The sequence below is a fragment of the Heptranchias perlo genome, chromosome 2, assembly GCF_035084215.1.
Source record: "Heptranchias perlo isolate sHepPer1 chromosome 2, sHepPer1.hap1, whole genome shotgun sequence".
Classification (NCBI taxonomy): domain Eukaryota; kingdom Metazoa; phylum Chordata; class Chondrichthyes; order Hexanchiformes; family Hexanchidae; genus Heptranchias; species Heptranchias perlo.
Genome location: NC_090326.1, coordinates 171225413 through 171329880, shown reverse-complemented (window position 1 = coordinate 171329880; position 104468 = coordinate 171225413). Strand labels below are relative to the sequence as shown.

The following is a 104468-nucleotide window of genomic DNA, read 5'->3' as shown; positions in this document are numbered from 1 at the left end:
ACACACACGGAGACACATTCACACATACTGACACACACGGAGACACATTCACACACACACAGAGACACACACGGAGACACATTCACACACACGGAGACACACGGAGACACATTCACACACACAGACACACACGGAGACACATTCACACACACACAGACACACACGGAGACACAGACACACACGGAGACACATTCACACACACACACTGACACACACGGAGACACATTCACACACACAGACACACACGGAGACACATTCACACACACAGACACACACGGAGACACAGACACACACGGAGACACACACACACACGGAGACACATTCACACACACAGACACACACGGAGACACATTCACACACACAGACACACACGGAGACACATTCACACACACAGACACACACGGAGACACATTCACACACACAGACACACACGGAGACACATTCACACACACACACACACACGGAGACACATTCACACACACAGACACACACGGAGACACATTCACACACACAGACACACACGGAGACACATTCACACACATGGAGACACACACGGAGACACATTCACACACACGGAGACACACACGGAGACACAGACACACACACAGACACACACGGAGACACATTCACACACATGGAGACACACACGGAGACACATTCACACACACGGAGACACACACGGAGACACATTCACACACACACACACACACGGAGACACATTCACACACACGGAGACACACACGGAGACACATTCACACACACGGAGACACACACGGAGACACATTCACACACACACACACACACGGAGACACATTCACACACACAGACACACACGGAGACACATTCACACACACGGAGACACACACGGAGACACATTCACACACACACACACACACGGAGACACATTCACACACACACACTGACACACACGGAGACACATTCACACACACTGACACACACGGAGACACAGACACACACGGAGACACACACACACACGGAGACACATTCACACACATGGAGACACACAGAGACACATTCACACACACGGAGACACATTCACACACACAGACACACACGGAGACACAGACACACACGGAGACACACACACACACGGAGACACATTCACACACATGGAGACACACGGAGACACATTCACACACACAGACACACACGGAGACACAGACACACACGGAGACACACACGGAGACACATTCACACACACAGACACACACGGAGACACAGACACACACGGAGACACACACACACACACGGAGACACATTCACAAACATGGAGACACACAGAGACACATTCACACACACGGAGACACATTCACACACACAGACACACACGGAGACACAGACACACACGGAGACACACACAGAGACACATTCACACACACGGAGACACATTCACACACACAGACACACACGGAGACACACACACACACGGAGACACATTCACACACACACGGAGACACACACGGAGACACATTCACACACACACAGACACACACGGAGACACATTCACACACACACACACACACGGAGACACATTCACACACACGGAGACACACACGGAGACACACACGGAGACACATTCACACACACGGAGACACATTCACACACACAGACACACACGGAGACACATTCACACACACAGACACACACGGAGACACATTCACACACACACACTGACACACACGGAGACACATTCACACACACACACACACACACACGGAGACACATTCACACACACGGAGACACACAGAGACACATTCACACACACACAGACACACACGGAGACACATTCACACACACGGAGACACACACGGAGACACATTCACACACACTGACACACACGGAGACACATTCACACACACAGACACACACGGAGACACATTCACACATACGGAGACACACACGGAGACACATTCACACACACAGACACACACGGAGACACATTCACACACAGAGACACACACGGAGACACATTCACACACAGAGACACACACGGAGACACACGGAGACACATTCACACACACAGACACACACGGAGACACATTCACACACAGAGACACACACGGAGACACATTCACACACAGAGACACACACGGAGACACATTCACACACAGAGACACACACGGAGACACACGGAGACACATTCACACACACGGAGACACACACGGAGACACATTCACACACACGGAGACACACACAGACACACTGACACACACGGAGACACATTCACACACACGGAGACACACGGAGACACATTCACACACACGGAGACACACACGGAGACACACACGGAGACACACGGAGACACATTCACACACACGGAGACACACGGAGACACATTCACACACACGGAGACACACACGGAGACACATTCACACACACGGAGACACACACAGACACACTGACACACACGGAGACACATTCACACACACGGAGACACACGGAGACACATTCACACACACGGAGACACACACGGAGACACACACGGAGACACACGGAGACACATTCACACACACGGAGACACACGGAGACACATTCACACACACGGAGACACACACGGAGACACACACAGACACACACGGAGACACACGGAGACACATTCACACACACACTGACACACACGGAGACACATTCACACACACGGAGACACACACGGAGACACACACGGAGACACACACGGAGACACACACGGAGACACACGGAGACACATTCACACACACGGAGACACACACGGAGACACAGACACACACACACACTGACACACACGGAGACACAGACACACACGGAGACACATTCACACACACGGAGACACACGGAGACACATTCACACACACGGAGACACACGGAGACACATTCACACACACACACACACACACGGAGACACATTCACACACACGGAGACACACACGGAGACACAGACACACACAGACACACACGGAGACACATTCACACACACACACACGGAGACACATTCACACACACGGAGACACACACGGAGACACAGACACACACAGACACACACGGAGACACATTCACACACACACACACGGAGACCCATTCACACACACGGAGACACACACGGAGACACATTCACACACACGGAGACACACACGGAGACACATTCACACACACACACTGACACACACGGAGACACATTCACACACACACACGGAGACACACGGAGACACATTCACACACAGAGACACACACAGAGACACATTCACACACACTCAGAGATACAGTCACACAGAGACACACACGCACACAGAGACACACACAGTCACACAGAGACACACACAGTCACACAGAGACACACGCACAACAACAACAACTTGCATTTATATAGCGCCTTTAACATAGTAAAACATCCCAAGGTGCCCACGCAGACACACACATATGTACAGGTACACACACACACATATGTACAGGTACACACACACACACATATGTACAGGTACACACACACACATATGTACAGGTACACACACACACACACACATATGTACAGGTACACACACACAGACAGAAGCACACACAGTCGCACATTTTGTGCTCGGGTTGGTTTTCTCACTGTTCCCTGTCTGAGAAATAAGTGCTGTTAACTCGAACTTTAGACCAGGCCATTGTTAATGAGCTGGTCCGTTCCGGGAAGGCAGACAGGGAGTTTGAAATGAGAATACAAACTCTGCGGGTCACTGTTCTCCAATCCTTACACTCAGTGGATCCAACTTGAAAAATCACCCAGAGACAGGCAAGTGTGTAAATCTGAAGGAGGTTCATCCTAAGGAGACAAAGTGATAACACTGGAGCTTAGAAACTATTTAAGTTCTTCCAAAAACAGATTGAAGGAATAATTTCAGCAAGTAATTCCTGCTGTTGTTTGGTTTCTGACAGCAGTTACTTTGTCCTGGTCAATCACTCACCTCCCACCGGACCGGATCGAGTTCAAATAAACCCGATCACAACTCACAGCCTCGGCAAATTAGCTCTCGAGTTCTAGCGAGCTCACGGTGGCTTCACACTGTCGCACTTTAACTGATCGCCACGCTGGTAAACTGGGCAGTGCCGGTCAGCTGGGGTTCGTCAGCTCTCTCCGGGCGCAGGGACCTCACCGGGTGCAGTGCCCCTGAGTTTTATGGTGGGTCTGACGATCTGCCCTGCTCTCTGGGGCCAGTCAGTGGCGGCAGCTGCTAATGGCAGTCTTTGTGATGTCCCCTCCGCGTGCTTTGGGCAAAGGTTCATTTACTGAGGACAATGTGGACGTGAGGGTGCGCCCAGCAGGTGCAGAGTTTCGTGTCATGAGTGGGACAGAGAGTTCAGTGTCACAGTGACAATAACCTGCTCCAGATCACTGCATGTAATGAGCACCATGAGAGACGTATCAGTAAAGATACACTTCACTGTCAGGAGAACCTCCCAGTAACTCATCAGACTCAATCATCCCTTATCCAGTGGCATTTCTTTAAAGTTTAAAATAATATCGGGAACACTTCAGGATCAGGAGGAGGCCATTCAGCCCCTCGAGCCTGTTCCGCCATTTAATTAGATCACGATTTTTCTGTATCTTCACTCCATTTTCCCCCCTTTGCTCCAAATCCCTCGATACCCTTGCCCGACAAAAATCAGTTTTGAAATCTCCAATTGACCCCCGGCCTCCACAGCCTTTTTGGGGGAGAGAGTTCCAGATTCCCACTCCCCTTTGTGTGATGAAGTGTTTCCTGACATCACCCCTGAACGGCCTGGCTCTAATTTTAAGGTTCTGCCCCCTTGTTCTGGATTCTCCCCCCACCAGAGGAAATAGTTTCTCTCCATCGACCCTATCAAATCCTTTAATCATCTTAAACCCCTCGATTAGATCACCCCTTAATCTTCTACACTCGAGGGAATACAAGCCCAGTCTGTGCAACCTGTCCTCGTAATTTTTTTTTATTCGTTCGTGGGATGTGGGCGTCGCTGGCGAGGCCGGCATTTATTGTCCATCCCTAATTGCCCTTGAGAAGGTGGTGGTGAGCCGCCTTCTTGAACCGCTGCAGTCCGTGTGGTGACGGTTCTCCCACAGTGCTGTTAGGAAGGGAGTTCCAGGATTTTGACCCAGCGACGATGAAAGAACGGCGATATATTTCCAAGTCGGGATGGTGTGTGACTTGGAGGGGAACGTGCAGGTGGTGTTGTTCCCATGCGCCTGCTGCCCTTGTCCTTCTAGGTGGTAGAGGTCGCGGGTTTGGGAGGTGCTGTCGAAGAAGCCTTGGCGAGTTGCTGCAGTGCATCCTGTGGATGGTACACACTGCAGCCACAGTGCGCCGGTGGTGAAGGGAGTGAATGTTTAGGGTGGTGGATGGGGTGCCAATCAAGCGGGCTGCTTTGTCCTTTTAGCCCCGGTATCATTCTGGTGAATCTGCGCTGCACCCCCTCCGAGGCCAATCTCTCCTTCCTGAGGTGCAGGGCCCAGAACTGAACACAGTCTCCAGACGGGGTCTGAGCCGAGCTCTGTACAATTGAATCTATCCGTCTGCCTGTCTGTCCTAAGAGAGGCTCAAAACTGTGGATCGTTCTTCACAAGAAAGAGAATATTAATGGAGATCTGAGATTAAAGAGGGTTTTGAGAGTTTGAATTGTGAAAGATTATAGGAAGAGGCCGGAGACTGAGGATTACCGATGGACGAATGGAGAGGGAAGTTGGGAGAATGATTTTCACCCAGCGAGGTTTTGGAACACAGAGGGGTTGATTTTAACTTCAGGGGGGCAGTGAGTGGAGGCGGCTCAGGCCCTCCACACAAAACGGTTGCCGAGAGGGGCCGAGCTGAGCTGAGAGGGGCCTAGCCGAGTGCCGGCCTCACCTCGATACTGACCGGGGCGGGAATGGGAAGGGGGTGGGAGCGGGAACGGAACGGGGCGGGAAGTGTACCCTGGGATTTTCCGGGGGCCTTCACCGTCACCATTCCATTTCCAGCAGGGAGAGGGAGTTATAATCGACCCCAGAAAGTTTGACCACCTATTTAACCAGTCTTTTAAAATAAATCTTTTAAAAGGGAACTGGATAAAGACTTGAAAAGGGAAAATGTAAAAGGACACAGGACGAGAGGAGGGAACGGGATTGGAGCAGGGAGCTCTAGCTTGGGGTTTGCACAGGCCAAGGCCCAGTGGGCAAATCGCATCGGTCTGGGCCGTTAATTCAATGGTTCCAGGACTTCCCACAACATCAGAGTAACTCCTTCACCTGTCGTCACTCATCTTGGAGTAATGGTGACTGGACGAGTAATCCAGAGGCCTGGTACAGGAGTGTGGTGGTTATTTTACTGGACGAGTAATCCAGAGAACGTGAATTCATGTCCATCGCAGTTGGGAAGAATTTCAATCAGTTTTTTAAAATACCCGCCATCCTTACCCAGTCTGGGCCTATATGTGACTCCAGTCCCACACCAAGGAGGTTGACTCTTAACTGCCCTCTGAAGTGGCCGGGTGAGACACTGAGTTGGATCAAACCAGTGCTGGATGATAAAGGCAGGCCTTGCCAGCGAATGCAGACATCCCAGAATGAATTAAATAAAAAGTGAGACTGCCAATGTAATGCCAGTTAGAGCAGGTTATGGACTGTGCTGTATACTCAGCGTGCTGTGCTGTATACTCAGCGTGCTGTGCTGTATACTCAGCGTGCTGTGCTGTATACTCAGCGTGCTGTGCTGTATACTCAGAGTGCTGTGCTGTATACTCAGCGTGCTGTGCTGTATACTCAGCGTGCTGTGCTGTATACTCAGCGTGCTGTGCTGTGTACTCAGCGTGCTGTGCTGTGTACTCAGCGTGCTGTGCTGTATACTCAGCGTGCTGTGCTGTGTACTCAGCGTGCTGTGCTGTGTACTCAGAGTGCTGTGCTGTATACTCAGCGTGCTGTGCTGTATACTCAGCGTGCTGTGCTGTGTACTCAGAGTGCTGTGCTGTATACTCAGAGTGCTGTGCTGTATACTCAGCGTGCTGTGCTGTATACTCAGAGTGCTGTGCTGTATACTCAGCGTGCTGTGCTGTGTACTCAGAGTGCTGTGCTGTATACTCAGCGTGCTGTGCTGTATACTCAGCGTGCTGTGCTGTATACTCAGCGTGCTGTGCTGTGTACTCAGAGTGCTGTGCTGTGTACTCAGAGTGCCGTGCTGTATACTCAGCGTGCTGTGCTGTGTACTCAGCGTGCTGTGCTGTATACTCAGAGTGCTGTGCTGTATACTCAGCGTGCTGTGCTGTGTACTCAGAGTGCTGTGCTGTATACTCAGAGTGCTGTGCTGTATACTCAGCGTGCTGTGCTGTATACTCAGAGTGCTGTGCTGTATACTCAGCGTGCTGTGCTGTGTACTCAGAGTGCTGTGCTGTATACTCAGCGTGCTGTGCTGTATACTCAGCGTGCTGTGCTGTATACTCAGAGTGCTGTGCTGTGTACTCAGAGTGCTGTGCTGTATACTCAGCGTGCTGTGCTGTATACTCAGCGTGCTGTGCTGTATACTCAGAGTGCTGTGCTGTGTACTCAGCGTGCTGTGCTGTGTACTCAGAGTGCTGTGCTGTGTACTCAGAGTGCTGTACTGTGTACTCAGAGTGCTGTGCTGTGTACTCAGCGTGCTGTGCTGTATACTCAGAGTGCTGTGCTGTATACTCAGAGTGCTGTGCTGTGTACTCAGAGTGCTGTGCTGTGTACTCAGAGTGCTGTACTGTGTACTCAGCGTGCTGTGCTGTATACTCAGCGTGCTGTGCTGTGTACTCAGCGTGCTGTGCTGCGTACTCAGAGTGCTGTGCTGCGTACTCAGAGTGCTGTGCTGCGTACTCAGAGTGCTGTGCTGCGTACTCAGAGTGCTGTGCTGTGTACTCAGAGTGCTGTGCTGCGTACTGAGTGTGCTGTGCTGTGTACTCAGCGTGCTGTGCTGTGTACTCAGCGTGCTGTGCTGTATACTCAGCGTGCTGTGCTGCATACTCAGCGTGCTGTGCTGCGTACTCAGAGTGCTGTGCTGTATACTCAGAGTGCTGTGCTGTATACTCAGCGTGCTGTGCTGCGTACTCAGAGTGCTGTGCTGTATACTCAGTGTGCTGTGCTGTATACTCAGAGTGCTGTGCTGCGTACTCAGAGTGCTGTGCTGCGTACTCAGAGTGCTGTGCTGTATACTCAGCGTGCTGTGCTGCATACTCAGCGTGCTGTGCTGCGTACTCAGAGTGCTGTGCTGTATACTCAGAGTGCTGTGCTGTATACTCAGCGTGCTGTGCTGCGTACTCAGAGTGCTGTGCTGTATACTCAGTGTGCTGTGCTGTATACTCAGAGTGCTGTGCTGCGTACTCAGAGTGCTGTGCTGCGTACTCAGAGTGCTGTGCTGTATACTCAGAGTGCTGTGCTGTATACTCAGCGTGCTGTGCTGCGTACTCAGAGTGCTGTGCTGTATACTCAGAGTGCTGTGCTGTATACTCAGAGTGCTGTGCTGCGTACTCAGAGTGCTGTGCTGCGTACTCAGAGTGCTATGCTGTATACTCAGTGTGCTGTGCTGTATACTCAGAGTGCTGTGCTGTATACTCAGCGTGCTGTGCTGCGTACTCAGAGTGCTGTGCTGCGTACTCAGCGTGCTGTGCTGTATACTCAGAGTGCTGTGCTGCGTACTCAGAGTGCTGTGCTGCGTACTCAGAGTGCTGTGCTGTATACTCAGAGTGCTGTGCTGTATACTCAGAGTGCTGTGCTGTATACTCAGAGTGCTGTGCTGTATACTCAGAGTGCTGTGCTGCATACTCAGCGTGCTGTGCTGTATACTCAGCGTGCTGTGCTGTGTACTCAGAGTGCTGTGCTGTGTACTGAGTGTGCTGTGCTGTGTACTGAGTGTGCTGTGCTGTATACTCAGCGTGCTGTGCTGTGTACTCAGAGTGCTGTGCTGCGTACTCAGAGTGCTGTGCTGTGTACTCAGCGTGCTGTGCTGTATACTCAGCGTGCTGTGCTGTGTACTGAGTGTGCTGTGCTGCGTACTCAGAGTGCTGTGCTGCGTACTCAGAGTGCTGTGCTGCGTACTCAGCGTGCTGTGCTGTGTACTCAGAGTGCTGTGCTGCGTGCTCAGAGTGCTGTGCTGCGTACTGAGTGTGCTGTGCTGTGTACTCAGCGTGCTGTGCTGTGTACTCAGCGTGCTGTGCTGTATACTCAGCGTGCTGTGCTGCATACTCAGCGTGCTGTGCTGCGTACTCAGAGTGCTGTGCTGTATACTCAGAGTGCTGTGCTGTATACTCAGCGTGCTGTGCTGCGTACTCAGAGTGCTGTGCTGTATACTCAGAGTGCTGTGCTGTATACTCAGAGTGCTGTGCTGCGTACTCAGAGTGCTGTGCTGCGTACTCAGAGTGCTGTGCTGTATACTCAGAGTGCTGTGCTGTATACTCAGCGTGCTGTGCTGCGTACTCAGAGTGCTGTGCTGTATACTCAGTGTGCTGTGCTGTATACTCAGAGTGCTGTGCTGCGTACTCAGAGTGCTGTGCTGCGTACTCAGAGTGCTATGTTGTATACTCAGTGTGCTGTGCTGTATACTCAGAGTGCTGTGCTGTATACTCAGCGTGCTGTGCTGCGTACTCAGAGTGCTGTGCTGCGTACTCAGCGTGCTGTGCTGTATACTCAGAGTGCTGTGCTGCGTACTCAGAGTGCTGTGCTGCGTACTCAGAGTGCTGTGCTGTATACTCAGAGTGCTGTGCTGTATACTCAGAGTGCTGTGCTGCATACTCAGCGTGCTGTGCTGCGTACTCAGAGTGCTGTGCTGCATACTCAGCGTGCTGTGCTGCGTACTCAGAGTGCTGTGCTGTATACTCAGCGTGCTGTGCTGTGTACTCAGAGTGCTGTGCTGTGTACTGAGTGTGCTGTGCTGTGTACTGAGTGTGCTGTGCTGTATACTCAGCGTGCTGTGCTGTGTACTGAGTGTGCTGTGCTGTATACTCAGCGTACTGTGCTGTGTACTCAGAGTGCTGTGCTGTGTACTGAGTGTGCTGTGCTGTGTACTGAGTGTGCTGTGCTGTATACTCAGCGTGCTGTGCTGCGTACTCAGCGTGCTGTGCTGTGTACTGAGTGTGCTGTGCTGTATACTCAGCGTACTGTGCTGTGTACTCAGAGTGCTGTGCTGTGTACTGAGTGTGCTGTGCTGCGTACTCAGTGTGCTGTGCTGCGTACTCAGAGTGCTGTGCTGTGTACTCAGCGTGCTGTGCTGTATACTCAGCGTGCTGTGCTGTGTACTGAGTGTGCTGTGCTGCGTACTCAGAGTGCTGTGCCGCGTACTCAGAGTGCTGTGCTGCGTACTCAGCGTGCTGTGCTGTGTACTCATGACCCTAACCGTCAGCAGAGAGAGATGATCAGTGCTGGGCTGGATTTATACAGCCTGCTCCGAGGTGAAGTGATTGTTTGACAGCTCTCGGCAGTATTGTCCTCTGAATGAAAAGGCCCCTCTCTATTGAAAACAATTTTACAACACCAAGTTATAGTCCAGCAATTTTATTTTAAATTCACAAGCTTTCGGAGGCTTCCTCCTTCGTCAGGTGAACGATGTGAAAAACCTGAGGAAGGAGGAAGCCTCCGAAAGCTTGTGAATTTAAAATAAAATTGCTGGACTATAACTTGGTGTTGTAAAATTGTTTACAATTGTCAACCCCAGTCCATCACCGGCATCTCCACATCATGACTGCCTCTCTATTGAAACAGCTGCTGTTTGTGGATTGACACCTGATTCGAATTAACAGCTCGATCATGTCTGTCCATTCAGGAGCAGTGTGATGAATCCTCTCAGTCACGATCCTTATACAGCAACTGCCCACAAGAGACAGCAAACCGTGTGTATCCAGGTGTGAACTGGTTCGCAGTGCTGCTTTATTGTTGGACGAGGGTTCGGGTGAACAAACACGGCTTCACAGGTGAGAGGAGCCAATGCTTTTCAGACCAAACCCATGTTGTGTTTTGAGAAAAGGTCAAAAGCTGAACAACAATCCTTGATTCTCAATATTGGGTCTTGCAGCGGCCTCTCACCCAGGGGTGGGGTTTACTATCTTATTAGTGGGGGTGAGTGTGCCCAAACGGTGGGGGTTTGGGGTTGACGGTGTGACCGAGCAGGTGTATAAGGACAGGGATTTGCTCAGCGGTGTGCTGTGTGTTACAGGAGCAGACCCTGACTGAGAGGAGCCCATGATCAATCAGTGTCCAATCTACAATGCAGCCCCCCTCTCACCGAGGATAACGGATTCACTCCGTGGTATCTGCCAGACATCCCCAACAAATCCTGGGAGCAAAATCACCACAGACTGCAGTGGTTCAAGGGGAAAGTCCAACCCTAACCCTAACCCTAACCCTCCTTCACCAGCCAATGAGGGGCGGGCAGTAAATGTGGCCTTGTCCGTGTGAAGCTCACCCTCAGAATCGAATCGGACCGAGACCGTCTACTACTGATTGCAGGAGTTTTTCACGTTGGATATCTCACCAGTGATCCCGGTATCATTCCTGTAACTGTACTCTTTTTTTTATTCGTTCATGGGATGTGGGCGTCGCTGGCGAGGACGGCATTTATTGCCCATCCCTAATTGCCCTTGAGAAGGTGGTGGTGAGCCGCCTTCTTGAACCGCTGCAGTCCGTGTGGTGAAGGTTCTCCCACAGTGCTGTTAGGAAGGGAGTTCCAGGATTTTGACCCAGTGACGATGAAGGAACGGCGATATATTTCCAAGTTGGGATGGTGTGTGACTTGGAGGGGAACGTGCAGGTGGTGGTGTTCCCATGCGCCTGCTGCTCTTGTCCTTCTAGGTGGTAGAGGTCGTGGGTTTGGGAGGTGCTGTCGAAGAAGCCTTGGCGAGTTGCTGCAGTGCATCCTGTGGATGGTACACACTGCAGCCACAGTGCGCCGGTGGTGAAGGGAGTGAATGTTTAGGGTTGTGGATGGGGTGCCAATCAAGCGGGCTGCTTTGTCCTGGATGGTGTTGAGCTTCTTGAGTGTTGTTGGAGCTGCACTCATCCAGGCAAGTGGAGAGTATTCCATCACACTCCTGACTTGTGCCTTGTAGATGGTGGAAAAGCTTTGGGGAGTCAGGAGGTGAGTCACTCACTGCAGAAAACTCAGCATCTGACCTGCTCTTGTAGCCACAGTATTTATATGGCTGGTCCAGTTAAGTTTCTGGTCAATGGTGACCCCCAGGATGTTGATGGTGGGGGACTCGGCGATGGTAATGCCGTTGAATGTCAAGGCGAGGTGGTTAGACTCTCTCTTGTTGGAAATGGTCATTGCCTGGCACTTGTCTGGCTCGAATGTTACTTGCCACTTATGAGCCCAAGCCTGGATGTTGTCCAGGTCTTGTTGCATGCGGGCACGGACTGCTTCATTATCTGAGGGGTTGCGAATGGAACTGAACACTGTGCAATCATCAGCGAACATCCCCATTTCTGACCTTATGATGGAGGGAAGGTCATTGATGAAGCAGCTGAAGATGGTTGGGCCTCGGACACTGCCCTGAGGAACTCCTGCAGCAATGTCCTGGGACTGAGATGATTGGCCTCCAACAACCACTACCATCTTCCTTTGTGCTGGGTATGACTCCAACCACTGGAGAGTGTTCCCCCGAATTCCCATTGACTTCAATTTTACTAGGGCTCCTTGGTGCCACACTCGGTCAAATGATGCCTTGATGTCAAGGGCAGTCACTCTCACCTCACCCTGAGTGTGTGATCCCTGTAACCATCCTGTACTGAGTGTGTGATCCCTGTATCATTCCTGTACTGAGTGTGTGATCCCTGTATCATTCCTGTACTGAGTGTGTGATCCCTGTATCATTCCTGTACTGAGTGTGTGATCCCTGTATCATTCCCGTACTGAGTGTGTGATCCCTGTATCATTCCCGTACTGAGTGTGTGATCCCTGTATCATTCCTGTACTGAGTGTGTGATCCCTGTATCATTCCTGTACTGAGTGTGTGATCCCTGTATCATTCCTGTACTGAGGGTGTGATCCCTGTATCATTCCTGTACTGAGTGTGTGATCCCTGTATCATTCCCGTACTGAGTGTGTGATCCCTGTATCATTCCTGTACTGAGTGTGTGATCCCTGTATCATTCCTGTACTGAGTGTGTGATCCCTGTATCATTCCTGTACTGAGTGTGTGATCCCTGTATCATTCCTGTACTGAGTGTGTGATCCCTGTATCATTCCTGTACTGAGTGTGTGATCCCTGTATCATTCCTGTACTGAGTGTGTGATCCCTGTATCATTCCCGTACTGAGTGTGTGATCCCTGTATCATTCCTGTACTGAGTGTGTGATCACTGTATCATTCCCGTACTGAGTGTGTGATCCCTGTATCATTCCCGTACTGAGTGTGTGATCCCTGTATCATTCCTGTACTGAGTGTGTGATCCCTGTATCATTCCCGTACTGAGTGTGTGATCCCTGTATCATTCCTGTACTGAGTGTGTGATCCCTGTATCATTCCCGTACTGAGTGTGTGATCCCTGTATCATTCCTGTACTGAGTGTGTGATCCCTGTATCATTCCTGTACTGAGTGTGTGATCACTGTATCATTCCTGTACGTGTACTGTCTGTGATTCCTGTATCATTCCTGTACGTGTACTGTCTGTGATCCCTGTATCATTCCTGTACTTGTACTGTCTGTGATTCCTGTATCATTCCTGTACGTGTACTGTCTGTGATCCATGTATCATTCCTGTACGTGTACTGTCTGTGATTCCTGTATCATTCCTGTACGTGTACTGTCTGTGATTCCTGTATCATTCCTGTACGTGTACTGTCTGTGATTCCTGTACGTGTACTGAGTGTGTGATCCCTGTATCATTCCTGTACGTGTACTGTCTGTGATTCCTGTATCATTCCTGTACGTGTACTGTCTGTGATTCCTGTACGTGTACTGAGTGTGTGATCCCTGTATCATTCCTGTACTCGTACTGTCTGTGATTCCTGTATCATTCCTGTACTCGTACTGTCTGTGATTCCTGTATCATTCCTGTCCGTGTACTGTCTGTGATTCCTGTATCATTCCTGTACGTGTACTGTCTGTGATTCCTGTATCATTCCTGTACGTGTACTGTCTGTGATTCCTGTATCATTCCTGTACGTGTACTGTCTGTGATTCCTGTATCATTCCTGTACGTGTACTGTCTGTGATTCCTGTATCATTCCTGTACTTGTACTGTCTGTGATTCCTGTATCATTCCTGTACTCGTACTGTCTGTGATTACTGTATCATTCCTGTACTCGTACTGTCTGTGATTCCTGTATCATTCCTGTACGTGTACTGTCTGTGATTCCTGTTTCATTCCTGTACGTGTACTGTCTGTGATTCTTGTTTCGTTCCTGTACTGAGTGTGTGATCCCTGTATCATTCCTGTACGTGTACTGTCTGTGATCCCTGTATCATTCCTGTACGTGTACTGAGTGTGTGATCCCTGTATCATTCCTGTACGTGTACTGTCTGTGATCCCTGTATCATTCCTGCACTGAGTGTGCGATCAGTGATACTGCTTTGCAAAGTAAAGGTAAGTCCATGTGAATGGCAAAATTTGCACAATTTATTATTTTAGATGTTGAAAGGAGTGATGAAATAGACAAACCTCGCTGTGATAACAGTCTTCTGTTGAGTGACCTATGATGTAACTAGATATTGGGCGGTAATGTTACTCTCCATGTCGTACAGCACATGGGGTCCACTCCAATGGAGACCAATGACATTAAACCCAAGAGAATATCTAGTGCAGATCTGAATTCTGTAACTGTGCTCTTTAAAGTCACGTTTTTTCAGTTTTGATTTCTCCATAAATTTTTTCTCTAACCAACATCTCAATTTATTCCACGAAATTCTGAGATCCATTGCAAGAAAAGATAGAAAAATCCAACTTCTAGTGGCTTCTCCTAGTTCTGTTTCTACATATTGTCACTTTTTAAAAATCCTTCTAATCTATTCATTGGGAAACATTCTGAAGAAGAAGAATATGAGGTCAGTCCATGTGATGAGATGGTCCCTCTCCTGAGATACGAGATCTCGTTGTCTCTTCAATATGTCGGTTGTTTGATGATCACTTGAATCGGGTAGAAGGTGTTGATCAGCTCTTCTGGGAGATTCTGCAGTTTGGTTATGAACAAAAATTGGAATTTTTCTGTTCGTGCAGATGAGAATTGATTGCGGGAATATTCTGGCCCATCTCCGGGTCGAATCAACGACAGGTACCTACCAAGAGAAAGGTTACAAACAGCATTTATATTGTGCCTTTAATATGGACAAAATGTCCCAGCGCACTTCACAGAGATGTGCTGCCCCTCGGTGACATCATCTGAAAACACGTCAGGTTCCACATGTACTCTGACGGCACCAGCTCGACCTCACCACCTCCCTCGACCCCTCCACTGTCCCTCATCTCTCACACTGCTGGTCCGGCATCCAGTACTGGACGAGCAGAAATTTCGTCCAACTAAATATTGGGAAGACCAAAGCCATTGTCTTCAGTCCCCGCCACAAACTCCGTTCCCTCGTCACCGACTCCATCCCTCTCCCCGGTCACTGTCTGAGGCTGAACCAGACCGTTCGCAACATCAGCGTCCTATTTGACCCTGAGATGAGCTTCTGACCCCATATCCTCTCCATCACCGAGACCACCTACTTCCACCTCTGTAACATCGCCCGTCTCCGCCCCCGCCTCAGCTCATCTGCTGCTGAAACCCTCATCCGTGCCTTTGTTACCCCCAGACTGGACTATTCCAATGCTCTCCTGGCCGGCCTCCCATCTTCCACCCTCCATAAACTTGAGCTTATCCAAAACTCTGCTGCCCCGTATCCTAACTCACACCAAGTCCCGTTCACCCATCCCCCCCTGTGCTCACTGACCTACATTGGCTCCCGGTCCAGGAACGCCTCGATTTTAAAATTCTCATCCTTGTGTTCAAATCCCTCCATGACCCTCGCCCCTCCCTATCTCTGTAACCTCCTCCAGCCCTACAATCCTCCGAGATCTCTGCGCTCCTCCAATTCTTGCCTCTTGAGCATCCCCGATTTTAATCGCTCCACCATTGGCGGCCGTGCCTTCAGCTGCCTGGGCCCTAAGCTCTGGAATTCCCTCCCTAAACCTCTCCACCTCTCTCTCCTCCTTTAAGACGCTCCTTAAAACCTGCCTCTTTGACCAAGCTTTTGGTCACCTGTCCTAATATCTCCTTATGTGGCTCGGTGTCAAATTTTGTTTGATAATCGCTCCTGTGAAGCACCTTGGGACGTTTTACTAAGTTAAAGGCACAAAATAAATGCAAGTTGTTGTTCTAATCAAAGAAATGGACACCAAGCAAAAGAGGGTGATATTAGGAGCGGTGAAGAAAAGCTCGTTTATAGAGGGGGTTTTAAGAAGGGTCTTCAAGGGGGAGAAAGGGGTTTAGGGAGTGAATTTCAGAGCGAGGGGCCTAGGCAGCTGAATGGTGGGGAGGAGGGAGGAGGAATGAACTGGAGGCCAGAGTGAGAGGAACTGAGAATTTGGGGGAGTGGGTGGTAGAGCTGGAGGAGGTTGTGGAGATAGGAAGAGGCCATGAAAGGATTTCAACACGAGGATCAGAATTTTAAATCTGAGGCACTGGAGAACTGAGAGCCAATGTAGGGTCAGCGAGGACAGGGGAGATGGGGGAGCGGGACTTGGTGTGGGATAGGACACGGCAGCAAAGTTTTGGATGAGCTGAAGTTTATGGAGGATGGGAGGCTGGTCAGGTGAACATTGGAAAGTCAAGTCTGGAGGTGAAAAAAGCATTGGTGAGGGTTTCAGCAGCAGATGAGCTGAGGCAGGGGTGGAGACGGACGATGTTACAGAGGTGGAAGTAGGCGGCCTTGGTGCTGGAGACAATATGGGGTCAGGAGCTCATCTCAGGGTTGAACAGAGCGCCGAGATTGCAACCAGAACTGGTTCAGCCTCAGACAGTGGGTGTGGAGGGGATCGGAATCAGTGGCGAGGGATGGAATTTGTGGCAGGGGGCCAAAGACAATGGCTCTGAATTTCCCCAATATCTAACCGGAGGAAATTGCAACTCACCCAAGACTGGATGTCGGACGACCAATCAGAGGTGGCACAAAGTGCATGGATCGTGAGAGGTGGCAGAGGGATGGAGCTGGGAGTCATTAGTGTACATGTGGGAGCTGGGAGTCATTAGTGTACATGTGGGAGCTGGGAGTCATTAGTGTACATGTGGGAGCTGGGAGTCATTAGTGTACATGTGGGAGCTGGGAGTCATTAATGTACATGCGGGAGCTGGGAGTCATTAGTGTACATGCGGGAGCTGGGAGTCATTAGTGTACATGTGGGAGCTGGGAGTCATTAGTGTACATGTGGGAGCTGGGAGTCATTAATGTACATGCGGGAGCTGGGAGTCATTAGTGTACATGCGGGAGCTGGGAGTCATTAGTGTACATGTGGGAGCTGGGAGTCATTAGTGTACATGTGGGAGCTGGGAGTCATTAATGTACATGTGGGAGCTGGGAGTCATTAATGTACATGCGGGAGATGGTCCCATGTCTGCTGATGATGTCACCGAGGGGCAGCATGAAAATGAGGAAGATGAGGGGGCCAAGGATAGATCTTGGGGGACTCCAAAGGGAATGGTGGGAAGAGAAGTCATTGCAGGAGATTCTCTGACTGTGACTGGAACAGGAAGAGTGGAACCAGATGAGGGGAGTCCCACCCAGCTGGACAACGAAGGAGAGGCTTTGGAGGAGGAAGGTGTTATCCAAGGCTGCAGAGGATGATAAGGAGGGATGGAGGACCAGGGCCTTTGTGACATTGATTAGGGCCGTTTCAGTACAGCATCAGGGCTGGAAACTCGGTAGTTAAAATGGGCCCAAAAGAGCCCTGTTATCCAGCTGACAGGAGTACTGATTGGAGGATTGGAGACAGAGATCAGTTTGCCTGATTGGTGGACTCGGGTTGAGTGAAAGCTCTTCACTGTGGAGAGTCAGTCCCTACCTGTCACTCTGGAGTAATTCCTTGCTCAGCAACTTCTCCATCAGCCCCGCCTGGATCTGATCAAACACCCTTGTCACTACTTCAAACATGTTCACCTCCATCATGTCGATCACAAGCATCTTCCCGTATCTCGAGGAAACACACACCGTTAGTTGGCCCTCCCATTGCTCCATCTGAGAACAGTCGATCCTCCTAATTACAGACGGTTCTCAGTTCACTCACACGGAACCTGAGAACAGTGGTGTTCCCCAGGGGTTGGTGCTGGGACCACTGCTTTCCTTGATATATATTAATGACTTGGACTGGGGTGTACAGGGCACAATTTCAAAATTCGCAGATGACACAAAACTTGGAAGTGTAGTGAACAGTGAGGAGGATAGTGATAGACTTCAAGAGGATATAGACAATCTGGTGGAATGGGCGGACACGTGGCAGATGAAATTTAACACAGAAAAATGCGAGGTGATAGATTTCAGTAGGAAGAATGAGGAGAGGCAATATAAGGATTAATTAACAATCTTGTTGTGCGGGGTCCCTTAGGGAAGAGTGACCATAACATGATAGAATTCCTCATTAAGATGGAGAGTGAAGTAGTTGAATCCAAAACTAGAGTCCTGAATCTAAATAAAGGAAATTACGAAAGTATGAGGTGTGAGTTGGCTATGATAGATCGGGGAACTTTACTAAAAGGGATGATGGTGGATAGGCAATGGTTAATATTCAAAGAACATGTGCAGGAATTACAACAATTATTCATTCCTGTCTGGCACAAAAATAAAACAGGAAAGGTGGCTCAACCGTGGCTTACAAAAGAAATTAGGGATAGTATTGGATCTAAAGAGGAGACATATAAAATTGCCAGAAAAAGTAGCAAGCCTGAGGATTGGGAGCAGTTCAGAATTCAGCAAAGGAGGACAAAGAGATTGATTAAGAGGGGGAAAATAGAGGATGAGAGTAAACTAGCAGGGAACATAAAAACTGACTGTAAAAGCTTCTATAAATATGTCAAGAGAAAAAGATTAGTGAAGACAAATGTAGGTCCCTTACAGTCAGAAATGGGGGTAATTATAATGGGGAACAGGGAAATGGCAGAACAATTAAACACATACTTTGGTTCTGTCTCCACAAAGGAGGACATAAATAACCTGCCAGAAATGTTAGGGAACCAAGGGTCTAGTGAGAGGGAGGAACTGAAGGAAACCAGTATTAGTAAAAAAAAATAGTGCCAGGGAAATTAATGGGGCTAAAGGCTGACAAATCCCCAGGGCCTGATAATCTACATCCCAGAGTACTAAAGGAAGTGGCCCTGGAAATAGTGGATGCATTGGTGATCACTTTCCAAAATTCTATAGACTCTGGAACAGTTCCTACAGATTGGAGGGTGGCAAATGTAACCCCACTATTTAAAAAAGGAGGGAGAGAAAAAACAGGGAATTACAGACCAGTTAGCCTAACATCAGTAGTGGGGAAAATGCTAGAGTCTATTCTAAAAGATGTGATAACAGAACACTTGGAGGGCATTAATTGGACAAAGTCAGCATGGGTTTATGAAAGGGAAATCATGCTTAACAAATCTACTGGAGTTTTTTGAGGATGAGTGAACTGAATGTAACATTTCCAAGTTTGCAGACGACACAAAGCTGGGGTGGAATGTGAGCTGTGAGGAGGATGCAAAGAGGCTCCAATGTGATTTAGACAAGTTGGGTGAGTGGGCAAGAACATGGCAGATGCAGTATAATGTGGATAAATGTGAGGTTATCCACTTTGGTTGTAAAAATGGAAAGGCAGATTATTATCTGAATGGTGATAGATTGGGAAAAGGGGAGGTGCAACGAGACCTGGGTGTCCTTGTACACCAGTCGCTGAAAGCAAGCATTCAGGTGCAGCAAGCAGTTAGGAAGGCGAATGGTATGTTGGCCTTCATTCCAAGAGGATTTGAGTACAGGAGCAGGGATGTCTTACTGCAGTTGTACAGGGCCTTGGTGAGACCACATCTGGAGTATTGTGTTCAGTTTTGGTCTCCTTATCTGAGGAAGGATGTCCTTGCCATGGAGGGAGTGCAACGAAGGTTTACCAGACTGATTCCTGGGATGGCAGGACTGACGTATGAGGAGAGATTGGGTCGACTAGGCCTATATTCACTAGAGTTTAGAAGAATGAGAGGTGATCTCATCGAAACATATAAAATTCTAACAGGACAAGACAGACTAGATGCAGGGAGGATGTTCCCGATGGCTGGGGAGTCCAGAACCAGAGGTCACAGTCTCAGGATACGGGGTAAGCCATTTAGAACCGAGATGAGGAGAAATTTCTTCACTCAGAGGGTGGTGAACCTGTGGAATTCTCTACCACAGAAGGCAGTGGAGGCCAAGTCATTAGATGTATTCAAGAAGGAGATCGATATATTTCTTAATGCTAAAGGGATCAAGGGATATGGGGAAAAAGCGGGAACGGGGTACTGAGTTAGATGATCAGCCATGATCATTTTGAATGGCGGAGCTGGCCCGAAGGGCCGAATGGCCAACTCTTGCTCCTATTTTCTATGTTTCTATAAACTAGAGAGCACAATTCTAAAAGGGGTGCAGGAACAGAGGGATCTGGGGGTATATGTACACAAATCATTGAAAGTAGCAGGGCAGGTTGGGAAAGTAGTTAAAAAAGCATATGGGATCCTGGGCTTTATAAATAGAGGCATAGAGTACAAAAGCAAGGAAGTCATGATGAACCTTTATAAAACACTGGTTTGGCCACAACTGGAGTATTGTGTCCAGTTCTGGGCACCGCACTTTAGGAAGGATGTGAAGGCCTTAGAGAGGGTGCAGAAGAGATTTACTGGAATGATTCCAGGGATGAGGGACTTTAGTTACGTGGATAAACTGGAGAAGCTGGGGTTGTTCTCCTTGGAACAGAGAAAGTTGCGAGGAGATTTGATCGAGGTGTTCAAAATCATGAAGGGTCTGGACAGAGTAGATAGAGAGAAACTGTTCCCATTGGTGGAAGGTCAAGAACCAGAGGACACAGATTTAAGGCGATTGGCAAAAGAACCAAAGGTGACATGAGGAAAAACTTTTTTACACAGCGAGTGGTTAGGATCTGGAATGCACTGCCTGAGGGGGTGGTGGAGGCAGATTCAATCATGGCCTTCAAAAGGGAACTGGATAAGTACTTGAAAGGAAAAAATTTGCAGGGCTACAGGGATAGGGCGGGGGAGTGGGACTAGCTAGATTGCTCTTGCATAGAGCCGGCACGGACCCGATGGGCCGAATGGCCTCATTCTGTGCTGTAACCTTTCTATGATTTCTATGTACATTCGACCCTCCTAATTACAGGCGATTCTCAGTTAATGCCACACGGACCCTGAAATTGGAGCCAATCATCGCACCAAGCTCACTGAACATTACCACCTAAACTGACCCATCGAAGGGCACTCAGTTCTTGGTGCCCAATGGGGCTGTTCCAAGGGGGTAAATGTCTGTCAGTTTCTCAACAACTGGCACGTGAAACTGCTCTGGTGAATAATTGACGGGAGAAGACCTGCAGCACTGCACACGCAGATCACCCAGGGTCATTAGGCAGTGTGAATATTTACTGGTGGCCCTTTACCTGAACAAGCAGCCAGGAGATAAATTCCACGATCCTGTCCTCCCAGTCGGAATTCACAGGTAGTGCAGCACAGGAACAGGTCAAATCCGACAGGTCACAGTCAGTCAGTGTCTGACAGTGTAACAGACAGTCAGTCAGTCAGTGTCTGACAGTGTAACAGACAGTCAGTCAGTCAGTGTCTGACAATGTAACAGACAGCAGTCAGTCAGTGTCTGACAGTGTAACAGACAGTCAGTCAGTCAGTGTCTGACAATGTAACAGACAGCAGTCAGTCAGTGTCTGACAGTGTAACAGACAGTCAGTCAGTCAGTGTCTGACAGTGTAACAGACAGCAGTCAGTCAATGTCTGACAGTGTAACAGACAGTCAGTCAGTCAGTGTCTGACAGCGTGTAACAGACAGCAGTCAGTCAATGTCTGACAGTGTAACAGACAGTCAGTCAGTCAGTGTCTGACAGCGTGTAACAGACAGCAGTCAGTCAATGTCTGACAGTGTAACAGACAGCAGTCAGTCAGTGTCTGACAGTGTAACAGACAGCAGTCAGTCAGTGTCTGACAGTGTAACAGACAGCAGTCAGTCAATGTCTGACAGTGTAACAGACAGTCAGTCAGTCAGTGTCTGACAGTGTAACAGACAGTCAGTCAGTGTCTGACAGTGTAACAGACAGTCAGTCAGTGTCTGACAGTGTAACAGACAGTCAGTCAGTGTCTGACAGTGTAACAGACAGTCAGTCAGTGTCTGACAGTGTAACAGACAGTCAGTCAGTCAGTGTCTGACAGTGTAACAGACAGTCAGTCAGTGTCTGACAGTGTATTAGATTAAAAGAAGAGACCTATAATGTTGCCAAGAAGAGTAGTAAGCCTGAGGATTGGGAGAGATTTAGAAACCAGCAAAGGACGACCAAAAAATTGATAAAGAGGAAGAAAATAGAATGAGAGTAAACTATCAAGAAATATAAAAACAGATTGTAAGAGCTTCTACAAGTCCGTAAAAAGGAAGAGAGCAGCAAAAGTAAACGTTGGTCCCTTAGAGGCTGAGACAGGAGAAATTATAATGGGGAATCAGGAAATGGCAGAGACGTTAAATAAATATTTTGTATCTGTCTTCACAGTAGAAGACACAAAAAACATACCAGAAATAGTGGGGAACCCAGGGTCTAATGAGAGTGAGGAACTTAAAACAATTAATATCACTAGAGAAAAAGTACTGGAGAAATTAATGGGACTAAAAGCCAATAAATCCCCTGGACCTGATGGCCGACATCCGAGGGTTCTAAAAGAGGGGGCTGCAGAGATAGTGGATGCATTGGTTATAATCTTCCAAAATTCCCTAGATTCTAGAACGGTCCCAGTGGATTGGGAGGTGGCAAATGTGACCCCGCTATTCAAGAGAGGGAGAGAAAACAGGGAACTACAGGCCAGTTAGCCTGACATCAGTCATCGGGAAAATGCTGGAATCCATTATTAAGGAAGTGGTAACAGGGCACTTAGAAAATCATAATATGATTAGGCAGAGTCAACATGGTTTTATGAAAGGGAAATCGTGTTTGACAAATTTATTAGAGTTTTTTGAGGATGTAACTAGCAGCGTAGATAAAGGGGAATCAGTGGATGTCGTATATCTGGATTTTCAAAAGACATTCGATAAGGTGCCACATAAAAGGTTGTTACACAAGATAAGGGCTCATGGGATTGGGGGTAATATATTAGCATGGATAGAGGATTGGTTAACGGTCAGAAAACAGAGAGTAGGGAGAAACGGGTCATTCTCAGGTTGTCAGGCTGTAACTAGTGGGGTGCCTCAAGGATCAGTGCTTGGGCCTCAGCTATTTACAATCTATATTAATGACTTAGATGAAGGGACCGAGTGTAATGTATCCAAGTTTGCTGACGATATAAAGCTCGGTGGGAAAGTAAGCTGTGAGGAGGACACAAAGAGTCTGCAAAGGGATATAGACAGGTTAAGTGAGTGGGCAAGAAGGTGGCAGATGGAGTATAATGTGGGGAAATGTGAGGTTATTCACTTTGGTAGGAAGAATAGAAAAACAGAATATTTTTTAAATGATAAGGAACTATTAAATGTTGGTGTTCAGAGAGACTTGGGTGTTCTTGTACACGAAACACAGAAAGTTAACATGCAGGTACAGCAAGTAATTAGGAAAGCAAATGGTATGTTGGCCTTTATTGCAAGGGGGTTGGAGTACAAGAGTAAGGAAGTCTTGCTGCAATTGTACAGGGGTTTGGTGAGACCTCACCTGGAGTACTGTGTACAGTTTTGGTCTCCTTATCTAAGGAAGGATATACTGGCCTTAGAGGCGGTGCAACGAAGGTTCACTAGATTGATTCCTGGGATGAGAGGGTTGTCCTATGAGGAGAGATTGAGTAGAATGGGCCGATACTCTCTGGAGTTTAGAAGAATGAGAGGTGATCTCATTGAAACATATAAGATTCTGAGTGGGCTTGACAGGGTAGATGCTGAGAGGCTGTTTCCCCTGGCTGGAGAGTCTAGAACTAGGGGGCATAGTCTCAGAATAAGGGGTCGGACATTTGAGACTGAGGTGAGGAGACATTTCTTCACTCAGAGGGTTGTGAATCTTTGGAATTCTCTACTCCAGAGGGCTGTGGATGCTCAGTCATTGAATATATTCAAGGCTGAGATAGATTTTTGGACTCTAAGGGATATGGGGATCGGGCAGGAAAGTGGAGTTGAAGTCGAAAATCGGCCATGATCTTACTGAATGGCTCAAGGGGCCGTATGGCCTACTCCTGCTCCCATTTTTTGTGTTCTTATGTAACAGGCAACAATCAGTCAGTGTCTGACAGAGTAACAGGCAGCAGTCAGTTGGTGTCTGACAGTGTAACAGACAGCATTCAGTTGGTGTCTGTCAGTGTAACAGGCAGCAGTCAGTCGGTGTCTGTCAGTGTAACAGACAGCATTCAGTCAGTGTGTGACAGTATAATGGACAGTCAGTCTGTTAGTGTCTGTCAGTGTAACAGGCAGCAGTCAGTCGGTGTCTGTCAGTGTAACAGGCAGCAGTCAGTCGGTGTCTGTCAGTGTAACAGACAGCAGTCGGTCAGTGTCTGTCAGCGTAACAGACAGCAGTCAGTCAGTGTGTGACAGTATAATGGACAGTCAGTCTGTTAGTGTCTGACAGTGTAACAGACAGCAGTCAGTGTCAGACAGTGTAACAGACAGCAGTCAGTATCAGACAGTGTAACAGACAGCAGTCAGTCAGTATCAGACAGTGTAACAGACAGCAGTCAGTATCAGACAGTGTAACAGACAGCAGTCAGTCAGTATCAGACAGTGTAACAGACAGCAGTCAGTGTCTGGCAGTATAACAGACAGTCAGTCAGTGTCTGACAGTGTAACAGACAGTCAGTCAGTCAGTCAGTGTCTGACAGTGTAACAGACAGTCAGTCAGTCAGTGTCTGACAGTGTGACAGTCAGTCAGTCAGTCAGTGTCTGACAGTGCGACAGTCAGTCAGGTCAGTGTCTGACAGTGTGACAGTCAGTCAGTCAGTGTCTGACAGTGTAACATACAGTCAGTCAGTGTCTGACAGTGTAACAGACAGTCAGTCAGTCAGTCAGTGTCTGACAGTGTAACAGACAGTCAGTCAGTGTCTGACAGTGTGACAGTCAGTCAGTCAGTGTCTGACAGTGTGTCAGTCAGTCAGTGTCTTACAGTGTGACAGTCAGTCAGTCAGTCAGTGTCTGACAGTGTAACAGACAGTCAGTCAGTCAGTCAGTGTCTGACAGTGTAACAGACAGTCAGTCAGTCAGTCAGTGTCTGACAGTGTAACAGACAGTCAGTCAGTGTCTGACAGTGTAACAGACAGTCAGTCAGTCAGTCAGTGTCTGACAGTGTAACAGACAGTCAGTCAGTGTCTGACAGTGTAACAGACAGTCAGTCAGTCAGTCAGTGTCTGACAGTGTGACAGTCAGTCAGTCAGTCAGTCAGTGTCTGACAGTGTGACAGTCAGTCAGTCAGTCAGGTCAGTGTCTGACAGTGTGACAGTCAGTCAGTCAGGTCAGTGTCTGACAGTGTGACAGTCAGTCAGTCAGTCAGGTCAGTGTCTGACAGTGTGACAGTCAGTCAGTCAGTGTCTGACAGTGTGACAGTCAGTCAGTTAGTCAGGTCAGTGTCTGACAGTGTGACAGTCAGTCAGGTCAGTGTCTGACAGTGTGACAGTCAGTCAGTTAGTCAGGTCAGTGTCTGACAGTGTGACAGTCAGTCAGTCAGGTCAGTGTCTGACAGTGTGACAGTCAGTCAGTCAGTGTCTGACAGTGTGACAGTCAGTCAGTTAGTCAGGTCAGTGTCTGACAGTGTGACAGTCAGTCAGGTCAGTGTCTGACAGTGTGACAGTCAGTCAGTCTGTCAGGTCAGTGTCTGACAGTGTGACAGTCAGTCAGTTAGTCAGGTCAGTGTCTGACAGTGTGACAGTCAGTCAGTCAGTGTCTGACAGTGTGACAGTCAGTCAGTCAGTCAGTGTCTGACAGTGTGACAGTCAGTCAGTTAGTCAGGTCAGTGTCTGACAGTGTGACAGTCAGTCAGTCAGTGTCTGACAGTGTGACAGTCAGTCAGTCTGTCAGGTCAGTGTCTGACAGTGTGACAGTCAGTCAGTCAGTCAGGTCAGTGTCTGACAGTGTGACAGTCAGTCAGTCAATGTCTGACAGTGTGACAGTCAGTCAGTTAGTCAGGTCAGTGTCTGACAGTGTGACAGTCAGTCAGTCAGTGTCTGACAGTGTGACAGTCAGTCAGTCAGTCAGGTCAGTGTCTGACAGTGTGACAGTCAGTCAGTCAGGTCAGTGTCTGACAGTGTGACAGTCAGTCAGTCAGTCAGGTCAGTGTCTGACAGTGTGACAGTCAGTCAGTCAGTGTCTGACAGTGTGACAGTCAGTCAGTTAGTCAGGTCAGTGTCTGACAGTGTGACAGTCAGTCAGTCAGTGTCTGACAGTGTGACAGTCAGTCAGTCTGTCAGGTCAGTGTCTGACAGTGTGACAGTCAGTCAGTCAATGTCTGACAGTGTGACAGTCAGTCAGTTAGTCAGGTCAGTGTCTGACAGTGTGACAGTCAGTCAGTCAGTGTCTGACAGTGTGACAGTCAGTCAGTCAGTGTCTGACAGTGTGACAGTCAGTCAGTCAGTCAGGTCAGTGTCTGACAGTGTGACAGTCAGTCAGTCAGGTCAGTGTCTGACAGTGTGACAGTCAGTCAGTCAGTGTCTGACAGTGTGACAGTCAGTCAGTTAGTCAGGTCAGTGTCTGACAGTGTGACAGTCAGTCAGGTCAGTGTCTGACAGTGTGACAGTCAGTCAGTCTGTCAGGTCAGTGTCTGACAGTGTGACAGTCAGTCAGTTAGTCAGGTCAGTGTCTGACAGTGTGACAGTCAGTCAGTCAGTGTCTGACAGTGTGACAGTCAGTCAGTCAGTGTCTGACAGTGTAACAGACAGTCAGTCAGTCAGTCAGTGTCTGACAGTGTGACAGTCAGTCAGTCAGTCAGTCAGTGTCTGACAGTGTGACAGTCAGTCAGTCAGTCAGGTCAGTGTCTGACAGTGTGACAGTCAGTCAGTCAGGTCAGTGTCTGACAGTGTGACAGTCAGTCAGTCAGTCAGGTCAGTGTCTGACAGTGTGACAGTCAGTCAGTCAGTGTCTGACAGTGTGACAGTCAGTCAGTTAGTCAGGTCAGTGTCTGACAGTGTGACAGTCAGTCAGGTCAGTGTCTGACAGTGTGACAGTCAGTCAGTTAGTCAGGTCAGTGTCTGACAATGTGACAGTCAGTCAGTCAGGTCAGTGTCTGACAGTGTGACAGTCAGTCAGTCAGTCAGGTCAGTGTCTGACAGTGTGACAGTCAGTCAGTCAGTCAGGTCAGTGTCTGACAGTGTGACAGTCAGTCAGTTAGTCAGGTCAGTGTCTGACAGTGTGACAGTCAGTCAGTCAGGTCAGTGTCTGACAGTGTGACAGTCAGTCAGTCAGTCAGGTCAGTGTCTGACAGTGTGACAGTCAGTCAGTCAGTCAGGTCAGTGTCTGACAGTGTGACAGTCAGTCAGTCAGGTCAGTGTCTGACAGTGTGACAGTCAGTCAGTCAGTGTCTGACAGTGTGACAGTCAGTCAGTTAGTCAGGTCAGTGTCTGACAGTGTGACAGTCAGTCAGGTCAGTGTCTGACAGTGTGACAGTCAGTCAGTTAGTCAGGTCAGTGTCTGACAGTGTGACAGTCAGTCAGTCAGGTCAGTGTCTGACAGTGTGACAGTCAGTCAGTCAGTGTCTGACAGTGTGACAGTCAGTCAGTTAGTCAGGTCAGTGTCTGACAGTGTGACAGTCAGTCAGGTCAGTGTCTGACAGTGTGACAGTCAGTCAGTCTGTCAGGTCAGTGTCTGACAGTGTGACAGTCAGTCAGTTAGTCAGGTCAGTGTCTGACAGTGTGACAGTCAGTCAGTCAGTGTCTGACAGTGTGACAGTCAGTCAGTCAGTGTCTGACAGTGTGACAGTCAGTCAGTTAGTCAGGTCAGTGTCTGACAGTGTGACAGTCAGTCAGTCAGTGTCTGACAGTGTGACAGTCAGTCAGTCTGTCAGGTCAGTGTCTGACAGTGTGACAGTCAGTCAGTCAGTCAGGTCAGTGTCTGACAGTGTGACAGTCAGTCAGTCAATGTCTGACAGTGTGACAGTCAGTCAGTTAGTCAGGTCAGTGTCTGACAGTGTGACAGTCAGTCAGTCAGTGTCTGACAGTGTGACAGTCAGTCAGTCAGTCAGGTCAGTGTCTGACAGTGTGACAGTCAGTCAGTCAGGTCAGTGTCTGACAGTGTGACAGTCAGTCAGTCAGTCAGGTCAGTGTCTGACAGTGTGACAGTCAGTCAGTCAGTGTCTGACAGTGTGACAGTCAGTCAGTTAGTCAGGTCAGTGTCTGACAGTGTGACAGTCAGTCAGTCAGTGTCTGACAGTGTGACAGTCAGTCAGTCTGTCAGGTCAGTGTCTGACAGTGTGACAGTCAGTCAGTCAATGTCTGACAGTGTGACAGTCAGTCAGTTAGTCAGGTCAGTGTCTGACAGTGTGACAGTCAGTCAGTCAGTGTCTGACAGTGTGACAGTCAGTCAGTCAGTGTCTGACAGTGTGACAGTCAGTCAGTCAGTCAGGTCAGTGTCTGACAGTGTGACAGTCAGTCAGTCAGGTCAGTGTCTGACAGTGTGACAGTCAGTCAGTCAGTGTCTGACAGTGTGACAGTCAGTCAGTTAGTCAGGTCAGTGTCTGACAGTGTGACAGTCAGTCAGGTCAGTGTCTGACAGTGTGACAGTCAGTCAGTCTGTCAGGTCAGTGTCTGACAGTGTGACAGTCAGTCAGTTAGTCAGGTCAGTGTCTGACAGTGTGACAGTCAGTCAGTCAGTGTCTGACAGTGTGACAGTCAGTCAGTCAGTCAGGTCAGTGTCTGACAGTGTGACAGTCAGTCAGTCAGGTCAGTGTCTGACAGTGTGACAGTCAGTCAGTCAGTCAGGTCAGTGTCTGACAGTGTGACAGTCAGTCAGTCAGTGTCTGACAGTGTGACAGTCAGTCAGTTAGTCAGGTCAGTGTCTGACAGTGTGACAGTCAGTCAGTCAGTGTCTGACAGTGTGACAGTCAGTCAGTCAGTGTCTGACAGTGTGACAGTCAGTCAGTCAGTCAGGTCAGTGTCTGACAGTGTGACAGTCAGTCAGTCAGGTCAGTGTCTGACAGTGTGACAGTCAGTCAGTCAGTGTCTGACAGTGTGACAGTCAGTCAGTTAGTCAGGTCAGTGTCTGACAGTGTGACAGTCAGTCAGGTCAGTGTCTGACAGTGTGACAGTCAGTCAGTCTGTCAGGTCAGTGTCTGACAGTGTGACAGTCAGTCAGTTAGTCAGGTCAGTGTCTGACAGTGTGACAGTCAGTCAGTCAGTGTCTGACAGTGTGACAGTCAGTCAGTCTGTCAGGTCAGTGTCTGACAGTGTGACAGTCAGTCAGTTAGTCAGGTCAGTGTCTGACAGTGTGACAGTCAGTCAGTCAGTGTCTGACAGTGTGACAGTCAGTCAGTTAGTCAGGTCAGTGTCTGACAGTGTGACAGTCAGTCAGTCAGTGTCTGACAGTGTGACAGTCAGTCAGTCAGTGTCTGACAGTGTGACAGTCAGTCAGTCAGTGTCTGACAGTGTGACAGTCAGTCAGTCTGTCAGGTCAGTGTCTGACAGTGTGACAGTCAGTCAGTCAGTCAGGTCAGTGTCTGACAGTGTGACAGTCAGTCAGTCAATGTCTGACAGTGTGACAGTCAGTCAGTTAGTCAGGTCAGTGTCTGACAGTGTGACAGTCAGTCAGTCAGTGTCTGACAGTGTGACAGTCAGTCAGTCAGTCAGGTCAGTGTCTGACAGTGTGACAGTCAGTCAGTCAGGTCAGTGTCTGACAGTGTGACAGTCAGTCAGTCAGTCAGGTCAGTGTCTGACAGTGTGACAGTCAGTCAGTCAGTGTCTGACAGTGTGACAGTCAGTCAGTTAGTCAGGTCAGTGTCTGACAGTGTGACAGTCAGTCAGTCAGTGTCTGACAGTGTGACAGTCAGTCAGTCTGTCAGGTCAGTGTCTGACAGTGTGACAGTCAGTCAGTCAATGTCTGACAGTGTGACAGTCAGTCAGTTAGTCAGGTCGGTGTCTGACAGTGTGACAGTCAGTCAGTCAGTGTCTGACAGTGTGACAGTCAGTCAGTTAGTCAGGTCAGTGTCTGACAGTGTGACAGTCAGTCAGTCAGTGTCTGACAGTGTGACAGTCAGTCAGTCAGTCAGGTCAGTGTCTGACAGTGTGACAGTCAGTCAGTCAGTCAGTGTCTGACAGTGTGACAGTCAGTCAGTCAGTCAGGTCAGTGTCTGACAGTGTGACAGTCAGTCAGTCAGTCAGTGTCTGACAGTGTGACAGTCAGTCAGTCAGTCAGTGTCTGACAGTGTGACAGTCAGTCAGTCAGTGTCTGACAGTGTGACAGTCAGTCAGTCAGTCAGTGTCTGACAGTGTGACAGTCAGTCAGTCAGTGTCTGACAGTCTAACAGGCAACAGTCAGTCAGTGTCTGACAGTGTGACAGTCAGTCAGTCAGTCAGTGTCTGACAGTGTGACAGTCAGTCAGTCAGTGTCTGACAGTGTGACAGTCAGTCAGTCAGTCAGTGTCTGACAGTGTGACAGTCAGTCAGTCAGTGTCTGACAGTCTAACAGGCAACAGTCAGTCAGTGTCTGACAGTGTGACAGTCAGTCAGTCAGTCAGTGTCTGACAGTGTGACAGTCAGTCAGTCAGTGTCTGACAGTGTGACAGTCAGTCAGTCAGTCAGTGTCTGACAGTGTGACAGTCAGTCAGTCAGTCAGTGTCTGACAGTCTAACAGGCAACAGTCAGTCAGTGTCTGACAGTGTAACTATAATCAGTTCATTCCCGACCACATTAACTTCACAAAACAGTAGACGAGGCCAGTATTGTTGATCTCATGGTTGACATTCTCGTCCTTCTCCTTGAACTCGATGATTACCTTATTGCTCCGAGGAGCCCGAGTCGGAGAACCTCAGGCTGCATGTGAGCGGGATTGAGAGCGTCGTAAAAATTGGTGTCACGGTATCGCAGGAATATGCTGGCTTGGCCAGAGGGGTCAATAATGAGAGGCCACCTGAAACACAGTGGAGTGGAATGACTCGGCACAGTGTAGCAAGGATACGGGGGGAGGGGAAGGTGATCGGCTGCTTTTTACCTGTGATAAAATGCACCTTGGGGTGAGGTTTACAGATTGACACTCCCCCAGAGCACGGTGTCAGGGGACGGGTCCTTATCGGGAATTCAGTCCTGCAGCAGCACCTCCCCCCTCCCCCCTCCCCCCGCCCCCCCGAACCCCGTCACCTCCTCCAGTGTAGGACAAGAGCAGCAATGTCTGGGAACAATGTCAAGTTCCCCTCCATCCTGACTTGGAAATATATCGCCGTTCCTTCATCGTCGCTGGGTCAAAATCCTGGAACTCCCTTCCGAACAGCACTGTGGGAGAACCTTCACCACACGGACTGCAGCGGTTCAAGAAGGCGGCTCACCACCACCTTCTCAAGGGCAATTAGGGATGGACAATAAATGCCGGCCTCGCCAGCGACGCCCACATCTTCAAAACGCAGCCACTCCTTCCTCTGCCATCACTGACCCGCCCACAACTCAGACTTGAGCAGCAGAAGTTGTTGCTTCCATCACCACTCCACGATCCACCTTCCAACCCTGACCCTTCACCCCGACCCACCTTCCAACCCTGACCCTTCACCCCAACCCACCTTCCAACTCCCGACCCTTCACCCCGACCCACCTTCCAACTCCCGACCCTTCACCCCGACCCACCTTCCAACTCCCGACCCTTCACCCCGACCCGCCTTCCAACTCCCGACCCTTCACCCCGACCCCCGACCCTTCACCCCGACCCACCTTCCAACTCCCGACCCTTCACCCCGATCCACCTTCCAACCCCCGACCTTTCACCCCGATTCATCTTCCAACTCCCGACCCTTCACCCCGACCCACCTTCCAAGTCCCGACCCTTCACCCCGACCCGCCTTCCAACTCCCGACCCTTCACCCCGACCCACCTTGCAACTCCCGACCCTTCACCCCGACCCACCTTCCAACTCCCGACCCTTCACCCCGACCCACCTTGCAACTCCCGACCCTTCACCCCGACCCACCTTCCAACTCCCGACCCTTCACCCCGACCCACCTTCCAACTCCCGACCCTTCACCCCGACCCGCCTTCCAACTCCCGACCCTTCACCCCGACCCACCTTCCAACTCCCGACCCTTCACCCCGACCCGCCTTCCAACTCCCGACCCTTCACCCCGACCCGCCTTCCAACTCCCGACCCTTCACCCCGACCCGCCTTCCAACTCCCGACCCTTCACCCCGACCCGCCTTCCAACTCCCGACCCTTCACCCCGACCCGCCTTCCAACTCCCGACCCTTCACCCCGACCCGCCTTCCAACTCCCGACCCTTCACCCCGACCCGCCTTGCAACTCCCGACCCTTCACCCCGACCCACCTTGCAACTCCCGACCCTTCACCCCGACCCGCCTTCCAACTCCCGACCCTTCACCCCGACCCACCTTCCAACTCCCGACCCTTCACCCGACCCGCCTTCCAACTCCCGACCCTTCACCCCGACCCACCTTCCAACTCCCGACCCTTCACCCCGACCCACCTTCCAACTCCCGACCCTTCACCCCGACCCGCCTTCCAATTCCCGACCTTCCGCCCCCTCCCGACCACCCGCACCTATCCTGTGTTCCTATGGTGTCCGCCATGGCTCAATATTCAATCTATATCCCACAGACTTGAGCCCATAATCCAGGCCGACACTCCCAGTCCAGCACTGAGGGAGCGCTGCACTGTCGGTGGGTCAGTACTGAGGGAGCGCTGCACTGTCGGAGGGTCAGCACTGAGGGAGCGCTGCACTGTCGGAGGGTCAGTACTGAGGGAGCGCCGCACTGTCGGAGGGTCAGTACTGAGGGAGCGCTGCACTGTCGGTGGGTCAGTACTGAGGGAGCGCCGCACTGTCGGAGGGTCAGTACTGAGGGAGCGCTGCTCTGTCGGAGGGTCAGTACTGAGGGAGCGCTGCTCTGTCGGAGGGTCAGTACTGAGGGAGCGCTGCACTGTCGGTGGGTCAGTACTGAGGGAGCGCTGCACTGTCGGTGGGTCAGTACTGAGGGAGCGCCGCACTGTCGGAGGGTCAGTACTGAGGGAGCGCTGCTCTGTCGGAGGGTCAGTACTGAGGGAGCGCTGCACTGTCGGTGGGTCAGTACTGAGGGAGCGCCGCACTGTCGGAGGGTCAGTACTGAGGGAGCGCTGCTCTGTCGGAGGGTCAGTACTGAGGGAGCGCTGCTCTGTCGGAGGGTCAGTACTGAGGGAGCGCTGCACTGTCAGGGATACTACTAAGGGAATGCTGCAGTGTTGGAGGTGCCGTTTTTCAGATAAGACATTAAACCAATGTCTGCCCTCTCAGGTGGGTGTAAAAGATCTCTCAGCTCTATTTCCAAGACTAGGGGAGTTCTCCCCGGTGTCCTGGCCAATATATTTATCCCTCAACCAAAATTAATAAAAACTGATTGTCTTGTCATTTGTCTCATTGCTGTTTGAGGGCTCTTGCTGGGTCTCTGTATATTCCCGACCCTGAATCCCTGTATATTCCCGACCCTGAATCCCTGTATATTCCCGACCCTGAATCCCTGTATATTCCCGACCCTGAATCCCTGTATATTCCCGACCCTGAATCCCTGTATATTCCCGACCCTGAATCCCTGTATATTCCCGACCCTGAATCCCTGTATATTCCCGACCCTGAATCCCTGTATATTCCCGACCCTGAATCCCTGTATATTCCTGACCCTGAATCCATGTATATTCCTGACCCGAATCCCTGTATATTCCTGACCCTGAATCCCTGTATATTCCATATCCTGAATCCCTGTATATTCCTGACCTTGAATCCCTGTATATTCCTGACCCTGAATCCCTGTATATTCCATATCCTGAATCCCTGTATATTCCTGACCTTGAATCCCCGTATATTCCTGACCCTGAATCCCTGTATAATCCTGACCTTGAATCCCCGTATATTCCTGACCCTGAATCCCTGTGTGCTCCTCACGTTTCCTTCTGAGGAGATGTGAAAGTGATCAAAGACTGAAATCCTGGTGCGAAGGTACGAGGGCTGGACCCAAGCAACAAGGGACGGGGATGTTCCAGAGGGGCCATTCCAACTGAAGGAGACCAGCTTTCCTCAGCTTTATACCTGTGTTTGAGATTTCCTACAGACAGCAAACGGAACAAAGCTGCTCTGTACAAGTCACTTTAAAATTCCCTGCCCCAGGGGAGCACGGCTGCAGAATCAACCTGGGTGTTCAGTACGGAGCAAAAATACCATAGTTGGGAAGTCAAGGATTTCGGGAGATGGGAATTGGAATTAATAAAAGGAACAACTTGTATTTCTACAGCACTTTTCACAACCTCAGGACGTCCCAAAGCACGTCACAGCCAATGAAGTACTTTGTAAGTGCGGTCAGTGTTGTAATGTGGGGATACAATGGAGCTGTCATGGTGGAGCAGGTTCGATGGGAACACACTGCTCATTCTTACTGTGGTGTGGGGACAGCTGGGAGTGGCTGATTGACACTTTGGGCTGGTACCTGCCATCTTGCTTGATCTTGTTGCCAACATCCTTCAGCAGCACATCGTCGAGCTCACGGATGTGACACAGGGTCCCTTTCAGATTAGTCAAGGATGCTTCTGGGGAAAGACAGTCATTTCAAGCAGCATGTCAGGGACTGTTTGCATTCCTTACTGGAGATTCCCCTTGGCAGAGTATCACTGGCCTGTGCCTCTCATGCTGGCCTGTCTTCCAATTACCTTCCCTCTCTTAATCATTGATTGTCCCTTTACCTCATTCATCGGGTTACATCAAGTCTAAAGCACAGAAACAGGCCATTCGGCCCAACTGGTCCATGTCGGCGTTTATGCTCCACACGGGCCTCCTCCCTCCACTCTTCATCTCACCCTATTGACCTATCCTTCTTTCCTGACAATTCCCTCTCCCACTCTTGATTTCTAAGGGCATGGATTCCTCGCTGGAAATTGGTTCCTGGACAGAGGAAGTCCTCCAAGCAGAAAACCTTCATTAGCGCCCACATTCTCTCCGCCCATTGGGAGTTTCCCAAACACTGTCTTTACATCACTAACACGCAGAGGTGAGAGACAATCTCCCATCAAACACTCCCAGGGCAGGTGCAGCACGGGTTAGATACAGAGTAAAGCTCCCTCTACACTGTCCCATCAAACACTCCCAGGGCAGGTGCAGCACGGGTTGGATACAGAGTAAAGCTCCCTGCAGTAACGGAGAGTGTACAGAACATGACCGGACAGATGGTCTGAGAAAGCAGGGCAAAGACCAAGGGAAGTCTAGATTAAACTGCATTTATTTCAATGCAAGAAGTCTGATGGGCAAGGCAGATGAACTCAGGGCATGGATGGGTACATGGGACTGGGATGTTATAGCTATTACTGAAACATGGCTAAGGGAGGGGCAGGACTGGCAGCTCAATGTTCCAGGGTACAGATGCTATAGGAAAGATAGAGCAGGAGGTAAGAGAGGAGGGGGAGTTGCGTTCTTGATTAGGGAGAACATCACGGCAGTAGTGAGAGGGGATATATCCGAGGGTTCGCCCACTGAGTCTATATGGGTAGAACTGAAAAATAAGAAGGGAGAGATCACTTTGATAGGATTGTACGACAGACCCCCAAATAGTCAACGGGAAATTGAGGAGCAAATATGTAAGGAGATTACAGACAGCTGCAAGAAAAATAGGGTGGTAATAGTAGGGGACTTTAACTTTCCCAACATTGACTGGGACAGCCATAGCATTAGGGGCTTGGATGGAGAGAAATTTGTTGAGTGTATTCAGGAGGAATTTCTCATTCAGTATGTGGATGGCCCGACTAGAGAGGGGGCAAAACTTGACCTCCTCTTGGGAAATAAGGAAGGGCAGGTGACAGAAGTGTTGGTGAGGGATCACTTTGGGACCAGTGATCATAATTCCATTAGTTTTAAGATAGCTATGGAGAATGATAGGTCTGGCCCAAAAGTTAAAATTCTAAATTGGGGAAAGGCCAATTTTGATGGTATTAGACAGGAACTTTCAGAAGTTGATTGGGAGAGTCTGTTGGCAGGCAAAGGGACGTCTGGTAAGTGGGAGGCTTTCAAAAGTGTGTTAACCAGGGTTCAGGGTAAGCACATTCCTGATAAAGTGAAGGGCAAGGCTGGTAGAAGTAGGGAACCTTGGATGACTCGGGAGATTGAGGCCCTAGTCAAAAATAAGAAGGAGGCATATGACATGCATAGGCAGCTGGGATCAAGTGGATCCCTTGAAGAGTATAGAGATTGCCGGAGTAGAGTTAAGAGAGAAATCAGGAGGGCAAAAAGGGGATATGAGATTGCTTTGGCGGATAAGGCAAAGGAGAATCCAAAGAGCTTCTACAAATACATAAAGGGCAAAAGAGTAACTAGGGAGAGAGTAGGGCCTCTTAAGGATCAACAAGGTCATCTATGTGCGGAACCACAAGAGATGGGTGAGATCCTGAATGAATATTTCACATCGGTATTTACGGTTGAGAAAGGCATGGATGTTAGGGAACTTGGGGAAATAAATAGTGATGTCTTGAGGAGTGTACATATTACAGAGAGGGAGGTGCTGGAAGTCTTAACGCGCATCAAGGTAGATAAATCTCCGGGACCTGATGAAATGTATCCCAGGACGTTATGGGAGGTTAGGGAGGAAATTGCGGGTCCCCTAGCAGAGATATTTGAATCATCCACCGCTACAGGTGAGGTGCCTGAAGATTGGAGGGTAGCAAATGTTGTGCCTTTGTTTAAGAAGGGCGGCAGGGAAAAGCCTGGGAACTACAGACCGGTGAGCCTGACATCTGTAGTGGGTAAGTTGTTAGAGGGTATTCTGAGGGACAGGATCTACAGGCATTTGGAGAGGCAGGGACTAATTAGGAACAGTCAGCATGGTTTTGTGAGAGGAAAATCATGTCTCACGAATTTGATTGAGTTTTTTGAAGGGGTAACCAAGAAGATAGATGAGGGCTGTGCAGTAGACGTGGTCTACATGGACTTCAGCAAAGCCTTTGACAAGGTACCGCATGGTAGGTTGTTACATGAGGTTAAATCTCACGGGATCCAAGGTGAGGTCGCCAATTGGATACAAAATTGGCTTGACGACAGAAGACAGAGGGTGGTTGTCGAGGGTTGTTTTTCAAACTGGAGGCCTGTGTCCAGCGGTGTGCCTCAGGGATCGGTGCTGGGTCCGCTGTTATTTGTTATTTATATTAATGATTTGGATGAGAATTTAGGAGGCATGGTTAGTAAGTTTGCAGATGACACCAAGATTGGTGGCATTGTGGACAGTGAAGAAGGTTATCTAGGATTGCAACGGGATCTTGATAAATTGGGCCAGTGGGCCGATGAATGGCAGATGGAGTTTAATTTAGATAAATGTGAGGTGATGCATTTTGGTAGATCGAATCGGGCCAGGACCTACTCCGTTAATGGTAGGGCGTTGGGGAGAGTTATAGAACAAAGAGATCTCGGAGTACAGATTCATAGCTCCTTGAAAGTGGAGTCACAGGTGGATAGGGTGGTGAAGAAGGCATTCAGCATGCTTGGTTTCATTGGTCAGAACATTGAATGCAGGAGTTGGGATGTCTTGTTGAAGTTGTACAGGGCATTGGTGAGGCCACACTTGGAGTACTGTGTACAGTTCTGGTCACCCTATTATAGAAAGGATATTATTAAACTAGAAAGAGTGCAGAAAAGATTTACTAGGATGCTACCGGGACTTGATGGTTTGACTTATAGGGAGAGGTTAGACAGACTGGGACTTTTTTCCCTGGAGAGTAGGAGGTTAAGGGGTGATCTTATAGAAGTCTATAAAATAATGAGGGGCATAGATAAGGTAGATAGTCAAAATCTTTTCCCAAAGGTAGGGGAGTCTATAACGAGGGGGCATAGATTTAAGGTGAGAGGGGAGAGATACAAAAGGGTCCAGAGGGGCAATTTTTTCACTCAAAGGGTGGTGAGTGTCTGGAACGAGCTGCCAGAGGCAGTAGTCAAGGCGGGTACAATTTTGTCTTTTAAAAAGCATTTGGACAGTTACATGGGTAAGATGGGTATAGAGGGATATGGGCCAAGTGCAGGCAATTGGGACTAGCTTAGTGGTATAAACTGGGCGACATGGACATGTTGGGCCAAAGGGCCTGTTTCCATGTTGTAACTTCTATGATTCTATGATTCTATGATACACTGTCCCATCAAACACTCCCAGGGCAGGTACAGCACGGGTTAGATACAGAATAAAGCTCCCTCTACACTGTCCCATCAAACACTCCCAGGGCAGGTACAGCACGGGTTAGATACAGAGTAAAGCTCCCTCTGCACTGTCCTATCAAACACTCCCAGGGCAGGTACAGCACGGGTTAGATACAGAGTAAAGCTCCCTCTGCACTGTCCCATTAAACACTCCCAGGGCAGGTACAGGGTTAGATACAGAGTAAAGCTCCCTCTACACTGTCCCATCAAACACTCCCAGGGCAGATACAGGGTTAGATACAGAGTAAAGCTCCCTCTGCACTGTCCCATCAAACACTCCCAGGGCAGATACAGCACAGGTTAGATACAGAGTAAAGCTCCCTCTACACTGTCTCATTAAACACTCCCAGGGCAGGTACAGGGTTGGATATAGAGTAAAGCTCCCTCTACACTGTCCCATCCATCACTCCCAGGGCAGGTACAGGGTTCGATACAGAGTAAAGCTCCCTCTACACTGTCCCATCAAACACTCCCAGGGCAGGTACAGGGTTAGATACAGAGTAAAGCTCCCTCTGCACTGTCCCATCAAACACTCCCAGGGCAGATACAGCACAGGTTAGATACAGAGTAAAGCTCCCTCTACACTGTCTCATTAAACACTCCCAGGGCAGGTACAGGGTTGGATATAGAGTAAAGCTCCCTCTACACTGTCCCATCCATCACTCCCAGGGCAGGTACAGGGTTAGATACAGAGTAAAGCTCCCTCTACACTGTCCCATCAAACACTCCCAGGGCAGGTACAGGGTTAGATACAGAGTAAAGCTCCCTCTACACTGTCCCATCAAACACTCCCAGGGCAGGTACAGCACGGGTTAGATACAGAGTAAAGCTCCCTCTACACTGTCCCATCAAACACTCCCAGGGCAGGTACAGGGTTAGATACAGAGTAAAGCTCCCTCTACACTGTCCCATCAAACACTCCCAGGGCAGGTACAGGGTTCGATACAGAGTAAAGCTCCCTCTACACTGTCCCATCAAACACTCCCAAGGCAGGTACAGGGTTAGATACAGAGTAAAGCTCCCTCTACACTGTCCCATCAAACACTCCCAGGGCAGGTACAGGGTAAGATACAGAGTAAAGCCCGCTCTACACTGTCCCATCAAACACTCCCAGGGCAGGTACAGGGTTAGATACAGAGTAAAGCTCCCTCTACACTGTCCCATCAAACACTCCCAGGGCAGGTACAGCACGGGTTAGATGCAGAGTAAAGCTCCCTCTACACTGTCCCATCAAACACCCCCAGGGCAGGTACAGGGTTAGATACAGAGTAAAGCTCCCTCTACACTGTCCCATCAAACACTCCCAGGGCAGGTACAGGGTTAGATACAGAGTAAAGCTCCCTCTACACTGTCCCATCAAACACTCCCAGGGCAGGTACAGGGTTAGATACAGAGTAAAGCTCCCTCTACACTGTCCCATCAAACACTCCCAGGGCAGGTACAGGGTTAGATACGGAGTAAAGCTCCCTCTACACTGTCCCATCAAACACTCCCAGGGCAGGTACAGCACGGGTTAGATACAGAGTAAAGCTCCCTCTACACTGTCCCATCAAACACCCCCAGGGCAGGTACAGGGTTAGATACAGAGTAAAGCTCCCTCTACACTGTCCCATCAAACACTCCCAGGGCAGGTATAGGGTTAGATACAGAGTAAAGCTCCCTCGACACTGTCCCATCAAACACTCCCAGGGCAGGTACAGGGTTAGATACAGAGTGAAGCTCCCTCGACACTGTTCTAACAATTTGCCTCAACACCGATCTCGGAACACAGGCCCTATTGCACAGTTTGCCATGTCCTTTCCCCACAATGTTCATCCTTCGTTCTCTCAGGGGCAGATTGACAATAGATTGTGGGCCCCAGTCCTGGGGCTGAGAGTAGATCAGGGCCCCAATCCTGGGGCTGAGAGTAGATCAGGGCCCCAGTCCTGGGGCTGGGAGTAGATCGTGGGCCCCAGTCCTGGGACTGGGAGTAGAACAGGGCCCCAATCCTGGGGCTGGGAGTCGATCATGGGCCCCAGTCCTGGGGCTGAGAGTAAATCAGGGCCCTAATTCTGGGGCTGGGAGTGGAACAGGGCCCCAATCCTAGGGCTGGGAGTAGATTGTGGGCCGCAGTCCTGGGGCTGGGAGTAGATCAGGGCCCCAATTCTGCGGCTGGGAGTAGAACAGGGCCCCAATCCTGGGGCTGGGAGTAGATTGTGGGCCCCAGTCCTGGGGCTGGGAGTAGATTGTGGGCCCCAGTCCTGGGGCTGGGAGTAGAACAGGGCCCCAATCCTGGGGCTGGGAGTAGATTGTGGGCCCCAGTCCTGGGGCTGGGAGTAGATTGGGGGCCCCAGTCGGTACTTGCCTCTCTGTAGCTTCTCTCTCAGCTGCATCTTGGCCAGAGAGAGTTTATCTTCTGCTTTTGCTGCTGCTGCTTTCGATGCTGCCAATATCTCCTCAGCATCATGAATAGCCTGAAACAGAGAGGGAGCCTCGTCAGGACACAGTACAAGACCCTGGGAAAGGAGAGGGCCAGAAGAGAGAGAAAGATGCCCAAATCGAGGGGCTCCAGCCACACTCTCTCCCCTGGTACAGTCTGGCCACGAGCTCTTTGCATCTGACAGTCTGAACATTATGGCATCAGAATTACAGGCCGAAGTTGTCCCAGTTCCCCAATTTCCCCTATTTGTTCCCTTTTCCCTCCTGCTCTCCAGAACCTGTGGACTGTTACTGGGGTGTGGGTTCCACAGGCATTAACCACCCTCCAATATCTCCCCCAATACCTCATTCTCCACCTGCGAGCCTGGACAGTGAATACAGGCAGGGGATGCAACAACAACAATTTGCATTGATATAGCACCTTTAACGTAGGAAAACCACCCAAGAGCAACTTTGACACCGAGCCACATCAAGAGATATTAAGACTGGTGAGGTAGATTTTAAGGAGCATCTTAAAGGAGGAGAGAGAGGTGGAAAGGGGGAGAGGTTTAGGGAGGGAATTCCAGAGCTTAGGGCCCAGGCAGCAGAAGGCACGGCCGCCAACGGTGGGGCGATTAAAATCGGGGATAAGCAAGAGGCAAGAATTGGAGGAGCGCAGAGATCTTAGAGGATTGTAGGGCTGGAGGAGGTTATAGAGATAGGGAGGGGACGAGGCCACAGGGGATTGGAGCACAAGGTTGAGAATTTTAAAATTGAGTTGCTGTTGGACCGGGAATCAATGGACAGGGGATGATGGGTGAACAGGACTTGGTGCGAGTTAGGATACGGGCAGCAGAGTATTCAACCATGGAGGGTCTCACCCGCCATCCACGCGGACCAGCCATATAAATACTGTGGCTACAAGAGCAGGTCAGAGGCTGGGTATTCTGTGGCGAGTGACTCACCTCCTGACTCCCCAAAGCCTTTCCACCATCTACAAGGCACAAGTCAGGAGTGTGATGGAATACTCTCCACTTGCCTGGATGAGTGCAGCTCCAACAACACTCAAGAAGCTCGACACCATCCAAGATAAAGCAGCCCGCTTGATTGGCACCCCATCCACCACCCTAAACATTCACTCCCTTCACCACCGGCGCACAGTGGCTGCAGTGTGCACCATCCACAGGATGCACTGCAGCAACTCGCCAAGGCTTCTTCGACAGCACCTCCCAAACCCTCAACCTCTACCACCTAGAAGGACAAGGGCAGCAGGCACATGGGAACAACACCACCTGCACGTTCCCCTCCAAGTCACACACCATCCCGACTTGGAAATATATCGCCGTTCCTTCATCGTCGCTGGGTCAAAATCCTGGAACTCACTTCCTAACAGCACTGTGGGAGAACCTTCACCACACGGACTGCAGCGGTTCAAGAAGGCGGCTCACCACCACCTTCTCAAGGGCAATTAGGGATGGGCAATAGATGCCGGCCTCGCCAGCGACGCCCACATCCCGTGAACGAATTTTTAAAAAATCCACGTGTAACCACTCTCCGGCAGCGGTTGTTTGGCAGCAGTCAGGAGCAGGGACCCTGGCAGGATCATTCATGTTTCCCCTCTTTAACCCTGAGACACTAGGGCCAGGTTTACTATCTCCAGCTCTCCGCCCAGCCGAGGTCAGCAGACTCAGAACAGGCCAGTGTGGAACCTTGTCTTTACCAAGGGAACCAATGGTACACCGGGAAACTGGGACATGAGATCATTCAATGGGAGGAGGGAATCCCACTCCAGGACACTGAGAGACAGGGAATCATTCAATGGGAGAGGGAATCCCACTCCAGGACACTGAGAGACAGGGAATCATTCAATGGGAGAGGGAATCCCACTCCAGGACACTGAGAGACAGGGAATCATTCAATGGGAGAGGGAAACCCACTCCAGGACACTGAGAGACACGGGATCATTCAATGGGAGAGGGAAACCCACTCCAGGACACTGAGAGACAGGGAATCATTCAATGGGAGAGGGAAACCCACTCCAGGACACTGAGAGACAGGGAATCATTCAATGGGAGGAGGGAATCCCACTCCAGGACACTGAGAGACAGGGAATCATTCAATGGGAGGAGGGAAACACACTCCAGGACACTGAGAGACACGGGATCATTCAATGGGAGAGGGAATCCAACTCCAGGACACTGAGAGACACGGAATCATTCAATGGGAGAGAGAAACCCACTCCAGGACACTGAGAGACAGGGAATCATTCAATGGGAGGAGGGAAACACACTCCAGGACACTGAGAGACACGGGATCATTCAATGGGAGGAGGGAATCCCACTCCAGGACACTGAGAGACACGGAATCATTCAATGGGGTAGGGAATCCCACTCCAGGACACTGAGAGACAGGGAATCATTCAATGGGAGGAGGGAATCCCACTCCAGGACACTGAGAGACACGGGATCATTCAATGGGAGAGGGAAACCCACTCCAGGACACTGAGAGACAGGGAATCATTCAATGGGAGAGGGAAACCCACTCCAGGACACTGAGAGACACGGAATCATTCAATGGGAGAGGGAAACCCACTCCAGGACACTGAGAGACACGGAATCATTCAATGGGAGGAGGGAATCCCACTCCAGGACACTGAGAGACACGGGATCATTCAATGGAGGAGGGAATCCCACTCCAGGACACTGAGAGACACGGGATCATTCAATGGGAGAGGGAAACCCACTCCAGGACACTGAGAGACACGGAATCATTCAATGGGAGAGGGAATCCCACTCCAGGACACTGAGAGACAGGGAATCATTCAATGGGAGAGGGAAACCCACTCCAGGACACTGAGAGACACGGGATCATTCAATGGGAGGAGGGAATCCCACTCCAGGACACTGAGAGACAGGGAATCATTCAATGGGAGAGGGAATCCCACTCCAGGACACTGAGAGACACGGGATCATTCAATGGGAGAGGGAATCCCACTCCAGGACACTGAGAGACAGGGAATCATTCAATGGGAGAGGGAAACCCACTCCAGGACACTGAGAGACACGGAATCATTCAATGGGAGAGGGAAACCCACTCCAGGACACTGAGAGACACGGGATCATTCAATGGGAGAGGGAAACCCACTCCAGGACACTGAGAGACACGGAATCATTCAATGGGAGAGGGAAACCCACTCCAGGACACTGAGAGACACGGGATCATTCAATGGGAGGAGGGAATCCCACTCCAGGACACTGAGAGACAGGGAATCATTCAATGGGAGAGGGAAACACACTCCAGGACACTGAGAGACAGGGAATCATTCAATGGGAGAGGGAATCCCACTCCAGGACACTGAGAGACAGGGAATCATTCAATGGGAGAGGGAAACCCACTCCAGGACACTGAGAGACACGGGATCATTCAATGGGAGAGGGAAACCCACTTCAGGACACTGAGAGACAGGGAATCATTCAATGGGAGGAGGGAATCCCACTCCAGGACACTGAGAGACAGGGAATCATTCAATGGGAGAGGGAAACCCACTCCAGGACACTGAGAGACACGGGATCATTCAATGGGAGAGGGAAACCCACTCCAGGACACTGAGAGACAGGGAATCATTCAATGGGAGAGGGAATTCCACTCCAGGACACTGAGAGACAGGGAATCATTCAATGGGAGAGGGAATCCCACTCCAGGACACTGAGAGACAGGGAATCATTCAATGGGAGAGGGAAACCCACTCCAGGACACTGAGAGACACGGGATCATTCAATGGGAGAGGGAAACCCACTCCAGGACACTGAGAGACAGGGAATCATTCAATGGAGGAGGGAATCCCACTCCAGGACACTGAGCGACACGGAATCATTCAATGGGAGGAGGGAATCCCACTCCAGGACACTGAGAGACAGGGAATCATTCAATGGGAGAGGGAATCCCACTCCAGGACACTGAGAGACAGGGAATCATTCAATGGAGGAGGGAATCCCACTCCAGGACACTGAGAGACAGGGAATCATTTAATGGGAGGAGGGAATCCCACTCCAGGACACTGAGAGACAGGGAATCATTCAATGGAGGAGGGAATCCCACTCCAGGACACTGAGAGACAGGGAATCATTCAATGGGAGAGGGAAACCCACTCCAGGACACTGAGAGACAGGGAATCATTCAATGGGAGAGGGAAACCCATTCCCGGACACTGAGAGACACGGGATCATTCAATGGGAGGAGGGAATCCCACTCCAGGACACTGAGAGACAGGGAATCATTCAATGGGAGAGGGAAACCCATTCCCGGACACTGAGAGACACGGGATCATTCAATGGGAGGAGGGAATCCCACTCCAGGACACTGAGAGACACGGGATCATTCAATGGGAGAGGGAAACCCACTCCAGGACACTGAGAGACACGGGATCATTCAATGGGAGAGGGAATCCCACTCCAGGACACTGAGAGACAGGGAATCATTCAATGGGAGAGGGAAACCCACTCCAGGACACTGAGAGACACGGGATCATTCAATGGGAGGAGGGAATCCCACTCCAGGACACTGAGAGACAGGGAATCATTCAATGGGAGAGGGAAACCCACTCCAGGACACTGAGAGACAGGGAATCATTCAATGGAGGAGGGAATCCCACTCCAGGACACTGAGCGACACGGGATCATTCAATGGGAGGAGGGAATCCCACTCCAGGACACTGAGAGACAGGGAATCATTCAATGGGAGAGGGAATCCCACTCCAGGACACTGAGAGACAGGGAATCATTCAATGGGAGAGGGAAACCCACTCCAGGACACTGAGAGACACCGAATCATTCAATGGGAGAGGGAAACCCACTGCAGAACACTGAGAGACACGGGATCATTCAATGGGAGAGGGAAACCCACTGCAGGACACTGAGAGACACGGGATCATTCAATGGAGGAGGGAATCCCACTCCAGGACACTGAGAGACAGGGAATCATTCAATGGGAGGAGGGAATCCCACTCCAGGACACTGAGAGACAGGGAATCATTCAATGGAGGAGGGAATCCCACTCCAGGACACTGAGAGACAGGGAATCATTCAATGGGAGAGGGAAACCCATTCCCGGACACTGAGAGACACGGGATCATTCAATGGGAGGAGGGAATCCCACTCCAGGACACTGAGAGACACGGGATCATTCAATGGGAGAGGGAAACCCATTCCCGGACACTGAGAGACAGGGAATCATTCAATGGGAGGAGGGAATCCCACTCCAGGACACTGAGAGACAGGGAATCATTCAATGGGAGAGGGAAACGCACTGCAGGACACTGAGAGACACGGGATCATTCAATGGGAGAGGGAATCCCACTCCAGGACACTGAGAGACACGGGATCATTCAGTGAGATGAGGAAACATTTTTTTACGCAGCGAGTTGTTCTGATCTGGAATTCACTGCCTGAAAGGGCGGTGGAAGCAGATTCAATAATAACTTTCAAAAGGGAATTGGAGAAATACTTGAAGGGAAAAAATTTACAAGGCTATGGGAAAAGAACGGGAAATGGGATTGATTGGATAGCTGCACAGGCAGGATGGGCTAAATGGCCTCCTTCTGTGCTGTAACATTCTATAATTCTATGAGAGAGGGGATCCCACTCCAGGACACTGAAACACGCACCCCTCCCGAAGCCATGACTCACCTGCAGCGTGATGTTGGTCTTACTCATGTTTTTACGCACACACTTGTCATGCTCCGTGATGCGTTTATTGAGCTCACAGTAGGCTTTCTGCAGCTGAGGAGAGAATGACATTGGGTCATTGTGTTTGTCGTATTCCCAGCGCTCGCCTCTGCACAGTTCTCAGGACATAAACAAACCAAGAGTTGGAGATGTAGTCAGTCCCCGATGGCAATGTTCCCTGAATGCATCGGTCACCGCTCGATACCTACAGTGAATATTAAATCAACCGACACAGCACTTTGCCCCATCCAATCCCCACTCAAATGCTCTACTTTCTCCAAGAGCAGATATCTCACGCTGAGTCACCATTCTATAGAGTGACAGGTTTCTCACGCTGAGTCACCATAGATTGACAGATACCTCATGCGGAGTCACCATTCAATAGATTGACAGATATCTCATGCTGAGACACCATTCTGTAGATCGGCAGATATCTCACGCTGAGTCAGCGTAGATTGGCAGGTATCTCACGCTGAGTCACCATTCCATAGGTCGGCAGATATCTCAAACTGAGACACCATTCAATAAATTGACAGATATCACACGCTGAGTCACCATTCTATAGAGTGACAGATATCACACGCTGAGTCACCATTCTATAGAGTGACAGATATCACACACTGAGTCACCATTCTATAGAGTGACAGATATCACACGCTGAGTCACCATTCTATAGAGTGACAGATATCACACGCTGAGTCACCATTCTATAGAGTGACAGATATCACACGCTGAGTCACCATTCTATAGAGTGACAGATATCACACGCTGAGTCACCATTCTATAAATCATCAGATATCTCACGCTGAGTCACCATTCTATAGAGTGACAGATATCTCACACTGAGTCACCATTCTATAGAGTGACAGATATCTCACGCTGAGTCACCATTCTATAGAGTGACAGATATCACACGCTGAGTCACCATTCTATAGAGTGACAGATATCTCACGCTGAGTCACCATTCTATAGAGTGACAGATATCACACGCTGAGTCACCATTCTATAGAGTGACAGATATCACACGCTGAGTCACCATTCTATAGAGTGACAGATATCTCACGCTGAGTCACCATTCTATAGAGTGACAGATATCACACGCTGAGTCACCATTCTATAGAGTGACAGATATCTCACGCTGAGTCACCATTCTATAGATTGACAGATATCTCACACTGAGTCACCAGTCTATAGAGTGACAGATATCACACGCTGAGTCACCATTCTATAGAGTGACAGATATCACACGCTGAGTCACCATTCTATAGAGTGACAGATATCACACGCTGAGTCACCATTCTATAGAGTGACAGATATCACACGCTGAGTCACCATTCTATAGAGTGACAGATATCACACGCTGAGTCACCATTCTATAGAGTGACAGATATCACATGCTGAGTCACCATTCTATAGAGTGACAGATATCACACGCTGAGTCACCATTCTATAGAGTGACAGATATCACACGCTGAGTCACCATTCTATAGAGTGACAGATATCTCACGCTGAGTCACCATTCTATAGAGTGACAGATATCACACGCTGAGTCACCATTCTATAGAGTGACAGATATCACACGCTGAGTCACCATTCTATAAATCATCAGATATCTCACGCTGAGTCACCATTCTATAGAGTGACAGATATCTCACACTGAGTCACCATTCTATAGCGTGACAGATATCTCACGCTGAGTCACCATTCTATAAATCATCAGATATCTCACGCTGAGTCACGATTCTATAGAGTGACAGATATCTCACACTGAGTCACCATTCTATAGAGTGACAGATATCTCACGCTGAGTCACCATTCTATAGAGTGACAGATATCTCACGCTGAGTCACCATTCTATAAATCATCAGATATCTCACGCTGAGTCACCATTCTATAGAGTGACAGATATCTCACACTGAGTCACCATTCTATAGAGTGACAGATATCACACATATCACACACTGAGTCACCATTCTATAGACTGACAGATATCACACGCTGAGTCACCATTCTATAGAGTGACAGATATCACACGCTGAGTCACCATTCTAAGGAGTGACAGATATCTCACACTGAGTCACCATTCTATAGAGTGACAGATATCACACACTGAGTCACCATTCTATAGAGTGACTGATATCACACGCTGAGTCACCATTCTATAGAGTGACAGATATCTCACGCTGAGTCACCATTCTATAAATCATCAGATATCTCACGCTGAGTCACCATTCTATAGAGTGACAGATATCACACGCTGAGTCACCATTCTATAAATCATCAGATATCTCACGCTGAGTCACCATTCTATAGAGTGACAGATATCACACGCTGAGTCACCATTCTATAAATCAGCAGATATCTCACGCTGAGTCACCATTCTATAGAGTGACAGATATCTCACGCTGAGTCACCATTCTATAGAGTGACAGATATCTCACACTGAGTCACCATTCTATAGAGTGACAGATATCACACGCTGAGTCACCATTCTATAGAGTGACAGATATCTCACACTGAGTCACCATTCTATAGAGTGACAGATATCACACGCTGAGTCACCATTCTATAGAGTGACAGATATCTCACGCTGAGTCACCATTCTATAGAGTGACAGATATCTCACGCTGAGTCACCATTCTATAGAGTGACAGATATCACACGCTGAGTCACCATTCTATAGAGTGACAGATATCACACACTGAGTCACCATTCTATAGAGTGACAGATATCTCACGCTGAGTCACCATTCTATAGAGTGACAGATATCTCACACTGAGTCACCATTCTATAGAGTGACAGATATCACACGCTGAGTCACCATTCTATAGAGTGACAGATATCTCACGCTGAGTCACAATTCCATAAATTGGCTGATATCTTATGCTGAACATAAAAACATGAGAAATAGGAGCAGGAGTAGGCCATTCGGCCCCTCGAGCCTGCTCCGCCATTCAATCAGATCATGGCTGACTTTCGACCTCAACTCCACTTTCTCGCCCAATCCCAATATCCCTTGATTCCACTAGAGTCCAAAAATCTACCTATCTTAGCCTGGAATATATTCAACGACTTAGCATCCACAGCCCTCTGAGGTAGAGAATTCCAAAGATTCACAACCCTTCGTGTGAAGAAATTCCTCCTCAGCTCAGTCCTAAACGGCCGACCCCGTATCCTGAGACTATGCCCCCTAGTTCTAGACTCTCCAGCCAGTGGAAACAATCTCTCAGCATCTACCCTGTCAAGCCCACTCAGAATCTTATATGTTTCAATGAGATCACCTCTCATTCTTCTAAACTCCAGAGAGTATCGGCCCATTCTACTCAATCTCTCCTCATAGGACAACCCTCTCATCCCAGGAATCAATCTGGTGAACCTTTGTTGCACCGCCTCTAAGGCAAGTATCTCCTTCCTTAGATAAGGAGACCAAAACTGTACACAGTACTCCAGGTGAGGTCTCACCAAAGCCCTGTACAATTGCAGTAAGACTTCCTTACTCTTGTACTCCAAACCCCTTGCAATAAAGGCCAACATACCATTTGCTTTCCTAATTGCTTGCTGTACCTTATATTAACTTTCTGTGTTTCTTGTACGAGGACACCCAAATCTCTCTGAACACCAACATTTAATAGTTCCTCATCATTTAAAAAATATTCTGTTTTTCTATTCTTCCTACCAAAGTGAATAACCTCACATTTCCCCACATTATACTCCATCTGCCACCTTCTTGCCCACTCACTTAACCTGTCTTTATCCCTTTGCAGACTCTTTGTGTCCTCCTCACAACTCACTTTCCCACCTGGCTTTGTATCGTCAGCAAACTTGGATACATTACACTCGGTCCCTTCATCTAAGTCATTAATATAGATTGTAAATAGCTGAGGCCCAAGCACTGATCCTTGAGGCACCCCACTAGTTACAGCCTGTCGACCTGAGATTGAACCTGAGTTCCATTGATTGGCAGATTCTGAGACCTTTCCCAATTGGCAATTTGTGATATGTCAACGTAGACAGTGAGTTGAGGCAGCTAATGGACACTTGGGGGCTTGAGAGTTGAATTGATAGAGCCTGCACCTAATGTGTTTGGGCAGCTGTGAGTGGATGGGGAGCAGGAGCAGGAAGTCTCTCTCTGAGCCAGTGGGCTCTGACACCAGTTGTCGCTAACTCAGCACAGCCAGGGTGTTGACCTTGCGATCCTCCTGGCCCGTTTGGCTCAATACAACACCAGATGGAGCATTTACCAGTGCCAGTCAGGTTCAGTACCACCGCACAGACACTTCAGCGCAGTGCTGAGGGAGTGCTGCACTGTCAGAGGTGCTGTCTTTCAGATAAGACATTAAACTGAGGTTCTGTCTCCTATCTCAAGGGGAGGTAAGTGGCACTGTTCAAGGAAGGGCAGAGGAGTTCTCCCACTATCTGCTCATCTATCTCACTGTTGTTTGTGGGTCCTTGCTGTGTGCAAATTGGCTGCCATGTTTCCCTATGTTACACCAGTGACTGCACACTTCATTGGCTGTAAAGCTCTTTGGGACGATAGTTCCTGCTTTCACTCACACCGGGTGCTGCCTTTACCGGCGTCAGTCGGGTTCAGTACCACATTTCAGCTGAGACATTAAACTGAGGCCCCCCTGCCTTTTCAGGTGGATTTAAATGAACCAAGGTACAGTTCGAGGAGAAGCTGATGGCCATCGTTCATCCCTCAACCAAGATAGATGTTCAGTCATCTCATTGCTGTTTGTCCGATCTTATTGTGTGCACAATAGTAGCTGTGTTTATGCACATAACAGCCCCTGTAATGCACTGTATGTGAAACCCAGATCAAGGATAAACAGGATAAACACACAGCTCAGGTCAGTTTATATAAATATATAAGTGATTACAGTAAAATGAATGGGGAAACACGACAGCTCACTGAGAAAAGAAACAGAACCTTGTCTTTATACACAGCCTCCACCTCCCACAGCTTTCCGCAGGTCAGAAGGTTAACAGTGCTTATTAATGAAGGAATGTCACTCACACTGTACCTGTACTGGAGAGCACACTACAGACATATTTATAGTACAATATCACTCACACTGTACCTGTACCTGTACTGGAGAGCACTCTACAGACATATTTATAGTACAATGTCACTCACACTGTACCTGTACTGGAGAGCACTCTACAGACATATTTATAGTACAATGTCACTCACACTGTACCTGTACTGGAGAGCACACTACAGACATATTTATAGTACAATGTCACTCACACTGTACCTGTACTGGAGAGGACACTACAGACATATTTATAGTACAATGTCACTCACACTGTACCTGTACTGGAGAGCACACTACAGACATATTTATAGTACAATGTCACTCACACTGTACCTGTACTGGAGAGCACACTACAGACATATTTATAGTACAATGTCACTCACACTGTACCTGTACTGGAGAGCACACTACAGACATATTTATAGTACAATGTCACTCACACTGTACCTGTACTGGAGTGCTTGCTACAGACATACTTATAGTACAATATCACTCACACTGTACCTGTACTGGAGATCACTCTACAGACATATTTATAGTACAATGTCACTCACACTGTACCTGTACTGGAGAGCACTCTACAGACATATTTATAGTACAATGTCACTCACACTGTACCTGTACTGGAGAGCACTCTACAGACATATTTATAGTACAATGTCACTCACACTGTACCTGTACTGGAGAGCACACTACAGACATATTTATAGTACAATGTCACTCACACTGTACCTGTACCTGTACTGGAGTGCTTGCTACAGACATATTTATAGTACAATGTCACTCACACTGTACCTGTACTGGAGTGCTTGCTACAGACATACTTATAGTACAATATCACTCACACTGTACCTGTACTGGAGAGCACTCTACAGACATATTTATAGTACAATGTCACTCACACTGTACCTGTACTGGAGAGCACACTACAGACATATTTATAGTACAATGTCACTCACACTGTACCTGTACTGGAGAGCACTCTACAGACATACTTATAGTACAATATCACTCACACTGTACCTGTACTGGAGAGCACTCTACAGACATATTTATAGTACAATGTCACTCACACTGTACCTGTACTGGAGAGCACACTACAGACATATTTATAGTACAACATCACTCACACTGTACCTGTACTGGAGAGCACTCTACATACATACTTATAGTACAATATCACTCACACTGTACCTGTACTGGAGAGCACTCTACAGACATATTTATAGTACAATGTCACTCACACTGTACCTGTACTGGAGAGCACTCTACAGACATATTTATAGTACAATATCACTCACACTGTACCTGTACTGGAGAGCACTCTACAGACATATTTATAGTACAATATCACTCACACTGTACCTGTACTGGAGAGCACACTACAGACATATTTATAGTACAATATCACTCACACTGTACCTGTACTGGAGAGCACTCTACAGACATATTTATAGTACAATATCACTCACACTGTACCTGTACTGGAGAGCACTCTACAGACATACTTATAGTACAATATCACTCACACTGTACCTGTACTGGAGAGCACACTACAGACATATTTATAGTACAATATCACTCACACTGTACCTGTACCTGTACCGGAGAGCACACTACAGACATATTTATAGTACAATGTCACTCACACTGTACCTGTACTGGAGAGCACACTACAGACATATTTATAGTACAATGTCACTCACACTGTACCTGTACTGGAGAGCACACTACAGACATATTTATAGTACAATGTCACTCACACTGTACCTGTACTGGAGAGCACACTACAGACATATTTATAGTACAATGTCACTCACACTGTACCTGTACTGGAGTGCTTGCTACAGACATACTTATAGTACAATATCACTCACACTGTACCTGTACTGGAGAGCACTCTACAGACATATTTATAGTACAATGTCACTCACACTGTACCTGTACTGGAGAGCACTCTACAGACATATTTATAGTACAATGTCACTCACACTGTACCTGTACTGGAGAGCACTCTACAGACATATTTATAGTACAATGTCACTCACACTGTACCTGTACTGGAGAGCACACTACAGACATATTTATAGTACAATGTCACTCACACTGTACCTGTACCTGTACTGGAGTGCTTGCTACAGACATATTTATAGTACAATGTCACTCACACTGTACCTGTACTGGAGTGCTTGCTGCAGACATACTTATAGTACAATATCACTCACACTGTACCTGTACTGGAGAGCACTCTACAGACATATTTATAGTACAATGTCACTCACACTGTACCTGTACTGGAGAGCACACTACAGACATATTTATAGTACAATGTCACTCACACTGTACCTGTACTGGAGAGCACTCTACAGACATATTTATAGTACAATGTCACTCACACTGTACCTGTACTGGAGAGCACTCTACAGACATATTTATAGTACAATATCACTCACACTGTACCTGTACTGGAGAGCACTCTACAGACATATTTATAGTACAATGTCACTCACACTGTACCTGTACTGGAGAGCACACTACAGACATATTTATAGTACAATATCACTCACACTGTACCTGTACTGGAGAGCACTCTACAGACATATTTATAGTACAATATCACTCACACTGTACCTGTACTGGAGAGCACTCTACAGACATATTTATAGTACAATATCACTCACACTCTACCTGTACTGGAGAGCACTCTACAGACATACTTATAGTACAATATCACTCACACTGTACCTGTACTGGAGAGCACTCTACAGACATATTTATAGTACAATGTCACTCACACTGTACCTGTACTGGAGAGCACTCTACAGACATATTTATAGTACAATATCACTCACACTGTACCTGTACTGGAGAGCACTCTACAGACATATTTATAGTACAATATCACTCACACTGTACCTGTACTGGAGAGCACTCTACAGACATATTTATAGTACAATATCACTCACACTGTAACTGTACTGGAGAGCACTCTACAGACATATTTATAGTACAATATCACTCACACTGTACCTGTACTGGAGAGCACTCTACAGACATACTTATAGTACAATATCACTCACACTGTACCTGTACTGGAGAGCACACTACAGACATATTTATAGTACAATATCACTCACACTGTACCTGTACCTGTACCGGAGAGCACACTACAGACATATTTATAGTACAATGTCACTCACACTGTACCTGTACTGGAGAGCACTCTACAGACATATTTATAGTACAATGTCACTCACACTGTACCTGTACTGGAGAGCACACTACAGACATATTTATAGTACAATATCACTCACACTGTACCTGTACTGGAGAGCACTCTACAGACATATTTATAGTACAATATCACTCACACTGTACCTGTACTGGAGAGCACTCTACAGACATACTTATAGTACAATATCACTCACACTGTACCTGTACTGGAGAGCACACTACCGACATATTTATAGTACAATATCACTCACACTGTACCTGTACCTGTACCGGAGAGCACACTACAGACATATTTATAGTACAATGTCACTCACACTGTACCTGTACTGGGGAGCTCTCTACACTTTATTAAAGGTATCTGATTACTCACACTGTAACTGTACCTGTACAGAAGCACTAGCTACAGGCTTATTACTGTAAGTCAAATGTAGCTCTCCTGCGCTAGAGACTCAATAGTATAATTACCTGCCCTGTGGGATTCTGTAAAATTCTCCTCTCCTCATCACCTCACTCTCTCTTTTCAATTACCTCCTCAAACATTCCTCTTTGACCGTGCCCTTAGTATTCCCAATCCCAGTCTCTCCATTCTGTTCCCCTTTCTGAATCTCTCCACTCTCCTCCCCTATCCCAATCCTAGTATCTCCTTTCACCTTTCCCTATCCCAGTCCCTCAGTACTGACCCTCCGACAGTGCAGCGCTCCCTCAGTACTGACCCTCCGACAGTGCAGCGCTCCCTCAGACTGACCCTCCGACAGTGCAGCGCTCCCTCAGTACTGACCCTCCGACAGTGCAACGCTCCCTCAGTACTGACCCTCCGACAGTGCAGCACTCCCTCAGTACTGACCCTCCGACAGTGCAGCGCTCCCTCAGTACTGACCCTCCGACAGTGCAGCGCTCCCTCAGACTGACCCTCCGACAGTGCAGCGCTCCCTCAGTACTGACCCTCCGACAGTGCAGCGCTCCCTCAGTACTGACTCTCCGACAGTGCAGCGCTCCCTCAGTACTGACCCTCCGACAGTGCAGCACTCCCTCAGTACTGACCCTCCGACAGTGCAGCGCTCCCTCAGTACTGACCCTCCGACAGTGCAGCGCTCCCTCAGTACTGACCCTCCGACAGTGCGGCGCTCCCTCAGTACTGACCCTCCGACAGTGCAGCGCTCCCTCAGTACTGACCCTCCGACAGTGCGGCGCTCCCTCAGTACTGACCCTCCGACAGTGCAGCGCTCCCTCAGTACTGACCCTCCGACAGTGCGGCGCTCCCTCAGTACTGACCCTCCGACAGTGCAGCGCTCCCTCAGACTGACCCTCCGACAGTGCGGCGCTCCCTCAGTACTGACCCTCCGACAGTGCAGCGCTCCCTCAGACTGACCCTCCGACAGTGCAGCGCTCCCTCAGTACTGACTCTCCGACAGTGCAGCGCTCCCTCAGTACTGACCCTCCGACACTGCAGCGCTCCCTCAGTACTGACCCTCCGACAGTGCAGCGCTCCCTCAGTACTGACCCTCCGACAGTGCAGCGGTCCCTTAGTACTGACCCTCCGACAGAGCAGCGCTCCCTCAGTACTGACCCTCCGACAGTGCAGCGCTCCCTCAGTACTGACCCTCCGACAGTGCAGCGCTCCCTCAGTACTGACCCTCCGACAGTGCAGCGCTCCCTCAGTACTGACCCTCCGACAGTGCAGCGCTCCCTCAGTACTGACCCTCCGACAGTGCAGCTCTCCCTCAGTACTGACCCTCCGACAGTGCAGCGCTCCCTCAGTACTGACCCTCCGACAGAGCAGCGCTCCCTCAGTACTGACCCCCCGACAGTACAGCGCTCCCTCAGTACTGACCCTCCGACAGTGCAGCGCTCCCTCAGTACTGACCCTCCGACAGAGCAGCGCTCCCTCAGTACTGACCCTCCGACAGTGCAGCGCTCCCTCAGTACTGACCCTCCGACAGTGCAGCGCTCCCTCAGTACTGACCCTCCGACAGTGCGGCGCTCCCTCAGTACTGACCCTCCGACAGTGCAGCGCTCCCTCAGTACTGACCCTCCGACAGTGCGGCGCTCCCTCAGTACTGACCCTCCGACAGTGCAGCGCTCCCTCAGTACTGACCCTCCGACAGTGCGGCGCTCCCTCAGTACTGACCCTCCGACAGTGCAGCGCTCCCTCAGTACTGACCCTCCGACAGTGCGGCGCTCCCTCAGTACTGACCCTCCGACAGTGCAGCGCTCCCTCAGACTGACCCTCCGACAGTGCGGCGCTCCCTCAGTACTGACCCTCCGACAGTGCAGCGCTCCCTCAGACTGACCCTCCGACAGTGCAGCGCTCCCTCAGTACTGACTCTCCGACAGTGCAGCGCTCCCTCAGTACTGACCCTCCGACACTGCAGCGCTCCCTCAGTACTGACCCTCCGACAGTGCAGCGCTCCCTCAGTACTGACCCTCCGACAGTGCAGCGGTCCCTTAGTACTGACCCTCCGACAGAGCAGCGCTCCCTCAGTACTGACCCTCCGACAGTGCAGCGCTCCCTCAGTACTGACCCTCCGACAGTGCAGCGCTCCCTCAGTACTGACCCTCCGACAGTGCAGCGCTCCCTCAGTACTGACCCTCCGACAGTGCAGCGCTCCCTCAGTACTGACCCTCCGACAGTGCAGCTCTCCCTCAGTACTGACCCTCCGACAGTGCAGCGCTCCCTCAGTACTGACCCTCCGACAGAGCAGCGCTCCCTCAGTACTGACCCCCCGACAGTACAGCGCTCCCTCAGTACTGACCCTCCGACAGTGCAGCGCTCCCTCAGTACTGACCCTCCGACAGAGCAGCGCTCCCTCAGTACTGACCCTCCGACAGTGCAGCGCTCCCTCAGTACTGACCCTCCGACAGTGCAGCGCTCCCTCAGTACTGACCCTCCGACAGTGCAGCGCTCCCTCAGTACTGACCCTCCGACAGTGCAGCGCTCCCTCAGTACTGACCCTCCAACAGTGCAGCTCTCCCTCAGTACTGACCCTCCGACAGTGCAGCGCTCCCTCAGTACTGACCCTCCGACAGTGCAGCGCTCCCTCAGTACTGACCCTCCGACAGAGCAGCGCTCCCTCAGTACTGACTCTCCGACAGAGCAGCGCTCCCTCAGTACTGACTCTCCGACAGAGCAGCGCTCCCTCAGTACTGACTCTCCGACAGAGCAGCGCTCCCTCAGTACTGACTCTCCGACAGAGCAGCGCTCCCTCAGTACTGACTCTCCGACAGAGCAGCGCTCCCTCAGTACTGACTCTCCGACAGAGCAGCGCTCCCTCAGTACTGACCCTCCGACAGTGCAGCGCTCCCTCAGTATTCTATAAAGGATATTATTAAACTAGAAAGAGTGCAGAAAAGATTTACTAGGATGCTACCGGGACTTGATGGTTTGACTTACAGGGAGAGGTTAGACAGACTGGGACTTTATTCCCTGGAGAGTAGGAGGTTAAGGGGTGATCTTATAGAAGTCTATAAAATAATGAGGGGCATAGATAAGGTCGATAGTCAAAATCTTTTCCCAAAGGTAGGGGAGTCTATAACGAGGGGGCATAGATTTAAGGTGAGAGGGGAGAGATACAAAAGGATCCAGAGGGGCAATTTTTTCACTCAAAGGGTGGTGAGTGTCTGGAACGAGCTGCCAGAGGCAGTAGTAGAGGCGGGTACAATTTTGTCTTTTAAAAAGCATTTGGACAGTTACATGGGGAAGATGGGTATCGAGGGATATGGGCCAAGTGCAGGCAATTGGGACTAGCTTAGTGGTATAAACTGGGCGACATGGACATGTTGGGCCGAAGGGCCTGTTTCCATGTTGTAACTTCTATGATTCTATGACCCTCCGACAGTGCAGCGCTCCCTCAGTACTGACCCTCCGACAGGGCAGCACCTCTTCAGTACTCCTTGTGTGTGATGCTGAGTGATAAAAATAGCCCCAAACTCATCAGACTCCCCAATAAGGTTTACAACCCCTCTTTGAACAGTTTACATGAAGGGTTTCTAAACTCCAGGCCTGTGTGGTACTTGGGTAAAGACAGTTTCAATCCTGCCCCTTACACCTTAAACTAACCTCCCCAGCTGTTCAATCAGATGGTCAGCAGCTGGCCCATCCTGCCAGTCATGGACACAACTGGAGGGAAGGTTTCAAACAGTAAAATGGTTCGCCGTGTCCAGAACAGTAGAACCCGAGGACACGGCCTGCGTTCGAAGCTGCATGAGAGTAAATTCAAAACTCATCTGTGGGAACAATCTCTCAGTGGGTGAGTGGTCAATCCATGGAACAGGCACCCAGGGAGACGGTGGGAATAGTTAGTATTGATTCACTCAAATACAAATTACAGAGATTTCTTTCAGAAAATCATATTTCTGGATCCAGTATATGAGTAATTAGAGACCTGACGTGTGTTGAGTGTAACAGGCTCGGGAGGAACAGGGGACTTTGGACCTCTGGTTCCCAAAGCTCTCCCCCACTGGGGGTTTTCCTCACCTCATGTCTGGGACTGTTGGCGACTCATTGATAGAGATTGATCGCTCTGATTAGTCAATAACTCCATTATCGTTGTATCAGGCGACTAACAGGAAGGTGGAAGGAGAACTGGACGGACCCTGGCCTTTTCTCACCCAGCAACTCTTGTGTCGAATATGGTACAGAAATGGCACCGACACAAGTTCAATTAAAGGAAAGATGAAATAAAACAAATTAAAAAGGACCAGAGGAAGATTCAAGGGATAAAAACGCTGGGGAAAATTAAAGAAATATTAGAAGATGAAAGTGTAAGAGGGGAGAGAGGGCGACTGGGGATGAGACGGAGAGACAGTCCAGACAGACGGCCAGTGACAGGCTCTGCCACTGCCTAATGCCTTCCTATGGGTCAAAGGATCCCCGACCACAGCACCGAGCCCAGGGATGGTCAACATTTTCCAGAAGGTTCCTGAAGGTCAGTACTGGAGTGAGCGAGTTTCACCAGGCACTGGTTTGTATAATGTAGGGGGGGGTGGGGAGAGTTACCTCGTTCTGATAGTGGGTCAGTTCCTTTGTGATTTCCGCAACCTGATTCTGAATCCTAGAGAGGAGAGAAATGTAGTCTCAGGTTATAGAATCACAGGTCACTCGGCCCGTTGCATCCACACAGGTGCTAGCCCTTCAACTGGGGCGATCTGCTCTAATCCCATTCCCCTGCCCTTTCCCCGAATCCTTTTATATTCATCCTTTTCACAGACTGATCCAACTCCCTTTTAAGACGATATTATTGTGTGTGTCTCACAGCCCCTGGTAGTGAAGTGTTCAATGTTCAAGAATCTTGAGACCTTCTGTTTGAATTCCCCTCACCATACTCTGTCCCAGTGGAACGGCCCAGGGACTGATTTATCTGACGTTTGCCCCCAGGAAAACACATTCCCTGGGCAGAAAGCTTGTGTAAAAGGGGGCAGTTACCCATCATGCTGGTTCCCTGCCCCTTTCTCATTGCCCTGGGATATCCAGGGCTTCCCTATGGGGACTTGGCTGGGCCTGCACCTGCAGGAGGCCCAGGACATCGAATCCGGCAGCGTCTCACGCCTGGCCAGGCACGGCACTGGTCCTGTCCGACACCAGGCCAGAGCATAACGATGGAAATCGGGCCTCCAATCCTTTCAGCTGATCTTCAGAACCAATGACCCCTCATTCCTGGGTCATTCTGGTGAATTTTTGCTGCAACCTCCATGACGCCATACGGATTTTTTTCTGCTACGTGCTGGGAAATTTTGCACCCCTGTCGAAAATCTCCTTCACATCTCTCTGCATTGAACTGTGCCTGCTACCTATCGGCAACTCTGCTCAGCTGTCTACGTCTCCTGCAGTCTCCAACATTCCTCTCGCCCCATGATTGGATATCACCAGAAAACGTCAGCCATACACACACATAGAAATATAAATACACAGAAACACACACAATCTCACACACACATAGAAATATAAATACACAGAAACACACACAATCTCACACACACATAGAAATATAAATACACAGAAACACACACAATCTCACACACACATAGAAATATAAATACACAGAAACACACACAATCTCACACACACATAGAAATATAAATACACAGAAACACACACAATCTCACACACACACATAGAAATATAAATACACAGAAACACACACAATCTCACACACACATAGAAATATAAATACACAGAAACACACACAATCTCACACACACACATAGAAATATAAATACACAGAAACACACACAATCTCACACACACACATAGAAATATAAATACACAGAAACACACACAATCTCACACACACACATAGAAATATAAATACACAGAAACACACACAATCTCACACACACACACAGAAATATAAATACACAGAAACACACACAATCTCACACACACACAGAAATATAAATACACAGAAACACACACAATCTCACACACACACAGAAATATAAATACACAGAAACACACACAATCTCACACACACATAGAAATATAAATACACAGAAACACACACAATCTCACACACACATAGAAATTGAGAACAATTTAAAGGAGTAAACTCCTTAAAGGGAGTGGTAAGTAGTTTTTCTTTCCTTTTTTTTTCTCTTGACATTGTAGTTGTTCTTAAGCTAATTTAAGGGTTAAGTCATGGCAGGAGATCCCAGCGCCGTGTCATGTTCCTCTTGTGGGATGTGGGAATTCAGGGATCCTTCCTGTATCCCTGATTCCTTCACCTGCGGGAAGTGTGTCCAGCTGCAGCTATTGTTTGACCGCTTGACGGCTCTGGAGCTGCGGATGGACTCACTTTGGAGCATCCGCGATGCTGAGAAAGTCGTGGATAGCACGTTCAGTGAGTTGGTCACACCGCAGATAAAAATTACTGAGGGAGATAGTGAATGGGTGACCAACAGACAGAGGAAGAGTAGGAAGGCAGTGCAGGGGTCCCCTGCGGTCATCTCCCTCCAAAACAGGTATACCGTTTTGGACACTGTTGGCGGAGATGGCTCACCAGGGGAAGGTGGCAGTGGCCAGGTTCATGGCACCGTGGCTGGCTCTGCTGCACAGGAGGGCAGGAAAAAGAGTGGCAGAGCTATAGTGATAGGGGACTCGATTGTAAGGGGAATAGACAGGCGTTTCTGCGGACGCAACCGAGACTCCAGGATGGTATGTTGCCTCCCTGGTGCAAGGGTCAAGGATGTCTCGGAGCGGCTGCAGGACATTCTGGAGGGGGAGGGTGAACAGCCAGTTGTCGTGGTGCATATAGGCACCAACGATATAGGTAAAAAACGGGATGAGGTCCTACAAGCTGAATTTAGGGAGTTAGGAGTTAAACTAAAGAGTAGGACCTCAAAGGTAGTAATCTCAGGATTGCTACCAGTGCCACGGGTTAGTCAGAGTAGGAATGACAGGATAGCTAAGATGAATACGTGGCTTGAGAGATGGTGCAAGCTGGAGGGATTCAAATTCCTGGGCCATTGGAACCGGTTCTGGGGGAGGTGGGACCAGTACAAATTGGACGGTCTGCATCTGGGCAGGACTGGAACCAATGTCCTAGGGGGAGTGTTTGCCAGTGCTGTTGGGGAGGGTTTAAACTAATGTGGCAGGGGGATGGGAACCGATGCAGGAAGTCAGTGGGAAATAAAGTGGTGACAGAAACAAAAGGCAGTAAGGGAGAGTGTACAGAACATGACCGGACAGATGGTCTGAGAAAGCAGGGCAAAGACCAAGGGAAGTCTAGATTAAACTGCATTTATTTCAATGCAAGAAGTCTGATGGGCAAGGCAGATGAACTCAGGGCATGGATGGGTACATGGGACTGGGATGTTATAGCTATTACTGAAACATGGCTAAGGGAGGGGCAGGACTGGCAGCTCAATGTTCCAGGGTACAGATGCTATAGGAAAGATAGAGCAGGAGGTAAGAGAGGAGGGGGAGTTGCGTTCTTGATTAGGGAGAACATCACGGCAGTAGTGAGAGGGGATATATCCGAGGGTTCGCCCACTGAGTCCATATGGGTAGAACTGAAAAATAAGAAGGGAGAGATCACTTTGATAGGATTGTACTACAGACCCCCAAATAGTCAACGGGAAATTGAGGAGCAAATATGTAAGGAGATTACAGACAGCTGCAAGAAAAATAGGGTGGTAATAGTAGGGGACTTTAACTTTCCCAACATTGACTGGGACAGCCATAGCATTAGGGGCTTGGATGGAGAGAAATTTGTTGAGTGTATTCAGGAGGAATTTCTCATTCAGTATGTGGATGGCCCGACTAGAGAGGGGGCAAAACTTGACGTCCTCTTGGGAAATAAGGAAGGGCAGGTGACAGAAGTGTTAGTGAGGGATCACTTTGGGACCAGTGATCATAATTCCATTAGTTTTAAGATAGCTATGGAGAAGGATAGGTCTGGCCCAAAAGTTAAAATTCTAAATTGGGGAAAGGCCAATTTTGATGGTATTAGACAGGAACTTTCAGAAGTTGATTGGGAGAGTCTGTTGGCAGGCAAAGGGACGTCTGGTAAGTGGGAGGCTTTCAAAAGTGTGTTAACCAGGGTTCAGGGTAAGCACATTCCTTATAAAGTGAAGGGCAAGGCTGGTAGAAGTAGGGAACCTTGGATGACTCGGGAGATTGAGGCCCTAGTCAAAAAGAAGAAGGAGGCATATGACATGCATAGGCAGCTGGGATCAAGTGGATCCCTTGAAGAGTATAGAGATTGCCGGAGTAGAGTTAAGAGAGAAATCAGGAGGGCAAAAAGGGGATATGAGATTGCTTTGGCAGATCAGGCAAAGGTGAATCCAAAGAGCTTCTACAAATACATAAAGGGCAAAAGGGTAACTAGGGAGAGAGTAGGGCCTCTTAAGGATCAACAAGGTCATCTATGTGCGGAACCACAAGAGATGGGTGAGATCCTGAATGAATATTTCACATCGGTATTTACGGTTGAGAAAGGCATGGATGTTAGGGAACTTGGGGAAATAAATAGTGATGTCTTGAGGAGTGTACATATTACAGAGAGGGAGGTGCTGGAAGTCTTAACGCGCATCAAGGTAGATAAATCTCCGGGACCTGATGAAATGTATCCCAGGACGTTATGGGAGGTTAGGGAGGAAATTGCGGGTCCCCTAGCAGAGATATTTGAATCATCCACCGCTACAGGTGAGGTGCCTGAAGATTGGAGGGTAGCAAATGTTGTGCCTTTGTTTAAGAAGGGCGGCAGGGAAAAGCCTGGGAACTACAGACCAGTGAGCCTGACATCTGTAGTGGGTAAGTTGTTAGAGGGTATTCTGAGGGACAGAATCTACAGGCATTTGGAGAGGCAGGGACTAATTAGGAACAGTCAGCATGGTTTTGTGAGAGGAAAATCATGTCTCACGAATTTGATTGAGTTTTTTGAAGGGGTAACCAAGAAGATAGATGAGGGCTGTGCAGTAGACGTGGTCTACATGGACTTCAGCAAAGCATTTGACAAGGTACCGCATGGTAGGTTGTTACATAAGGTTAAATCTCATGGGATCCAAGGTGAGGTAGCCAATTGGATACAAAATTGGCTTGACGACAGAAGACAGAGGGTGGTTGTCGAGGGTTGTTTTTCAAACTGGATGCCTGTGTCCAGCGGTGTGCCTCAGGGATCGGTGCTGGGTCCGCTGTTATTTGTTATTTATATTAATGATTTGGATGAGAATTTAGGAGGCATGGTTAGTAAGTTTGCAGATGACACCAAGATTGGTGGCATTGTGGACAGTGAAGAAGGTTATCTAGGATTGCAACGGGATCTTGATAAATTGGGCCAGTGGGCCGATGAATGGCAGATGGAGTTTAATTTAGATAAATGTGAGGTGATGCATTTTGGTAGATCGAATCGGGCCAGGACCTACTCCGTTAATGGTAGGGCGTTGGGGAGAGTTATAGAACAAAGAGATCTAGGAGTACAGATTCATAGCTCCTTGAAAGTGGAGTCACAGGTGGATAGGGTGGTGAAGAAGGCATTCAGCATGCTTGGTTTCATTGGTCAGAACATTGAATGCAGGAGTTGGGATGTCTTGTTGAAGTTGTACAGGGCATTGGTGAGGCCACACTTGGAGTACTGTGTACAGTTCTGGTCACCCTATTATAGAAAGGATATTATTAAACTAGAAAGAGTGCAGAAAAGATTTACTAGGATGCTACCGGGACTTGATGGTTTGACTTACAGGGAGAGGTTAGACAGACTGGGACTTTTTTCCCTGGAGAGTAGGAGGTTAAGGGGTGATCTTATAGAAGTCTATAAAATAATGAGGGGCATAGATAAGGTCGATAGTCAAAATCTTTTCCCAAAGGTAGGGGAGTCTATAACGAGGGGGCACAGATTTAAGGTGAGAGGGGAGAGATACAAAAGGATCCAGAGGGGCAATTTTTTCACTCAAAGGGTGGTGAGTGTCTGGAACGAGCTGCCAGAGGCAGTAGTAGAGGCGGGTACAATTTTGTCTTTTAAAAAGCATTTGGACAGTTACATGGGGAAGATGGGTATCGAGGGATATGGGCCAAGTGCAGGCAATTGGGACGAGCTTAGTGGTATAAACTGGGCGACATGGACATGTTGGGCCGAAGGGCCTGTTTCCATGTTGTAACTTCTATGAAATATAAATACACAGAAACACACACAATCTCACACACACAGAAATATAAATACACAGAAACACACACAATCTCACACACACATAGAAATATAAATACACAGAAACACACACAATCTCACACACACATAGAAATATAAATACACAGAAACACACACAATCTCACACACACACATAGAAATATAAATACACAGAAACACACACAATCTTACACACACACAGAAATATAAATACACAGAAACACACACAATCTCACACACACACAGAAATATAAATACACAGAAACACACACAATCTCACACACACAGAAATATAAATACACAGAAACACACACAATCTTACACACACATAGAAATATAAATACACAGAAACACACACAATCTCACACACACACAGAAATATAAATACACAGAAACACACACAATCTCACACACACACAGAAATATAAATACACAGAAACACACACAATCTTACACACACACAGAAATATAAATACACAGAAACACACACAATCTCACACACACACAGAAATATAAATACACAGAAACACACACAATCTCACACACACATAGAAATATAAATACACAGAAACACACACAATCTTACACACACACACAGAAATATAAATACACAGAAACACACACAATCTTACACACACACACAGAAATATAAATACACAGAAACACACACAATCTTACACACACACACAGAAATATAAATACACAGAAACACACACAATCTCACACACACACAGAAATATAAATACACAGAAACACACACAATCTCACACACACACAGAAATATAAATACACAGAAACACACACAATCTCACACACACACATAGAAATATAAATACACAGAAACACACACAATCTCACACACACACACAGAAATATAAATACACAGAAACACACACAATCTCACACACACACATAGAAATATAAATACACAGAAACACACACAATCTCACACACACATAGAAATATAAATACACAGAAACACACACAATCTCACACACACACACAGAAATATAAATACACAGAAACACACACAATCTCACACACACACATAGAAATATAAATACACAGAAACACACACAATCTCACACACACACATAGAAATATAAATAAACAGAAACACACACAATCTCACACACACACATATATAAATACACAGAAACACACACAATCTCACACACACATATATATAAATACACAGAAACACACACAATCTCACACACACACATATATAAAAACACAGAAACACACACAATCTCACACACACACATATAAAAACACAGAAACACACACAGTCTCACACACACACATATATAAAAACACAGAAACACACACAATCTCACACACACACATATATAAAAACACAGAAACACACACAATCTCACACACACACATATATAAAAACACAGAAACACACACAATCTCACACACACACATATATAAAAACACAGAAACACACACAATCTCACACACACACATATATAAAAACACAGAAACACACACAATCTCACACACACACCTATATAAAAACACAGAAACACACACGCATACAATCACACAGATAATCTCACACACATGCATAAATACACCCCTATTCAAGAAGAGAGTGAGACAGAAAGCAGGTAACTTTAGACCACTTAGCCTAATATCTGTCATTGGGAAAATGCCAGAATCCATTCTTAAGGAAGTAGTAGCAGGACATTTGGAGACTCATAATACAATCAAGGAGAGTCAACATGGTTTTATGAAGGGGAAATCGTGTCTGACAAATTTATTAGAGTTCTTTGAGCAAGTAACGGGCAGGGTGGATAAAGGGGAACCAATAGATGCAGTATATTTGGATTTCCAAAAGGCATTCGATAAGGTGCCACATAAAAGCACAAGATAATAGAATCACGGAAAATAGGAGCAAGAGTAGGCCATTCGGCCCTTCGGGCCTGCTCCGCCATTCAAAATGATCATGGCTGATCGTCTAACTCAGTACCCTGTTCCCGCTTTTTCCCCATATCCCTTGATCCCTTTAGCATTAAGAAATATATCTATCTCCTTCTTGAATATATTTAATGACTTGGCCTCCACTGCCTTCTATGGTAGAGAATTCCACAGGTTCACCACCCTCTGAGTGAAGAAATGTCTCCTCATCTCTGTTCTAAATGGCATACCCCGTATCCTGAGACTGTGACCCCTGGTTCTGGACTCCCCAGCCATCGGGAACATCCTCCCTGCATCCAGTCTGTCTAGTCCTGTTAGAATTTTATATGTTTCGATGAGATCACCTCTCATTCTTCTAAACTCTAGTGAATATAGGCCTAGTCGACCCAATCTCTCCTCATACGTCAGTCCTGCCATCCCAGGAATCAGTCTGGTAAACCTTCGTTGCACTCCCTCCATGGCAAGCACATCCTTCCTTAGATAAGGAGACCAAAACTGCACATAATACTCCAGATGTGGTCTCACCAAGGCCCTGTATAACTGCAGTAAGACATCCCTGTTCCTGTACTCAAATCCTCTTGCAATGAAGGCCAACATACCATTCGCCTTCCTAACTGCTTGCTGCACCTGAATGCTCGCTTTCAGCGACTGGTGTACAAGGACACCCAGGTCTCGTTGCACCTCCCCTTTTCCCAATCTATCACCATTCAGATAATAATCTGTCTTTCTGTTTTTACAACCAAAGTGGATAACCTCACATTTATCCACATTATACTGCATCTGCCATGTTCTTGCCCACTCACCCAACTTGTCTAAATCACATTGGAGCCTCTTTGCATCCTTCTCACAGCTCACATTCCACCCCAGCTTTGTGTCGTCTGCAAACTTGGAAATGTTACATTTAGTTCACTCATCCAAATCATTGATATATATTGTGAATAGCTGGGGCCCAAGCACTGATCCCTGCGGTACCCCACTAGTCACTGCCTGCCACCCCGGAAAAAGACCCGTTTATTCCTACTCTCTGTTTCCTGTCTGTCAACCAATTCTCAATCCATGCCAATATATTCCCCCCAATCCCATGTGCTTTAATTTTGCACACTAACCTCTTGTGTGGGACCTTATCAAAAGCCTTCTGAAAATCCAAATACACCACATCCACTGGTTCTCCTCTATCTATTCTACTAGTTACATCCTCAAAAAACTCCAGTAGATTTGTTAAGCATGATTTCCCTTTCATAAACCCATGCTGACTTTGTCCAATCCCGTTAATGCCCTCCAAGTGTTCTGCTAGCACATCTTTTAGAATGGACTCTAGCATTTTCCCCACTACTGATGTTAGGCTAACTGGTCTGTAATTCCCTGTTTTTTCTCTCCCTCCTTTTTTAAATAGTGGGGTTACATTTGCCACCCTCCAATCTGTAGGAACTGTTCCAGAGTCTATAGAATTTTGGAAGATGATCACCAATGCATCCACTATTTCCAGGGCCACTTCCTTTAGTACTCTGGGATGTAGATTATCAGGCCCTGGGGATTTGTCAGCCTTTAGCCCCATTAATTTCCTTAGCACTATTTTTTTACTAATACTGGTTTCCTTCAGTTCCTCCCTCTCACTAGACCCTTGGTTCCCTAACATTTCTGGGAGGTTATTTGTGTCCTCCTTTGTGAAGACAGAACCAAAGTATGTGTTTAATTGTTCTGCCATTTCTTTGTTCCCCATTATAATTACCCCCATTTCTGACTGTAAGGGACCTACATTTGTCTTCACTAATCTTTTTCTCTTACCATATTTATAGAAGCTTTTACAATCAGTTTTTATGTTCCCTGCTAGTTTACTCTCATCCTCTATTTTTTCCCTCTTAATCAATCTCTTTGTCCTCCTTTGCTGAATTCTGAACTGCTCCCAATCCTCAGGCTTGCCGCTTTTTCTGGCAATTTTATATGTCTCCTCTTTGGATCTAATACTATCCCTAATTTCTTTTGTAAGCCACGGTTGAGCCACCTTTCCTGTTTTATTTTTACGCCAGACAGGAATGAATAATTGTAATTCCTGCACACGTTCTTTAAATATTAGCCATTGCCTATCCACCATCATCCCTTTTAGTAAAGTTCCCCGATCTATCATAGCCAACTCACACCTCATACTTTCGTAATTTCCTTTATTTAGATTCAGGACTCTAGTTTTAGATTCAACTACTTCACTCTCCATCTTAATGAGGAATTCTATCATGTTATGGTCGCTCTTCCCTAAGGGACCCCGCATAACAAGATTGTTAATTAATCTTTCTCATTGCACAATACCCAGTCTAGGAACGCCTGTTCTCTAGTTGGTTCCTCAACATATTGGTCTAGAGATCCAATAAGAGCTCATGGTGTTGGGGGTAATATACTGGCATGGTTAGGGGATTGGCTAACTAACAGAAAACAAAGAGTCAGGATGATCTCATTAAATGGTGGTGCAGGCTCAAGGGGCCGAATGGCCTACTCCTGCTCCTATCTCTTATGGTCTTACACAGAAACACACAGAATCACACACACTAAAATACAGAAACACACACACATACAATCACACACGTAATCTCATACAAACACACATGTAAATACACACAATCACCACACACACACAATCTCATACACACTATTTCTCACATACACAATCACACAATCTCACACATACAGTCTTTCGAGCAGGAGTCCCTCGATACTGATTTGGAGCTCAAACCCTGGCTAATTCTCCCCCTGCCTCATGTAGGGGCACTGAGGCCAGGTAACTCCTCCAGCTACAGCACCACACCTCCACACACCACCCCACCCCACCCCAATTGAACTCAGGAGAGACCCAGGACTGATGTTGGAGCCTTCCCTGCTCTGTGTATCTCAACTCTGCGGTTGGCAGTGGATTTAGCAGCCACTCCGCTGGGGGGAACTGCTGCCCAAGGTTTGCCTGGGCTGCTATGTGCTTGTTATTCCACTGCCCACAGCCCAACATCCTGTGACCTGCTGGGGCACCTTCTGACCTGTTGGTTTCCTCCTGATTCTGTTTTTTCTCGGCCACTGCCCTCCGCTGTCTCTCTGCCTCCATCTTTTCGGCCAGGGCCACCGTCGTGCTGATGTCCCAATCGTGAAGGATCTTTGCGATATCGTCCGTGGATGCTATCTGCTCACAGCCACGAGAGGTAAGACAGATGTGAAACATGCATCAAGACTCCCCGCCCCCCTGTCTCCACCCCCCACCCCACCACTGCCATGTCCACAGAGATGCTGCTGAAACACATTCCCTTTGTAAGACCTTTCAAGCAGTTTAGCAGCAACAAGCACTCCCAGGCCTGACGTGGGTTAGAAGCAGAATAAAGCTCCCTCCAAAACTGCAGCCCTGGGCCATCTGCAGCCCCCCACCCCCCCGCCACCCCCCATCTCTGGTAATTTGGCCCTCAAAGCCCAGGCTATCCACTTCTATTCTTATTACTGGTGGATTTGTCCTGTTTGCATGTTGTGGTCCCAGAGGTTTGGAAGCAGCAGTTCTTAGTGCTGTTGCCTCATTGATGGGTAAATCCTCAATCAGAACCCCGAGATCTGATAGTATCAACACTGGAGATATTGGGGAATTAACAGGAACAACCATCTAGGCCCTAAGCTCTGGAGTTCCCTCCCTAAACCTCTCCGCCTCTCTCTCCTCCTTTAAGACGCTCCTTAAAACCTGCCTCTTTGACCAAACTTTTGCTCACCCCTCCTAATATCTCCTTCTTTGAATCGGTCTCCGTTTTTGTCTGATAATCGCTCCTGTGAAGCACCCTGGGATGTTTTACTACGTTAAAGGCATGAAATAAATGCAAGTTGTTGTATATATGGCCCCAAAACTTCCTGGTACAAACTTCTGCAGCCCAGGGATGACCCGAAACAGCTCTACACGGTCTCCTCAGCCACCAGCAGAGGAGAGGAGCAACATGAAACTTCCTCCTCTTCATCCCAACAATGCGCTCCCACCTCCTAACGCACCAGTGTGACTGGTCCCCCTTCCCCTGGCCTCTTGGTGTAAGACAATTACGGCCCAAAATTGCACCCTTGCCCTGGATACAGCGCTGGTGTAGAGAGGAGGGAGGGGATATCCCAGCAGCAAGAGGGTGTGTCTGGGGGAAGTTCTTGGGCTTTCTTGGGATATCCTGCACCTGATAGGCCCTATAGAAGCTGCACCTGCACCTTATGGGCCTTCCAGGGGCTTGAAAGGGCCTGAGGGAGTAGGTGTTCGATCCCAGGGACGGCCGGTACGTCCCCGGGCAGCAAAACAGTTGTGCAGATGGTCCACTGGGAGGCCCCCAGGCCTCCTGCGCTGTGGCGGTGGGACATACAGGGCCATACGCCCACCCTCTGGCATGGGATTGGTGCCTACAGGCTGCTGGAAATCCCACTTCTCTCTGCTGCTGTTCCAGAGACCCCGAATGTCGGCCCCTTGGTGCTGAATTAAATCCATGCAGCCGAAGCTGCCCAAATTCATCTCACACAAGGTGGCCTGCAGACAGAGGAGTTGAGAAAACTCCCATAAGCATTGGATAAAAGGGTCACCCCCTGCTCCCAGGCAAACCTCCGGCTAGTGCCAATTTTGGGGGTTTTTACGTTGGATATAATCCTAGGTTCAATGTCATCAACCACTCCCGTAATCGGGCCTTGCATCCCCTATGATCCGGAGCGTGCCTTAATTCACCCACTATCTCGGTAAGTGACAGTGAGTCCCAGGGATCGTAACAGAGCATCCGTACTCTGTACTGGAATGTATCCCATATCACCACCTGATTCTCCTCTCTTCAAAAGCAGACAGTATTTGTACTCAGACCAAGGTTTAGGCTTTTAACCAATTAGTTGTTTCATTTACATAAGACAGATAAATGAACAGTAAACAGTCTACCCAGTGAAACATGCATTCCTCGACCCCCCTCGATATATAAAATAATAAAGACGCACTCACTTTCTCTCTAAACATAGGGTGTTATGGGACTACACCTGTCCAGGTGTTATGGGACTATCCCTGTCCAGGTGCTATGGGACTACCCCTGTCCAGGTGTTATGGGACTACCCCTGTCCAGGTGTTATGGGACTACCCCTGTCCAGGTGTTATGGGACTACCCCTGTCCAGGTGTTATGGGACTATCCCTGTCCAGGTGTTATGGGACTACCCCTGTCCAGGTGTTATGGGACTATCCCTGTCCAGGTGTTATGGGACTACCCCTGTCCAGGTGTTATGGGACTATCCCTGTCCAGGTGTTATGGGACTATCCCTGTCCAGGAGCTATGGGACTATCCCTGTCCAGGTGTTATTTGACTACACTTTTCCAGGAGCTATGGGACGACCCTGTCCAGGTGTTATGAGACTACAACTGTCCCAGTGCTATGGGACTACCCCTGCCCAGGTGCTGTTGGACTAACCTTATCCAGGTGATCTGGGACTACACCTGTCCAGGGGTTATGGGACTAACCTTGCCAAGGTGTAATCAGACTACACCTGTCCAGGTTTTATGAGACTACACCTGTCCAGGTGCTATTGGACTACCGATGTCCAGGTGCAGTGGGACTAGCCCTGTCCAGGTACTGTAGGCCTACCCCTGTCCAGGTGCTATGGGATATGATTGAGGCGTACAAAACTATGAGGGGCACAGATAGGATGGATACTAAGGAGCTTTTTCCCTTCGTTGAGGGTTCTAGAACAAGGGGACATAGATTCAAGGTAAAAGGCGGGAGGTTTAGAGGGGATTTGAGAAAGAACTTTTTCACCCAGAGGGTGGTTGGAGTCTGGAACTCACTGCCTGAAAGGGTTGTGGAGGCAGGAACCCTCACAACATTCAAGAAGCATTTGGATGAGCACTTGAAATGCCATAGCATACAAGGCTACGGACCAAATGCTGGAATATGGGATTAGAGTAGACAGGGCTGATGGCCGGCGCGGACACGATGGGCCGAAGGGCCTCTATCCGTGCTGTATAACTCTATGACTCTATGACTCTATGACTGGACCTGTCCAGTTACTATGAGAGTACACCTGTCCAGGTGCAATGGGACTATCCCTGTCCAGGTGTTATGGGACTACCCCCGTCCAGGTGCAATGGGACTACCCCTGTCCAGGTGCTATGGGACTACCCCTGTCCAGGTGTTATGGGACTACCCCTGTCCAGGTGCAATGGGACTATCCCTGTCCAGGTGCAATGGGACTACCCCTGTCCAGGTGCTATGGGACTACCCCTGTCCAGGTGCTATGGGACTATCCCTGTCCAGGTGTTATGGGACTATCCCTGTCCAGGTGTTATGGGACTACCCCTGTCCAGGTGCTATGGGACTACCCCTGTCCAGGTGCAATGGGACTACCCCTGTCCAGGTGCTATGGGACTACCCCTGTCCAGGTGTTATGGGACTATCCCTGTCCAGGTGTTATGGGACTACCCCTGTCCAGGTGCTATGGGACTACCCCTGTCCAGGTGCAATGGGACTACCCCTGTCCAGGTGCTATGGGACTACCCCTGTCCAGGTGTTATGGGACTATCCCTGTCCAGGTGTTATGGGACTACCCCTGTCCAGGTGCTATGGGACTACCCCTGTCCAGGTGCAATGGGACTACCCCTGTCCAGGTGCTATGGGACTACCCCTGTCCAGGTGTTATGGGACTATCCCTGTCCAGGTGTTATGGGACTATCCCTGTCCAGGTGTTATGGGACTACCCCTGTCCAGGTGTTATGGGACTATCCCTGTCCAGGTGTTATGGGACTACCCCTGTCCAGGTGCTATGGGACTACCCCTGTCCAGGTGTTATGGGACTATCCCTGTCCAGATGCTATGGGACTATCCCTGTCCAGGTGCAATGGGACTACCCCTGTCCAGGTGTTATGGGACTACCCCTGTCCAGGTGCTATGGGACTACCCCTGTCCAGGTGCAATGGGACTACCCCTGTCCAGGTGCTATGGGACTACCCCTGTCCAGATGCAATGGGACTTCCCCTGTCCAGGTGCTGTGGGACTATCCCTGTCCAGGTGCTATCGGACTACCACTGTCCTGGTACTGTGGGACTACCCCTGTCCAGGTGCTATGGGACTACCCCTGTCCAGGTGCAATGGGACTACCCCTGTCCAGGTGCTATGGGACTACCCCTGTCCAGGTGCTATGGGACTACCCCTGTCCAGGTGCTATGGGACTATCCCTGTCCAGGTGCTATGGGACTATCCCTGTCCAGGTGTTATGGGACTATCCCTGTCCAGGTGTTATGGGACTATCCCTGTCCAGGTGCTATGGGACTATCCCTGTCCAGGTGTTATGGGACTATCCCTGTCCAGGTGTTATTGGACTACCCCTGTCCAGGTGTTGTGGGATTATCCCTGTCCAGGTGCTATGGGACTGGACCTGTCCAGTTGCTATGAGAGTACACCTGTCCAGGTGTTATAGGCCTACTCCTGTCCAGGTGTTATGGGACTATCCCTGTCCAGGTGTTATGGGTCTACCCCTGTCCAGGTGCTCTCAGACTACAGCTTTCCAGGTGTTAAGGGACTACCTCTGTCAAGATACTATGGAACTACACCTGTCCAGATGTTATGGGACTTCCTGTGCAAAAGCACCAGACGGGGCTGCATCTCTCATAATTACATTAGATCACATGATCAATATTGAATGTCGACCTTTGACAATGGCTGAGATGTTTGTAATTGAAGAGATGGCTCTGAGCTGATGAAAGGGGTTTCACCTCGTACGACCCATTGTGTTGATCACTGAAACTCGCTCCTTGTAGAAACCCCGAGCAACTATCGGGCCTGAGCTCATGGCATTCTGTGGAAAAATACATAGAGTACATTTCCACTGGGGGGCGGGTTGTGTTTTGGGAGATCGTCTATTACAACGTATTGTACAATAGTGAATGTTGTATGTGTTACAGAGAGTTACATATAATGTAGAGCACGGAAACAGGCCATTCGGCCCAACTGGTCCATGCTGGTGTTTATGCTCCACACGAGCCTCCTCCCTCCTATTCAATCTCACCCTATCAGGATATCCTTCTATTCCTTTCTCCCTCGTGTGTTTATCGAGCTTCCCCTTAAATGTATTCACCTCAACTACTCCTTCTAACCACTCTGGTTAAAGAAGTTAAATTAAAATTAAATTAAATTATAATTTAACATCTTAAACTTTGTTCCTACCGATACAAAATACAAGTTAAAAGTTCAACACAGACACGAGTTATGTATGAGGAAGTGGGTGTATTTTATAGTAACTGGCAAGTGCAACACCGGTAATGGCACCTCGTTCCTTGCCCTCCTCTCTCTAAGGCTCTTGCCTGATATATTCCACTTCCCCTGCCCTTACCCAGGGGTGTGAGGAGTCACAGCTCCGCCTTCCCACAGCCTGATCTCTCCAGATTACCACACGAGATGTTCGACCCATCGGGTGAGCTGAGTTTGAGCCCAGGTCCTGAATGTCAACAGTTCAAGTTCACCTCATGCCCGATCCGGCCCCCTCGCCCCAATGTTTCGAACCAGGACGCTGACGGTCTCAGCGTGATTTTGCACGGTTACCTCTTCGGGCGTGATGCCATCCTCTGCGTAGATGCGAGGGTCTGCTCCGTACTGTAACAGCATTTCAAGGGCTGCCAGGTGGCCCCCAAAGGCTGCTCTGTACAACGGGGTTCTTCCATAAGCACCCTGACGGCAGAAAGCAGAACAAAGGCATCAGTCAGAGAGGAAATGACACACTCCAACACATTGGCCCACTCCTGCTCCTATTTCTTATGTTCTTATACCCAGATATTCTGGACACAGAGAATACACACATACAGATACACTGCACAGAGAAAGAACATAGAATCATAGAATGGTTACAGCACGGAAGGAGGCCATTCAGCCCATCGAGTCCGTGCCGGCTCTATGCAAGAGCAATCCAGCTAGTCCCACTCCCCCGCCCTATCCCCGTAGCCCTACAAATTTTTTCCCTTCAAGTACTTATCCAGTTCCCTTTTGAAGGCCATGATTGAATCTGCCTCCACCACCCCCTCGGGCAGTGCATTCCAGATCCTAAACACTCGCTGTGTAAAAAAGTTTTTCCTCATGTCAGCTTTGGTTCTTTTATCAATCACCTTAAATCTGTGTCCTCTGGTTCTTGACCCTTCCACCAATGGGAACAGTTTCACTCTCTCTATCCTGTCTAGACCCTTCATGATTTTGAATACCTCCATCAAATTCCTTCCATAAACCTCTCTACCTCTCTCTCCTCCTTTATGACGCTGCTTAAAACCTACCTCTTTGACCGAGTTTTTGGTCACCTGTCCTAATATCTCCTTATGTGGCTCGGTGTCAGATTTTGCCTGATAACGCTCCTGTGAAGAGCCCTGAGGAGTTTTACGATGTACAAGTTGTTGTTAAATGCTCAAATTGTGGGCTTTAACCCACAACCTTCTGACTCAAAGGTGAGAGTTCAACCAATGGGCCCCAACTGACCACTGAGCCCAGTTGCCACAACACATGCTCCAGAACTAGCTGCGCCTCTCGCCAAGCTGTTCCAGTACAGCTACAACACTGGCATCTACCCGACAATGTGGAAAATTGCCCAGGTATGTCCTGTCCACAAAAAGCAGGACAAAACCAATCCGGCCAATTACCGCCCCATCAGTCTACTCTCAATCATCAGTAAAGTGATGGAAAGTGTTGTCGATAGATTCTAACCACCTCCCCTTGACATTCAACGGCGTTACCATCACCGAATCCCCCACCATCAACATCCTGGGGGTCACCATTGACCAGAAACTTAACTGGACGAGCCATATAAATACTGTGGCTACAAGAGCAGGTCAGAGGCTGGGTATTCTGCGGCGAGTGACTCACCTCCTGACTCCCCAAAGCCTTTCCACCATCTACAAAGCACAAGTCAGGAGTGTGATGGAATACTCTCCACTTGCCTGGATGAGTGCAGCTCCAACAACACTCAAGAAGCTCAACACCATCCAGGACAAAGCAGCCCGCTTGATTGGCACCCCATCCACCACCCTAAACATTCACTCCCTTCACCATCGGCGCACCATGGCTGCAGTGTGTACCATCCACAGGATGCACTACAGCACCTCCCAAACCCGTGACCTCTACCACCTAGAAGGACAAGGGCAGCAGGCACATGGGAACAACACCACCTGCACGTTCCCCTCCAAGTCACACTCCATCCCGACTTGGAAATATATCGCCGTTCTTTCATCGTCGCTGGGTCAAAATCCTGGAACTCCCTTCCTAACAGCACTGTGGGAGAACCGTCACCACACGGACTGCAGCGGTTCAAGAAGGCGGCTCACCACCACCTTCTCAAGGGCAATTAGGGATGGGCAATAAATGCCGGCCTCGCCAGCGACACCCGCATCCCGTGAACGAATAAAAAAAAAATCATGGACACAGAATGCACATGGGCCGCAGTTTAAGTGACTACACAGCAGAATCCTGTCTGTCTCTCTCTCTCGCTCTCTCTGTTGAAGAGTGACGCCTGCTCCATGAACTTACATTGCAGGGTGAGAGGTGAAAGGTCATGTTGGGACACCCACTCCCCAAACACATGACCCGAGCTTGCTCCTTCACGAACCGCCTGATACCTTTGAGTTTGGGTTAGCTCCGTTCTTAATCAAGAAGGTGATGGCCTGGGGATGCCCACCACCAGAGGCCTCTGATAGAGGGGTGTTGCCGTGAGCGTCTGTGCACTCGGTCATCGTCAGCTGGTGACGCAGACGGATCACTTTCCCCATTTCGTCAGAAGCCACTCCATTTTTTGAGTCCAGTTCGGACACCTGTGGGGAAAATAGAAAGCAAGAATGTCGGAGAGACAGAGCAGGACACTCAGTCTACTGGATCCCCCCTCCGCTGCTCATCCCCGGATCTGGGACTCGATCTCACCACACCCTTCTCCCACCTGCGACCCACGTCTCTCTCTCTCTCTCTCTCTCTCGCTCTCATCAATCAGGAATTGATCCAATTTGAATGCTTTAGCTGTGCTGGGCAGCAGTAGAATGATACAGCACAGGAGGAGGCCATTCAGCCCATCGTGCCTGTGCTGGCTCTTTGAAAGAGCTATCCAATTAGTCCCATTCCCCTGCTCTTTCCCCGTAGCCCTGCAAATTTTTCCCTTTCAAGTATTTCTCCAATTCCCTTTTGAAAGTTATTATTGAATCTGCTCCCACCGCCCTTTCAGGCAGTGAATTCCAGATCAGAACAACTCGCTGCTTAAAAAAATTCTCCTCATCTCCCCTCTGGTTCTTTTGCCAATCACCTTAAATCTGTGTCCTCCGACCCTCCTGTCACTGGAAACAGTTTCTCCTTATTTACTCTGTCAAAACCGTTCATGATTTTGAATACCTCGATCAAATCTCCCCTCAACCTTCTCTGTTCCAAGGAGAACAATCCCAGCTTCTCCAGTCTCTCCACATAACTGAAGTCCCTCATCCCTGGTATGTCTGTTCTAATTGTTGGGCTCCTCTCCCACTATGGTGCTGACTGTCACTGGGGTACGGATTCCACCTGCTCTGGCTGGGTGCAGGTATCTCATTCAAGAGACCACTCCCCAGGGGCACGGTCGGAGTTGAACCCCCTAAAACCGCGCTGCCTCCCAGCACCCAGCACTAGTCAGCTCCCTGTACACAGATCACCAGAGCAGAGCGCTCACTGCTTAGCTCACTGCACAGCTCACTGCACAGCTCACTGCGCTGCTCACCGCACTGCTCACCGCACGGCTCACCCGCTGCTCACCGCACAGCTCGCCGCACTGCTCGCCGCACAGCTCACCGCACTGCACACCGCACTGCTCACCGCACTGCTCACCCGCTGCTCGCCGCACAGCTCGCCGCACAGCTCACCGCACAGCTCGCCGCACTGCTCGCCGCACAGCTCACCGCACTGCTCGCCGCACTGCTCGCCGCACAGCTCACCACACTGCACACCGCACAGCTCACCGCACAGCTCACGACACAGCTCGCCGCACAGCTCACCGCACAGCTCGCCGCACAGCTTGCCGCTCGCCGCACAGCTCACCGCACAGCTCACCGCACAGATCGATGCACTGCTCGCCGCACAGCTCGCCGCACTGCTCACCGCACAGCTCACGGCACAGCTCACGGCACAGCTCACGGCACTGCTCACCGCACAGCTCACCGCACTGCTCACGGCACAGCTCGCCGCACAGCTCGCCGCACAGCTCGCCGCACAGCTCACCGCACTGCTCACGGCACAGCTCACCGCACAGCTCGCCGCACAGCTCGCCGCACTGCTCACGGCACAGCTCACCGCACAGCTCGCCGCACAGCTCACCGCACAGCTCCCCGCACTGCTCGCCGCACAGCTCACCGCACTGCTCGCCGCAAAGCTCGCCGCACTGCTCAGGGCACAGCTCGGGGCATTGCTCACCGCACAGCTCACCGCACTGCTCACCGCACAGCTCGCCGCACAGCTCACCGCACAGCTCGCCGCACAGCTCGCCGCACAGCTCACCGCACTGCTCACGGCACAGCTCACGGCACAGCTCACCGCACAGCTCGCCGCACTGCTCACGGCACAGCTCACCGCACAGCTCGCCGCACAGCTCGCCGCACAGCTCGCCGCACAGCTCACCGCACTGCTTGCCGCACAGCTCACCGCACTGCTCGCCGCAAAGCTCGCCGCACTGCTCAGGGCACAGCTCGGGGCATTGCTCACCGCACAGCTCAGCGCACTGCTCACCGCACTGCTCGCCGCAAAGCTCGCCGCACTGCTCAGGGCACAGCTCGGGGCATTGCTCACGGCACAGCTCACCGCACTGCTCGCCGCACAGCTCGCCGCACTGCTCACGTTACAGCTCACCGCACAGCTCGCCGCACAGCTCACCACACTGCTCGCGGCACAGCTCACCGCACTGCTCACGTTACAGCTCACCGCACAGCTCGCCGCACAGCTCGCCGCACTGCTCACTGCACAGCTCAATGCACTGCTCGATGCACTGCTCAATGCACAGCTCGCCGCACAGCTCACCGCACTGCTCGCCGCACAGCTCAATGCACTGCTCGATGCACTGCTCAATGCACAGCTCGATGCACTGCTCGCCACACAGCTCACCACACGGCTCACCACACAGCTCGTCGCACAGCTCACGACACAGCTTGATGCACAGCTCGCCGCACTGCTCACCGCACAGCTCGCCGCACTGCTCGCCGCACAGCTCACGACACAGCTTGATGCACAGCTCGCCGCACTGCTCACCGCACAGCTCAATGCACAGCTCAATGCACTGCTCGCCGCACTGCTCGCCGCACAGCTCACCGCACAGCTCACCGCACAGCTCACCGCACAGCTCACCGCACAGCTCACCGCACAGCTCAATGCACAGCTCAATGCACTGCTCGCCGCACAGCTCGCCGCACAGCTCACCGCACAGCTCAATGCACAGCTCAATGCACAGCTCAATGCACTGCTCGCCGCACTGCTCACCGCACAGCTCGCCGCACTGCTCGCCGCACAGCTCACGACACAGCTTGATGCACAGCTCGCCGCACTGCTCACCGCACAGCTCGCCGCACTGCTCGCCGCACAGCTCACGACACAGCTTGATGCACAGCTCGCCGCACTGCTCGCCGCACAGCTCAATGCACAGCTCAATGCACTGCTCGCCGCACTGCTCGCCGCACAGCTCACGACACAGCTTGATGCACAGCTCGCCGCACTGCTCACCGCACAGCTCAATGCACAGCTCAATGCACTGCTCGCCGCACTGCTCGCCGCACAGCTCACCGCACAGCTCACCGCACAGCTCACCGCACAGCTCACCGCACAGCTCACCGCACAGCTCAATGCACAGCTCAATGCACTGCTCGCCGCACAGCTCGCCGCACAGCTCACCGCACAGCTCAATGCACAGCTCAATGCACAGCTCAATGCACTGCTCGCCGCACAGCTCACCGCACAGCTCACCGCACAGCTCACCGCACAGCTCACCGCACAGCTCACCGCACAGCTCAATGCACAGCTCAATGCACTGCTCGCCGCACAGCTCACCGCACAGCTCACCGCAGAGCTCACCGCACAGCTCACCGCACAGCTCAATGCACAGCTCAATGCACTGCTCACCGCACAGCTCACCGCAGAGCTCACCGCACAGCTCACCGCACAGCTCAATGCACAGCTCAATGCACTGCTCGCCGCACAGCTCACCGCACAGCTCACCGCACAGCTCACAGCACAGCTCAATGCACTGCTCGCCGCACAGCTCACAGCACAGCTCAATGCACAGCTCACCGCACCACACCGCACAGCTCACCGCACAGCTCACAGCACAGCTCAATGCACAGCTCACCGCACCACACCGCACAGCTCACCGCACAGCTCACAGCACAGCTCAATGCACAGCTCACCGCACCACACCGCACAGCTCACCGCACAGCTCAATGCACAGCTCACCGCACAGCTCACCGCACAGCTCACCGCACAGCTCACAGCACAGCTCAATGCACAGCTCAATGCACAGCTCACCGCACAGCTCAATGCACAGCTCACCGCACAGCTCGCCGCACAGCTCAATGCACAGCTCACAGCACAGCTCAATGCACAGCTCACAGCACAGCTCACCGCACAGCTCGCCACACAGCTCAATGCACAGCTCACCGCACAGCTCGCCGCACAGCTCAATGCACAGCTCACCGCACTGCTCACCGCACAGCTCGCCACACAGCTCACGACACAGTTCGCCGCACTGCTCGCCGCACAGCTCACCGCACAGCTCAATGCACAGCTCACCGCACAGCTCACCGCACAGCTCACCGCACAGCTCAATGCACAGCTCACCGCACAGCTCACCGCACAGCTCACCGCACAGCTCAATGCACAGCTCAATGCACTGCTCGCCACACAGCTCAATGCACAGCTCACCGCACAGCTCACCGCACAGCTCACCGCACAGCTCAATGCACAGCTCAATGCACAGCTCGCCACACAGCTCAATGCACAGCTCACCGCACAGCTCGCCGCACAGCTCAATGCACTGCTCGCCGCACAGCTCGCCGCACAGCTCACCGCACAGCTCAATGCACAGCTCAATGCACTGCTCGCCGCACAGCTCACCGCACTGCTCACCGCACAGCTCGCCACACAGCTCACGACACAGTTCGCCGCACTGCTCGCCGCACTGCTCGCCGCACAGCTCGCCGCACAGCTCACCGCACTGCTCGCCGCAAAGCTCGCCGCACAGCTCGCCGCACAGCTCGCCGCACAGCTCAATGCACTGCTCACCGCACTGCTCACCGCACAGCTCACCGCACAGCTCACCGCACTGCTTGCGGCACTGCTCGCCGCACTGTTCACCGCACAGCTCACCGCACAGCTCACGGCACAACTCGCCGCACAGCTCACCGCACAGCTCACCGCACTGTTCACCGCACAGCTCACCGCACAGCTCACGGCACAGCTCACCGCACTGCTCGCCGCACAGCTCACCGCAGAGCTCACGACACAGCTCACGACACAGCTCACCGCACAGCTCACCGCACTGCTCGCGGCACAGCTCACCGCACCACACCGCACAGCTCACCGCACAGCTCACCGCACTGCTCGCCGCACAGCTCGCCACACAGCTCACCGCACTGCTCTCCGCACAGCTCTCCGCACAGCTCTCCGCACAGCTCTCCCGCTGCTCACCGCACAGCTCGCCGCACAGCTCGCCGCACAGCTCACCGCACAGCTCAATGCACAGCTCGATGCACTGCTCGCCACACAGCTCACCGCACGGCTCACCGTACTGCTCGCCGCACAGCTCGCCGCACAGCTCAATGCACAGCTCAATGCACTGCTCACCGCACAGCTCGCCGCACAGCTCGCCGCACTGCTCGCCGCACAGCTCGCCGCACAGCTCGCCGCACAGCTCACCGCACTGCTCGCCGCAAAGCTCGCCGCACAGCTCGCCGCACAGCTCGCCGCACAGCTCACCGCACTGCTCGCCGCAAAGCTCGCCGCACTGCTCGCCGCAAAGCTCGCCGCACAGCTCGCCGCACAGCTCGCCGCACTGCTCACCGCACTGCTCACCGCACTGCTCACCGCACAGCTCACCGCACAGCTCACCGCACTGCTCGCGGCACTGCTCGCCGCACTGTTCACCGCACAGCTCACCGCACAGCTCACGGCAAAACTCGCCGCACAGCTCGCAGCACAGCTCACCGCACTGTTCACCGCACAGCTCACCGCACAGCTCACGGCACAGCTCACCGCACTGCTCGCCGCACAGCTCACCGCAGAGCTCACGACACAGCTCACGACACAGCTCACCGCACAGCTCACCGCACAGCTCACCGCACTGCTCGCCGCACAGCTCACCGCACAGCTCTCCCGCTGCTCACCGCACAGCTCGCCGCACAGCTCGCCGCACAGCTCACCGCACAGCTCAATGCACAGCTCGATGCACTGCTCGCCACACAGCTCGCCGCACAGCTCACCGTACTGCTCGCCGCACAGCTCGCCGCACAGCTCAATGCACAGCTCAATGCACTGCTCGCCGCACAGCTCGCCGCACAGCTCGCCGCACAGCTCGCGGCACAGCTCACCGCACAGCTCGCCGCACAGCTCGATGCACTGCTCGCCGCACAGCTCGCCGCACAGCTCGATGCACTGCTCGCCGCACAGCTCGCCGCACAGCTCACCGCAGTGCTCACCGCACAGCTCGCCGCACAGCTCGCCGCACAGCTCGCCGCACAGCTCGCCGCACTGTTCACCGCACAGCTCGCCGCACTGCTCACCGCACAGCTCGCCGCACAGCTCGCCGCACAGCTCGCCGCACTGTTCGCCGCACAGCTCGCCGCACTGCTCACCGCACTGCTCGCCGCACAGCTCGCCGCACAGCTCTCCGCACAGCTCGCCGCACTGCTCACCGCACAGCTCGCCGCACTGCTCGCCGCACAGCTCGCCGCACAGCTCAATGCACTGCTCGCTGCAATGGCCTCCCACAGCTGGAAATTGTAGGGAGTGTTTACTGGTGGAAAGTACGTGGTACTCAGAGTGATGGGGCGCTGGTCCATGCCTCAGGTCTCCTGCACAGTGAGCTCCCGACCTCAGCCTTGCCCGCATCGGCGGAGATCATCTGCTGGCCCTATGTGGGGTGCCAACCCTCCAGGATTGTCCTGGAGCCTCCAGGAATTAAAGATTAATCTCCTGGACACTGCAGCGAGCAACTCCCGGGCGGAAGCTCACAGTGACATTGAGAAAAGTGCTGTGCATTTTCCTCCACTTTCTTTAAACACTTCTGATTATTAATTATAAAAATATTTGAGATGGGGAACAAAAACCTGATTTACTGGGTGGGGCAGTTAGAGGAGGGAGGTCATGAAACCTTCAGGGATGCGTCCAACTGAAGTTGGGAACCCTAGGCCCGACATCTCCATTAGTTTTATGATAATGGGCTCTTCCACTCACAGCAGAGAAGAAGGGATAACTCTGCCCTCTAACAGCATCCCTTTTGTCTTCTTCTTTGGGTGGAAAGCAAGAGAGACAGAAGGAATGGAGCAGAATCCCAGCTCAGGCACCATGCCGGAAGGCCATGGATGGAGGCCCGGAGACACCGAGAGCAGGAGGCCTACAGAGGGCGCCAGGTGAAGGGGAAAAGACGGCAAACAGCCGGTCCTGTTATAAACATTGTGATAAACAGGCGGACAGTCTGCTGCCGTTCTCCCGACCTCCTTTAGTATCGCCTGCATCTCATCCACATCCCCCTCGAAGGCAGCTTCCAACATCCGGTTCCTGCGTTTCTGCTCCTCCTGTCTGCGCTTTCGCTCCTTCTCTTCCTTTTCTCGTTCTCTCGCTGCTGCTTCCTGTTCCCTCTTCACCAGAGCGACAAAAGCCTAAACGGGACAGGCCAAAGGTTAATGCCAATAACCGCAGCCAATCACAAGACACCGCTCAACAAGAATCCAGTGCTGGAAACCTCATACGTTGCAGGAAAGGATGCCCCGGAGCATGGTACATTGGCGAGACCATGCAGACGCTGCGACAACGGATGAACGGACACCGCGCAACAATCGCCGGACAGGAGGGTTCCCTCCCAGTCGGGGAACACTTCAGCAGTCATGGACATTCAGCCACCGACCTTCGGGTAAGCGGACTCCAAGGCGGCCTTCGAGACACACGACAACGCAAAATCGTCGAGCAGAAATTGATAGCCAAGTTCTGCACCCATGAGGACAGCCTCAACCGGGATCTTGGGTTCATGTCACGCTACACGTTACCCCACCAGCGAACAAATGTTATCTGTTTTTAATATAACGGGTCATTGACTGTCTTCCTTCTCTCTCTCTCTTTTTTTTGGGGGTTTGTATATTCAGTGGCCTTTTTAGGTGACACCTTTCTGTCTGCTCACTGTGATTGCCTTGGCAACGGGCAGTAATCACCAGGCTTTGTTCTGTGATCTTAAAATGCGAAGGATTCGAAAATGTCATTTCCACACCGCCTGAGGAAGGGGAAAGCCTCCGAAAGCTTGTGGGATTAAAAATAAAATTGTTGGACTATAACTTGGTGTTGTAAAATTGTTTACAATTGTCAACCCCAGTCCATCACCGGCATCTCCACATCATGGAAACCGGAGAGTGATATCAAATAATCACCAATAGGATCAATGAACGGTGACAACACTGTTCACACTAAAGGTGACAACACTGTTCACACTAAAGGTAAGGAATCTAACAACACCAGATTATAGTCCAACTGTTTTATTTGAAAATCACAAGCTGTCGGAGGCTTTCTCCTTCGTCAGGTCGTTGTGAGAAACTTACCTGACGAAGGAGAAAGCCTCCGAAAGCTTGTGATTTTCAAATGAAACAGTTGGACTATAACCTGGTGTTGTAAGATTCCTTACATTTGTCAACCCCAGTCCATCACTGGCATCTCCACATCATACTAAAGGTGACAACACTGTTCACACTAAAGGTGACAGAAGTGTCGGCCGCGGCTCAGTGGGTCGCACTCTCCTCTCTGGGTCAGAGGGTCATGGGTTCAAGTCGCACTCCGGAGACTTGAGCCCATAATCCAGGCCGACACTCCTAGTGTAGTACTGAGGGAGAGCATCACTGTCGGAGGGTCAGTACTGAGGGAGTGCCGCACTGTCGGAGGGTCAGTACTGAGGGAGCACCGCACTGTCGGAGGGTCAGTACTGAGGGAGGGCCGCACTGTCGGAGGGTCAGTACTGAGGGAGAGCTGCACTGTCGGAGGGTCAGTACTGAGGGAGAGCTGCACTGTCGGAGGGTCAGTACTGAGGGAGAGCTGCACTGTCGGAGGGTCAGTACTGAGGGAGTGCTGCACTGTCGGAGGGTCAGTACTGAGGGAGTGCTGCACTGTCGGAGGGTCAGTACTGAGGGAGAGCTGCACTGTCGGAGGGTCAGTACTGAGGGAGAGCTGCACTGTCGGAGGGTCAGTACTGAGGGAGAGCTGCACTGTCGGAGGGTCGGTACTGAGGGAGCGCCGCACTGTCGGAGGGTCAGTACTGAGGGAGCGCTGCACTGTCGGAGGGTCAGTACTGAGGGAGAGCTGCACTGTCGGAGGGTCAGTACTGAGGGAGAGCTGCACTGTCGGAGGGTCAGTACTGAGGGAGCGCTGCACTGTCGGAGGGTCAGTACTGAGGGAGAGCTGCACTGTCGGAGGGTCAGTACTGAGGGAGCGCCGCACTGTCGGAGGGTCAGTACTGAGGGAGTGCCGCACTGTCGGAGGGTCAGTACTGAGGGAGCGCCGCACTGTCGGAGGGTCAGTACTGAGGGAGCGCCGCACTGTCGGAGGGTCAGTACTGAGGGAGCGCTGCACTGTCGGAGGGTCAGTACTGAGGGAGGGTTGCACTGTCGGAGGGTCAGTACTGAGGGAGTGCCGCACTGTCGGAGGGTCAGTACTGAGGGAGCGCCGCACTGTCGGAGGGTCAGTACTGAGGGAGCGCCGCACTGTCGGAGGGTCAGTACTGAGGGAGCGCTGCACTGTCGGAGGGTCAGTACTGAGGGAGCGCTGCACTGTCGGAGGGTCAGTACTGAGGGAGTGCCGCACTGTCGGAGGGTCAGTACTGAGGGAGCGCCGCACTGTCGGAGGGTCAGTACTGAGGGAGTGCCGCACTGTCGGAGGGTCAGTACTGAGGGAGTGCCGCACTGTCGGAGGGTCAGTACTGAGGGAGCGCCGCACTGTCGGAGGGTCAGTACGGAGGGAGCGCCGCACTGTCGGAGGGTCAGTACTGAGGGAGCGCCGCACTGTCGGAGGGTCAGTACTGAGGGAGCGCTGCACTGTCGGAGGGTCAGTACTGAGGGAGTGCCGCACTGTCGGAGGGTCAGTACTGAGGGAGCGCCGCACTGTCGGAGGGTCAGTACTGAGGGTGCGCCGCACTGTCGGAGGGTCAGTACTGAGGGAGCGCTGCACTGTCGGAGGGTCAGTACTGAGGGAGCGCTGCACTGTCGGAGGGTCAGTACTGAGGGAGCGCCGCACTGTCGGAGGGTCAGTACAGAGGGAGCGCTGCATTGTCGGAGGGTCAGAAGCTATCAGAGGAGAAATGAGTAGATTGTTAGGGTAGATTGTACAGGGTTTGTGGAAGGAGATTAAATGGGTGGGTATAGTCCATGATAGGATACAGTGTACAGGATCTGTGGAAGGAAATTTAGTGAGTGGGTCGAGTCCACGATAAGGTAGAGTGTACAGGGTCTGTTTGAGGAGATTAAATGGGTGGGTAGAGTCCATGATAGGGTGGAGTGTGCAGGGTCTGTTTGAGGAGATTCAATGGGTGGGTAGAGTCCATGATAGGGTGGAGTGTACAGGGTCTGTTTGAGGAGATTCAATGGGTGGGTAGAGTCCATGATAGGGTGGAGTGTACAGGGTCTGTGGGACGGCCGGCTGATTGGTTGAAGACTTCCTCTTGTACTATTTGGTTCTGATGAACTCCCACCTCCCTCTGAAGTTGCTCCATTAATTCTTCAAAGTTCTCCTTCTCCTTCAGGCGCTTGGTCCTTTCCTTCCGTGCAAGATACTGGCGGCAAGCACACTGGATAATGACCGCAGACCTCCCTGGGGAGAGACAGAGATCACACACAGTTCAAACATTGGTCACACAGGAGAGAAAGACCATAAGATAGGCTTGGTTGAAGTGGCATTCAGCCCATTGCAGCCGGTTAACATCGAGTGGACAGAACCTCAGTTCCACAGGTATCTGAAGGAAGAGAGCTCTGACAATGCAGCACTCCCTCAGCACTGCATTGAGTCTGGGGCTAGATTCTGTGCCCAACCCCTGGGATTGGGTTTGAACCCACAACCTTCTGAATCAGAGGTTTGAAAGTAATACCAACTGAAGGATAAGCACTCAGGCCAAGCTTACATAGAATTAGGTAGAACTGCATGCAATGACCAGGCCATTCATCCCAACTGGACTATCCCAGTGCTTATACTCCACAAGAGCCTCCTCCCACTCTAATTATCTCTTCCCACCCTGCCTCTCTATCCCTCTAATCCATTCTCCCTCATGTTTGCATCAAGCCTCCCCTTAAATGCGTCAATGCTCTCTGCTTCAACCACTCCCCGTGGCAGCGAATTCCACACTCTCACCACCCTCGGTATAAAGAAATTCCTCCGAAATTCTTTGTTTGATCTTTTAGTGACTATCTTATATTTATGTGCCTTCGTTCTGGATTCACCCACAAGTGGAAACAGTTTGCCCACATCCACCCTGTCGAACCCCATCATTTTAATGACGTCTAGGAGCCCCGGCCTGTTCAATCTTTCCTGATGGTTGCATCTTCTCAATTCTGGTAACATTCTTGTTAAACTTTCCTGCACTTTCTCCAGTGCTTCAATGTCCTTTCTATAATGTGGACACAGTACTTCAAGTGTGGGCTAACCAAGGTTCGATATAAATTTAACATTACGTTCCTGCTCTTGTAATCTACTCCTCTGGAACTGAACCCCAGGACTTTGTTTGCACTCTTTATGGTCTATCGACTTGTGTTGTTACTTTTAGTGATTTATGAATCAGTATTCCCAGATCTCTTCGCTCCTCTACCTCATTTAGTTTTTTACCTTCCAAGGAATAATTGGCTCCTTGTTGCTCCTACCAAAATGAACCACCTCACAGTTCGCTAAATTGAAATTAATTTGCTGTTTATCGACACACTCTGCTGCCGATATCCTAACTCGCACCAAGTCCCGTTCTCCCATCACCCCCTGTGCTCGCTGACCTACATTGGCTCCCGGTCCGGGAACGCCTCGATTTTAAAATTCTCATCCTTGTCTTCAAATCCGTCCAGTGCCTCGCCCCTCCCTATCTCTGTAACCCCCTCCAGCCCTACAACCCTCCGAGATCTCTGCGCTCCTCCAATTCAGGCCTCTTGCACATCCCTGATTTCCATCGCTCCACCATTGTGCGGACAGTGTTTGTGCGGACAGTGTTTGTGCGGGCAGTGTTTGTGCAGGCAGTGTTTGTGCAGGCAGTGTTTGTGCAGGCAGTGTTTGTGCGGACAGTGTTTGTGCGGGCAGTGTTTGTGCAGGCAGTGTTTGTGCAGGGACAGTGTTTGTGCAGGCAGTGTTTGTGCAGGGACAGTGTTTGTGCAGGGACAGTGTTTGTGCAGGCAGTGTTTGTGCGGACAGTGTTTGTGCAGGCAGTGTTTGTGCGGACAGTGTTTGTGCAGGGACAGTGTTTGTGCAGGGACAGTGTTTGTGCAGGGACAGTGTTTGTGCAGGCAGTGTTTGTGCAGGGACAGTGTTTGTGCAGGCAGTGTTTGTGCGGACAGTGTTTGTGCAGGCAGTGTTTGTGCGGACAGTGTTTGTGCAGGGACAGTGTTTGTGCAGGGACAGTGTTTGTGCAGGGACAGTGTTTGTGCAGGCAGTGTTTGTGCAGGGACAGTGTTTGTGCAGGGACAGTGTTTGTGCAGGCAGTGTTTGTGCGGACAGTGTTTGTGCAGGCAGTGTTTGTGCGGACAGTGTTTGTGCAGGGACAGTGTTTGTGCAGGGACAGTGTTTGTGCAGGGACAGTGTTTGTGCAGGCAGTGTTTGTGCAGGGACAGTGTTTGTGCAGAGGCAGTGTTTGTGCGGGCAATGTTTGTGCAGGCAGTGTTTGTGCGGACAGTGTTTGTGCAGGCAGTGTTTGTGCGGACAGTGTTTGTGCGGGCAGTGTTTGTGCAGGCAATGTTTGTGCAGGGGCGGTGTTTGTGCGGGCAGTGTTTGTTCAGGGGCAGTGTTTGTGCAGGGACAGTGTTTGTGCGGACAGTGTTTGTGCAGGCAATGTTTGTGCAGGGAGTGTTTGTTCAGGGGCAGTGTTTGTGCGGGCAGTGTTTGTGCGGGCAGTGTTTGTGCGGACAGTGTTTGTGCGGACAGTGTTTGTGCAGGGACAGTGTTTGTGCGGGCAGTGTTTGTGCAGGCAATGTTTGTTCAGGGGCAGTGTTTGTGCAGGCAGTGTTTGTGCAGGGACAGTGTTTGTGCGGGCAGTGTTTGTGCAGGCAATGTTTGTTCAGGGGCAGTGTTTGTGCAGGCAGTGTTTGTGCAGGGACAGTGTTTGTGCAGGCAGTGTTTGTGCAGGGACAGTGTTTGTGCGGACAGTGTTTGTGCAGGCAGTGTTTGTGCAGGGACAGTGTTTGTGCAGGCAGTGTTTGTGCGGGCAGTGTTTGTGCGGACAGTGTTTGTGCGGGCAGTGTTTGTGCAGGCAGTGTTTGTGCGGACAGTGTTTGTGCAGGCAGTGTTTGTGCGGGCAGTGTTTGTGCAGGGACAGTGTTTGTGCGGGCAGTGTTTGTGCAGGGACAGTGTTTGTGTAGGGACAGTGTTTGTGCAGGGACAGTGTTTGTGCGGGCAGTGTTTGTGCAGGGACAGTGTTTGTGTAGGGACAGTGTTTGTGCAGGCAGTGTTTGTGCGGGCAGTGTTTGTGCAGGCAGTGTTTGTGCGGGCAGTGTTTGTGCAGGGACAGTGTTTGTGCGGACAGTGTTTGTGCAGGCAGTGTTTGTGCAGGGACAGTGTTTGTGCAGGCAGTGTTTGTGCGGGCAGTGTTTGTGCGGACAGTGTTTGTGCGGGCAGTGTTTGTGCAGGCAGTGTTTGTGCGGACAGTGTTTGTGCAGGCAGTGTTTGTGCGGGCAGTGTTTGTGCAGGGACAGTGTTTGTGCGGGCAGTGTTTGTGCAGGGACAGTGTTTGTGTAGGGACAGTGTTTGTGCAGGGACAGTGTTTGTGCGGGCAGTGTTTGTGCAGGGACAGTGTTTGTGTAGGGACAGTGTTTGTGCAGGCAGTGTTTGTGCGGGCAGTGTTTGTGCAGGCAGTGTTTGTGCGGGCAGTGTTTGTGCAGGGACAGTGTTTGTGCAGGGACAGTGTTTGTGCAGGGGCAGTGTTTGTGTGGGCAGTGTTTGTGCAGGGGCAGTGTTTGTGTGGGCAGTGTTTGTGCAGGGACAGTGTTTGTGCGGGCAGTGTTTGTGCAGGGACGGTGTTTGTGCAGAGACAGTGTTTGTGCAGGCAGTGTTTGTGCAGGGACGGTGTTTGTGCAGGGACGGTGTTTGTGCAGGGGCGGTGTTTGTGCAGGCAGTGTTTGTGCAGGGACGGTGTTTGTGCAGGCAGTGTTTGTGCAGGGACGGTGTTTGTGCAGGCAGTGTTTGTGCAGGCAGTGTTTGTTTGGGGCAGTGTTTGTGCGTGCAGTGTTTGTGCAGGAGCAGTGTTTTTGCAGGAGCAGTGTTTGTGCGCGCAGTGTTTGTGCAGGGGCAGTGTTTGTGCAGGGGCAGTGTTTGTGCGGGCAGTGTTTGTGTGGGCAGTGTTTGTGTGGGCAGTGTTTGTGTGGGCAGTGTTTGTGCGGGCAGTGTTTGTGTGGGCAGTGTTTGCGCACGCAGTGTTTGTGTGGGCAGTGTTTGTGTGGGCAGTGTTTGTGCGGGCAGTGTTTGCGCACGCAGTGTTTGTGTGGGCAGTGTTTGTGCGGGCAGTGTTTGAGCAGGGGCAGTGTTTGTGTGGGCAGTGTTTGTGTGTGGAGGCAGTGTTTGTGTGGGCAGTGTTTGTGCAGGGGCAGTGTTTGTGTGCGGGCAGTGTTTGTACAGGCAGGGTTTTGTGCAGGGGCAGTGTTTGTGTGCGGGCAGTGTTTGTACAGGCAGGGTTTTGTGCAGGGGCAGTGTTTGTGTGCGGGCATTGTTTGTACAGGCAGTGTTTTGTGCAGGGGCAGTGTTTGTACGACCAGTGTTTGTGCGACCAGTGTTTTTGTGCGACCAGTGTTTGTACGACCAGTGTTTGTACGACCAGTGTTTTTGTGCGACCAGTTGTTTGTGCGACCAGTGTTTGTGCGACCAGTGTTTGTACGACCAGTGTTTGTGCGACCAGTGTTTTTGTACGACCAGTGTTTGTGTGACCAGTGTTTTTGTATGACCAGTGTTTTTGTACGACCAGTGTTTGTGCGACCAGTGTTTTTGTACGACCAGTGTTTGTGCGACCAGTGTTTGTGCGACCAGTGTTTTTGTACGACCAGTGTTTGTGCAACCAGTGTTTGTACGACCAGTGTTTTTGTACGACCAGTGTTTGTGCGAACAGTGTTTTTGTACGACCAGTGTTTGTGCGACCAGTGTTTTTGTACGACCAGTGTTTGTATGACCAGTGTTTTTGTACGACCAGTGTTTGTGCGACCAGTGTTTTTGTACGACCAGTGTTTGTGCAACCAGTGTTTGTACGACCAGTGTTTTTGTACGACCAGTGTTTGTGCGACCAGTGTTTTTGTACGACCAGTGTTTGTGCGACCAGTGTTTTTGTACGACCAGTGTTTGTGCAACCAGTGTTTGTACGACCAGTGTTTTTGTACGACCAGTGTTTGTGCGACCAGTGTTTTTGTACGACCAGTGTTTGTGCGACCAGTGTTTTTGTACGACCAGTGTTTGTATGACCAGTGTTTTTGTACGACCAGTGTTTGTGCAACCAGTGTTTGTACGACCAGTGTTTTTGTACGACCAGTGTTTGTGCGACCAGTGTTTTTGTACGACCAGTGTTTGTGCGACCAGTGTTTTTGTACGACCAGTGTTTGTATGACCAGTGTTTTTGTACGACCAGTGTTTGTGCAACCAGTGTTTGTACGACCAGTGTTTTTGTACGACCAGTGTTTGTGCGACCAGTGTTTGTGCGACCAGTGTTTGAGCGACCAGTGCTTTTGTTCGACCAGTGTTTGTGCGACCAGTGTTTGTTCGACCAGTGTTTTTGTTCGACCAGTGTTTGTGCGACCAGTGTTTGTACGACCAGTGTTTGTATGACCAGTGTTTGTATGACCAGTGTTTTTGTTCGACCAGTGTTTGTGCGACCAGTGTTTGTGCGACCAGTGTTTGTGCGACCAGTGTTTGTTCGACCAGTGTTTTTGTGCGACCAGTGTTTGTGCGACCAGTGTTTGTATGACCAGTGTTTGTATGACCAGTGTTTTTGTGCGACCAGTGTTTTTGTACGACCAGTGTTTGTGCGACCAGTGTTTGTATGACCAGTGTTTTTGTGCGACCAGTGTTTGTACGACCAGTGTTTGTGCGACCAGTGTTTGTCTACATGTGTGGCTGGGGTGAGAGTTACGCCTGCCAGTATATCTGGACTCTGTTGCTGTAAGTGGGGAGATAGCCTGTAGCTCAGTGTGTGAAACAGTCTGAGGCAGTTCTGAATTTGAAGAATTCCCTGGTGTCGTATTACACACAGTGCAGGAATCTGGTTCCACCCCTCTCCCAGCGAGATGATCTCAGGCAATTCCAACCCAGAGCTTTCATTTCAAAAGCAGAAGCTGGAAATCTGAAATAAAAACAGAAAATGCTGGAGAAGCTCAGCAAGTGAGGCAGCATCTGTGGAGAAAGAAACAGAGTTAATGTTTCAGGTCGAAGACCTTTCATCAGAACTGGAAGATGTTAAAGAGTTAAAGTTTTTAAACAAATACAGAGTCAGGAAAAGTGGGGGGGGGGGAGAGGAAAGAACAAAAGGGAAGGTCTGTGATAGGGTAGAGAGCAGGAGCGATTAAATGATAAAAGGGATGATGGTGCGAGACAAGGAACATAGGAACAGGAGTAGGCCATTCAGTCCCTCGAGCCTGCTCCACCATTTGATAAGATCATGGCTGATCTGTGATCTAGCTCCATATACCTGCCTTTGGCCCATATCCCTTAATACCTCTGGTTGCCAAAAAGCTATCTATCTCAGATTTAAATTTAGCAATTGAGCTAGTATCAACTGCCGTTTGCGGAAGAGAGTTCCAAACTTCTACCACCCTTTGTGTGTAGAAATGTTTTCTAACCTCGGTCCTGAAAGGTCTGGCTCTAATTTTTAGACTGTGCCCCCTACTCCTAGAATCCCCAACCAGCGGAAATAGTTTCTCTCTATCCACCCTATCCGTTCCCCTTAATATCTTATAAACTTCGATCAGATCACCCCTTAACCTTCGAAACTCGAGAGAATACAACCTCAATTTGTGTAATCTCTCCTTGTAACTTAATCCTTGAAGTCCGGGTATCATTCTAGTAAACCTACGCTGCACTCCCTCCAAGGCCAATATGTCCTTCCGAAGGTGCGGTGCCCAGAACTGCTCACAGTACTCCAGGTGCGGTCTAACCAGGGTTTTGTATAGCTGCAGCATAACTTCTGCCCCCTTGTACTCCAGTCCTCCAGATATAAAGGCCAGCATTCCATTAGCCTTATTGATTATTTTCTGCACCTGTTCATGACACTTCAATGATCTATGTACCTGAACCCCTAAGTCCCTTTGGACATCCACTGTTTTTAACTTTTTACCATTAGGAAGTACCCTGTTCTATTCCATTTGCCACAGTTTTGCCCATTCACCTAATCTATCAATATCGCTTTGTAATTTTATTTTTCCATCTACACTGCTTACAATGCCACCAATCTTTGTGTCATCGGCAAACTTAGATATGAGACTTTCTATGCCTTCATCTAAGTCGTTAATAAATATTGTGAATAACTGAGGCCCCAAGACAGATCCCTGCGGGACTCCACTAGTCACATCCTGCCAATGTGAGTACCTACCCATTATCCCTACTCTCTGTCGCCTTTCGCTCAGCCAACTTCCTAACCATGTCTGTACTTTTCCCTCGATTCCATGGGCTTCTATCTTAGCTAACATTCTCTTATGTGGGACCTTATCAAACACCTTCTGGAAGTCCATATAAATAACATCCATTGACCTTCCCCTGTCCACCACTTTAGTCACCTCTTCAAAAAATTCAATCAGGTTTGTCAGGCACGACCTACCTTTCACAAATCCATGCTGGCTCTCTCTGATTAACTGAAAATTCTCGAGGTGTTCAGTCACCCTATCCTTAATTATAGACTCCAGCATTTTCCCCACAACAGATGTTAGGCTAACTGGTCTATAATTCCCTGGTTTCCCTCTCTCTCCTTTCTTAAAAAGCGGAGTGACATGTGCAATTTTCCAATCTAGAGGGACAGTTCCTGAATCTAGAGAACTTTGAAAGATTATAGTTCGGGCATCTGCAATGTGCTCACCTACTTCCTTTAAAACCCTGGGATGGAAACCATCTGGTCCTGGGGATTTGTCACTCTTTAGAGCTATTATTTTCTTCATTACTGTTGCTTTACTTATGTTAATTTTATCGAGTACCTGTCCCCGATTCAATATTAGTTTTCTTGGGATTTCCGGCATGCTATCCTCTTTTTCTGCTGTAAATACTGACGCAAAGTAATTATTCATCATGTCCGCCATTTCCCCATTGCCAATGACAATATCCCCACTTTCAGTTTTTAAGGGGCCAACACTGCTCCTGACCACCCTCTTTTTCCTAATATAACTATAAAAGTTCTTTGTATTGGTTTTGATATCCCTTGCAAGTTTCTTTTCATACTCTCTTTTTGTAGCTCTTACTATCTGTTTTGTGACCCTTTGTTGATCTTTGTATCTTTCCCATTCGTCAGGATCTGTGCCATTTTTTGCCTTTTTGTATGCCCTTTCCTTATGTCTTATACTGTCCCTTACCTCTTTAGTTGTCCATGGCTGTTTTTTTGGCAAGTTCTTGCCCCTCAGGGGTATAAACCGATTCTGTATCACGTTAAATGTTTCTTTAAACATTTCCCACTGATCATCAGTCGTTTTACCCATTAACAGATTTGCCCAGTTTACTGTGGACAGTCTCTGTCTCATCCCATTGAAGTCAGCCTTACCCAAGTCTAGAATCTTAGCAGCTGATTCACTTTTTTCCCTTTCAAACACTACATTGAACTCGATCATGTTATGATCGCTATTGGATAGATGTTCACGCACAGTTAAGCCGTTAACTAAATCTGGTTCATTACTCATTACTAAATCTAGTATGGCTTGCCCCCTTGTTGGCTCCAGGACATACTGCTGTAGAAGACTATCCCGAACACACTCAAGAAATTCACTAATTTTCTGACAGTTGCTAGTCTGCTTTTCCCAATCTATGTGAAGGTTAAAGTCCCCCGTTAAGACCACTATGCCTTTCTTACACGCTTGTCTAATCTCTGCATTCATACAATCTAGCACTTCAGAGCTGCTGCCAGGGGTCCTGTACACAACTCCCACTATAGTCTTAGATCCTTTCCTATTTCTCAATTCAACCCATAAGGTCTCTGTTGGCTGCTTACCTCTCGTTATATCTCCCTTTATCATTGAAGGGATTTCATCTCTAATCATTAAGGCTACTCCTCCCCCTCTTCCATTTTCCCGTCTCTCCTGTAGACCTTATAACCCGATATATTTAGTTCGCAATCCTGACCATCCTGCAGCCATGTCTCAGTAATAGCTATCATGTCATACCCTCCAATTTGAATTTGAACCTGTAGTTCATTTAATTTATTCCTTATACTCCGTGCATTTGTATATAGAACTCTTAGTTGGGCCACACACCCTAGCCTGACCTTCAGCTTTGATGTTGGGTTAATCTCCTTACGCCTTCTAGTTTTCACTTTATCTGTAGTGTCTAAAGTACACTTTCTTTCCGCTGCTCTACGCTTTTCCCTTTCACTTGTTCTTGAACAACTGTTTGTACTATTTGTATTGTAAATTTCCCCTGGGTCTTCCCCTCTCTTGCTGCTCTCAACTTTACTCCCTTCTGACTCCCCGCTCAGGTTCCCATCCCCCTGAGGGTGGGAATGGGACAGGTTAAGAAACTAAAGATCGGTCTAGAGTAGCTGTAAATGGCAACAGCAGAACCATTACCAGCACCTGCTGTCCGAAAAAATGGGAGCAGTGGTTCTGATCTGAAGTTATTGAGTCCAGAAGGTTGTAAAATGTCTAATCGAAAGATGAGGTTCTGTTCCTCGAGCTTCCGTTGAGCTTCATTGGAACAGTGTAAGAGGTCGAGGACAGAGAGGTCAGAGTGGGAGTGGGACGGGGAATTACAATGGCAAGTGACCGGCAGGTCAGGGTCACACTTGCGGACAGAGCGGAGGTGTTCAGCAAAGCGATCACCTCAATCTGTGTTTGGTCTCCCCAATGTAGAGGAGAGACCGCATCGTGAGCAGCGGATACAGTACAGTAAATTGAAAGAAGTCCAAGTAAATCACTGTTTCACCTGCTTTGCTGAACACCTCCGCTCTGTCCGCGAGTGTGACCCTGACCTGCCGGTCACTCGCCATTTTAATTCCCAGTCCCACTCCCACTCTGACCTCTCTGTCCGCGGCCTCTTACTCTGTTCCAATGAAACTCAATGGAAGCTCGAGGAACAGAACCTCGGGCGCTAAATTGGGCCGTGTAGCGCCCGTTGTTTCGGCGCTACATGGCCTGTCCGACATCCTAGGTGGCGTCTTAGCTGTGCACGCACGTTTCCAGCGTGACGTGCGCCGGACGCCATCTTGGTATAGGAGTTAGCGCAGGCGCAGATCCCGAACGCTGGAATCATGTAAAGTCGGGAGAAAATGAGTGCAATCAGTGTGCAACGCTGATTTAAAGTGATAGACACCATTTTGGACCTTAACGCTCAACTCAACGCACAGTCTTAACCCCGACCATCTCAAGCCGTCTTACAGTTCCTGGAGGACCCCCCACCGGCGCTATTTAAAGGGGCCATGCAGGTGTTGCAGGTTAGTTGCTGGATTATTGCTTCCAGCTGTTGGTGGAGTAGGAAGTGTTTTTTGAAACTCCCTATTGTTACTGAGAGTTCCTACACTACATTTGAGAGTGGTTTGGCAGGTACTGCCTTGCGGGTCGGAAAGTTACAACCCTGGTGGAACAACATTCCTGGCGACCATGGGCGGTCTGCTCGGGCTCCCCCTGGGCTTTGAGCATGACTGGGAGTGTGCAGACAGGCCACGCCCAGCAGGTCAAGCTGTGTGGAGACAGAGGACGAGGAGGAGCAGGGCACTGAGCCGGAGGCCCCACCCAATGAGGGCCTTCCGGGACCAATTCTCTTACCTCAACACGACCGAGGAGGATTGCATCCGACGCCTGAGGTTCACCAAGGAAGCCGTCACCGAGATCTGTCAACTGGTGCGGCCACAACTGCAGCCTCAGAGCAGGGCGAGGACAGCATTGCCTGTGGCTGTGAAGGTCACCATGGCACTGAATTTCTACGGCTCAGGAGCATTTCAGGCCTCTGCTGGCGACATGTGCAACATCTCACAGTATGCAGTGCACTGCTGCATAAGGGAGGTCACAGACGCACTGTACCACATGAGGAACAGGTTCATCACCTTCCCTCTCCACAGAGACAATCAGAACGAGTGAGCACGGGGAGTTCGCCCACATTGCTGGCTTCCCCATGGTGCAGGGTGCCATGGACTGCACACATATTGCCCTGCTTGCCTCGCAGATCAACTCGGCCGTCTTCGTCAACCGAAAGGGCTTCCACTCCCTCAACGTGCAGCTGGTGTGCGACCACACGCATCGAATCATGGAGGTCGATGCCCGTTACCCTGGGAGCAGTCACGATGCCTTCGTCATGCGGCAGTCCAACGTGCCAGCTATCTTTCACCCGACTCGGCAAGTCACAGGCTGGCAACTGGGCGACAAGGGCTATCCCCTCATGAAACCGGTCAGGAACCCACGCACACGTATACAGCAGGCCTATAATGAGAGCCAGGCTGCCACACGCAACATCGTGGAGCACACCATAGGCCTCCTCAAACAACGCCTCCGCTGCCTGCACCGGTCTGGAGGAGCCCTGCAGGACTCCCCTGAGCGGGTGGGCAGATTCGTGGTGGTCTGCTGCATGCAGCACAACCTCGCCATCATGAGGGACCAGCCTCTGCCACCAATGATTGGAGAAGATCCTGAGTCAGAGGTGGAGGAGGAGGCTGAGGAGCAGGAGGAAGAGGAGGAGGAGGAGGCTGAGGAGCAGGAGGAAGAGGAGGAGGAGGAGGCTGAGGAGCAGGAGGAAGAGGAGGAGGGGGTGGAGCCGGAAGAGGAAGTGGAAGAAAACGCAAGGGTGCAACAGGAACCACACGCCTTGTCTGCAAGGGCTCTGTGTGCTCGCCCGATCCGTGCCCACTATCAATAATGTGAAATACATCCCCCAACTCACCAACAGTCCTACACTCCCCACCTTTCCACTCCCACATGGCCATCAAATCGCCCTCCATCTGATTACACATTGGTTTCCCTCTCAGCTCATAAATAAATAAAAACCAAATGCAAAATCAAACTCTCATTTATCAATGAATAAATGAAATTATGCAAACATAACAGAACTATTCCCCCTTGTGCATTCCCTGAGTGCCTGTTGTCCGTGTGCCTTTACCTATCCCAGTGCTCCTACGAGGTGCTTCCCCAGTGGCTGGAGCATGGGTGGTGGGAGGCTGCTGGCCTTCAATGGAGGAACGTCCAGATGGCCTTGGAGGACGACCTCGAGCAGCTCTGGGCCGGGAGGGCCCGGCTTCAGACTGCACCATCTCAGCATGGGCTGCAGCAGTCTGGCCTGGCTGGCCGAGAGGCAACAACAGGGGCACTGGCGGAGTGGCAGGGGTGGGAGCAGGAAGGCTGTCGTCCTGAGAGAGGTGTAAGGAATCTTACGACACCGGGTTATAGTCCAACTGTTTTATTTGAAAATCACAAGCTTTCGGAGGCTTTCTCCTTCGTCAGGTGAGTGTGGGATCAGACTCACCTGACGAAGGAGAAAGCCTCCGAAAGTTTGAGATTTTCAAATAAAACAGTTGGACTATAACTTGGTGTTGTAAGATTCCTTACATTTGTCAACCCCAGTCCATCACCAGCATCTCCACATCAGTCCTGAGAGAGGGCAGCAGGTCCGACTGCCATGGCGCCACTGCCACTCTCCCGGGGCAGCGTCTCCGCAATCCTGGTGATCGGCTGGAGAACGGATTGCTGGAGTGCTGTGACGCCCTGGAAGCCCCGTTCCACAGTGGTCCCCAGAGCCACGATATCAGCAGTCTGAGCTTCTAAGGCAGCAGTCAGACCTTGGATGGCAGATGTTTGTGTTGCAATGGAAGCTGTGACACCAGTCATCAGACGCTGCATCATGGTGGGTTCCACAGGTGCGCTGATGGAGGTGACCACCTGTTCCATGTTGGAAAGGATGGGCTCCAAGCTCTGCGCAAAGCCCTGTGCCAAGTTGGAGCTGGACTCCTCCATGCCCCTTCTCATTGTCCGCAGGCTTTCTGTCAGGCTTTCCAGTGCCCCGAGCATTTGGTGGTGGACGTCCATCAGCCGTCTTCTGTAGGCTGGCCCATTGAAGTCCTCATCTGAGAGTCTATCCACCTTCCCTTGATATTCATCGGCATTACCATCGCCGAAACCCCCACCATCAACATCCTGGGGGTCACCATTGACCAGAAACTTAACTGGACCAGCCATATAAATACTGTGACTACAAGAGCAGGTCGGAGGCTGGGTATTCTGCAGTGAGTGACTCACCTCCTGACTCCCCAAAGCCTTTCCACCATCGACAAGGCACAAGTCAGGAGTGTGATGGAATACTCTCCACTTGCCTGGATGAGTGCAGCTCCAACAACACTCAAGAAGCTCGACACCATCCAGGACAAAGCAGCCCGTTTGATTGGCCGTGTAGTTGATAGTGAAGAGGATAGCTGTAGACTCCAAGAAGATATCAATGGGTTGGTGGAGTGGGCGGAAAAGTGACAAATAGAGTTCAACCCGGAGAAGTGTGAGGTCATGCACTTAGGGAGGGCAAACAGTAAAAGGGAATACGCAGTAAACGGGAATATATTGAGAGGGGTAGAGGAAGTGAGAGACCTTGGAGTACATGTGCACAGGTCCCTGAAGGTGGCAGTACAGGTAGATAAGGTTGTGAAGAAGGCATACGGAATGCTCTCCGTTATTAGCCGAGGTATAGAATACAAAAGCAGGGATGTAATGATGGAACTGTATAAAACGCTGGTAAGGCCACAGCTGGAGTATTGTGCGCAGTTCTGGTCACCACATTACAGGAAGGACGTAATTGCTCTGGAGAAAGTGCAGAGAAGATTTACAAGAATGTTGCCAGGGCTTGAAAATTGCAGCTACGAGGAGAGATTGGATAGGCTGGGGTTGTTTTCCTTGGAGCAGAGGAGGATGAGGGGAGACTTGATTGAGGTGTACAAAATAATGAGGGGCCCAGATAGAGTAGACAGGAAGTACCTGTTTCCCCTAGCAGAGTTGAAGAACTAGGGGGCATAGATTTAAGCTGATTGGCAGAAGGATTAGAGGGGACATGAGGAAAAACTTTTTTACCCAGAGGGTGGTGGGTGTATGGAATTCACTGCCCGAATTGGTGGTAGAGGCAGGGACCCTCAACTCTTTTAAAAAGTACCTGGACCTGCACCTAAAGTGCTGTAAGCTGCAGGGCTACGGACCGGGTGCTGGAAGGTGGGATTAGAATGGGCACCTGGTTGTTCTTCGAGCCGGCGCGGACACGATGGGCCGAATGGCCCCCTTCTGTGCTGTATCTTTTCTATGGTTCTATTGGCACCACATCCACCACCCTAAACATTCACTCCCTTCATCACCGGCGCACAGTGGCTGCAGTGTGTACCATCCACAGGATGCACTGCAGCAACTCGCCAAGGCTTCTTCGACAGCACCTCCCAAACCCGTGACCTCCACCACCTAGAAGGACAAGGGCAGCAGGCACATGGGAACAACACCACCTGCACGTTCCCCTCCAAGTCACACACCATCCCGACTTGGAAATATATCGCCGTTCCTTCATCGTCGCTGGGTCAAAATCCTGGAACTCCCTTCCTAACAGCACTGTGGGAGAACCTTCACCACACGGACTGCAGCGGTTCAAGAAGGCGGCTCACCACCACCTTCTCAAGGGCAATTAGGGATGGGCAATAAATGCCGGCCTTGCCAGCGACGCCCACATCCCATGAACGAATATAAAAAAATCTGACCTTTGTTCTTTCCTCCGCCCCGCCCACTTTTCCTGACTCTGTACTTGTTTAAAAACTTTAACTCTTTAACATTTTCCAGTTCTGACGAAAGATCTTCGACCTGAAACGTTAACTCTGTTTCTCTCTCCACAGATGCTGCCTGACTTGCTGAACTTTTCCAGCATTTTCTGTTTTTATTTAAGAGTTCTCATTTGTTCAAAACCCACAGCGTTAGCTGAATGTCACTGATAGTGATTTGCAGTGGGATCAAACTGGTCCAGTGCAAATTAATAAAAGGGAAGCAGGGATGGGGAAACCCAGAGAGCTCCTCCTGCTGACACCAGGCTCCTGCTGCAATGTTCACAGTGAAAAGTGTCTCCTCCATATACATTATTCCCTCCTTTCTCTTCCTCTTTCCATGGTATCCATTTATAGTGCAGAATATTCCACAGTGGTAGTCGGAGTGAGCTGGCAGGTTATCTGTAGCCAGGCTGGTGTCTGAGGGTCTCCGTAACTGTAACTGAGGCTCCTTCCTATTCCCCCTCACTGCCGGTGAGGAGACGCCCCTAACAGGAACTGCCCCCTCAAGGGGCATGGGTGTTGCAGGGGGTTGGACGCTAGCCGTTCACCTCTGGGTCTTGAGTTCAAATCCAGCCAGTGATGCAGTGAAATCTGCTCTGTCTCCTGGCTCTCAGGATCCGGTGGGAAAAGTGTCTGGGCAGTGCCAGGAAATCCTCCACTGTGTTCTGGCTCCTCCTGGTTGTGGAATGGACTGACAGCCAGAGCAGTGAATGGGGATTATAAATATAAACTAAATGGTACAATTTTAAAGGGGGTGCGGGAACAGAGAGACCTGGAGGGTGTATGTACACAAATCTTTAAATGTGGCAGGGCAATTTGAGAAGGCTGTTAAAAAGCATGTGGGATCCTGGGCTTTATTAATAGAGGCATAGGGTACAAAAGCAAGGAAGTTATGCTGAACCTTTATAAAACACTGGTTAGGCCACAGCTGGAGTTCTGTTTCCAATTCTGGGCACCGCACTTTAGGAAGGATGTCAAGGCCTGAGAGAGGGTGCAGAAGAGATTTACTAGAATGGTTCCAGGGATGAGGGACTTCAGTTATGTGGATAGACTGGAGAAGCTGGGATTGTTCAGAGAAGGTTAAGAGAAGATTTGATCGAGGTGTTCAAAATCATAAAGGGTTTTGATAGAGTAAATAAGGAGAAACTGTTTCCAGTGGCAGGAGGGTCGGTAACCAGAGGACACAGATTTAAGGGAATTGGCAAAAGAACCAGAGGGGAGATGAGGAGAATGTTTTTTACGCAGCGAGTTGTTCCGATCTGGAATTCACTGCCTGAAAGGGCGGTGGAAGCAGATTCAATAATAACTTTTAAAAGGGAATTGGATAAATACTTGAAGGGGAAAAATTGACAGGGCAGGGGAGTGGGACTAATTGGATAGCTCTTTTAAAGCCCAGGATCCCACATGCTTTTTAACAGCCTTCTCAACTTGTCCTGCCATCTTCAAAGATTTGTGTACACACATCCCCAGGTCTCTGTGTTCCTGCACCCCCATTAAAAGACACGATGGGCTGAATGGCCTCCTTCTGTGCTGTATGATTCTATACGATTCTAACAGGTGCGAGTGTTCTCTGTTTGCGTTTTATCCCAATGTTCTCCCCTTTCTGCCCTGGAGTTACTGACTTGCTGCAGCCCAGTTGCACGGGTGCTGGCTGCCTACCTCTCCCAAGTGGCCAGTCTTCAGGATATTCATCCGTGAGGAGCATCACAGCAGAGCTCAGTCCTGTCCTCAGTAGATGGA

General features: G+C 50.0%; 1 protein-coding gene across 1 annotated transcript; it reads right to left on the bottom strand.

Annotated features, from left to right (window-relative positions):
• Positions 1-14529: 14529 nt before the first annotated feature.
• LOC137332653 (IQ motif and ankyrin repeat domain-containing protein 1-like) lies at positions 14530-99202 on the bottom strand. The gene is made up of 13 exons (XM_067996607.1): positions 99121-99202; positions 88314-88432; positions 85087-85251; positions 78007-78198; positions 75956-76081; positions 70432-70571; positions 59863-59917; positions 46555-46647; positions 40818-40926; positions 34737-34836; positions 31063-31197; positions 17969-18097; positions 14530-15207 (listed from the first exon to the last, which is right to left on the bottom strand). The coding sequence occupies exons 1-13, from the start codon at positions 99200-99202 to the stop codon at positions 15033-15035; spliced, it is 1620 nt and encodes a 539-aa protein (XP_067852708.1). The 3' UTR covers positions 14530-15032.
• Between the last annotated feature and the right edge of the window lie 5266 nt (positions 99203-104468).

Coding starts and splice junctions, on each gene's coding strand:
- LOC137332653 (XM_067996607.1), bottom strand. CDS start 99,202: ATGCGTGTGGTCGCACACCAGCTGCACGTTGAGGGAGTGGAAGCCCTT. Junction 70,572..75,955: donor ATGGCATCACGCCCGAAGAG/GTAACCGTGCAA, acceptor GGCTGTGAGCAG/ATAGCATCCACGGACGATAT. Junction 18,098..31,062: donor GGGCTCCTCGGAGCAATAAG/GTAATCATCGAG, acceptor TGTTTCCTCGAG/ATACGGGAAGATGCTTGTGA.